The sequence below is a fragment of the Rhinoderma darwinii genome, chromosome 2, assembly GCF_050947455.1.
Source record: "Rhinoderma darwinii isolate aRhiDar2 chromosome 2, aRhiDar2.hap1, whole genome shotgun sequence".
In the NCBI taxonomy this organism is placed as follows: Eukaryota; Metazoa; Chordata; class Amphibia; order Anura; family Rhinodermatidae; genus Rhinoderma; species Rhinoderma darwinii.
Window position 1 is genome coordinate 288,654,810 of NC_134688.1, and position 121,896 is coordinate 288,776,705.

Sequence of the window (121,896 nt, forward strand, 5' to 3'; positions counted from 1 at the left end):
CACTGCCCAAGTCTAAAAAAATTCTGTGAAACCCCTGTGGGGTCAAAATGCTCACTACACCCATAGATGGATTCTTCAAGGGGTGTCGTTTCCTAAATGGGGTCACTTTTTTGGCGTTTTCACTGTTTTGGTCCCTCAGGGGCTTTGCAAATGCGACATGGCCTCCGCAAACCATTCCTGCTAAATTTGAGCTCCAAAAGCCAAATGGCGCTCTTTCCGTTCTAAGCCCTACTGTGTGTCCAAACAGCCGTTTATGACCACATGTGGGGTATTGTTTTACTCGGGAGAAATTGCTTTACAAATGTTGTGCTGCTTTTTCTCTTTTAGTCCTTGTGGAAATTAGAAAAAATTAGCTAAACCTACATTTTCTTTGAAAGAATGTCGATTTTCATTTTAACGGCCTACTTCCAATAATTCCTGCAAAAAACCTGCGGGGTCAAAATGCTCCCTATACCCCTAGATAATTTCCTTAAGGGGTGTAGTTTCCAAAATGGGGTCACTTTTGGGTGATTTCCACTGGTTTGGCACCGCAAGATCCTCTCAAACCTGACATGGTGCCTAAAATATTTTCTAATAAAAAGGAGGCCACAAAATCCAACAGGTGCTCCTTTGTGTCTGAGGCTGGTGCTTCAGTCCAGAAGTGCACTAGGACCACATGTGGGGTATTTCTAAAAACTGTGGAATCTGGGCAATAGCTATTGAGTTGCGTTTCTCTGGTAAAACCTTCTGTGTTTCAAAAAAAATAGATGAAAAATGAATTTCTGCAAAAAAATAAATAAATTTGAAAATTCCACCTCTACTTTGCCTTAATTCCTGTGAAACGTATAAAGGGTTAAGAAACTTTCTAAATGCTGTTTTGAATACTTTGAGGGGTGAAGTTTTTAAAATGGGGATGAGTTATCAGGGGTGTCTAATATTTAAGGCCCTAAAAGCCGCTTCACAACTGAACTGGCCCCTGTAAAAATAGGCTTTTGAAATTTTCTTGAAAATGTGAGAAATTGCTGCTAAAGTTCTAAGCCTTGTAACGTCCTAGAAAAATAAAAGGATGTTCAAAAAACTATGTCAATCTAAACTAGACATATGGGTGATGTTAATTAGCAACATAGTATTACTATCTGTCTTACAAGCAGATACATTTAAATTTAGAAAAATGTAGATTTCTGAAATTTTTTGCAAAATGTTGGTGTTTTTCACTATTAAATACTGAATGTATCGAGCAAATTTTGCCAGTAACAAAGTCCAATGTGTCACGAGAAAACAATCTCAGAATCGCTTGGATAGGTAAAAGCATTCCGAAGTTATTACGACATAAAGTTTTTTCCGTCTATATAGTACTATGAGCGCTTGATTTTTGCGGGACGAGTTGTAGTTTTTCGTAACACCATTTATTTTGCCATATAATGTACTAGGAAACGGGAAAATTTGTGGGGTAGAAAATGAAAAAAACAACGACTCCTCCATGGTTTTTTGCGCGCTGTTTTTACGTAATTCACTGTAAAATTAAAACAACATGTTAACTTTATTCTGTGGGTCAATACAATTACGGCGATACCAAATATATATAGTTTTTTCTATATTTTACTACTTTTACAAGTAAAAGCCTAAGTGTAAAAAAGAACATTTATTTTGTGTCGCCAAATTCAGAGAGCCATAACTTTTTTATTTTTCCGTCAAGTGGTATGTGCGCTTATTTTTTGCGAGATAAGCTGTAGTTTTTAATAATGCCATTTTGGGGTACATGCGACGGTTTGATCACTTTTTTTATTTCATTTTTTTGTGGGAGATTAGGTGACCAAAAAATAGAGATTTTGGCGTTTACAATTTTTTTTTTTTACGCCGTTCACTGTGCGGATTAAATAATGATATATTGTAATAGTTCAGACTTTTATGGACGTGGCGATACCAATTATGTTTATTTATTTTTTTACTATGCTCTAGGGGGAAAATCTGAAAAGGTTTTTTTTTGAACTTTTCATTTTCTATTTTTTTTTTACACAAAAAAAAAACTTTAACTCATTTTTACTAATGTATTGCAGTATATCGTGATTCTGACAGGCATCTATTAAGCCCTGCTGGAGGCAAGGGTTAATAGGTGTACAAAGATGGCGGACCCGGGGGCCTTCATTAAGCCCCCAGGCAGCCATAGCAACCATTGCCCCCCACCCCCATGCCATTGCATTGCGGGGGGCGCGATGAACTGTTAGAGGGGGATGCCCCCCTCTTTCTAAAGATTTATATGCTGCTGTCGCTATTGACTGCAGCATTTAACGAGTTAAACGAGCGAGATCTCGCTCGAGCGCGATGCCGCTCGTTACCCTGAAGTGTCGGCTGTAACAAACAGCCGACACCGGTATCGTATGGAGCGGGTTCACTCCGTGAGCCCGCTCCATACTTCCCCTACCCGACTTTGGCGTATGAATACGTCAAATGTCAGGAAGGGCATAAACACTATAGATTGGATGTAATGTCCAACAAAGACCTTAGATTTTTTTTCTAGGGGGGACGACAATGGCCTGTAAAACTTTACGGCCAAAGCTATGTTAATCCTCCTGGTTTTGCTGTCGTGGAGGTGTAGAGGGAAAGATGATTATTACTTACCGGTAATTGGATTTTCCTTTAAAGAGGCTCTGTCACCAGATTTTCAAACCCCTATCTCCTATTGCAGCAGATCGGCGCTGCAATGTAGATAACAGTAACGTTTTTTTTTTTTCAAAAACGAGCATTTTTGGCCAAGTTATGACCATTTTTATATTTATGCAAATGAGCCTTTCTTAAGTACAACTGGGCGTGTTTAACGTTAAGTCTAAGTGGGCGTGTATTGTGTATGTACATCTGGGTGTGTTTACTTGTTTTACTAGCTGGGCGTTGTGAATAGAAGTGTATGATGCTGACGAATCAGCATCATCCACTTCTCTTCGTTACCACCCAGCTTCTGGCAGTTCACAGACACACAGCGTGTCGCCCTACATGTGGCTCTAATCTTTTGCCTGGACATTCGACCAGGCTCAGAAGTCAAAGAGTACCATGCAAAGTTGAGGCCTAATTTGGCGATTTACAAAGTATTGGTTCACAATTGCAAAGGCTCTGATGTGAAATAAAAAAAATAAACCCCTCAGAAGTAACCCCATTTTGGAAACTGCACCCCTCAAGGCATTTATTAAGGGGTGTAGTGAGCATTTTCACCCCACAGGTGTTTTCCATAAATGATTGCGCTGCAGTTGGTGCATGGTAAACAATTAAATTTTTCCCTAGATATGCCATTTCAGTGGCAAGTATGCTTATGACACTGGAGACACACCCCAAAAATTGTTAAAAGGGTTCTCCCGGTAAGTGATGCCATATATGTGGAAGTAAACTGCTGTTTGGGCACGCTGTAGGGTTCAGAAGGGAGGGAGCGCCATTTGGCTTTTGGAGCGTGGATTTTGCTTGGTAGCAGTTTTGTTTGGAGTTTTACTGGTATTTCAGTTTATAATGTGGGGGTATATGTAAGCAGTGCGGAGTACATCAGGGGCATAGTCAGGTGGTATAATAATGGAGTAAAAAAACAAAACAATAAAATAATCCATAGATGTGTGTTACTCTGTGAAGCAATCCTTTCTGCACAGGCCAGAGTCGCACTGATAAATAGTGACCTTTCTTATCCCCCTTTTGGTCCACACTCCGCACCTTTTCAGTTTGGGGAATTTTGCTGGGAAAGTGTTGTCCTGATATAATACAGGCACCCTCGCTTCCAGCAGATATGTTTGGGCCCCCCTTCCTGGTTCCCTAATTTTAGGGCCTTGATAAATCGCCTCTTGAAACATAAGAAAACTTCCCCTCGGGCTGCACAACTGCATATTTTTTATTTCCTAAACTATTGGAACCTTAACTAATTTTATTTTTTCATGGACATGGTGGCAAGAGGGCTGTTTTGTTGCGTGACGAGCTGTAGTTATTATTGGTACCATTTTGGGTGTACATTCGACTTTTTGATCACTTTTTATCCTATTTTTTGGGAGGCAAGGTGACCAAAAAACAGCAATTCTGGCATAGTTTTCAGGTTTTTTTTTATACAGCATTCACCATGTGTTATAAATAACATATTAACTTTATTGAGCAGGTCAGTACGATTCCGGCGCTACCAAATTTATAGCACTTTTTTACGTTTTACAACTTTTTGCACAATAAAATAAATTTTGTAAATAGAATGCCTTTTTTTCTGTCGCCATGTGAGAACCATAACTTTTAAATTTTATCATCGACTGAGCTATATCAGGGTTGGTTTTTTGAAAGACGAGCTATTGTTTTTATAGGTACCATTTTTGGATACATATGACTTTTTATTCCAATTTTTGTAGGGCAAAGTGACCAAAAGCAGAAATTCTGGCATGGTTTTTTTAAATTTTGTTTTCTTACGCCGATTACCATGTGGACTAAATAACATTATATTTTTATAGTTCAGGCCGTTACGGACGCGGCGATACCAAATATGTATGGTTTATTATTATTTTTTCAATAATAAAGGACTTGATAAGGGAAAAAGGGCGATTTTGTTTTATTTCTTGAAACTTTATTTTACAACTTTTTTTTTTTCACTTGTCTTTTCACTTTTCTTTAGTCCCACTAGGGGACTTGGAGGTCCAACTGTCAGATTTTCTAATATATTGCACTACCTAGTGCAATGTATTAGATCTGTCAGTCATTCACTGACAGCAAGCCGATTAGACGACGCCTCTGAGCGGGGCCTAATCGGCTTTCGTAATGTCAGAGCAGGAGGCCATTATTAGGCCTCCTGTTGCCATAGCAGCAGTCGGAAGCCCTGCTTGCATGGCAGGGCTGCCGATCTACTACCAACCTCTAAGATGCAGCTGTCGTTTCAATCGCTGCATCTAAAGGGTTAATGGCAGGAATCTGAGCTAGCTCTAGTTCCTGCCATTACAGGCGGATGTCAGCTGTAACATACAGCTGACATCCACCGCTGATGACGCCGGCTCAGCCTCTGAGCCGGCGCCATCTTGCCGGTGGCTACGGAAGAGTTTTAGGCCCGCCTCCGTGCGGGGCCTGAAAGACTTCCATACAAGGCATATTGGGAGGCTAGTTTTAAGCCTCTGGTTGCCTTTGCAGCCACCGCTACCCCGGCAATTTCATTGCTGGGGTGCCGATGAGCTGTAAACCCCTTAAATGTAGAGATCGCTTTTGACCGCTGCATTTAAGGGTTTAATGGTGGGGATCGGTGCAAACTTTGGTCCCCGCCATTACAGCAGGGTGTCAGCTGTAACATACAGCTGACATCCGGGGATGATGGCACGGACTCTGCTTCTGAGCCCGTGTCATCCATTTGTCGTATGGATACGGCAAAATGCATGAAGCACTAACTTTCGATGAATTATCTATATGACAAATGTCGGGAAGGGGTTAAGCCTTTGCTTTGTTCAAAGATCGACTGTACGGGGAGGGACGACAGTCCTAATATAAAAAAAAATGACTGATCGTCAAAATTACTGATCATCTTGGTTCTAGTACAGTGTATAGGTCTTCTGTGGAGCAGGCCCTGTACATGAAATGGAACGGGAGTACTCTAACCTTGATTTGGGTTATCGTGGTACACGTGTGGAACTGTCATATTAATACCTCTTTATAAGTATATAAAATACGAGAATGAGGGCTCTTAAAACAGTTGTTCATATGTCTTCTTTTTACATTGATGATCAGTCATTTTTTTAATATCAGGACTGTTGTCCCTCCCCATACAGTCGATCATTGAACAAAGCACAACATTATTGCTGGATCAATTACGTCGTTATTTCTAGCGATGCGCATAGAGATTTCAGCGCTTGCGCAGTAATCTATGCTTCATACAGTTGCATAGCAACGACGAACTTCCGGCTGAAACAATGTGACATGCGCAGTGGTGCTTTAGGTACGCCATATAGTTAAAGGGGTTTTCCGAGTTAAAATGACTGTGTTAATGCTTGTAATTTATTAATGTAAATACATTTGTAATATACTTACATTTTCCAAATTGGCCCCGTTGCCAGATGCTGCTGTGGGGAACTTGACGGGTGACGTCACTCTCTGGCCGCTGTGTTGATCTTCAATTCTTTTCCGGGTATATGACACGTCACTTGTGACGTGCAATGTATGGGCTGTTCTGTTGTACAGCCCGTAACGTGCATGTGCGGTCCCTGCTGTTCTTGAGATAACAGCAGGGACCGCGCATGCGCGTAACAGGTAGTACAATAGAGCAGCCCATACACGGCATGTCATAAGTGATGTCATATACCCGGAAGAGAATTGAAGATCAACACAGCGGCCAAAGAGTGACGTCACCCGTCAAGTACCCCACAGCAGCATCTGGAAACGGGGTCAATTTGGAAAATGTAAGTATATTACAAATGTATTTACATTCATAAATTACAAACATTAACACAGTCATTTTAACTCGGAAAACCCCTTTAACGATCGCATGGTCTGTTTGTAATGACGGGATAAGGAGACGGACAGGTGAGCCCTAATCTACCCGCCACTCAGTCCCTGCCTACTTGCACGGCCCGTCCTAGGCGACGGCGTACAACTGGGCGACGGTCCCTACGCTCATTAAGTGCACGACAGACAAACAAACGGGTACACAGAAGCTAAGGGAATGGGGGCAACAAGAGTAGTGAATGAGCCGAGTCAAACCAGGAGAGTACGTGGTAGCAAAAGCAGAGCAGGAGGATAGTCAGTCAAGCCAGGGTCAATATGAAGCAGAGGTCAATGGTAATAGCAGGAACAGCAGAGCCAGGAAGCAAGAGAATCACAGGCACAGGACAAGCAGCAAATGAAGGTATAAGTAGACCAAGGGCGGGAGCTAGAACCGTCTGGCCAGGCTGTGATAGGTTCTCCCACTCCTCAGCCTACCAGCCTGAGTGGTAGCAGAACGAGTCACTCGAGCAGACCTAGGAACGATGCAGGCTGATTAACCACGGGCGTCGACACAGAAGCTGTGTCAGGCAAATCCTTTATAGTACCCCCCCTTTTATGAGGGACTACTGGACCCTTCCTAGGTGGACCTGGCTTGTTGGGGAACCGAAGATGGAACTTCCTGAGCAATAACCCGGTGTGAACATCCCTGGCGGGTACCCAAGTCCTCTCCTCAGGCCCGTATCCTCTCCAATGAACCAGGTACTGGAGGGAGCCTTGGACCATCCTGCTGTCCACAATCCTGGCCACCTCGAATTCTACCCCTTCAGGGGTGAGAACAGGGACCGGAGGTTTCCTCGAGGTAGCCAAGAACGGGGAGCAGCCTTTCAGGAGGGAGGCATGGAACACATTGTGTATGTGAAAGGACGAGGGTAACTCCAGCCGGAAGGAGACAGGGTTAAGGGTCCCAATGACCGTATACGGCCCTATATACCGGGGAGCAAATTTTTTGGACGGAACTTTAAGGCGCAAATTTTTTGAAGACAACCACACCAGATCCCCGACCACAAACAAGGGGTTAGTAGAACGTAATTTATCTGCCTGAGTCTTTTGTATTCTCTGGGACGCCCCAAGGTTCTTCTGAACCTGGGCCCAGACTGTTCACAGTTCCCGATGAACGACATCTACCTCGGGATTGTTGGAACCACCAGGAGAAACGGAGGAGAACCGTGGGTTAAACCCAAAATTACAGAAAAAGGGGGAGACCTCTGACGAGTTACTGACCCGGTTATTAAGGGAAAATTCGGCGAGGGGAATGAAGGAGACCCAATCATCTTGACAGTCAGAGATAAAACATCTTAAATATTGCTCTAGAGACTGATTAGTCCTCTCAGTTTGGCCATTAGTTTCAGGATGGAAGGACAGATCAATCTCCAGCTTCTTACAGAAAGCCCATCGAGCTTGTCTCGGGTTTAGCCTCCGGGCAGATTCTAGGAAAACCAGATTCTTGTGGTCAGTAAGGACCGTTACCTGGTGCCTAGCCCCCTCCAGGAAGTGGCGCCACTCTTCAAATGCCCATTTAATGGCTAAGAGTTCGCGGTTGCCAACGTCATAGTTACTCTCAGTGGGGGAGAACTTCCTGGAGAAGAAGGCACAGGGACGGAGATGGGTGAGAGACCTAGTACCCTGGGACAAGACAGCACCCACTCCCACCTCGGAGGCGTCAACCTCCACGATGAATGGCTCCATCTGGTTAGGCTGAATCAGCACTGGGGCAGAGATAAAGCACCTCTTAAGGATCTCAAAAGCCTGGACCACCTCCGGAGGCTAGTGGAGGAGATCAGCACCCTTGCGAGTAAGGTCCGTAAGAGGCTTAGCGATGACCGAGAAGTTAGCAATAAATCTCCTGTAATAATTAGAAAACCCCAGGAAGCACTGTAAAGCCTTCAGGGAGGCAGGTTGGACCCATTCAGCCACAGCCTGAAACTTGGCAGGGTCCATGCGGAATTCGTTAGGATTGAGGATTTTACCCAAAAATGTTATCTCCTGCACCCCAAACACACATTTTTCGGTTTTAACAAAGAGTTTGTTCTCCCGAAGGGCCTGGAGCACCTTCCTGACATGCTCAATGTGGGAGGGCCAGTCCTTGGAAAACACAAGTATATCATCAAGGTACACTACAAGAAATACCCCCAGGTAGTCTCTTAAAATCTCATTTATGAAATTCTGGAAGACCGCGGGAGCATTACACAACCCAAAGGGCATGACGAGGTATTCGAAATGACCTTCGGGCGTGTTAATTGCAGTCTTCCACTCATCCCCTTCTCTGTTTCGGATAAGGTTATAAGCCCCCCGAAGATCAAACTTATAAAACCATTGGGCCCCCTGAACCTGATTGAAGAGATCAGGAATCAGAGGAAGGGGATATTGGTTCCTTACAGTGACCTTCTTCAAGTTTTGGTAATCGATGCACGGCCTATGACCACCATCCTTCTTCCCTACGAAGAAGAAGCCAGCACCTACCGGAGAAATAGAGGGACGAATGTAACCCTTGGCCAGGCTTTCCTGGATACATTCTCTCATGGCTTCACATTCGGGACAAGAGAGATTAAATAGCCTACCTTTAGGGAGCTTAGCTCCTGGTACCAAATCGATTGCGCAATAGTACTCTCTATGAGGAGGTAACTCTTCGGAGGCTTTTTTAGAAAAAACATCAGCGAAGTCCTTAATAAACTCAGGTAGAGTGTTCACCTCATCAGCGAGAGAAACCAAATTAATAGAAAAACAGGACGTCATGCATTCATTACCCCATTTAGTAAGATCCCCAGTATTCCAATTAAACGTGGGATTATGCATCTGCAACCAAGGAAGGCCTAAAACCAAATCGGACGATAATCCCTGTATCACCAACACAGAACACTGCTCCAAATGAATGGAGCCAACACAGAGTACAAAAACAGGGGTATGCTGCGTAAAATAACCATTAGCAAGTGGAGTGGAGTCGATACCCACTACCAGGACAGGTTTAGGCAAATTAATCAATGGCATAGCTAGAGACATAGCAAATTCCACAGACATAATATTAGCAGAGGACCCTGAATCCACGAAGGCACTGCCGGTGGCAGACCTACCATCAAAAGAGACCTGAAAGGGAAGCAAGATCTTATTAGGTTTCATATTTACGGGAAATACCTGTGCGCCCAAGCGACCTCCCCGATGGTCACTTATTCTTACGCCTAGGACAGTCGTTCACTTGATGCTTGTCATTCCCACAGTAGAAGCAGAGACCATTCTTCCTGCGGAACTCTCTACGTTGTTGGGGAGACACTGAGGCCCCGAGTTGCATTGGTTCCTCCGAGTTTTCAGTGGAAGAACGAAGCAACGGAACCTCGGGAGCCATCATAGGGGAGCCAGAGGAGAAGGCACAAAAACGTTCAAGTCGTCGTTCCCTGAGACGTCGGTCAAGACGTTCTGCTAAAGCCATAACCTGATCTAGAGAGTCAGAAGAGGGATAACTAACTAACAGGTCTTTAAAGGCGTTCGACAGACCCAATCTAAACTGGCACCTCAACGCAGGGTCATTCCACCGAGAAGCTACACACCACTTCCTAAAGTCAGAACAGTACTCCTCAACGGGTCTCTTACCCTGACGTAAGGTCACCAGCTGACTCTCGGCAAAGGCAGTCTTGTCAGTCTCGTCATAGATGAGCCCGAGAGCAGAAAAAAAAAGGTCAACAGAAGAAAGTTCAGGGGCGTCAGGAGCCAAGGAGAAGGCCCATTCCTGGGGGCCGTCCTGGAGCCAGGACATAATTTATACCCACTCGCTGGCTCTCAGAACCTGAGGAGTGGGGTCTTAATCGGAAATAGAGTCTACAACTATCCCAAAAGGAAAAAAAAGTATTTCGGTGCCCTGAGAACTGGTCAGGCAACTTGAGGTGGGGTTCAAGAGGTGAGGCGGAGGGCACCACCTAGGTCGCATCACGCTGGTTGCACTTCTGAGCCAGGTCTTGGACCTGTAGGGAGAGACCCTGCATTTGCTGAGCCAGGGCCTCAGGGGGGTCCATAGTTGTGTCAGGGACCAGGGTAGAAAAGGTATTGGGCCTGTGATTATGTAATGACGGGATAGGGAGACGGACAGGTGAGCCCTAATCTACCCGCCACTCAGTCCCTGCCTACTTGCACGGCCCGTCCTAGGTGACGGCGTACAACTGGGCGACGGTTCCTACGCTCAATAAGTGCACGACAGACAGGGGTACACAGATGCTAAGGAAAGTGGGGCAGTTGCCCACGGCAACACCGTGAGCAACAAGAGTAGTGAACGAGCCGAGTCAAACCAGGAGAGTACGTGGTAGCAAAAGCAGAGCAGGAGGATAGTCAGTCAAGCCAATATGAAGCAGAGGTCAATGGTAATAGCAGGAACAGCAGAGCCAGGAAGCAAGAGAATCACAGGCACAGGAAAAGCAGCAAATGAAGGTATAAGTAGACCAAGGGCGGGAGCTAGAACCGTCTGGCCAAGCTGTGATAGGTTCTCCCACTCCTCAGCCTACCAGCCTGAGTGGTAGCAGAACGAGTCACTTGAGCAGACCTAGGAACAGATGCAGACTGATTAACCACGGGCGTCGACACAGAAGCTGTGTCAGGCAAATACTTTACACTGTTGTTACTAGTTTGCCATAAAGGATTTATATACTTTGTCTCTGATTGGTGAGTGACACTGAAATCCCAACTCTGACACATGTAGTTGCATTTTTCATTAAGCATTAATCAAGTATATATATGTTGTAACATCTGATCATGTTTTTATCACTATATACTTTTCATTAACACTTATTCACTGCTGCTATATTTGATGAATTTTCCATATTATATATATTTTTGTATTTTATATTTGCACAACCCTTTATTGATTACTCCTTATGTAAATGAGTCACATGCTTTATATACCACTGATATCAATATATCACTATGCTTGAGAAAGGTCCTAAGGTTGGACAAAAACGTTGCATCCTTATGTTGATTGAATAAACCAATTTTTTTGTGTTGCAGGGTTTTTAAAAATTTATTTTACAGTCCCCGGATCGGGATTACCTGTGTGTGTGTGTGTGTGTGTGTGTGTGTGTGTGTGTGTGTATATACATGTGTATATATATATATCAGCTTGTTTGGTGGTGCAAATTTCTCATTTAGTTCATATTAAAAATTATTTTAACTTTTTGAGATACAGCTGCTTTGTATCCTGTATACAGACCAGCTGTATTGTGCTCTGAAACCTGAATCCGTCCGGTCCGCGGGACTGAAGGGTTCATTGTTAGCGGGTACTGCGTGTCTCTGACGCCTAGGATTTAGACTAGGTACCATATTACAACTCACGACTCCTGGAAATAACGATGATGCACATAAGTCATGCTGTTTTGTAATTGCTGCTGATATACCATGTCTCTGTAATAACTTGCATAATGCAGCTCTATAGTTAAAGGGGTATTCCCAAGATTATAAATCTATGGATGGGACCCCTAACGATCACTGGAACAGGGGTCCCGAACTCTGTTTTTTCTCACTGCAGTGAGGAAAACTGTGAATGGAGTGCAGGACAAATGTGTGTGCTCCTGCTACATTCAAACTGTATGGGACTGATGGAGAAAGCAGAATACAACTCTTAGCTGTTGCCATCAGCCCCATAAACATTGAATGGAGCGGAAGGGTGCATGCTCGTCCTTTGCTCCATTTAAGCTCCTCCTCGCTGTGGTGGTTCACTAAGGGGGAATGCATAATTTGAGACCCCATTTTGATGATTGGTGTGGGGGACCCAGTGATCAGACGTTTATCAACAATTCTGTGGCTAGGTGATACAGGTTAATCTTGGGAATAGCCTCTTTCTGACTTACCCTCCATGACAGCACCACAGGATAGGGCTTCTCCTCTAATAGCAACAGGAAACAACACAAGAGGTTAAACAGCCCCACCTCCCTTCTCAGTGTTTTTTCCTGTCCCTATTGGGCATGAAAGAGGTTGCTGCCAGCTGGGCTGGTGTCAGTCGGTTAGCACGCTACAAAGCAAATCACCAGTCAGTGAGTGGTCGTGCCTACCTCCATTTAAACACTGCTCTTATCTTCCTTGAATTTGGGATCCCGTTCATCTCCTGCGCCTCTGGGTAAAGCTGGGGTGCAAAATTGCTGACGCCGGTCCTCCATGAGCTCCTCATCCATGCGCTCCACCGCGAATGGGAATCCTACTGCTGCTCTATAGCGTTTATTCCAGAGTAGGAATGAGTGACGTACTTCCGGTAGCGGACGCCGGAAGTGTCATGGTGGCGCCCAGTTATTGGCGTCTGCATGCAATGGGCTTCGATGCAGAGCTTCCTGGTGGCAAGCAGAGGAGGAGCAAGCTACCTATTGGTCGACATCATCACACTAGTCCTGCTGATCAAGGTTAAAAGTCACCCGGACATGAGGCCTCATTCTCTCAGATAGGACTGTTTGTACCACTCCTACGTTGCCTGTACCATGTCTGAGAATTCTGCCGTCAACCCCGGTGTGGTGGAGCCTGGCGTGTTTCCCAACCCACTATGTCGTTCTGGGAATTGTTGTATTGGCTTACTTACTGAACTGTTCCCCTCCTTATTGTTGTTTCAGTGTTAGACATCTGGGAAGCCTAAGTGAGAACCCCCATTTCGTAAATGTGCTATATGTCACAAGAAGTTATCTTCTATTAACTAAAAACCCCTATGCCATTCCTGCACTGAAAACATTCTCAGGGATGAGCAATCATCATTTATGGAAAAGATTAAGGAGATTTTCAAGCAGGAGATTCAATCTTTGGCCTCTTTCTCTCGAGCATATTCCACCTCTCAACCTCCTCCCACACAGAAGAAAAGGAAAATTGTGGTAGAAGAGGATTCAGGGTCTGAAGGGGGTAGTTATCTTAAATCCATATCAGGCGATATCCTTGTTGAGGAAGGGGATTTACCGAGACCTTCTACTCCCCAAAAAGAAGGAAAGTATTGTTTTTCAAGTGAAAATATGCAGGGACTTCTTAGTACAATGGGAAGCACTATGGGGGTAGAAGAGATACAAGATACCTGTACAATCCAGGATGAGATGTTTGCTGGACTACGGGCAAAAAAGAATTTAGGCTTCCCTATCCATGAAAAATGTCCCGAAAAACAATTATCTTGGCCTGCACAGATAAGAGAGATTTCCGCTAGATGAAGACACATTAAAATGGATGGATGTCCCAAAAATTGATATCCAGGTTGCTAAAGTAGGTACGAAAACTATGCTACCCTTTGAGGATTCTTCCTAATTGTAGGACCCTCTAGATAGGCAGGCTGATAGCCTATTACAAAAATCACCAGGCAGGAATATCTTTTTCAACCAAAATAAACCATACCAGGACAAACAATGACGCCAAAATTGTGGGGGATCTCAAAACATCTAGAGCAGTGGAAGGTAATAACAAAAAAACTATAGATCCTCTCCTCCATAGAAGAAGGATTAAAAATAGAGTTCACATCCTATCCCCCCAAAAATATTGTTACATTCCTTCAAAATCCTACACAAAAATTGGCACTAAGAGAAGGTCTTCAAAAATTGTTCAAACAGGAAGTTCCACCGATGGAAAGAGGATTAGGTCACTACTCCCGTTTATTTCTAGTAAAAGAAAAACAAACTAAAAAACTCATCCTACAGGATTATCATAAACCTAAAACCCCTAAACAGATTTGTATCCTACCACAAGTTCAAAATTGGAATTGATAAAATCTACAATTCCACTAATAGGATAAGTGTAAAGGATCTGCCAGGCACTGCTTCGGGGTTAATTCCCAGAATTAATCAGTCAACACCTGAGTGTACATCCCTGAGACAGACACCAGCTTCCTCCACTCAGGCTGGCAGGCTTAGGAGTGGGAGAGCCTATCGCAACCTGGCCAGACTCAGCTAGCTCCCGCCCTCGGTCTATTTAAGCCTGCTCTTCCTGTCCATCTGTGCTTGTGAATTCTTTCCTTGAGGTTTCCTGGCCCAGCTACAGCTCCTGCTACTTTTTGATCCTGCTCCATACAGACCCCGGCTTACCGACTACTCTTCTGCTTTTCGCTTTGTACCTCGCACTCTCCCGGCTTGACTCGGCTCGTTCACTACTCTGTTGCTCACGGTGTTTCCGCGAGCAACTGCCCATTTCCCTTGCTTGTATTCCCTTGTTTGTTTGTCGTGTTTGTCATGCACTTACTGAGCGCAGGGACCGCCGCCCAGTTGTACCCCGTCGCCTAGGGCGGGTCGTTGCAAGTAGGCAGGGACAGAGTGGCGGGTAGATTAGGGCTCACTTGTCCGTTTCCCTACCCCCCCCACCATTACAAATTCACAAGCCCTATACCTAGTCTACCCTGGTCCCTGACACCATTATGGAACCCCGTGAAACCCTGGCTCAGCAAATGCAGGGTCTCTCCCTACAGGTCCAGGCCCTGGCTCAGAGGGTCAACCAGCCTGATGCTACCTTGGTAGTTCCCCTCACCGCACCCCTTGAACCCCACCTCAAGTTGCCCGACCGGTTCTCAGGTGACCGGAGGGCTTTTCTCTCCTTTCGGGAGAGTTGTAGGCTTTACTTTCGCTTAAAGCCTCACTCCTCAGGTTCTGAGAGCCAGCGGGTGGGTATAATTATGTCCCGGCTCCAGGAAGGGCCCCAAGAGTGGGCCTTCTCCTTGGCTCCTGGCGCCCCTGAACTTTCCTCCGTTGATTGTTTCTTTTCTGCCCTCGGACTTATTTATGACGAGACTGACAGAACTGCCTTTGCCGAGAGTCAGCTGGTGACCTTACGTCAGGGTAAGAGACCTGTTGAGGAGTATTGCTCTGACTTTAGGAAGTGGTGCGTAGCTTCTCGGTGGAATGACCCTGCCTTAAGGTGCCAGTTTAGGTTGGGTCTGTCGAATGCCCTGAAAGACCTGCTAGTTAGTTATCCCTCTTCTGACTCCTTAGACCAGGTTATGGCTTTAGTGGTACGACTTGACCGACGTCTCAGGGAACGACAACGTGAACGTTTATGTGTTTTTTCCTCCGACTCCCCCATGATGCCTCCCGAAGTCCCGTTGCTTCGTTTCTCCCCTAAAGACTCAGAAATACCTATGCAACTCGGGGCCTCCGTGTCCCCTCAACAACGTAGAGAATTCCGCAGGAAGAATGGTCTCTGCTTCTACTGTGGGGATGTCAAGCATCAAGTAAACAACTGTCCCAAGCGTAAGAATGCTGTCAGAGAGCTCCCGCGTCTAAGTGATCATCGGGGAGGTCACTTGGGCGCACAGGTATTTCCCGTAAATATGAAACGTACTAAGATATTGCTTCCCTTTCAGGTCTCTTTTGGTGGTAGGTCTGCTACTGGCAGTGCCTTCGTGGATTCAGGGTCCTCTACTAATATCATGTCTGTGGAATTTGCTATGTCTCTCGCTATGCCTCTGATTGATTTGCCTAAACCTGTTCCGGTAGTGGGTATCGACTCCACTCCTCTTGCTAATGGTTATTTTACACAGCATACCCCTGTTTTTGAACTCCTTGTTGGCTCCATGCATTTGGAGCAATGCTCTGTACTATTGATGCAGGGATTATCGTACGATTTGGTTCTAGGTCTTCCCTGGTTGCAGTTGCATAATCCTACGTTTGACTGGAATACTGGGGAGCTAACCAAATGGGGTAATGAATGTTGTACGTCATGTTTTTCTGTTAATTCTATTTCTCCCCCTAAGGAGGTGAATACGCTACCCGAGTTTGTTCAGGACTTCGCTGATGTTTTCTCTAAAGAGGCCTCCGAAGTGTTACCGCCTCATAGAGAATACGATTGCGCTATCGAATTGGTACCAGGAGCTAAGCTTCCTAAGGGTAGGATATTTAACCTTTCTTGTCCCGAACGTGAAGCCATGAGGGAGTATATCCAGGAATCCCTGGCCAAGGGTTACATTCGTCCCTCTTCTTCTCCGGTAGGTGCTGGCTTCTTCTTCGTAGGGAAGAAGGATGGGGGTCTTAGGCCATGCATTGACTACCGTGGCCTGAATAAGGTCACGGTAAGGAACCAGTATCCCCTTCCTTTGATTCCTGATCTCTTTAATCAGGTTCAGGGGGCCCAATGGTTCTCTAAATTGGATCTACGGGGGGCGTATAACCTTATTCGCATCAAAGAGGGGGATGAGTGGAAGACTGCGTTTAACACGCCCGAAGGCCATTTCGAATACCTCGTCATGCCCTTTGGGTTGTGCAATGCCCCTGCGGTCTTCCAGAACTTCATAAATGAGATTTTGAGAAATTACCTGGGGATATTTCTTGTAGTGTACCTTGATGACATATTGGTGTTTTCCAGGGACTGGTCCTCCCACATAGAGCATGTCAGGAAAGTGCTCCAGGTCCTTCGAGAAAACAAACTGTTTGCCAAAATCGAAAAATGTGTATTTGGGGTACAGGAGATACCATTTTTAGGTCAAATCCTCACTCCTCATGAATTCCGCATGGACCCTGCCAAGGTTCAGGCTGTGGCTGAATGGGTCCAACCTGCCTCCCTGAAAGCGCTACAGTGTTTTTTGGGGTTCGCTAACTATTACAGGAGATTTATTGCTAACTTCTCGGTCGTCGCTAAGCCTCTTACGGACCTCACTCGCAAGGGTGCTGATGTCCTCCATTGGCCCCCTGAGGCCGTCCAGGCTTTTGAGACCCTCAAGAAGTGCTTTATCTCGGCCCCCGTGCTGGTTCAGCCCAACCAAAGGGAGCCATTTATTGTGGAGGTTGACGCGTCCGAGGTGGGAGTGGGGGCCGTCTTGTCCCAGGGTACCAGCTCCCTCACCCATCTCCGCCCCTGTGCTTACTTTTCTAGGAAGTTTTCGCCCACGGAGTGTAACTATGATATTGGCAACCGCGAACTTTTAGCCATTAAATGGGCATTTGAAGAGTGGCGCCACTTCCTGGAGGGGGCTAGGCACCAGGTAACGGTCCTTACCGACCACAAGAATCTGGTTTTCCTAGAATCTGCCCGGAGGCTAAACCCGAGACAAGCTCGATGGGCGTTGTTTTTTACCAGATTCAATTTTTTGGTTACCTATAGGGCCGGGTCTAAAAATATTAAGGCGGATGCACTGTCGCGTAGCTTCATGGCCAGCCCTCCTTCGGAGGAAGATCCTGTTTGTATTTTGCCTCCAGGTATAGTCATTTCCTCTATCGAGTCCGATTTAGTCTCTGAAATTGCTGCTGATCAAGGTTCAGCTCCTGGGAACCTTCCTGAGAACAAGCTGTTTGTTCCCCTGCAATTCCGGCTAAGGGTACTTAGGGAAAATCACGACTCCGCACTATCTGGCCATCCAGGCATCCTGGGTACCAAACACCTCATTACCAGAAATTATTGGTGGCCTGGTTTGCCTAAAGACGTTAAGGCCTACGTCGCCGCCTGTGAGGTTTGTGCCAGGTCCAAGACTCCCAGGTCCCGACCAGCGGGCTTACTGCGTTCGTTGCCCATTCCCCAGAGACCTTGGACACATATCTCCATGGATTTTATCACCGATTTGCCTCCATCCCAAGGCAAGTCGGTGGTGTGGGTGGTGGTAGACCGCTTCAGTAAAATGTGCCACTTTGTGCCCCTCAAGAAGCTACCCAACGCCAAGACGTTGGCTACCTTGTTTATCAAACACATCCTGCGTCTCCATGGGGTCCCCGTCAATATTGTTTCTGACAGGGGGGTACAATTTGTTTCATTGTTTTGGAGAGCCTTCTGTAACAAGTTGGGGATTGATCTGTCCTTCTCCTCTGCTTTCCATCCTGAAACCAATGGCCAAACGGAGAGGACCAATCAGTCTCTAGAACAATACTTAAGATGTTTTGTCTCTGACTGTCAATTTGATTGGGTTTCTTTCATTCCCCTCGCCGAATTTTCCCTTAATAACCGGGTCAGTAACTCGTCAGGGGTCTCTCCCTTTTTCTGTAATTTTGGGTTTAATCCACGGTTCTCCTCCGTTTCACCTGGTTGTTCCAACAATCCCGAGGTGGAGGTCGTTCATCGGGATCTGTGCACAGTCTGGGCCCAGGTTCAGAAGAACCTAGAGGCGTCCCAGAGCATACAGAAGGCTCAGGCCGATAGAAGACGTTCTGCTAACCCCCTGTTTGTGGTCGGGGATCTGGTGTGGTTGTCATCCAGGAACTTGCGTCTCAAGGTTCCGTCCAAAAAGTTTGCTCCCCGGTTTATTGGGCCGTATAAGGTCATTGAGGTCCTCAGTCCTGTCTCTTTCCGGCTGGAGTTACCCCCGTCTTTTCGTATACACAACGTGTTTCATGCCTCCCTCCTGAAACGCTGCTCCCCGTCCTTGGCCCCCTCGAGGAAACCTCCTGTTCCCGTCCTCACCCCTGAGGGGGTGGAATTTGAGGTGGCCAGGATCGTGGACAGCAAGATGGTCCAAGGCTCCCTCCAGTACCTGGTCCATTGGAGAGGATACGGGCCCGAGGAGAGGACTTGGGTACCCGCCCGGGATGTTCACGCTGGGGTATTGGTCAGGAGGTTCCACCTGCGTTTCCCCAGTAAGCCAGGTCCACTTAGAAAGGGTCCGGTGGCCCCTCATAAAAGGGGGGGTACTGTAAAGGATCTGCCAGGCACTGCTTCGGGGTTAATTCCCAGAATTAATCAGTCAACACCTGAGTGTACATCCCTGAGACAGACACCAGCTTCCTCCACTCAGGCTGGCAGGCTTAGGAGTGGGAGAGCCTATCGCAACCTGGCCAGACTCAGCTAGCTCCCGCCCTCGGTCTATTTAAGCCTGCTCTTCCTGTCCATCTGTGCTTGTGAATTCTTTCCTTGAGGTTTCCTGGCCCAGCTACAGCTCCTGCTACTTTTTGATCCTGCTCCATACAGACCCCGGCTTACCGACTACTCTTCTGCTTTTCGCTTTGTACCTCGCACTCTCCCGGCTTGACTCGGCTCGTTCACTACTCTGTTGCTCACGGTGTTTCCGCGAGCAACTGCCCATTTCCCTTGCTTGTATTCCCTTGTTTGTTTGTCGTGTTTGTCATGCACTTACTGAGCGCAGGGACCGCCGCCCAGTTGTACCCCGTCGCCTAGGGCGGGTCGTTGCAAGTAGGCAGGGACAGAGTGGCGGGTAGATTAGGGCTCACTTGTCCGTTTCCCTACCCCCCCCACCATTACAATAAGATTTCATGATGGCTACAATAGACCTGCAGGATGCATACTACCACATCCCTATCCATCAGAGATATCAAAAATTCCTAAAGATTTGTCAAATTGGAAGATGAAAAAGTAGTGCATTATCAGTTCAATGCACTTCCATTTGGAATATAATCAGCACCAAGAATATTCTCAAAGGTGATGGTGGAGATAGTGGCTTTCCTCAGACTTCAGGGTATTCACATAATACCGTATTTAGACGACCTTCTCTTAGTAGCTCCAGATACTTAGTGTCCGGAAAACCAAATCATTCAGACACAACAGACTCTACAAGGCCTGCGTTGGAGTATAAATATAAAAAAATAAGATGTGTCTCCTTCAAAACATAAATTTTTCTTGGGGATTCTCCTAGATTCCCACAAACAAATGTCTTTTCTCCCACAGGACAAGATAATTATCTTAAAAGAGAAAAAAAAAAAAATTCTGATACAACAGAGGCAGGTATCCATAAGGACGGTAATGTCAATCCTAGGGTCCATGACGCCTTGTACCCAGTCAGTGGCCTGGTGTCAGGCTCCCCCCTTAGTCTTCTTAAGTCAAAAGTATTTAGATCCCACCGAATGGTGCCTAAAACAGGAGGTCTATCTTCAAATAACTCAAAAGTGGAGACTACCGGTAGTGGACTTATTTGCGAGCCAGAAAAACTCAAAAAAAGACTACTCTATTCTTTTCTCTAAACCCAAGAGAAAAGAGTCTAGGAGTGGCCCACAATAGCCCACAATTGAAACTTCCAACTCGCATATGCTTTTCCTCCAATTCCCCTAATACCAAAGACCTTACAAAAAATCAGGTTAGGAAAAACCAGGGTGATCTTATTTGCCCCGCTCTGGCCAAAAAAGAGTTTGGTTTGGACTGTTAACCCCTTAACCCCTTCCCGCTCCTTGACGTACTATTACGTCATGGCAGCTGTATCGTTCGCGCTCCATGCCGTAATAGTACGTCTCGGGAGTAACGGCCGTTTCGGCCGTCTTCCCGACACATACAGGAGCTGTGACGCTGCTGTCTTGTTCAGCAGCTGTCACAGCTCCAACAGCGGGGACCGATCGCTGTGTCCCCGCTGATTAACCCCTTGAAAGCCGCGTTCTATAGAGATCGCAGCTTTTTAGGGGTTAAGCTGCCATCGCCGGCCTGCTACGCGATAGCGGCCGGCGATGGTGACTATGGCAACCGGACACCAAACAATGGCGTCCGGCTATGCCATAGACGGAAGCCTAGTGGGTCCTGACAACCTCAGGACCCACTATGCTTGCTGTCAGTGAGTAGCTGACAGTTCTAATACACTGCACTACGCATGTAGTGCAGTGTATTAGAATAGCGATCAGAGCCTCCTGCCCTCATGTCCCCTAGTGGGACAAAGTAATAAAGTGAAAAAAAAGTTAAAAAAAGATGTGTAAAAATTAGAAAATAAAAGTTTTAAAAGTAATAAAAGTAAAAATCCCCCCTTTTCCCTTATCAGTCCTTTATTATTAATAAAAATATATAAACAAACAAATAAACTATCCATAATTGATATCGCCGCGTCCGTAACGGCCTGAACTACAAAATTATTTCATTATTTATCCCGCACGGTGAACGCCGTAAAATAAAATAATAATAAACCGAACCACAATCACAATTCTTTGGTCACTTCACCTCCCAAAAAATGGAATAAAAAGAGATCAAAAAGTCGCATGTACCTAAAAATGGTACTGATCAAAACTACAGTTCGTTACGCAAAAAATAAGTCCTCGCACGACTTTATTGATTGAAAAATAAAAACGTTATGGCTCTTAGAATAAGGCAACACAAAAAGTGAATGATTGTTTACAAAACGTATTTTATTGTGCAAACGCCATAAGACATAAAAAAAACTATAAACATCTGGTATCGCCGTAATCGTATCGCCCCGCAGAATAAAGTGAATATGTCATTTATAGCGCACGGTGAACGCTGTAAAAAAAAAACGAAAAAAAACAATAGTAGAATTGCTGTTTTTTAGTCACCGCGCCACCTAAAAATAGAATAAAAACTGATCAAAAAGCCGCATGCACCCCAAGAAAACTGCAATGGATTCCTCAAGGGGTCTAGTTTCCAAATTTCACTTTTGGGGGGTTCCCAATGTTTTGGCACCACAAGACCTCTTCAAACCGGACATGGTGCCTAATAAAAAAGAGGCCTCAAAATCCACTAAGTGCTCCTTTGCTTCGGAGGCCGGTGCTTCAGTCCATTACCGCCCGAGGGCCACATGTGGGATATTTCTCTAAACTGCAGAATCTGGGCAATAAGTATTAAGTTGCGTTTCTGTGATAAATCCTTTTGTGTTATAAAAAAAATGGTATAAAGAGGATTTTCTGACAAAAAAAAAATGTAAATTTCACCTCTACTTTGCTCTAAATTTTTGTGAAACACCTAAAGGGTTCATAAACTTTCTACATGCTGTTGTGAATACTTTGAGGGGTCTAGTTTCTAAAATGGGGTGTTTGATAGGGGTTTCTAATATATGGGCCCCTCAAAGCAACTTCAGAACTGAACTGGAACCTAAAAAAATAAATAAATGAGGCAATACTTCGCTTCTTACATTATACTGATAATGAGCCGTGCCCACCCCGAGATGACCCCAGTTTTGACCGTTTGTATAAACGGAGACCCCTATTAGACCGTTCCAGTGCCCGGTTTTCCCAAGCATACACCCCCGAGAAGTGTATTTCTATTGATGAGTCCCTGGTACATTTTAAAGGGAGGGTTCAATTCCGCGAGTACCTGCCGGGTAAGAGGGCAAGGTATGGCGTGAAGATGTCTAAGCTGTGAGAGTGCATCAGGGTATACCTACAGGTTTAGGATATATGAAGGAAAGGCCACCCCCAAACCAGACTGCATCCTGGACTACAATAGGTACATGGGAGGGATGGACTTGTAAGATCAAGCCCTGAAGCCCTACAGCGCCATGCGGTGTGGTATAAGAAGCTGGCTGGGAACATCATATAGATGGCTTTGTACAATGCGTACGTGCTACGTCGATGTGCAGGCCAGACGGGAACTTTCCTGGAATTTCAAGAGGTGATTATCAAGAACCTAATCTTTAGGGACCAAGAAGGGGGGGCACCCAGTACTTCTGGAAGCGAGCCCACACGCATCGTACCAGGGCAACACTTTCCAGGGGAAGTTCCCCAAACTGGCAAGAAGGGAAAAAGTCAAAAGAGGTGCAAAGTCTGCTATAAGAGGGGGATAATGGATGACACAATATATCAATGTGACACGTGTCCCGAATAACCAGAGCTCTGTATGAAAGTGTTTTAAAATTTATCATACATCCCTTGGTTTATAATTTACCCCAATTTTACTTACCCTGATGCACTCCGCACAGCTTATCCCCCCTCGTCTTTCCCCTCTGGGCCCTACTGTGTGTCCAGGCAGCTGATAACAGCCACATGTAGGGTATTGCCATACCCGGGAGAACCCACATTACAGTTTATGGGGTGTAGGTCTCCGGTCAAAATGGTCACTACACCTCTAGATGAATGCCTTAAGGGTGTAGTTTTTAAAACGGGGTCATTTCTTGCGGGTTTCAACTGTACTGGTACCTCAGGGGCTTCTGCATACATGACTTCGCACTAGAAAATCCCGAGTAGGCCAAATGGTGGTCCTTTCCTTCTGAGCCCTCCCATGGGCCCAAACGGCAGTTTATCACAACAAATGGGGTATTGCGGCACTCAGAACAAATTGCGCAACAGAATGGGGTATTTTGTTTCTTGTGAAAATAAGAAATTTTCAGCCAAAACTACATATTATTTGACAAAAATAATTTTGTTTTCATTCCCAGCCCAATTCAAATAAGTTCTGTGAAGAAGCTATGGGGTCTAAATGGTCACATTACCCATAAATGAATTCCTTGAGGGGTGTAGTTTCCAAAATGGGGTCACTTCTGGTGGGTTTCCATTGCTTTGATACCTCTGGGGCTCTGCAAATGTGACATGGCACCCGAAAACCAATCCAACAAAATCTGTACTCCAAAGAACACACAGCGCTCTTTCCCTTCTGAGGCCTCCCATGGGCCCAAACGGCAGTTTATCACCACAAATGGGGTATTGCCGCACTCAGGACAAATTGGGCAACAAAATTGAGTATTTTATTTCTTGTGAAAATAAGAATTTTTGAGCTAAAATGACATATTATTGGAAAAAATATATTTTTTTTAAATTCCCAGCCCAATTCAAATAAGTTCTGTGAAGAAACTATGGGGTCTAAATGGTCACATTACCCATAAATGAATTCCTTGAGGGGTGTAGTTTCCAAAATGGGGTCACTTCTGGTGGGTTTCCATTGCTTTGATACCTCTGGGGCTCTGCAAATGCGACATGGCACACGCAAACCAAACCAGCAAAATCTGTACTCCAAAGAACACACAGCGCTCCTTCCCTTCTGAGGCCTCCCATGGGCCCAAACGGCAGTTTATTGCCACAAATGGGGTATTGATGCACTCAGGAGAAATTGGGCAACAAAATTTAGTATTTTGTTCCCTGTGAAAATAAGAAATTTTGGTAAAAAATTACATCTTATTGGAAAAAATGACATTTTTTTAATGTCACAGCCCAATTGAAATAGGTGCTGTGAAAAAACTGTGCGGTCAAAATGCTAACAACAACCATAAATGAATTCCTTGAGGGACTTTTGGTGGGTTTCCATTGCTTTGATACCTCTGAGGCTCTGCAAATGCGACATGGCACCCGAAAACCAATCCAACAAAATCTGGACTCCAACAAACATATAGCGCTCCTTTCCTTCTGAGCCCTCCCATGGGCCCAAACGGCAGTTTATCACCACAAATGGGGTACTGCCACACTAAGGACAAATTGGGCAACAAAATGGGGTATTTTGTTCCCTGTGAAAATAAGAAATTTTGATCACAAATGACATTTTATTGGAAAAAATGACATTTTTTTCATTTCAGAGCCCAATTCAAATACGTGCTGTGAAAAAAATGTGCGGTCAAAATGGTAACAACAACCCTAAATGAATTCCTTGAGGGGTGTAGTTTACAAAATGGGGTCACTATTGGGGGATTCCTACTGTTTTGACACCTCAACACCTCTTCAAACCTGGCATGCTGCCTAAAATATATTCTAATAAAAAAGAGGACTCAAAATGCACTAGGTGCTTCTTTGCTTCTAGGGCTTGTCTTTTAGTCCACGAGCGCAGTAGGGCCACATGTGGGACATTTCTAAAAACTGCAGAATCTGGACAATACATATTTAGTAGTATTTCTCTGGTAAAACCTTCTCTGTTACAGAAAAAAAATGAATAAAATTGAAATTCAGCAAGAAAAATGAAATTTGCAAATTTCACCTCCACTTTGCTTTAATTCCTGTGAAATGCCTGAAGGGTTAAAAAACTTTATAACTGCTGTTTTGAATACTTTGAGGGGTCTAGTTTTTAAAATGGGGTGTTTTATCAGGGTTTCTAATACATAAGCCCCACAAAGCCACTTCAGAACTCAAGAGGTACCTTAAAAAAAAGGCTTTTGAAATTTTCTTAAAAATATGAGAAATTGCTGTTTATGTTCTAAGCCTTGTAACGTCCAAGAAAAATAAAAGAATGTTCAAAAAACGATGCCAATCTAAAGTAGACATATGGGAAATGTGAAATAGTAACTATTTTGGGTGGTATAACCGTCTGTTTTACAAGCAGATGCATTTAAATTCTGAAAAATGCAATTTTTTCAACATTTTCTCTAAATTTTGCAATTTTTCACCAATAAACACTGAATATATCGACCAAATTTTACCACGAACATGAAGCCCAATGTGTCACGAGAAAACAATCTCAGAATCGCTTGGGTAGGTTTAAGCATTCCGACGTTATTACCACATAAAGTGAAATATGTCAGATTTGAAAAATGGGCTCTGAGCCTTAAGGCCAAAACTAGGCTGCGTCCTTAAGGGGTTAAGGACGCAGCCACTTTTGGACCAAATGACACAGCCTCATTTTTTAAATCTGACATGTGTTACTATATGTGGTAATAACTTCGGAATGCTTTTACCTATCCAAGCGATTATGAGATTGTTTTCTTGTGACATATTGTACTTTATGTTAGTGAAAAAATTTGGTTGATAACTTCAATATTTTTTGTGAAAAACACAAAAATATAGAGAAAATTAGAATTTTTCTAAATTCAAATGTATCTGCTTGTAAGACAGATAGTAATACCACACAAAATAGTTACTAGTTTACATTTTTCATATGTCTACTTTATGTTTGCATCATTTTTTGAACATCCTTTTATTTTTCTAGGGTTAGAAATTTAGCAGCAATTTCTCACATTTTCAAGAAAATTTGAAAAGCCTATTTTTTTTTTTAGGAAACTGTTCAAATCTGAAGTGGCTTTGAGGACCTTATATATTAGGAACCCCCACAAATCACCCCATTTTAAAAACCACCCCTTAAAGTATTCAAAACAGCATTTAGAAAGTTTATTAACCCTTTATGCGTTTCACAGGAATTAAAGCAAAGTGGAAGGGAAATTTGCAAATTTCATTTTTTTTGCAGAAATTCCATTTTAATCCATTTTTCCTGTAATACTGAAGGTTTTTACCAGAGAAACACAACTGAATATTTATTGCCCTGATTCTGCAGTTTTTAGAACTGTCCCACATGTGGCCCTAGTGTGGTAATGGACTGAAACAAAAGCCCCAGAAGCAAAGGAGCACCTAGTGGATTTTTGGGCCTTCCTTTTCTTAAATTATATTTCAGGCACCATGCCAGGTTAGAAGAGGTCTTGTGGTGCAAAAACAAAGGAAACCCCACAAATGTTACTCCATTTGGGAAACTACACATCTAGAGGAATTCATCTAGGGGTGAGGTGAGCATTTTGACCCCACAGGTATTTCATAGATTTCATTAGAATTGAAAATGAAAAATGACATTATTTTCCAATTAGATGTAGCTTTATCTCAGAATTTTTAGGAAAAGCACCCCAACATTTGTAAAGCAACTTCTCCAGAGTACGGAAATACCCAACATGTGGTCATAAACTGCTGTTTGGGCAAGCGGCAGGACTTAGAAGGGAAGGCACTCCATTTGGCTTTTGGCGTACAGATTTTGCTGGATTGATTTCTCTGCACTATGTTGCATTTATAAAGCTCCTAAGGTACCAGACAGTGGAAACCCCACAAAAGTGACTCCATTTCGGAAACTACACCCCTAGAGGAATTCAACTAGGGGTGTAGTGAGCATTTTGACCCCCAAGGTGTTTTATAGATTTCATTAGAATTGGGCAGTGAAAAGGACGTAACTTTAGGTCAAAATGTTTCATTTTCTCATCAAATAAATGAGAAAAAGCACCCCAATAGTTGTAAAGCAACTTCTCCAGAGTAGGGAAATACCCCATATGTGGTAATAAACTACTGTATTAATATCCATCAGGGCTCAGAAGGGAAGGAGCGCCATTTGGCTTTTGGAGAGCAGATTTTGCTGGATTGGTTTTTCTGCACCATGCCGCATTTGCAAAGCCCCTTCGGTACCAGTACAGTGGAAACTCCCCAAAAGTGACTCCATTTGGCAAACTGCACACATTGAGGAATTTAACTAGGGGTGTAGTGAGCATTTTGACCCCACAGGTGTCTCATAAATGTTATTAGAAATGGGCAGTGAAAATGAAAAATTACATTATTTTCCTTCGTTCAAAATTTTTCATTTTCTCAACAAATAAAGGAGAAAAAGCACTGTAACATTTGTAAAACAACTTCTCCCGAGTAGGGAAATAGCCCATATGTGGTCATAAACTGCTGTTTGGATACACGGCAGGATACAAGTGAAAGAGCGCTATTTGGGAGTTGGAACGCAGATTTTGCAGGATTGATTCCTGGGCGCCATGTTGCATTTACAAAGCCCCTGAGGTACCAGTACAGTAAGAACCCCTGAAATGTGACTCCATTTGGTAAACGACAGCCCTAAAGGAATTTAGGGGTGTAGTGAGCATTTTGACCACACAGGTTTTTGCTGAATTTATTAGAATTGGGATGTGAAAATAAAAAAAGTTAGCATTTTTTTTGCGAAAAGATGTAGTTGTAGCCCAGAATTTTGCATTTTCACAAAGACTATAGGAGAAAAGCACCTCAACGTTCGTAAAGCATTCTCTCCAAAGTAAGGCAATACCCCACACGTGGTAATAAACTGCTATTTGGACACACAGCAAGGCTCTAAAGGGAAGGCGCGCCATTTAGTATTTGGAGTGGAGATTTTACAATATTCGGTTTTTGACACCAAGTTGCATTGAGCTAAGTTACCAGTACAGTGGTACCCCCGAAAACGTACCCCATTTTGGAAACTAGATCCCTCAAAGAATTCATCTAGAGGTAATGTGAGCATTTTGACCCGACAAGTGTTTTGCAAAAATTAGTACACAATAGATGTTGCAGATTGAAAATGGCCGTTTTCCACAGATATGCCATTTCAGTGCCCAATGTGTTGTGCCCAGCTTATACCAACGTAGACACACACCCCATAAATTGTTAAGCGGGTCCTCCAGAATACAGTAATACCCCATATGTGGTCACAAATTGCCGTTTGGGCACACTGCCTGGCTCAGTTGGACCACCATTTGGCTTTTGAAGCGCAGATTTTGCTTGGTGTTTTATTGGTATGTCAGCTTATAATGTGGGGGAATATATAAACTGGGCGAAGTACATCGGGGTATATGTATACTGGGCAAAGTACATCAGGGTATATGTAAGCTGGGCGGAGTGCATCAGGACATAATAGGATGATGTAATAATGGAGTGTATGAATAATCCATGGATTGGTGTGGTACGCTTTAAACCAATCCTTTATGCACAGCCCGGGTTTATTGGATATTATACAGAATATCTGCGCTCCAGTATTGCCTAATCTTTGACTTCTTCACTAGCTCTATGAGCAGCACAAGGCCCTAAAGTTTCCTAATCTCCGCTGCATCTACAGGGTCCACCTGTGGGGTCCAGCAAATGACGATGTGGGGTATTCAGTGAAATTCTACTGGAGCTAAAAAATTAGTCTCGGCCGTCATTTAGCATCATTTTGCATCATTGCGTTTTGAGAGTTATAACGTGTTATTTTTCTGTTGAATGAGCTGTGTGAGGGTGTAATGTCGGGGTAGGGAGACAGACAGGTGAGCCCTAATCTACCAACCACTCAGTCCCTGCCTACTTGCATGGCCCGTCCTAGGCGACGGCGTACAATTGGGCGACGGTCCCTACGCTCAATATGTGCACGACAGACAAACAGACAAGGGTACACAGAAGCTAAGGGAAATGGGGCAGTTGCCCACGGCAACACCGTGAGCAACAAGAGTAGTGAACGAGCCGAGTCAAACCAGGAGTGTATGAGGTACCAAACGCAGAGCAGGAGCGTAGTCAGTAAAGCCAGGGACGATATGAAGCAAAGGTATTAGTTATAGCAGGAACAGCAGAGCCAAGAAACAAGAAAGAATCACAGGCAAAGACAAGCAGGAAATGAAAGTATAAATAGACTGAGGGCGGAAGCTAGAACCGTCTGGCCAGGCTGTGATAGGTTCTCCCACTCCTAAGCCTACCAGCCTGAGTGGTAGCAGATCGAGTCACTCTATCAGACCTAGGAGCAGGTGCAGACTGATTAACCACGGGCATCGACACAGAAGCTGTGTCTGGCAGATCCTTTACAGAGGGCTTGTTTTTTGTGGAACGAGCTGTAATTTTTATTGGCTCCATTTTGGAAATAAGAAATTTTCAGCCAAAACTACATATTATTTGACAAAAATAATTTTGTTTTCATTCCCAGCCCAATTCAAATAAGTTCTGTGAAGAAACTATGGGGTCTAAATGGTCACATTACCCATAAATGAATTCCTTGAGGGGTGTAGTTTCCAAAATGGGGTCACTTCTGGTGGGTTTCCATTGCTTTGATACCTCTGGGGCTCTGCAAATGTGACATGGCACCCGAAAACCAATCCAACAAAATCTGGACTCCAACAAACATATAGCGCTCCTTTCCTTCTGAGCCCTCCCATGGGCCCAAACGGCCGTTTATCACCACAAATGGGGTACTGCCACACTAAGGACAAATTGGGCAACAAAATGGGGTATTTTGTTCCCTGTGAAAATAAGAAATTTTGATCACAAATGACATTTTATTGGAAAAAATGACATTTTTTTCTTTTCAGAGCCCAATTCAAATACGTGCTGTGAAAAAAATGTGCGGTCAAAATGGTAACAACAACCCTAAATGAATTCCTTGAGGGGTGTAGTTTACAAAATGGGGTCACTATTGGGGGATTCCTACTGTTTTGACACCTCAACACCTCTTCAAACCTGGCATGCTGCCTAAAATATATTCTAATAAAAAAGAGGACTCAAAATGCACTAGGTGCTTCTTTGCTTCTAGGGCTTGTCTTTTAGTCCACGAGCGCAGTAGGGCCACATGTGGGACATTTCTAAAAACTGCAGAATCTGGACAATACATATTTAGTAGTATTTCTCTGGTAAAACCTTCTCTGTTACAGAAAAAAAAATGAATAAAATTGAAATTCAGCAAGAAAAATGAAATTTGCAAATTTCACCTCCACTTTGCTTTAATTCCTGTGAAATGCCTGAAGGGTTAAAAAACTTTATAACTGCTGTTTTGAATACTTTGAGGGGTCTAGTTTTTAAAATGGGGTGTTTTATCAGGGTTTCTAATACATAAGCCCCACAAAGCCACTTCAGAACTCAAGAGGTACCTTAAAAAAAAGGCTTTTGAAATTTTCTTAAAAATATGAGAAATTGCTGTTTATGTTCTAAGCCTTGTAACGTCCAAGAAAAATAAAAGAATGTTCAAAAAACGATGCCAATCTAAAGTAGACATATGGGAAATGTGAAATAGTAACTATTTTGGGTGGTATAACCGTCTGTTTTACAAGCAGATGCATTTAAATTCTGAAAAATGCAATTTTTTCAAAATTTTCTCTAAATTTTGCAATTTTTCACCAATAAACACTGAATATATCGACCAAATTTTACCACGAACATGAAGCCCAATGTGTCACGAGAAAACAATCTCAGAATCGCTTGGGTAGGTTTAAGCATTCCGACGTTATTACCACATAAAGTGAAATATGTCAGATTTGAAAAATGGGCTCTGAGCCTTAAGGCCAAAACTAGGCTGCGTCCTTAAGGGGTTAAGGACGCAGCCACTTTTGGACCAAATGACACAGCCTCATTTTTTAAATCTGACATGTGTTACTATATGTGGTAATAACTTCGGAATGCTTTTACCTATCCAAGCGATTATGAGATTGTTTTCTTGTGACATATTGTACTTTATGTTAGTGAAAAAATTTGGTTGATAACTTCAATATTTTTTGTGAAAAACACAAAAATATAGAGAAAATTAGAATTTTTCTAAATTCAAATGTATCTGCTTGTAAGACAGATAGTAATACCACACAAAATAGTTACTAGTTTACATTTTTCATATGTCTACTTTATGTTTGCATCATTTTTTGAACATCCTTTTATTTTTCTAGGGTTAGAAATTTAGCAGCAATTTCTCACATTTTCAAGAAAATTTGAAAAGCCTATTTTTTTTTTAGGAAACTGTTCAAATCTGAAGTGGCTTTGAGGACCTTATATATTAGGAACCCCCACAAATCACCCCATTTTAAAAACCACCCCTTAAAGTATTCAAAACAGCATTTAGAAAGTTTATTAACCCTTTATGCGTTTCACAGGAATTAAAGCAAAGTGGAAGGGAAATTTGCAAATTTCATTTTTTTTGCAGAAATTCCATTTTAATCCATTTTTCCTGTAATACTGAAGGTTTTTACTAGAGAAACACAACTGAATATTTATTGCCCTGATTCTGCAGTTTTTAGAACTGTCCCACATGTGGCCCTAGTGTGGTAATGGACTGAAACAAAAGCCCCAGAAGCAAAGGAGCACCTAGTGGATTTTTGGGCCTTCCTTTTCTTAAATTATATTTCAGGCACCATGCCAGGTTAGAAGAGGTCTTGTGGTGCAAAAACAAAGGAAACCCCACAAATGTTACTCCATTTGGGAAACTACACATCTAGAGGAATTCATCTAGGGGTGAGGTGAGCATTTTGACCCCACAGGTATTTCATAGATTTCATTAGAATTGAAAATGAAAAATGACATTATTTTCCAATTAGATGTAGCTTTATCTCAGAATTTTTAGGAAAAGCACCCCAACATTTGTAAAGCAACTTCTCCAGAGTACGGAAATACCCAACATGTGGTCATAAACTGCTGTTTGGGCAAGCGGCAGGACTTAGAAGGGAAGGCACTCCATTTGGCTTTTGGCGTACAGATTTTGCTGGATTGATTTCTCTGCACTATGTTGCATTTATAAAGCTCCTAAGGTACCAGACAGTGGAAACCCCACAAAAGTGACTCCATTTCGGAAACTACACCCCTAGAGGAATTCAACTAGGGGTGTAGTGAGCATTTTGACCCCCAAGGTGTTTTATAGATTTCATTAGAATTGGGCAGTGAAAAGGACGTAACTTTAGGTCAAAATGTTTCATTTTCTCATCAAATAAATGAGAAAAAGCACCCCAATATTTGTAAAGCAACTTCTCCAGAGTAGGGAAATACCCCATATGTGGTAATAAACTACTGTATTAATATCCATCAGGGCTCAGAAGGGAAGGAGCGCCATTTGGCTTTTGGAGAGCAGATTTTGCTGGATTGGTTTTTCTGCACCATGCCGCATTTGCAAAGCCCCTTCGGTACCAGTACAGTGGAAACTCCCCAAAAGTGACTCCATTTGGCAAACTGCACACATTGAGGAATTTAACTAGGGGTGTAGTGAGCATTTTGACCCCACAGGTGTCTCATAAATGTTATTAGAAATGGGCAGTGAAAATGAAAAATTACATTATTTTCCTTCGTTCAAAATTTTTCATTTTCTCAACAAATAAAGGAGAAAAAGCACTGTAACATTTGTAAAACAACTTCTCCCGAGTAGGGAAATAGCCCATATGTGGTCATAAACTGCTGTTTGGATACACGGCAGGATACAAGTGAAAGAGCGCTATTTGGGAGTTGGAACGCAGATTTTGCAGGATTGATTCCTGGGCGCCATGTTGCATTTACAAAGCCCCTGAGGTACCAGTACAGTAAGAACCCCTGAAATGTGACTCCATTTGGTAAACGACAGCCCTAAAGGAATTTAGGGGTGTAGTGAGCATTTTGACCACACAGGTTTTTGCTGAATTTATTAGAATTGGGATGTGAAAATAAAAAAAGTTAGCATTTTTTTTGCGAAAAGATGTAGTTGTAGCCCAGAATTTTGCATTTTCACAAAGACTATAGGAGAAAAGCACCTCAACGTTCGTAAAGCATTCTCTCCAAAGTAAGGCAATACCCCACACGTGGTAATAAACTGCTATTTGGACACACAGCAAGGCTCTAAAGGGAAGGCGCGCCATTTAGTATTTGGAGTGGAGATTTTACAATATTCGGTTTTTGACACCAAGTTGCATTGAGCTAAGTTACCAGTACAGTGGTACCCCCGAAAATGTACCCCATTTTGGAAACTAGATCCCTCAAAGAATTCATCTAGAGGTAATGTGAGCATTTTGACCCGACAAGTGTTTTGCAAAAATTAGTACACAATAGATGTTGCAGATTGAAAATGGCCGTTTTCCACAGATATGCCATTTCAGTGCCCAATGTGTTGTGCCCAGCTTATACCAACGTAGACACACACCCCATAAATTGTTAAGCGGGTCCTCCAGAATACAGTAATACCCCATATGTGGTCACAAATTGCCGTTTGGGCACACTGCCTGGCTCAGTTGGACCACCATTTGGCTTTTGAAGCGCAGATTTTGCTTGGTGTTTTATTGGTATGTCAGCTTATAATGTGGGGGAATATATAAACTGGGCGAAGTACATCGGGGTATATGTATACTGGGCAAAGTACATCAGGGTATATGTAAGCTGGGCGGAGTGCATCAGGACATAATAGGATGATGTAATAATGGAGTGTATGAATAATCCATGGATTGGTGTGGTACGCTTTAAACCAGGGGTCGGGAACCTATGGCTCGCGAGCCAGATATGGCTCTTTTGATGGCCGTATCTGGCTCGCAGACAGGGCTCCTACCCAGTGGCGTAACTACCGCGGTAGCAGCAGTAGCGGCTGCTACGGGGCCCGGGGCTTGAGGGGGCCCGTGCCGCCAGCCGACACGCCCTCCCAAATGCCCGGTGGCGCCGCTAGCAGCCGTTATGGCTGCTACAGGGGTAGCACCGCTACTGTGGGGCCCGCGCCGCCGAGCCTTACACAGGCACTCTCATGCCTGTAGGTGTCGCTAGCACCGGAGGGGGCCCCGGTGCTAGCGGCAGCCAAATACATGTATTAGCGCTGAATGGCCGGGCATGTTCCGTGCCTGACCATCCAGTGCCTTACAATGACACTGATTGGCTAGCGGCGCGATGACATCATCGCGCCGCTTCCATGCTTGGAAGGTGCTGATTGGCGGGGCAAGTCATTCTGCCCCACCAATCAGCGTCATTGAAGGACGCTCATTCAGCTCCTGCAGACATGCTCAGAAGAGAGCATGTCTGCATCGCCAGTGAACAGCGTGGGAACCGGAGAATGTGAGTATGTCAACTTTATATATTTTTTTCCTCAGAAAAATGTGAATGGCATTATCTATAGTGGGGGGGGGTCTATCTACAGGGGGGGGGGTCGTCTTTATGTGGGCTATTATATATAGGGGGGTCTATATGTGGGGCAGTAGCTACAGGGGGGTCTATATGTGGGGCAGTAGCTACAGGGGGGTCTATATGTGGGGGTGTGGGCCACTATCTACAGGGGGGTCTATATGTGGGGCAGTATATGTGAGACACTATACAGGGGTGGGCTATATGTAGAGCACTATCTATAGGGGAGCTATTTTTTAGGGTACTTTTTATAGGGGTGGGCTATGTGTGGGACACTATATACAGGGGTGGGTTACCTGTGGGGCACTAGCAACAGGGTGGCTATATGTAGTGCACAGTCTACAGGGGTGGGCTATATGTGGGACAATATCTACAGAGGTGGGCTATACGTGGAGCACTAACTATAGGGGAAGCTATATGTAGGGCAGCACGGTGGCTCAGTGGTTAGCACTATTGCCTTGCAGCTCTGGAGTCCATATGTGGGCACTATCTACAGGGGCTTCAATGTAGGTCACTATCTACAGGGGGCACTATCTATCTACAGGGGGCACGGTGTGTGTGTGTGTGTGTGTGTGTGTGTGTGTGTGTGTGTGTGTGTGTGTGTGTGTGTGAGACAGTTATATTTAGATGTGTTGAGAATTGTAACTTTGTTTACAGGTGCAGAAATGTTTTAAAAGTGAGAAGCTGAAGACATCTAAACGGAAAACTGCAGAAGTGGGTCATGGCCGGGAGAAATCCATCATAGATGTCTGAACCGGAGGGAGAAGAAAAGAACTAGAATCTGAGACGTCACCGGTGAGTCACTTAATGTAAATGTTTATTCTGCCTCTAATCAGTAATGTAGTCACTGTATGATCTGCAGCGAGATGATGGTGGTATGTTTTTTTTTGTGAAACCGCATCTCCCAGCATATCCTTATCATTGTTTCGGCCATGCTGGGAGCTGTAGTTTTACGCCGTACAAACCTATGCGCAGTGGCGTAAATACCGCTATAGCAGCCGTAGCGTCCCCTAGTGAAGCGGCATCTGCCTCCTCCCTTGTGTCTCCCTTGGACGTTCCAGAAACCCCTGGCTGTGCTGCTGCTTTGAATGTGAACATTATAACATGGAAATTGTTACACAGCCTCATGGTCAGCAGCAGTGAGCTGCATCAATAAAGGGGCTGTGTAATACAGTGTGTCCCACCAACCCCCCCTTCCCACTTCACCCCTGAAAATAATCCCACATAATCCATTATATAGCCCCCCCCCAAAAAAAAAAAAAAATATATGGCCTTAAAAAACATCTGCCACCCATATTACACTCTTGGGGGCTTTAAATTAATCTCTTGTGGGCATAAGAAACTGATTTAAAGGACCACTATCAGGGCAAAGATCTGTCAATGGCCCTTTAAACATATTGTACGGCTCTCGCGGAATTATATTTCAAAATATGTGGCGTTTACGGCTCTCTTAGCCAAAAAGGTTCCTGACCCCTGCTTTAAACCAATCCTTTATGCACAGCCCGGGTTTATTGGATATTATACAGAATATCTGCGCTCCAGTATTGCCTAATCTTTGACTTCTTCACTAGCTCTATGAGCAGCACAAGGCCCTAAAGTTTCCTAATCTCCGCTGCATCTACAGGGTCCACCTGTGGGGTCCAGCAAATGACGATGTGGGGTATTCAGTGAAATTCTACTGGAGCTAAAAAATTAGTCTCGGCCGTCATTTAGCATCATTTTGCATCATTGCGTTTTGAGAGTTATAACGTGTTATTTTTCTGTTGAATGAGCTGTGTGAGGGTGTAATGTCGGGGTAGGGAGACAGACAGGTGAGCCCTAATCTACCCACCACTCAGTCCATGCCTACTTGCATGGCCCGTCCTAGGCGACGGCGTACAATTGGGCGACGGTCCCTACGCTCAATATGTGCACGACAGACAAACAGACAAGGGTACACAGAAGCTAAGGGAAATGGGGCAGTTGCCCACGGCAACACCGAGAGCAACAAGAGTAGTGAACGAGCCGAGTCAAACCAGGAGTGTATGAGGTACCAAACGCAGAGCAGGAGCGTAGTCAGTAAAGCCAGGGACGATATGAAGCAAAGGTATTAGTTATAGCAGGAACAGCAGAGCCAAGAAACAAGAAAGAATCACAGGCAAAGACAAGCAGGAAATGAAAGTATAAATAGACTGAGGGCGGAAGCTAGAACCGTCTGGCCAGGCTGTGATAGGTTCTCCCACTCCTAAGCCTACCAGCCTGAGTGGTAGCAGATCGAGTCACTCTATCAGACCTAGGAGCAGGTGCAGACTGATTAACCACGGGCATCGACACAGAAGCTGTGTCTGGCAGATCCTTTACAGAGGGCTTGTTTTTTGTGGAACGAGCTGTAATTTTTATTGGCTCCATTTTGGGGTACATGCGATTTTTATTTTTTTATCACTGTTTATTACATTTTTTGGGAGATGAGGAAACCAAAAAACAGCAATGCTAGCACGTGTTTTTTAAACATTTTTTACAGTGTTCACCGTGCAGTATAAAAAAATATGTTAACTTTATTCTGCGGGTCGATACGATTACAGCGACACCAGATTTATATAGTTTTTTTTTTACGTTTCACTACGTTCCCACAGCAAAAATACTCTTTTATTTAAAAAATCATGTTTTAGTGTCGCAATTTTCTGACAGCCATAACTTTTTTATTTTTTAGCTGATATCGCTGCGGGAGGGCTTGTTTTATGCGTGACGGACTGTAGTTTCCAATGGTACCATTTTGCATTACTTGCAACTTTTTGATCACTTTTTATTAAAAAAAATTTGAGAGAAGATGTCAAAAAAATAAAATACTGTCATTGTTCTTTATTTAAAAATGTTACGGTGTTCACCGTGCGGTAAATATAATGGGATATTTTTATAGATCAGGCCGTTCCAAACGCGGCGATACCTATTATGTATAGTTTTTTTTCATGTTTTCAAATTATAAATGAGTTGATCAGGGAAGCAGGGCGATTTGTTGTTTTTATTAGTTAAAACTTTTATTTATTTCTTTTTCTTTCACATTTTTTTTACTTTTTTCACTTTTTTTTTACACTTACCTGGGGACTTGAAGATCTGGTCTTCTGATCCCCGGTACAATACACTGCACTACTTATGTAGTGCAGTGTATTGTAACTGTCATTCTTCATCTGACAGTCAGCGTATTAGGTCCTGCCTCGGGCAGGATCTAATAGGCTTCCGTACCTGGTTAATCAGGAAGCCTAGCAACTGCTTCCTGTTTGCCATAGCAGTCATCGCCACCCGCGATCCATCGCGGGGGGGCACAGAAGGAGCCCCCGCCCACTGTCAACCACTTCATTGCAGCGGATGCCATTAACAGCCGCATTGAAGGGGTTAAATGGCTGCGATCGGCGGTAACTGCCACCGCCGCAGCGGGATGTCAGCTGTGTATTACAGCTGACAGCCGCTGAAGATGAAGCGCGCATAGCTCCTGTGCCCACTTTATCTACAAGGCGTGACTGTACGCCCTATTGCGGGAATGCACTTTGAATCTGGACGTACAGTCACGCCCAATAGCGGGAAGGGGTTAAACAGTCTAAAATTAACAGAACAATGGATAATGCCAATATCTCAGGCTATCTCCAATATCAAGAACCAATCCTATATACAGACCCTCAAAGGTTCCAACTAGCAGCCTGGTTTCTGAAGGCTTCCTCCTAAAATCAAAAGGACTATCTGAATCTGTAATCAATACGCTTCAAAAAAGTAGGAAAGAAGTGACCAATGCAATTTGTAACATGGTTTGGAAAAAGTTCCTCATCTGGTGTGGGGATGAAAAAACTAATATTCTTCATCCCAACTGTAAAGGATCTGCCAGGCACAGCTTCGGGGTTAACTCCCTTAATTAATCAGTCAGCACCTGAATCTACATCCCTGAGACTGACTCCAGCTTCCACCACTCAGGCTGGCAGGCTTAGGAGTGGGAGAGCCTATCGCAGCCTGGCCAGACTCAGCTAGCTCCCGCCCTCTGTCTATTTATACCTGCATTTCCTGTTCCTCCTTGCTTGTTATTCTTTTTCGTGTGGTTTCCTGGCCCAGCTACAGCTCCTTCTATTTTGTTCCTGCTCCATACAGACCCTGGCTTACTGACTACTCTTCTGCTCTTCGTTTGGTACCTCGCACACTCCTGGCTTGACTCGGCTCGTTCACCACTCTGGTTGCTCACGGTGTTGCCGTGGGCAACTGCCCCTTTCCCTTGCTTGTATTCCCTTGTATGTTTGTCGTGTTTGTCGTGCACTTACTGAGTGCAGGGACCGCCGCCCAGTTGTACCCCGTCGCCTAGGGCGGGTCGTTGCAAGTAGGCAGGGACAGAGTGGCGGGTAGATTAGGGCTCACTTGTCCGTTTCCCTACCCCCTGGTCATTACATAATAACAAGCCCATACCTAGTCTACCCTGGTCCCTGACACCACTATGGACCCCCGTGAGACCCTGGCTCAGCAAATGCAGGGTCTCTCCCTACAGGTCCAGGCCCTGGCTCAGAGGGTCAACCAGCCTGATGCTACCTTGGTAGTTCCCCTCACCGCACCTCTTGAACCCCACCTCAAGTTGCCCGACCGGTTCTCAGGGGACCGGAGGGCTTTTCTCTCCTTTCGGGAGAGTTGTAGGCTTTACTTTCGTTTAAAGCCTCATTCCTCTGAGAGCCAGCGGGTGGGTATAATTATGTCCCGGCTCCAGGAAGGGCCCCAAGAGTGGGCCTTCTCCTTGGCTCCTGACGCCCCTGAACTTTCCTCCGTTGATTGTTTCTTTTCTGCTCTCGGACTTATTTATGACGAGACTGACAGGACTGCCTTTGCCGAGAGTCAGCTGGTGACCTTACGTCAGGGTAAGAGACCTGTTGAGGAGTATTGCTCTGACTTTAGGAAGTGGTGCGTAGCTTCTCGGTGGAATGACCCTGCCTTAAGGTGCCAGTTTAGGTTGGGTCTGTCGAATGCCCTGAAAGACCTGCTAGTTAGCTATCCCTCTTCTGACTCCTTAGACCAGGCTATGGCTTTAGCGGTACGACTTGACCGACGTCTCAGGGAACGACAACATGAACGTTTATGTGTTTTCTCCTCCGACTCCCCCATGATGCCTCCCGAAGTTCCGTTGCTTCGTTCCTCCAGGAAAGACTCAGAGATACCTATGCAACTCGGGGCCTCCGTGTCCCCCCAACAACGTAGAGAATTCCGCAGGAAGAATGGTCTCTGCTTCTACTGTGGGGATGTCAAGCATCAAGTAAACAACTGTCCTAAGCGTAAGAATGCAGCCAGAGAACTTCCGCGCCTAAGTGATCATCGGGGAGGTCACTTGGGCGCACAGGTATTTCCAGTAAATAGGAAACGTACTAAGATCTTGCTTCCCTTTCAGGTCTCTTTTGGTGGTAGGTCTGCTACCGGCAGTGCCTTCGTGGATCCAGGGTCCTCTACTAATATTATGTCTGTGGAATTTGCTATGTCTCTTGCTATGCCTCTGATTGATTTGCCTAAACTTGTCCCGGTAGTGGGTATCGACTCCACTCCTCTTGCTAATGGTTATTTTACACAGCATACCCCTGTTTTTGAACTCCTTGTTGGCTCCATGCATTTGGAGCAATGCTCTGTACTGTTGATGCAGGGATTATCGTACGATTTGGTTCTAGGCCTTCCCTGGTTGCAGTTGCATAATCCCACGTTTGACTGGAATACTGGGGAGCTAACCAAATGGGGTAATGAATGTTGTACGTCATGTTTTTCTGTTAATTCTATTTCTCCCCCTGAGGAGGCGAATACGCTACCCGAGTTTGTTCAGGACTTCGCTGATGTTTTCTCTAGGGAGGCCTCCGAAGTGTTACCTCCTCATAGAGAATACGATTGCGCTATCGAATTGGTACCAGGAGCTAAGCTCCCTAAGGGTAGGATATTTAATCTTTCTTGTCCCGAACGTGAAGCCATGAGAGAGTATATCCAGGAATCCCTGGCCAAGGGTTACATTCGTCCCTCTTCTTCTCCGGTAGGTGCTGGCTTCTTCTTCGTGGGGAAGAAGGATGGTGGTCTTAGGCCATGCATTGACTACCGTAGCCTGAATAAGGTCACGGTAAGGAACCAGTATCCCCTTCCTTTGATTCCTGATCTCTTTAATCAGGTTCAGGGGGCCCAATGGTTCTCTAAATTGGATCTACGGGGGGCGTATAACCTTATTCGCATCAAAGAGGGGGATGAGTGGAAGACTGCGTTTAACACGCCCGAAGGCCATTTCGAATACCTCGTCATGCCCTTTGGGTTGTGTAATGCCCCTGCGGTCTTCCAGAATTTCATAAATGAGATTTTGAGAAATTACCTGGGGATATTTCTTGTAGTGTACCTTGATGACATACTGGTGTTTTCCAAGGACTGGTCCTCCCACATTGAGCATGTCAGGAAGGTGCTCCAGGTCCTTCGGGAAAACAAACTGTTTGCCAAAACCGAAAAATGTGTGTTTGGGGTACAGGAGATACCATTTTTGGGTCAAATCCTCACTCCTCATGAATTCCGCATGGGCCCCGCCAAGGTTCAGGCTGTGGCGGAATGGGTCCAACCTGCCTCCCTGAAGGCGTTACAGTGTTTTTTGGGGTTCGCTAATTATTACAGGAGATTTATTGCTAACTTCTCGGTCATCGCTAAGCCTCTTACGGACCTCACTCGCAAAGGTGCTGATCTCCTCCACTGGCCTCCTGAGGCTGTCCAGGCTTTTGAGGTCCTTAAGAAGTGCTTTATCTCGGCCCCGGTGCTGGTTCAGCCCAACCAAATGGAGCCATTTATCGTGGAAGTTGACGCATCTGAGGTGGGAGTGGGGGCTGTCTTGTCCCAGGGTACCAGGTCCCTCACCCATCTCCGCCCCTGTGCCTACTTCTCCAGGAAGTTTTCGCCAACTGAGAGTAACTATGATATTGGCAACCGCGAACTCTTAGCCATTAAATGGGCATTTGAAGAGTGGCGCCACTTCCTGGAGTGGGCTAGACACCAGGTAACGGTCCTTACCGACCACAAGAATCTGGTTTTCCTAGAATCTGCCCGGAGGCTAAACCCGAGACAAGCTCGATGGGCGTTATTTTTTACCAGATTCAATTTTTTGGTTACCTATAGGGCTGGGTCTAAAAATATTAAGGCTGATGCACTGTCGAGTAGCTTCATGGCCAGCCCTCCTTCGGAGGAAGATCCTGCTTGTATTTTGCCTCCAGGTATAATCATTTCCTCGATCGATTCTGATTTAGTCTCTGAAATTGCTGCTGATCAAGGTTCAGCTCCCGGGAACCTTCCTGAGAACAAGCTGTTTGTTCCCCTGCAATTCCGGCTAAGGGTACTTAGGGAAAATCATGACTCCGCACTATCTGGTCATCCAGGCATCCTGGGTACCAAACACCTCATTACCAGAAATTATTGGTGGCCTGGGTTGCCTAAAGACGTTAAGGCCTACGTCGCCGCTTGTGAGGTTTGTGCTAGGTCCAAGACTCCCAGGTCCCGACCGGCGGGCTTACTGCGTTCGTTGCCCATTCCCCAGAGACCTTGGACACATATCTCCATGGATTTTATCACCGATTTGCCTCCATCCCAAGGCAAGTCGGTGGTGTGGGTGGTGGTAGACCGCTTCAGTAAGATGTGCCACTTTGTGCCCCTCAAGAAACTACCCAACGCCAAGACGTTGGCTACCTTGTTTGTCAAACACATCCTGCGTCTCCATGGGGTCCCTGTCAATATTGTTTCGGACAGAGAGGTACAATTTGTTTCATTGTTTTGGAGAGCCTTCTGTATGAAGTTGGGGATTGATCTGTCCTTCTCCTCTGCCTTCCATCCTGAAACCAATGGTCAAACGGAGAGGACTAATCAATCTCTAGAACAATACTTAAGGTGTTTTGTCTCTGACTGTCAATATGATTGGGTCTCATTCATTCCCCTCGCCGAATTTTCCCTTAATAACCGGGTCAGTAACTCGTCAGGGGTCTCTCCCTTTTTCTGTAATTTTGGGTTTAATCCACGGTTCTCCTCCGTTTCACCTGGTAGTTCCAACAATCCCGAGGTAGAGGTCGTTCATCGGGAACTGTGCACAGTCTGGGCCCAGGTTCAGAAGAACCTAGAGGCGTCCCAGAGCGTACAAAAAACTCAGGCTGATAGAAAACGTTCTGCTAACCCCCTGTTTATGGTCGGGGATCTGGTGTGGTTGTCGTCTAGGAACTTGCGTCTCAAGGTTCCGTCCAAGAAATTTGCTCCACGGTTTATTGGGCCGTATAAGGTCATTGAGGTCCTCAATCCTGTCTCCTTCCGGCTGGAGTTACCCCCGTCTTTTCGTATACACGACGTGTTTCATGCCTCCCTCCTTAAACGCTGCTCCCCGTCCTTGGCTCCCTCGAGGAGACCTCCTGTTCCCGTCCTCACCCCTGAGGGGGTGGAATTCGAGGTGGCCAGGATTGTGGACAGCAAGATGGTCCAAGGCTCCCTCCAGTACCTGGTCCATTGGAGAGGTTACGGGCCCGAGGAGAGGACTTGGGTACCCGCCCGGGATGTTCACGCTGGGGTATTGGTCAGGAGGTTCCACCTGCGTTTCCCCAGTAAGCCAGGTCCACTTAGAAAGGGTCCGGTGGCCCCTCATAAAAGGGGGGGTACTGTAAAGGATCTGCCAGGCACAGCTTCGGGGTTAACTCCCTTAATTAATCAGTCAGCACCTGAATCTACATCCCTGAGACTGACTCCAGCTTCCACCACTCAGGCTGGCAGGCTTAGGAGTGGGAGAGCCTATCGCAGCCTGGCCAGACTCAGCTAGCTCCCGCCCTCTGTCTATTTATACCTGCATTTCCTGTTCCTCCTTGCTTGTTATTCTTTTTCGTGTGGTTTCCTGGCCCAGCTACAGCTCCTTCTATTTTGTTCCTGCTCCATACAGACCCTGGCTTACTGACTACTCTTCTGCTCTTCGTTTGGTACCTCGCACACTCCTGGCTTGACTCGGCTCGTTCACCACTCTGGTTGCTCACGGTGTTGCCGTGGGCAACTGCCCCTTTCCCTTGCTTGTATTCCCTTGTATGTTTGTCGTGTTTGTCGTGCACTTACTGAGTGCAGGGACCGCCGCCCAGTTGTACCCCGTCGCCTAGGGCGGGTCGTTGCAAGTAGGCAGGGACAGAGTGGCGGGTAGATTAGGGCTCACTTGTCCGTTTCCCTACCCCCGGTCATTACACCAACATAGCAAAAATTCTGGACTTCATACATATCTAAGGATTATGGAAGAAAGAATTATTTTTCGTCAAGACTCCACTTTCTCCCCTAAAGTGGTAGCAGAATTCCACATGTCTCAGGGCATTGTACTTCCATCTTTCTGCCAAAATCCTAAAAACAAAAAAGAAGAAGAGTTCAACTCACTGGATGTACGCAAAATCATACTAAAATACTTAGAATTGACAAATTCTTGGAGGACAGATCAGAATCTCTTTGTCTAGTTCTGAGGATTAAATAAAGGCAAAAAAGCTTCCAAAACTACCATAGCAAACTGGATTAAGAAAGCTATCATCGAAATTTACCAGATTCAAAACCTTAACCCCCTATAAAATCTAAAAGCTCACTCCACCAGAGCAATGTCTCTATCTTGGGCTTAAAGAAGAGATGCTATTTTAGATCAGATCTGCAAAGCAGCTATCTGGTCTTCTGTCCATACATTCATTAACCATTACAGACTCCATCTGGCTTCTGTTTGGAATCTTTCCTTTGGCAGGAAGGATCTTGATGTCATAATCCCCCCTAGAAAGTTTTCATTTGTTAACTGTCCTGTGGTGCTGTCATGGAGGGTAAGTGAAAAAATAGAATTAGAAGCCCTCCACCACCCTGAGTCGTCGTCCCCCCTCGTATTATTATAAATGATATAGAGTGATCAATATGATTATGAAGGAATAGATATGCCATATGATAATTTGAAATACACTGAGGGAGGCAGGAAGGGGCTATTTAACCTCTTGTGGTGTTTCCTGTCCCTATTAGAGGCGGAACCCTATCCTGTGGTGCTGTCATGGAGGGTTTATTGGAAACCAAAATACCGGTAAGTAATTTATTTTAACACCATGTAGCCCCAGCTTAAAGGGTGTGTTCAACTTTGCAACCATATTTTATTATTGTTGCACTGTTGCCTTGCGGCGCTTGGTGTGCACCTAACCAAGGACAACATCTGCATGGAGTTGGTACGTTCTCCATGTTTATTTGCGCTTCCCCTGGTTTCCTCCCACATCCCACAAACCTACTGATTTGTTAAAGAAGCACTCCCACAAAATTATTTATTCTCTGGCCCGTTGGAAAGGCACATTATGTAAATTGTGGTGAAGGTAATCCTCTTACCGGTGAATGTATTTGTGAGTTATCCACTCCGTTCTGGTCCTCAGCTGTGTCTGGTGACCAGCAATAGGACTCCCCAAATGCCACAGCAGCATGTATCTGCTTGTAAGACAGGCAGTTATACCACACAAAATTGTTGCTAATTAACATCCCCTTATGTCGACTTTAGATCTTTTGAACATCCTTTTCTAGGACGTTACAAGGCTTAGAGCTTTAGCAGCAATTTCTCACATTTTCCAGAAAATTTCAAAAGGCTATTTTTACAGGGGCCAGTTCAGTTGTGATGTGGCTTTGAGGGCCTTATATATTACAAACCCCCAATAAGTCACCCTATTTTAAAAACGTCACCCCTTAAAGTTTTCAAAACAGCATCTAGAAAGTTTCTTAAAGGGAATGTGTCGCTAGAAAAATATATATAATTTTTTAGTTAAACTGTTAGTATATAAATGATTACACATTGTTCTAATTTTTTTAATTTTTTCACAAGTCAGGAAATATTATAAATTAGATTCTAATTTATAACATTTCCATGTGCTGGTCACTAGAGGGAGCAATTCCCAAAATTGCAACATTGGCATGTGGTAAAGCAACCTCATTGCTTTATGCAGCAAAATTGGAGAAGACACACTCTCTCTAGTGTCCTCAAACAATCCCCCCTCCTTTCTACTGGCTAGTGCCAGGAGAAAGGAGGGGGTTGAATGTTCAAACCTCCTACACTGTGTGCCGCCATTTTTTGGGCGAATGCACAGTGTAGGAGGATTAGATACAGTGGTAATCACACAGTATAACACGAACATACACACACATCACATACACAAACATAACTTACCTGCTCCTGCCGCTGTCGCTGCCTCCGCTCCTAGTCCTTGCTTCTGAACATATGGACGGAAGCCGCGACCAGAAGTAGTCATCTTACTGTCCGGCCGCGGCTTCCGGTCCACATGAAAATGGCGCCGGATGTCGCTCTGCCGAAGACCTTCCTTTTGGACTGTGTGGGAGCGGCGCATGCGCCTTTCCCACACAGACGGCATACGCTATAGTGAATGGAACAGCTCCCGTTCGCATTCTCTATGGGGATGTATGTGCCGTATTCCATCTCTGTATGTGTCGTTAATCGACACATACAGAGATGAAAAAAAAATGGCAGCCCCCATAGAGAAGTAAAAGAAAGAAAAAAGAAAAAAGTACAACACAAAAACACAAATAAATAAAATTTATTTTAATGACCTACTAAAAGCAATAACATATATAAAAAAATTAATTTCCTGACACCTTCCCTTTAACCCTTTAGATGTTTCACAGGAATTAAAGCAAAGTAGAGGTGAAATTTACAATTTTAATTTCTTTTTGTAGAAATTCATTTTTAATCCATTTTTTTTGTAACACAAAAAGTTTTACCAGAGAAATGCAACTCAATATATATTGCCCAGGTTCTGCAGATTTAGGAAATATCCCACATGTGGCCCTAGTGTGGTAATAGACTGAAGCACCGGCCTCCGAAGCAAAGGAGCACCTAGAGGATTTTGGGGCCTTCTTTTTATTAGAATATTTTTTAGGCACCATGTCAGGTTTGAAGGGCTCTTGCGGTGCCAAAACAGTGGAAATCCCCCAAAAGTGACCCCATTTGGGAAACTACATACCTCAAGGCTTCTGAGCCGGTGTCCACCATTTGTCGTATGGATACGGCAAAATGCGGGATGCACTAGCTTTCCATGACGTATCCATATGACAAATGTCGGGAAGGGGTTAAAAAATAAAAAAAATAATCAAAAATTATACTATGGGAACATAAGCTTAGGCTGCTTTGTTCGTGTTTTGGAGGCAGCTTGCTGACCCCCTTGCTCTATGAAGTTAAACCAAACATGGAGTGTACCAGTAAGTGAAGGATCCCTTCAGTCCACTTTCACACGGCAGTATTTTGCTTCTAGATTTGGAAGGCCTGGTTCACATCACATTTTAGTATTTTATGTATATTGGCAGAGCTCCTGATGTACTCGCCAAACGTGTCCATAGAGCTCCATTAGCCCGACAGGTCAAAAGTGTTTCCTTCTGGTCTCTGTCGTGCTGGAATATGTCAGTATAACTTTTTTTGGTGGATGGAATAACAGACGACGCTATTCCATCCTGAGGGATCCCGCATAAAAAACTTAGACCGCGCGGTAAACAGATTTTTTTTCTAACATGGGACCCTAAGTTTGACGGATGCTGCTGTACGGCATCTGTCGTAGGTATATGTTAAAAGTATACCTCGGGGAAGCGACTGACATCACTGTCCATAGATGAAAGCCCCTGACCTCTCCGTCCAACTACAGAGTACCTGGCCAGGGCATCTGAGGTGCTCTGGCCGGGGACTCCAGGACTGGAGAAGCCCCTGACGTCACTGTCCATACATGGACAATGGCGTCATGGGCTGCCCTGGGCAGAGCGCTCAAAGTAGTGCTCTGCCAGGGGAGTTCAGGCGACCGTATCCCGACGTATATCTGGGACGGAAGTACTATAACACAATGTAAACCAGGCTTAAGCTAAAAACAAAACCAGGAATTGATGTTCTACTGCTGGTTTTGTCTTTCAAATGCTGATGCAAAATACTGCTGTGTAAAAGTGACCTTGGTTTATATTCACATTCACAAGATTTGTTGCAGAAATTTTAGTGACTGAGAATCCCTTCCATAAATCTGGATGGGGTTGGCCTTTTTCATATAAATGACTAGTCCCAGGGATTTCTGCAACAAAGCTGCCACATGTGACTACTGTGGTAGACCTATACGCTGACAATATGGTCCTTTTCCTGCACAACCCTCATGAGTCTTTTGGTCATGCTGTCCACTTGCTGGATACCTTTTTGCAATTTTTTGGATTACCTTTTTGAAATCTGCTATAATGTATACGGCCCTTAACCCATTAGACCCATTGGTTTCACAATGTGGCTTGGCCGTTGTCACCAAATTTACATATTTCGGAGGAGTTATGGTACTTAATCATACTGACATGAAAGCCACTTCTATTGATCCACTTTTGACCCATGAAGAAACTAGATTAAAATTGTGGTCTAAACTGCCTCTGTCAGTGGCAGGATGCATTAACCTTATTAAGATGGTCATTCAGCCTAAATGTTTGTACATATTACAGAATATGCCGGTTTCGGTTCCCCAATCTTCTTTTCGCTCCCTGAATTCTTTATTTATTAAGTTTGTATGGTGCTTTTCCAGATCTAAACTTAAATTGGCTGCCTTACAGCATCCCAAAGTAGATGGTGCAATGGCTTTATCAGACCTATACGTGTATTACCTAGCAGGCCAGTTGTAGGGATTGCGGGACTGGTTTCTAGATGTGCCTTCCTTGGACTCGACTCACATGATGGCGACTGTTAATAGTCTAATTAGTTACCTAGAATACCCTCAATTTACTCGATCGACTGAGGTACTTCCTCTGCATAAGGTAGCATTAATGGTGTGCCAAGCATCTAAGACTATATTGCATTTTAGAGATACTCTTACAGATTTACCTATGGCATAACCCTACTTTACCATCCTTATTAACCATGACTGATCCTCAGTTTTGGCAGAGACAGGGAGTGACGACAGTGGGGGATGTGTTTAGGGAAGGGTCACTTTGCTTCAGTTGCAGGAACTACACGGTCTCCCTCATTTATAATGGTACCGCTACTTTCAGCTCCGCCACGCTTTCCAATCTCAATTCCCACCTAATACTATAGCTATATCTATATACCCCCTTATAGGCATATTAAAATCACAGGGTCCAAGAGGGCTCATATCTGCATTATACACTCATTTATTATCAGCAAAAGAACCTCCTGACGAAGCCGGTCTGTTTGGCGAAACGCGTGTCGAGGTGTTCCTGTTTTTTCCGGTCCCTAGGTTGCCAGTTTCACTCCCCACCATGTCTCAGGGTATGTCCTAATTGTTAATTTGTGTACTGTTTGTTCATGGCCCAATATGTCTTTTACTTACTTGGGTATATGACCCATAGAATTGCATTTAATATTTGGGACATTTTCTATTATGCATTATCTGTTCTCTATTAACTGCCACCTCTACCTTAGTGTATACATATGTGCATATCATTTATTGAGCAATATTTATGTTTTACTGTGTGTAATGGAGTGTATTCTGACTGCTTTAGGTGACTGTCTCTGCAGGTCACTGGTCTATTTCATCTGACCCTACTGTCTCTTTTTTTTTGTGTATAGTCCATCTTTTTATTCCGCATTGTATTATTGTTTATTCGATCTAATAAAAGATTTTCTACTTTGGCATATATTTGTGCATGTTACATTTTGTTGGGGGCTTTGATTCCCTTATGGTTCGCATCTAGGTTGTCTACTTGTAAATTGGAGACCCCTCTTTACTCCATTAGTTTGGTTGGAGGTTTTTGTAGGTTGTGCATAACCCTACTTTACCATCCTTATTAACCATGCCTGATCCTCAGTTTTAGCAGAGATAGGGAGTGATGACCGTGGGGGATGTGTTTAGGGAAGGGTCATTTCTCACTTTGCTTCAGTTGCAGGAACTACACGGTCTCCGTCATTTGCAATGGTACCGCTACTTTCAGCTCCGTCATGCTTTCCAATCTCAATTCCCACTTAATACTATAGCTATATCTATATACCCCCTGATAGGCATATTAAAGAGGCTCTGTCCCCACATTATAAGTGCCCTATCTCCTACATAATCTGATTGGCGCTGTAATGTAGATAACAGCAGTGGTTTTTATTTTGAAAAACGATCATTTTTGAGCAAGTTATGAGCAATTTTAGATTTATGCTAATTAGTTTCTTAAAGACCAACTGGGCATGTTTTTACTTTTCACCAAGTGGGTGTTGTAAAGAAGTGTATGAGCACGGAGACTCCCAAAAATCACTAGAACGAGTGCTCAGCTGCTTCGTGTCTGTTCCGCTTTTTCCGGAAATAAATGTATCGGTGTACGGACTCAATACAAAGTCTATGAGCCCGTACTCCAAAACATCGGCTTTCTGAAAAAAGCCAAACAGACACGAAGCAGCTGAGAGCTCACATGAGCACTTCAGCTGCTTCGTTCTAGCAATCAGTGGGGTCTCCGTGCTCGGACCCCCACGAATCCAAACTTCTGACATGTCACTATGACATGTCAGAAGTTTGTCGAACGTTTAGCTACACTTTAAGCTCTCATTTAACAGTCTCTCCGGAGATTAATAATAAACTGATTCAATTATATATTATCCACCAGGCATATTTAACCCCTTCCCGCCGCAGCCCTTTTTCAGATTTTCATTTTCATTTTTTCCTCCCCACCTTCCAAAAGCCATAACGTCTTTCGTTTTCCGTCGATATAGTACTAGGAGGGCTTGATTTTTGCGGGACGAGTTGTAGTTTTTCGTAGCACCATTTATTTTGCCATATAATGTACTAGGAAACTGTAAAAATTATTTGTGTGTAGAAAATGGAAAAAAAACAGTGATTCCTCCATGGTTTTTTGCGCGTCATTTTTACGGAATTCACTGTGCAATTAAAACATGTTAACTTTATTCTGTGGGTCAATACGATTACGGCAATACCAAATATATATAGTTGTTTAAAATATATTTTACTACTTTTATTTTTTGCGGGATAAGCTGTAGTTTTAATACCATTTTGGTGTACATGCGACGGTTTGATCACTTTTTATTTCATTTTTTTGTGGGAGATTAGGTGACCAAAAAATAGAGATTGTGGCGTTTACTTTTTTTTTTTTTACGGCGTTCACTGTGCAGGTTAAATAATGATATATTGTAATAGTTCAGACTTTTACGGACGCGGCGATACCAATTATCTTTTTTTTGTTACTATGCTCTAGGGGGAAAATGGGAAAAGGTGGGTTTTTTAACTTTTAATATATTTTTTTTACATAAGAAAAAAAAAACTAACTCATGTTTGCTTTTTTTATTAGTCCTCCTAGGGGACTTCAACCAGCAATCGTTAGATCGCTTGCACGATATACTGCAAAACTAATGTATTGCAGTATATGGTGATTCTGACAGGCAACTATTAAGCCCTTAAATGCTGCGGTCACTATTGACCGCAGCATTTAAAGCGTTAAACGAGCGGGATCGCGCTCGAGCGCTGTAGCAAACTGCCGACACCGGCATCGTATGGAGCGGGTTCACTCCGTGAGCCTGTTCCATACTTCCCCTACCCGACTTTGGCATATCGATGCGTCAAATGTCAGGAAGGGGTTAACGCCTGCCAAACTACAGAGAATGGGCAGAATGCCCACCTCGGCGTGTCACAGATGTTATGGTTTAGAGGCGGATTTTTGCCACCTTCTGTGGGATTGCCCTTACATTTCTACCTGTTGGTCACATGTCTAACTTTCTCACGTCCCTCTTACCAATCCCTTTACCTCCTTCTCCCAAAATCGCATTGCTGGGTATATTAGATGAAGATCAATGGACACATTATACACGCATGTTTGTGAGAATCTTTATTTCTGGCTAGGAAAACTATAGCTATACATTGGACGGCGGACAAGCCGCCATCGCTTTCACAATGGAAGACATTGATGAATACAGTCATACCCTATGAAAAACTAGTGTATCAACATTGGGGCTGTGCTGATAAGTTACGGAAAATGTGGGGCTTCTGGTTGGACACCACTGACTATTGATATGGGAGACTAATGACGAGTTCCTTGAGATTTCTTATAATGTTGTTTTATTATCTGTTCTGATGGTTATATACGGGTCTATATTTGAGCATGTACTATAAGGTGGCACGGGCAACACGTTTTGTTCTTTATGTTAATACTGGTTTATAACTGTAAACATCTTTGGAAATGTTGCAATTGCACTTAGAATATTTCTAATGTTCTGTTATATCCTCTGGTTTGTGCTTTGAAAACCTATGTAGATATGTATATTTATCCTGTTTGCAACAATTTAACCCCTTAAGGACGCAGCCTAGTTTGGGCCTTAAGGCTCAGAGCCCATTTTTCAAATCTGACATATTTCACTTTATGTGGTAATAACGTCGGAATGCTTAAACCTATCCAAGCGATTCCGAGATTGTTTTCTCGTGACACTTTGGGCTTCATGTTCGTGGTAAAATTTGGTCGATATATTCAGTGTTTATTTGAGAAAAATTGCAAAATTTAGAGAAAATTTAGAAAAAATAGAATTTTTCAGAATTTAAATGCATCTGCTTGAAAAACAGACGGTTATACCACCCAAAATAGTTACTAGTTCACATTTCCCATATGTCTACTTTAGATTGGCATCGTTTTTTGAACATTATTTTATTTTTCTTGGACGTTACAAGGCTTAGAACATAAACAGCAATTTCTCATATTTTTAAGAAAATTTCAAAAGCCTTTTTTTTAAGGTACCTGTTCAGTTCTGAAGAGGCTTTGAGGGGCCTATGTATTAGAAACCCCCATAAAGCACCCCATTTTAAAAACTAGACCCCTCAAAGTATTCAAAACAGCATTTAGAAAGTTTTTTTTTAACCCTTCAGGCATTTCACAGGAATTAAAGCAAAGTGGAGGTGAAATTTGCAAATTTAGTTTTTCTTTCTGAATTTCAATTTTATTCTATTTTTTTTCTGTAACAGAGAAGGTTTTACCAGAGAAACACAACTAAATATGTATTGTCCAGATTCTTCAGTTTTTAGAAATGTCCCACATGTGGCTCTAGTGCGCTCGTGGACTAAAACACAAGCCCCAGAAGCAAAGAAGCACCTAGTGCATTTTGGTGGTGCTTTTTTATTAGCATATATTTTAGGCAGCATGCCAGGTTTGGAGAGGTGTTGAGGTGCCAAAACAGTAGGAATCCCCCAAAACTGACCCCATTTTGGAAACTGCACCCCTCAAGGAATTAATTTATGGTTATTGTTACCATTTTGACCCCGTAGTTTTTTCACAGCGCGTATTTGAATTGGGCTGTGAAATTAAAAGAATGACAATTTTTCCAATAAGATGTCATTTTTGATCAGAATTTCTTATTTTCACAGGGAATAAAATGCCCCATTTTGTTGCCCAATTTGTCCTGAGTGCTGCAATACCCCATTTGTGGAGATAAACTGCTGTTTGGGCCCATGGGAGGCCTCAGAAGGAAAGGAGCGCTATGTGTTCTTAGGAGTCCAGATTTTGCTGGATTGGTTTTTGGGTGCCATGTCGCATTTGCAGAGCCTCAGAGGTATCAAAGCAATGGAAACCCACCAAAAGTGACCCCATTTTGGAAACAAAACCCCTCAAGGAATTTATTTATGGGTGTTGTGACCATTTAGACCCCACAGTTTTTTCACAGAACTTATTTGAATTGGGCTGTGAATTTAAAAAAAAAAAACTTTTTCCCAATAAGATGTAGTTTTGGCTCAAAATGTCTTATTTTCACAACAAATAAAATACCCCATTTTGTTGCCAAATTTGTCCTGAGTGCGGCAATACCCTATTTGTGGCCATAAACTGCCGTTTGGGCCCATGGGAGGTATTAGAAGGAAAGGAGCGCTATGTGTTCTTTGGAGCCCAGATTTTGCTGGATTGGTTTTCGGGTGCCATGTCGCATTTGCAGAGCCCCAAAGGTATCAAAGCAATGGAAACCCACCAGAAGTGACCCCATTTTGGAAACTACACCCCTCAAGGAATTCATTTATGGGTGTTGTGACCATTTAGACCCCACAGTTTTTTCACAGAATTTATTTTAATTGGGCTGTGAATTAAAAAAAAAAATATTTTTTCCAATAAGAGGTAGTTTTGGCTCAAAATTTCTTATTTTCACAAGGAATAAAATACCGCATTTTGTTGCCCAATTTGTCCTGAGTGTGGCAATACCCTATTTGTGGTGATAAACTGCCGTTTGGGCCCATGGGAGGGCTCAGAAGGAAAGGACCACCATGTGGCCTACTGGGAATTTTCTGGTGCTAAGTCGTGTGTGCAGAAGCCCCTGAGGTATCAGTACAGTTGAAACCCCCGAGAAGTGACCCCGTTTTAAAAACGACACCCCTTAAGGAATTCATCTAGAGGTGTAGTGAGCATTTTGACGCCACAGGTATTGTGTAAAAGATAATGCGCAGCAGATGGTGCAGAGTGAGATTTGCTATTTTCTATATATATGCCATGTCAGTGTCCGATATATTGTGCCCAGCATGTGCCACCGGAGATATACACCCCATAAACTGTAATGTGGGCTCTCCCGGGTACGGCAATACCCTACATGTGGCTGTTATTAGCTGCCTGGGCACACGGCAGGGCTCAGAAGGAAAGGACCACCATTTGGCCTACTGGAGCTTTTCTGGTGCTAAGTCTTGTACGCAGAAGCCCCTAAGGTACCAGTACAGTTGAAACCCCCAAGAAGTGACCCTGTTTTAAAATCTACACCCCTTAAGGCATTCATCTAGAGGTGTAGTGAGCATTTTGACCCCACAGGTATTGTGTAAAAGATAATGTGCAGCAGTTGGTGCAGAGTGAAATTTGCAATTTTCTATACATATATGCCAATTCAGTGTCCGATATATTGTGCCCAGCATGCGCCACCGGAGATATACACCTCATAAACTGTAATGTTGGCTCTCCCGGGTACAGCAATACCCTACATGTGGCTGTTATCAGCTGCCTGGGCACACAGCAGGGCTCAGAGGGTAAAGATGAGGAGGGGTAAGCTGTGCGAAGTGGATCAGAGCGAGTAAAACTGGGGTAAATTAAAAATAAAGGGATGGATGATAAATTTTAAAACACTCTTTCATACAGAGCTCTGGTTTTTCGGGACACGTATCACATTGATATATTGTGTCCTTCCTTATCCCCCTCTTATAGCAGACTCTGCACCTCTTTTGACTTTTTCCCTTCTTGCCAGTTTGGGGAACTTCTCCTAAAAAGTGTTGCCCTGGTACGATGCGTGTGGCCTCGCCTCCAGAAGTACTGTAGGGCTTCAGGACTTGATCTGACAAGTCCACCCCTCCCATGTACCTATTGTAGTCCAGGATGCAGTCTAGTTTGGGGGTCCCTGTACTGGTACCTCGTACAGGTACATGGGTACTGGTGTGGCATCTCCCTGGTCTTGTACTTGACACACAATAAGTTGCTGCTAGATTGTGCCCTGCTCTCACCCCTTCTGAGTGTTTGCCCAAGCAGAGTCTTAGGGAGGCCTCTCAGGTTTCTTCTAGCAGTGCCGCATGCCGCAGGACTTCTGGAAGCGAGGCAGTTGAAGAGTGGGACGCTGGTATAAAAATTATCCAGGTAGAGGTGGTAACCCTGGTCCAGCAGTGGGTGCACCAAATCCCACACAATTTTTGTATTAACTCCCAGTAAGGGGGGGCATTCTGGGGGCTGAGTACTGGTGTCCTTCCCTTTATATATCCTAAATTTGTAGGTATACCCTGATGCACTCTCGCACAGCTTATACATCTTCACGCCATACCTTGCCCTCTTACCCGGCAGGTACTCGCGGAATTGAAGCCTCCCTTTCAAATGTACCAGGGATTCATCTATAGAAATACACTTCTCGGGGGTGAATGCTGGGAAAACCGGGCACTGAAATGGTCTAATAGGGGTCTCCGTTTATACAAACGGTCAAAACTGGGGTCATCTCGGGGTGGGCACGGCTCATTATGAGTATAATGTAAGAAGCGAAGTATTGCCTCATTTTTATTTTATTTTATTTTTTAGTTTCCAGCTCAGTTCTGAAGTTGCTTTGAGGGGCCCCATTTCAGAAACTAGACCCCTCAAAGTATTCACAACAGCATTTAAAAAGTTTATTAACCCTTTAGGTGTTTCACAGGAATTTAGAGCAAAGTAGAGGTGACATTTAATTAATTTAATTTATTAGGCACCATGTCCGGTTTGAAGATGTCTTGTGGTGCTAAAACAGTGGAAACCCCCCAAAAGTGACCCCTTTTTGGAAACTAGAGAGGAATCCATTGTAGTTTTCTTGGGGTGCATGCGACTTTTTGATCAGTTTTTATTCTAATTTTAGGTGACGTCTTGACTAAAAAAACAGCAATTTTACTATTGTTTTTTATTCAATTTTTTTTACAGCGTTCACCGTGCGCTATAAATGACATTCACTTTATTCTGCGGGGCGATACGATTACGGCGATACCAGATGTTTATAGTTTTATTTTATGTCTTATGGCGTTTGCACAATAAAATACATTTTGTAAAATATAATTTATTTTTTGTGTTACCTTATTCTAAGAGCCATAACCGTTTTCTTTTTCCATCAGGAAAGTCGTGCGAGGACTTATTTTTTGCGTAACGAACTGTAGTTTCGATCAGTACCATTTTTAGGTACATGCAACTTTTTGATCTCTTTTTATTCCATTTTTTGGGAGGTGAAGTGACCAAACAATTGTGATTGTGGTACGGTTTATTATTATTTTCTCTTACGGCGTTCACCGCGCGGGATAAATAACGACATCGTTTTGTAGTTCAGGCCGTTACGGACGCGGCGATACCAATTATGTATAGTTTATTTATATATTTTTATTAATAATAAAGGACTGATAAGGGAAAAAGGGGGACTTTTACTTTTATTACTTTTAAATCTTTTATTTTCTTATTTTTACACAACTTTTTTTTACTTTTTCACACTTTTTTTTACTTTGTCCCACTAGGGGACATGAGGGCAGGAGGCTCTGATCGCTACATACGTAGTGCAGTGTATTAGAGCTGTCAGCTGTTCGCTGACAGCAAGCATAGTGGGTCCTAATTTTGTCGGGACCCACTAGGCTTCCGTCGATGGCGTAGCCAGAGTCCATTATTAGGATTCTGGTTGCCATAGTAGCCATCACGGCCCGCTATCGTGTAGCAGGCCGGCGATGGCAGCTTAAACCCTAAGAAGCCGCGATCGCTATTGAACGCGGCTTCTAAGGGGTTAATCGGCGGGGACCACCGCGATCGGTCCCTGCACACTAAGCGGTGATAGCCTGCTGTCGGAAACAGCAGGTATCACAGCTCAAACACGCGCCGGGATTAAATGGCGCCGTGTTTACTCAGGTCAGTACTATTACTGACCTGAGCGCGAACGATGTACTTAGCGCGACGTAATAGTACTGACCTGAGCGCGAAGGGGTTAAAGAAAACGAATTTTAAAAAAAGCAGCCACATGTAATTGTTTTTAGGTTGTGGTTTGTGAAAATTGCAGCAAAAACTAAGATTTCACTGCAACATGTGAATACACCTTTAGGACACATGCACACATTGCTTAATTTGAATCCGAAAATCCACAGATTAAAGCCTGAGGCACACAGTGCGTATGATATGCATATTTTCCTGCGGCAAATCCGCAGCGTAATACAGTATCAGCAAGGTAAATGATATTTTAATTAATCTCATCTTCACGTTGCAGAATTTTTCCACACATAGCTGTGCGCTGCATATCTTAAATCGACAGGTTAATTTAACGTTTACGCTGCAGGTTTTTTTCCGCAGCGTGGGAATGAGATTTTCTAAATCTCGTCCACTTTGCTGTTACCGTAAATGCTGCAGAGTTTCCGCAGCGTTTACGCTACATGGGAACCCGGCCTTAGTGTTCACACATTGCAGTAATTTGTGAAAACCTGTCATCTGTATGGCGTATCTAAAAATCACACACACGTGCTGTAGAAACAGCCCCATCTTATTTTTCAGTATTAGGGTATGTTCACACGCAGGGACCAAAAACATCTGAAAATACGGGGCAGTTTTCAGGCAAACACAGCTCCTGATTTTCAGACATTTTTGTAACTACTCGCGTTTTTCGCGGTGTATCTTACGGATGTTATTGGAGCCGTTTTTCAATGGAGTCAATGAAAAACAGCTCCAAAAACGTCCCAAGAAGTGAGATGCACTTTTTTCGGGCATATTTTTACGCGCTGTATTTTGACAGAGATGCGTAAAATTACACCTCGTGAGAACAGAACATCGTAAAACCCATTGCAAGCAATGGGCAGATGTTTGTAGGCGTATTAGGGGCGTTTTTTCAGGCGTAATTCGAGGTGTATAACGCCCAAATTACGTCTGAAAACACTGCATGTGAACATGCCCTTACTGCAACAAGCGTATAAACATACCCTTAGGCCCATTGCACAGAGTAGAATTATTGCAGATTTTCCATCCGGATTTGTAGGCGGAAAATCCACAGTGGAAGACTGTTGCAGGCAGATCAGATTAATCACCCTTTTCAATGTCGATGAGGTGAAATCCGCCGCAAAATATGCACAATACACTTGCGAAAAATCAGCAACTAATCCGCTACATGTGCTGTGGGACTTGATCTGCCAGATTTCCGCAAGGCTTTCTATACACACACACACCCCGAGTGGCTTTTTTTTTTTGGTGTGGAGGGGGGGGCGACGACATTAAGTTTATTTAATTTTTTGAAATGGTACGTGCAGTTTTTTGGGTGTCCCCCCCCCCCAAATAGTGTGTTTTACTAGCTGTTCACATTGCAAATTTGTGATTCAAATAGACCTCTTTGCAATACAATTTATAAAAAAAATAATTATGCTATAAAAGAAAAAAAAAAAAAATACAAATCTACACGTGTTTTTTGAAAAGTGAAAAAAACTAAAACAAAAAAAAAGCTATGGTGGTCCATGGGAGAAAAACACCATTAACTGCTTGAAAAACAAAAAAAGCCACTGAGCCAAAAACACAAGTTAAAAAAACTTTGTAGTGCGTTCAATATTTCTGAATTGACTTCCAGCTAACATCGGGTCAGCATTTATGAAAAACAACTTTTTTTGCAGCAGTGTGTGAAGCCACCCCAATACTTTTTTTTTTCTTTCTAGAAACGCCTTGCAGACACAAGTGTTTTCTATTTTTGTTTTTCATGTTTAATTAAATCAATGGCCTTTCTATGCATTTTTGATACTACAACACCTCAATAGCTTTGGGATTATTCAGAGTAAAGTGACACTTCGTTACAAAATATAGCAATACATTTGTTTTAATAAAAAAATTAATTTTCAACATTTCACATTTTTACACACTATGTACAGGAAAAGCACAGACTGCAGTTCTATTTATGTCTCTGTGAAAGGTCCATCCTCCAACAGACAAATGCTCTGTCTCAAGTATTAGCTAATGTGGCTTATGCCATTAAGAGAGTTCTCTGGGACTCTCAAATTGGTGGTCTAACCTTCAGATAGGTCATCAATATCAGATCATGGGGGGAGTGACTTCTGGCACCACCACCAACCAGCTGACCGCGGCTTCTTCATAGTTTACCAGGCACAACGCCGTACACATCCATAGTGGCTATGCCTGGGATTGCAGCAGCATTCCATTCACATGAACTGTAATCCGCTACGGCACGGTGTGTGGTAATCTATGAAGAGGCCGCGGGCATTAGTTTCCATGGCCCCTCCAGCAATCTGATTGGTGCGAATGGCAGGAGTCAGCCCCCGCCCCCCCCCCCAATCAACCTGATTTTGATGATCCATCATAAGAATAGGCCATCAATATAAATGTCCCAGAAAACTCCTTTAGATCAACTTAAAAAAAATAAGGGGAATTCTAATATAATAAATACATTTTCCTTCCAATTAACTCTATGAAGTAGGACTATTACCTCTACTACAGTTGTTACTCGTCTTCTAACACCACAATTTCCACATTATGCATGCCATCATGGTGCCTAACGCCTAGAACCTTCCCATCACCCAGCTCCATCACCTTAGATCCACCTTCAGGGTCTGGTGCTGGGTCTATCTGAATAATAGTCTGTCCCTCTTCCCCAACTCCATCATGCCCAAGTCCCGAATCCATTGCCACAAGCTCTACTGGGCTCATAACTCCACATAATGACCCTGAATCCTGCATTTCTGTAGCCAATACAGTAAGGGCATCGCCTCCCCCCGTTTTGCCCAATACGGTGGTGTATCGTAAACCACCTAAAGAAAAGTGCTGTCCAACTGGAGCTAATGTAAGGGGAGAGAGCACTGTATACTGTGGCTGGGACGACTGAGTACTCAAAGTACCAGTAGATGCTGGACGTTGTAGTCGAGGTCTCTTCGAGAGTTTGGGAGTGTTGACAGGCATCAGGACCACATTCTGAAGAACTGGAGAGTGACTGCCTTCCTGCTTTTTTTGCTCTTCGAGTTGCCTTTCAAGATCTAGAAAGTGAAAAGAAATTGTATTTTTTTTCTACAGTCGTTTTTATGTACCTTTACCTTGTTTATTTTTATGATGAACACCCTAGCTTACTGTGTTGACATTGGTTTTAACAATAAAAAAAAAAAAAAAAAACCTGTGCTAGGAATGATTTTTTGATTAAAGATTCAGAAGGGAACATGAATGCTTGTGTAAACGAGCGAATGCCGCAGCCCTTGTCAAATCAGCAGCAACAGGAAAACTCCCTGCAATGCAGATTTGGTAAAAAGCCACAGGAAAGCAGTGCATCCCCCACCCCGTACCACCCAGATAGTATGAATAAGCTATGTGTGGTGCCTCCTAAACATGTGTGGTTGCCTATAGAGTAAGACCTCATGCACACAACCATAGTTTTTCTCCGTAATCGCAGACCCACTTATTTCTATAGGACACCTTGCCATACATTTACGGTTGTGTGTCCGGGCCGTAGACACGATCCGCCAAATATAGAACATGTGCTATTCTTGTCTGCAATAGAAGTCTATGGGCGGTTACGCAATTGCGGACGGCTACAGATGTGCATCTGTATTTGCAGACAGTAAAAACCCTTATGGTGGTGTGCATGAGGCCTTAAGCGTTCCAAGCATTTGCCACGAAGCATACTGCAATAAAAGAAATATATAAATTATTTCTGGGCACCAGATACTAGTGTTCAAGTATGTGCAACAAATACAGAATCCCCTTTAACTATGAACTAGAGATTGCCAAAAAGATTTACCAGCCAATGTATAGTGATATTGTTCATCACTTTGGTCTGTCCGATTTCTTTTTCGATCGAGAACTTTTTTCACAACATCCAGCAGCCCAAATGTATGAGCAATGTTACTGAGAACAGTGGCATCTAGCAGGAAAAGAACAACTCATCATTTCTCAGCCTTATTTTTATGTAAATATTAACACAAATCATCCCTCAAACAACCGTGTCCGTGTATTTCACAACAAGAACATAATAGATAACGGAATCCCGTCATGGACTGAAATACTATTTGATTGCCATTAAAGTACAGCTTCTATGTTATATGCTACCCACTTTTTCCCTAGATTCCGTCGTTCCCCTCCCCCTATTGGCTACATTTGTGTGTTCAGCCCTTTGCCTTATTTCTATTTTTGACTAGAATTATTCCTTTACCATATTTTATATACAAGCTTTATATTTTATTGACGTGCGGTGCTAGGCTGGCTGCGTGTTCACTTTACCCATTACCTCCATTCCCAACCGAATTCTATAAATTATACTTCTCAAATGACAATTCATAGGCGTGCCATGTTTATTTTTTTTATTCAATAAGGGTAATGAATGTTTAGATTGCAGGATACTAAAGCAGAAACCGTGGTCCTTGCCCCTCGGTGGATCGAACGCACCTGTAATTTGAAATGGTTGCTGGTCTATTCTATGTTGGACTCCACTTAAAATCTCCTCAATTTCATTCTGGACTTTGCTTATAACCTCATCCATCAGTCCCACATCAGAGATCCCTTTCCAGAACAGCAGAGTCTCTTCTGTAAGGAGAAGATTTTAGAGACTGTATTTGTAACAAGTTCAGATCATATCAGCAAGATTGTTAAAAGCCTGGTTTTAGGTCTTGTGCATGCACATGCCAGTGTGATGGGGGCACTCTGGCCTTCAGACATTATGGTATCTGCACCATATCACTTGAATATTACGAATAGGATATGAACAGTATAAAACTTACGGTCAGCTGCATCCTATAATCTAAGAGATACAGTATCGTTTTATTAAAAACTCTGCTGCTGTCCCCCATTGTGTCATGTAGATTGATCGGCCAAAAGCTGACAGGACAGTGGCAGAATTTTGTAATGCAGCTATTTTTTTTTCTAATTTTTGGTTTTCCAACTGGTTCATATCATTAATTTGTTGTACCCCAAATTCCACACAAACCGTAGTTACCTTCCATACTAATCTCTAGTTGTCAGCTATAAAAAAATATATAATAATTATTATGTGTAACCTTCATAGTTTGGTTCTTTTCCTCCCCTATGCATTAGACCCAGAGCCTTAGCAATGGCTTCGTAACCCTTTCCAGACTGGTAGATTTCTATGACTTTGTTTGGCATCTGTATTTGAATCTCCTTATACCATGGCATGATGTGCTGCTTTTTGAGACCCCCTGGCCTGATTCACATTACTAGACAGGTTTTCTTTAGGTGATGTTTAGATTCAACAGGTCTGGCAGTAATCCTGCATGGGTGGGACTAGTGAAACTGAACCCAATTGTCAATTGAATTTTATTAAACTGGTTGATTTAGCAGTTAAGGGGGCAATTACTTTTTCACATAGGGCCAGGTACTTTGTGTTTACTCGGTTTATCTTCATCGATTAAAAGTAGTTTGATGCTCTGAAACATTCAAGTGTGACAAATATGCAAAACTAGAAGAAACTTGGAAGGGAGCACTGTACATGGGCTGAGGCATGAGAAAAACATCCAAGGAACATCAGCCCAATAGTGTAGAAATAGGACGCATGTGCTTGTACTATCTTAAACTCTATATCTACTTTTTAAAAACCATCTGCAGATTTTGAACTTTCGTTTTGTATTTTATTAAGTTTTATTACAGCGGCTTTCTGCTAGTCTGTCAGTACAGTAGTTCAGTGTATGTCCTTGCACAGATCTGTATACTAGGCACGTGCAGTTTTGAGGCGGTATTGATCAGCTCCCTTAATGGGGTTGTCCACCTTATCAAAACTGATGACCTATCCACCGGATAGGTCATCAGTATATGATCCGTGCGGGTCCGACATCCAGACCCTGCACCGGTCCGCAACTCTGGCTGCCTCCGTGCACCGGATGTATAGAACGGGATGCAGTAGTTGGAGCCGGAAGCAGATGGCAGAACTGCAGCTCTGCTGCGATTCACGTGAATAGGAACAGAGCTGCAATACTGCAGCTCGGCTGCTATTCTTCGACCGGAGCCACCTGCTTCTGGCAACATTGTCCGGCGCCTGGAGGCAGCCGGAGTGGCGGATCTGTGCGGGGTCCAGGTGTTGGACACGCACCAATCATATACTGATGACCAATCCAGTGGATAGGTCATCAGTTGTCAGAAAGTGGAAAACCCCTTTAAATAAAAAGGGCTGTAAACTATTGGACAGGAGATATTGAACCACCCAAAACACTTCTCCATTCCAATAAAGAAGAGCAGTTGACCTCATATTCTTACCCGATATCTCTTCTCCATCCTTTTTGCATTGGTCATCTCTACTCATCTGCACTGTAGCAGTAAGTCCTGAGCCCCATTCGATGGCACCATCCTCCACGGTCTCCTCTGACACAGTGACCGAAGAAAGAGAACCTAAGATTAAAACAGCATGCTTTACCAAAGTGTGCATTATATGTTTCCTTTGTCAGGGTCCATGCCACCTTCAGTGGCAAAAAGCTCGAAGTGCCCTCATAATAAACATTGCATGTGAGATAGATTACATATGTAAATCCATACCTTCCCCTGTGGGCGGAGTCTGCACAACATTGCTCTGTCCAGGAACAGGGGCGCGGGCGCTGCTAATCAGAAGGTCGAACTTAGTGCTGCGGCACGTGTTTGTGCAGAGCTGGTCATGTTGATAGAAATCAATCTGGCCAGAATCCATCATTTTTCTGCAATGGAATTGGAACATTATAGCCATAGAACAACAATCTTTATAGATAAATATTCATATGAAATTTTCTGCAAACTATTTACCGTAGCATGACTCCATCAAGGCGAATGGCTCTCTTCCAATCCTTTAAAGTTGATTTTCCAGCCAAATGTACAAAGTGTTTAGGGCTTATCATCTGGTCATTAAACTAGTATGAAAAAAAGCGGCTATAAATAAGTACGTAGTGCACATCTTTCTTCATGCATAGATAGTTATACAAAGTAAAGGGAAGTACTTATTTCCATGGCTGCCCTACCATTTCTCCTTTAATCACCAATATGTAAAAAACTAGGGTCCTAGTAATGGGGTCTGTTACATGATCCCTTAGGCCTCATGCACATGGCCGCCCGCATTTTCGGCCCATGCTCCCATACAAAGTATGGGAGCACAGACCATAAAAAGCAAAAGATAGAACGTATCCTATCTTTAGCGGTACACTTCTACGTCCCGGACACCTTCCTGTAAATAAACGGGAAGGTATCTGTGAACAATGGAAGTGAATGTGTCCGTAATTGCGGTCCGTGAATGGGGCCCTACGGATTATTTTCTCCCCATCACTGTTTGGCATACCCCAATGGAGATGTGTACATTATAAACCTGTAAAATGGGGCTTCATTTCAGCACTGCCTAACTGGAAAAAACAGATCATTTCGGATTAGTATTTTCACACCTCTTCAGACAAACTATTTACAGCAATTTACCTTGACACACTTGACATTGATCCCAGGACACACAAATTTCTTCCAGAGTAAAATAGCCTTGCTGTCTCCACAAGTGATCTGATATGCAATGTCAATGTCATCACTCAGCTCCACCGTGTCACCATCTACATGGAAATGGAAGAGTTCTAATGGCAAATGTTCCGCCTGTGACAAAGTATAGCAGTCTTGTTTTACTTACCTAGTGTATCTCCCATCTTCAGGGTGTGAGTCTCCAATGATACAACAGCAGCATTGGTGTCAGACATCTCCTCATACATTCTGAATAAATAAAGTAGCAGTTACGAAGTTAGGGTTGAAATGGTACCCCATGAGATATACAAGAATAAATAGTTTTTTCTATACTGGCTATTACTGTGTGGTGTCTCATTGTTTATCCTGCTGAGCAGCTCACTCTGCTTGAGAATCTTCATGTGCATGTGCCCCAACGGTGAAAATATGTCAACTTTGACAAGGAGAAGAAATATCTCCTGTCCCTTCCACTCATGCACAATCCATCATCTTTCGAAATATTGAAAGTCTACCTCTATGTACTTGCAGCCATATTCGCCTAATTCTATAAAGGATGGCAAGGTGTGGGTGGTGCTTTTATATATTGGGACCTGTGCACAACTTTCTTCAGCGTTGTATGGTTGCCTTCGCTATTCATTAAGATCTTTTTACCAGTATCCCTGTAAGTCCACCAAGGACATAAAACAGGGAGACATCACCAGTTAAATGTAAGCAAAGATGAAGTGTAGAGTCATATTTAACCCCTTCCCGACATTTACTGTATGGATACGTCATAGAAAGCTAGTGCTTCCCACATTTTGCCGTATCCATACGCCAAATGCTTGGCACCGTCTCAGAAGCGGAGCCGGTGCCATCATCGCCGGTATCTTACAGCTGACATCCGGCTGTAATGGCAGGGACCGAAATTAGCTTTGCTCCCCGCCATTAACCCCTTAAATGCAGCGCTCAAACGCGATCGCTGAATTTAAGGTGTTTGCAGCTCATCGGAACCCTAGCAATGAAATTGCCGGGGTTCCGGTGGCTGCAATGGCAACCGGAGGCCTAATACTGGCCTCCCGGTCTGCCTAATACTGGCCTCCCGGTCTGCCTAATACTGGCCTCCCGGTCTGCCTAGCATGGAAGCCGCTCAGGACCAGCCGGGCGGCAGAACCTGAACGGCTTCCGTAGTCGCCGGCAAGATGGCGCCGGCTCAGGAGCTGAGCCGGCGTCATCAGCAGTGCATGTCAGCTGTATGTTACAGCTGATATCCACCTATAACGGCAGGAACTGGAGCTAGCTCCGATCCCTGCCATTAATCCCTTCGATGCAGCGATCAAAAAGCGATCGCTGCATCTTAGTGGTTGCTAGAAGATCGCCAGCCCTGATATGCAATCAGAGCTGCCGACTGCTGCTATGGCAACAGGACACCCGCTCTGCCACTCCAGAAGCCGACTAGGCCCCGCCGGGAGGCGAAGCCTAATCGGCTTGCTGTCAGTGAATAACTGACAGATCTAATACATTGCACTACGTAGGCAGTGCAATGTATTTGTAAACAAAAAAAAACAAAAAACAGACAGCTGGACCTTCAAGTCCCCTAGTGGGACTTGAAAGTGTCAAAAAAAGTGTCAAAAAAAAAAAGAAGAAGTGAGAAATATAAAAAAGTTTGAAAACATAGTAAAAGTTTCAAGTAATAAAATAAAACACAAAGGCCCTGTTCCCTTATCAAGTCCTTTATTATTGAAAAAAAAATAAACCATACGTATTTGGTATCGCCACGAACGTAACGGCCTGAGCTATAAAATTATTTTATTGCACGCGGTGAACAGCGTAAAAAAAAAAACGTAAAAAACTCGCCGGAATCATACTGACCCGCAGAATAAAGTTATAAATTACATGTTAACGCATGGTGAACGCTGTATACATATTTTTTTTTAAAAAAAACGATGTCAGAATTGCGTTTTTTTGGTTACCTGGCCTCCCAAAGAATAGGATAAAAAGTGATCAAAAAGTCGCATGTACCCCAATATGGTACCCATAATAACTACAACTCGTCCCGCAAAAAAAAACAGCCCTCATACCACTACGTCTATGAAAAAATACAATTAGTTCAGGCTCCAATAAGTCAGGAAATAAAAAATATGCAGTTGTGCCGGCCCGAGGGGAACATTTCTTCTGTTTCAAGAGGCGAATTATCAAGGCCCTAAAATGAGGGAATCAGGAAGGGGAGGACCCAAACATATCTGCTGGAAGCGAGGGCGCCCGTATTATACCAGGACAACACTTTCCCAGCAAAATTCCCCAAACTGAAAAGGTGCGGAGTGTGGACCAAAAGGGGCATATGAAAGGACATTTATCAGTGCGACACTGGCCTGTGCATAAATGATTGCTTCACAGCGTAACACACATCTATGGATTATTTTACCCCATTATTATACCACCTGACTATGCCCTGATGTACTCTGCCCAGCTCACATGTACCCCCACATTATAAACGGAAACACCAGCAATACTCAAACAAAAACTACTACCAAGCAAAATCCACGCTCCAAAAGCCAAATGGCGCTCCCTCCCCTCTGAACCCTACAGTGTGCCCAAACAGCAGTTTACTTCCACATATATGGCATCGCCATACCCAGGAGCACCCTTTTAACAATGTTTGGGGTGTGTCTCCAGTGGCACAAGCTGGGCACAACATTTGCCACTGAAATGGCATATCTAGGGAAAAATATACATTTTTAATTTGCACCATCCACAGCGCATTCATTTATGGAAAAAACCTGTGGAGTGAAAATGCTTCCTACACCCCTTAAAGGGAAGGTGTCATGATTTATTTTTTTATTATATTGCTTTTAATAGAATATTAACAAAAATTTTAGTTATTTGTGTTCTCATTTTTTACTTTACTGTATTCAAACTTACTTCTCTATGGGGCTGCCATTTTTTTTGGCACATACACCCCCATAGAGAATGCGAACGGGAGCCGTTCCATTCTCAGAAGCGTACGCCGTCTGTGTGGAAACGGCGCATGCGCCCACACAGACCAAATCGAAGCTCGTTCGTAGAGCGAAATCCGGCGCCATTTTCATGTGGACCAGAAGCCGCTGCCGGACAGTAAGATGACGACTTCCGGCCGCGGCTTCCGGCCACATGTTCAACAAAGCGAAGGCAGCACGAACTTTGTTAGATCAGCGGAGGCAGGAGCAGGTAATTTATGTTCATGTATGATGTGCGTATTATGTTCGTGTATGTGATGTGCGTATTATGTTCATGTTTGATACGGTCTGCTGAGCCCTGTATCTAATCCTCCTACACTGTGCCTTTGGTCAGAAAATGGCGGCACACAGTGTAGGAGGTTTGAAGACATTCAAACCCCTCCTCCTCCTGGCACTAGCCAGAAGAAGGGAGGCAGGATTGTGTGAGGACACTAGAGCAAGTGTGTCCACCCCAAATTTGCAGCATAAATCAATGAGGTTGCTTTACCACAGTGACCATGCTGCAATTTTTGGAACTGCTCCCTCTAGTGGCCAGCACATGGAAATGTTATAAACTAGAATCTAATTTATCATATTTCCTGACTTGTGAAAAAAATTATAATTAAATCAATGTGTAATCACTTACATACTAAATTGTTTAACTGAAAAAAAAAATATATATTCTAGCGACACATTCCCTTTAATAAATGCCTTGAGAGGTGTCGTTTCCAAAGTGGGGTCACTTCTCAGGGGTTTCTTTTTAGTATTTCACATCAGAGCTCTGCAATTGTGAACCAATACTTTGTAAATCGCCAAATTAGGCCTCAATTTTACATGGTACTCTTTCACTCCTGAGCCCTGTTGATAGTCCAGGCAAAAGATTAGGGCCACATGTAGGGTGTTTCTAAAACCGGAACACAGCATAATAATTAGAGGAGAGCGGCCTTATTATGGTGGCACAAGCTGGGCACCACATATTGCCATATCTATGAAAAAAATCCCATTTTCAGTCTGCAACATCGAATGCACACTAATTTCTACACAACACCTGCACGGTTAACATGCTCACTACACCCCTAGGTGAATGCATTGAGGGGTGTAGTTTCCAAAATGGGGTCACTTCTGGGGGATTTCCACTGTTTTGGTCCCACAGGCGCCCAGAAACCAATCCAGCAAAATCTGTACTCCAAAAGCCAAATGGCGCTCCTTCCCTTCTGAGCTCTGCCGTGTGTCCAAACAGCAGTTTATGACCACATATGGGGTATTGCCGTACTCGGGAGAAATTGCTTTACGAATGTTGGGGTTCTTTTTGTCCTTTATTTGTAGAGAATATGAAAAATTTTGAGCTAAAGCTGCGTCGAATTGAAGAAAAAGGATTGTTATTATTTTCACTGCCCAATTCTAATAAAATGCTCATTACACTCCTAGATGAATTCCTCAAGGAGTGTAGTTTCCTAAATGGAGTCACTTTTTGGCCGTTTTCATTGTTTTGTCCCCTCAGGTGATTTGCAAATGCGACATGGCCTCCGCAAACCATTCCTGCTAAATGTGATCTCCAAAAGCCAAATAGCGCTCTTTCCCTTCTAAGCCCTGCCGTGTTTCCGAACAACCGTTTATTACCACATGTGGGGTATTGTTTTACTCGGGAGAAATTGCTTTACAAATTTTGCGGTGCTTTTTCTCCTTTAGTCCTTGTGGAAATGAGAAAAAAAAATAAAAAAATCACTAAACGTACATTTTCTTTGGAAAAAATGTGGATTTTAATTTTCACGGCCTACTTACAATAATTTCTGTAAAAAAACCTGTGTGGTCAATGGTACATAAGTATGATGCTAGGAGCCCGGCTCCCTGCAGTGTGTTTGGTCCGGGACTTCCGGCCGAAATACGTCCGTCCATTATGGACGTAATGTGCTCGTGTGAATCCAACCTAAGCCTTGTAACGTGCTAGAAAAATAAAAGGATGTTCAAAAAACGATGTCCATCTAAAGTAGACATGTGGGAAATGTTAATTAGAAACAATTTTGTGTGGTATAACTGCCTGTCTTACAAGCAGATACATTTACATTTAGAAAAATGCTAATATTTGCAATTTTTCACTAAATTCTGGTGTTTTTCACAATTAAATACTGAATGTATTGAGCAAATTTTGCCAGTAACACAAAGTCCAATTTGTCACAAGAAAACAATCTCAGAATCGCTTGGATAGGTGAAAGCATTCCGGCGTTATTACCACATAAAGTGACATGTCAGATTTGAAAAATGAGGCTCTGTCAGGAAGGTCAAAAGTGGCCAAAGAGGGAAGGGGTTAAAGTTTTTCAGGGCCTAGATATTGATGTCCTATCTTTAGGATAGGTCATCAATATTAGATTGATGGGGGTCCCACTCTTAACACCCATCTGATCAGCTGATTGAAGGGGCAGCGGTACTCTGGTGAGCCTATATCCCCTTCATTGTTTACCAGTCACAGCTCCATACATTTGGTAGTGGCTGTGAATGGTACTACAGCTCAATCCCATTCAATTGAGGCACAGACACTACAGAATGTACAGAGCTGTGATTGGTCAACAATGAAGAGGGTGCGGCGATGACCGATGTGCCGCAGTCCCTTCAATCTGCTGATCAGTAGGGGTGCCAGGAGCCGGATCCCCATCAATCTAATATTGATGACCTATCCTAAGGATAGGTCATCAATTTTAAAGTCCTGGAAAACCCCTTTAAGAAATTATATACATAAACTTACCCATGTGGAATAGGCTGCAGCTGCAGGATAACCTGCGTCTTGGTGTCTTCTGGATCTTCCCCTTCTGTGCAGTCACTGGGAATCACCACGACGTCCCCCATGGGGACAGTAACCTCAGCATTCGCCATATGTCACATCAGGTTAGACGTAGTTGATGACCTGAAAATAAATGCAATGATATGTCAGCTATAAGCCGCTTCTCCCAACCACAAACGCATTTTCTCTTTCCACAGAGGCCCCATTACATGTGCAGGTCTAATGCATGCTACCACTTTCCTCAATAAACCCAAAATAGAACCTGGTGCCATAGAATACTGTACACCAGCACATTCATCTGACACAAAGACATCGTCCGCAGACTGCAGGGCCAAGTCTAGTAAATTATCTATCAACGTGACAACCATCCCTAAAAGATCACCTGAAACCTCCTCCAGGAACGCTCACAGCTCCACTCCCCAAGACTCCCCGACACTCGGTAGCCCGCGCATGCGCTATTCACACCTACCGATATTGCGCGCCGCCGATACTTCCGGTCATGTGGTAAAACACAGGAACTAAGGAAAAGGCGTCAACGTGTGCGCGTTCACTGGCGGGTAACCGGTCTTGTAGGAAGCTATGAATAACGGTTACCGTAACAACATGGACACAATGAAAATAGTTAATGATGGGACTGTGAGTTCTCAAGTTTTATGCACTGGATGAATTACCTTCCGAAGCCATGTATTTTCCCCATGTAATTGAAGGGTTTCCTCTTGAAGACAACCCCTGTTTATACACCCTATTAGGGCATATGGGCGTAATAGAGGGTGTTCTCCGGTCCCTTCATGAGCCAGAACGAAAAAAGGGTTTTTTGTAAGAGCAGCCTCATTCTGGTAAACATGCAAAAGATAAAATCTGACGTCTGAACTCAGGCTATATATATATCACGTTTTGGCCCTACGTTTAGCACGCACGTTGGGATCGCTCCCTACGTACACGATAGATGTGTCCATAGGGCTACATTAGCTCGAAGGAGTCCAAAAGAGTGTCCTTCTGGCCTCCGTCTGGCTGGTATATGTCGGCATACCTTTTTTTTTTTTTAGGTGGAATAACTTAGTGTACTATGCTATTCCATCCTGAGAGATCGTGCAAACATTTTTTTTATATTGTAATGTAAGTTTTTTTTTTTTTTACATGGGAATCTATCTCTGATGGTTGCTACTGTATGGCATCTGTCACAGGTATGTGTTAACATGGAGATCCTGGCCCTGGGAATGCCCCTGACATCACTGTCTATGTATGGAAAGTGATGTCAGCGGCTGTCAACTACGGAGTCCCTGGCCAGAGCATCGGTAGCACTCTGGCCGAGGACTTTGGGACTGGAGAAGCCCATGGCGTTACTGTCCATGTATGGACAGTGACATCCGTTTCCTCTAGGAGCGGAATCCTCGGCCAGAGTGTCGCTGACACTGGCCGGGGATTCTCGAATTATAAAGCCCCTAATGTCACTCTCCATATATAGACAGTGATGTCAAGAGTTTCCCAAGACAGGAGCTTGCGGTGCCCTGGCCGGGGAATTCATAGTTGAAAGCCCCTGACATCACTGTCCATATATGGCCAGTGATGTCAGACGCTGTGTGCTTAGCGATGTGCCCAGGGTGTTCGGGCGACATCACAATGTATGCCCATAAAGTGGGATATGTAAGGTTATGTTCACGCGCAGTGTTTTCAGGCGTATTTCAGGGTATTTACGTCTCGAAAAACGCCTGAAAAAACGGAAGTTGAACGCCTACAAACATCTGCCCATTGAAATCAATGGGAAAAACAGCATTTAGTTCATACGGGCGTCTTTTACGCCTCTGTTTAAAAAAACGGAGCGTAAAAATACACTCCGTAAAAAGAAGTAGCATGTCACTTCTTTTTTGGGGCTGAACACTATGAAAAACGCCTCAAAAGAAGCTCCAAATTTCATTTTCAGCTTCAAAAACGCATGAAAATCAGAGGCTGTTTTCTCTGAAATCAGCTCCGTATTTTCAGACGCACAAAATACGTCTGAAATTATGCATATTTTCAGGCGAAAACAGCTCCTGAATCTCAGACGTAATTGCTCGTACTCGCGTTTTTCGCGGCGTCCAGTACGGACGTAATTGGAGCTGTTTTTCAATGGAGTCAATGAAAAACGGCTCCAATTACGTCCCAAGACGCGTAAAATGACAGGTCGTCGGCACAGTACATCGTAAAACCCATTGAAAGTAATGGGCAGATGTTTGTCGGCGTAATGGAGCCGTTTTTTCAGACGTAATTTGGGGCGTAAAACGCCCGAATTACGTCTGAAACTTGGTCGTGTGAACATACCCTAAGGGTATGTTCACACTGAGTTTTTTGACGCAAAGCTCGTCAAAAAACCGTCTGTAAATTTCAATGAAAGGCGGAGGTGTCTTTTTCCCGCGAGCGGTAAAACTCTCGCGGGAGAAAGAAGGGACATGCCCTATCTTCGGGCGTTTACGCCTCTGACCTCTCATTGACATCAATGGGAGGCAGAGAAAACGTATTTCGTGGAGTTTTACGCCCACGGCGCTCAATGGCCGCGGGCGAAAAAGAACGTGAAAAACACTGTGAAAATCGGCGTGCAGGGAGAGGAAAATCTGCCTCAAACTTCCAAACGGAATTTTGAGGCAGAATTTCCACCTGCAAAAAAACTCAGTGTGCACCCAGCCTAAGTGCCTTCTGTCACAGGTATACGTCGGGAGTTCTCCTGATGTATAACTCAGACGGAAGGAAAAAATTTGATGTGAACAGGACCTCACGTGGATGCTCCACAACGGCCCCACATCAATATTGGCATTTTTCTATTAACAGGAAATGCAGCCGTGTTGTTAGTGATCTCAGATACTAATGGTAAGGCTATATTCACACGACAAAAAAATCTGCTCAAAATTCCTTTCGGAGTTTTGTGCAAGCGTTTTCTGTCGCTGATTTTCTTTAGCCATTTTTTAAAATTTAGCAAATGGAAAAATCGCATCAAAAACAACTAAGATAGCGCACGAGCAGACAAAAAACGCCCAGGAAAAGAACCCGCTTCTACCTCCCATTGAATTGAGGGAGAATTGGGGCATTTTTTGTGCTGATTCCACTGTGGTTTCCGCGTCAAAAACCGTTGTGGGAATAGGGCCTAACACCTGCACCCAGCAGCTTATCTCCCAGCAGAGCCAAAGCAATAGACACTGAAATCCAGGGGGTAGGTGGGAAATTGGGTCGGTGACCTCGATCGGGTTGGTATACGTTGGTACACTTTTTTTTTAAAGAATGGAATACCGTAGTAGTCTATGCTATTCCATCCTGAGGGATCCTGCAAAAAAAAGTATACCGCGCGGTATATGTTATTTTAAACTCTGGAGCCTATGTGTGACGGATGTCACTGTTAGGGTATGTTCACACGATAACGTCAATTACGGCTGAAATTACGGAGCTGTTTGCGTGGTTTCCAGGAATACTGAGTGCATATTGAGCGGACAACATGTTTTCTTTTTGTACCATTCATATATAAACAGTGACATCAGGATTTTCCACAGTGCTAGAGTCCCCGGGCGACGTATCCCACTGTAACTGTATACCATACAGTGGGATATGTTGCATAAGGCTGAATAGCGCAGTCGACTTCGGTATTGATACCGTCAAAACGACGGAACCCTTGCACAACGGAGACTAACGGAAACCATTTGCACCGGATCCGTCACCATTGAAATCAATGGTGATGTAAGCGGCAATCTATGGTTTCCGTTTGTTTCAGTCAGGGTTCCGTTCATGGGTTAACCCGATGGAAGGCTCCAATGGAACCCCTGAACGGAGCCCTGACGCAGATGTGAACGAAGCCTAAGTATGCCATGTTATAAATAGATAGACTCCGGACGCGAATTTGTTACAGGCTAGGTGAAGTTTAGAGTACCAACCTCCCCCCATATTTTACCATATAGACTACTCCATGTTAATTTAGACCATACCGAAGAAAAATAGAGCTTATAGTCAAAATATATAAGAATATAACACCTTTATTGTACAAAATAACATACATTTAAAAGCACATAATAGTAGGACTCTAGTACTAATACTATGGTGATATAGACTTCAGCACGATTGTATTTAAGTAAGAAGATGTAAAGATATGAAGTATAAACTGCATATACTACCCACAGAGATTATATATAATATTACATCCACAATGGTTTACACACTGATAATCCACAAAGTACTCTGAGTTTTATAGGTGCATGGACAAATACCATCAACAAGAGAGTCACATATGGAATAATCAGTATTTATGGTAAGTAGTTAAATAATGCAGTCTTACCCATAATGATAAACAGAAAGTGTTGTACAGGTTCGTGCTGGATCCACCACAGATTATTCTATATGTGACTCTCTTGTTGATGGTATTTGTCCATGCACCTATAAAACTCAGAGTACTTTGTGGATTATCAGTGTGTAAACCATTGTGGATGTAATATTATATATAATCTCTGTGGGTAGTATATGCAGTTTATACTTCATATCTTTACATCTTCTTACTTAAATACAATCGTGCTGAAGTCTATATCATCCTTAATCATGGGCTCTGGCACAGATGTGGTGGGTTGCGCCAGACGTGGCGGATGGTATCCGGGATGACAGGCGACAGCAGGCGTGGAATATTCCAGCAGGGGGGGCAAGGCACGGCTCAGCTACTATACAGGCTCGGGAACAAGGCACAGCACGGGATACAGGAGGCAGGACAAGGGAACACTGGGAGCGGGAAAAAACACTAAGGGACCATTTGCAATACAGACATGGGAAAACAACAACGCTCAGGCAGGGAGTGGAAGGGTAGAGCACTTCTTAGGGTATGTACACACGGACTATTTTCGGCCATTTTTCGGGCCGTAAATGCACGAAAAATGGATGAAAAATCGGAAGCAGAACGCCTCCAAACATCTGCCCATTGATTTTAAGAGTGGCTTAAAAAAAATTCTGAAATTCAGGAGCTGTTTTCCCTTGAAAACAGCTCCGTATTTTCAGACGTTTTTGAGTTTACGTGTGAACATACCCTTATAAAATGGTACCGATAAAAACTACAGCTTACACCGCTCAGTCGGTAAAAAATAAATTAAAAAGTTATGGCTCTCAGAATGTGGCGACAAAACTTTTTTTTTTTAACAAAAAGTTTACTATCAATAAAATTAGTAAAATATAAAAAAAAACTATATAAATTTGGTATCACCGTAATCGTGCTGAGCCATAGTCTAAAGATAAATTGTCGTTCTTACCGCACAGTGAAAGCCATAAAAAGTAAACCCTCAAAAAGTTGAAGAATCCCAGTTTCTTCCTACTTCAGCCCGCAAATACAAAAATTGCCGTTTCCCAGTGCATTATATGAAAGTATAAGGGGGAGTTGAAACAGAGTTTTTTGACACGTAAACCGGACGAAAATGCCTCCCATTAATTTCAATGGGAGTCGGAGGATTTTTTTTTCCTGCAAGCGGAAAAACCGGCATGCAGGAAAAAGAAGGAACATGCCCTATCTTCGGGCGTTTATGCCTCTGACGTGAATAAGAGGCAGAGAAATCGTATTTCGCAGCGATCTGCCTGCAAAAATCTCCGTGTGAACCCAGCCTAAGTGGTTCCAAAAGAAACAAAAACTCCCCCCTCTAAAAATAAAGTATTGCTCTCGAAGAGCAAGAAATAAGTTTAAAACATCAAAACAAGGCACAGTCCCGAAGGAGATTTTCTGTTTTTTTACTGTAAAAGGAGGACGCCCGGAATAACGATCACAAGCAGTCCTGTTTATAAAAATTATGCTTCCGAAATCTCTTGATATCGATTCCGCACCACCGTCCCCTGTACAGGGAACAGCGATGTGCTATGCACAGCACAAGCCCTTTTTAACGGAGTACTTCGCCACCTACAGGCCAGAATCTACGATATTACAGTATAGCTTAGGGCGAGTAAAGTTGTACATAGTGGAATGATCTATGTGATTGATATTTAGAACGAGTATCTAGTGTCTGTGTATTGTGTTCTTACAAAAGTTTAATTCCGTCTAAAACATTTTATCGCTGCAGATTTCCGTTATTTAAATATGTGCAAATAACAAAGCATCATGGGACCTGCCAAGTCCCGTACGGCCTATTCGCGGTGATCAGCGAGTTTTGCTCTGGCGTTTGTTATTGGATGGTAGTAATAACATGCAAATTATATGCATATTACGTTTGTCAGGCTTTCCAGCATACTAGGAAATCACAGTGTATATAAAGTTATTGAAGGTGGAAAAAAAAAAAAACACACAACAGGGCTCCATTTAGTAATCATCACGCATGTGCGGAGAGCCGAGCGGGTGACGTACTTCCGGTCGGTGAGAAAGCGGAGTAGGTGAGAACGCGTTGTTCGGTGTTTATTTGTGTCACGTAGCTGTCCGTAGATTTCTCTCTCGTTTACAGTAGTAACGTAAGTGGTGGATGCGGTAGTTGCTGTGTATTTAGTACTGCTGGACAGTGCGCGGTTAGTAGTTGCAGCGACGTTAGTGAAAGGAATAAAGTTGTTTTTATCGAAGAAAATAACGCGTGTGTTCCTGTAGTTACGTGTGAATGCTGAGAGAGATTGTAAAGTTAGTAAGCGCTCCATGTGTGGCTGATGTGGTGGAGGGTTATCGGGGACTCCCTATCCACAGGCAGAAACTGACAAACAATTCGCAATGTTTCCTGTTACTTTCAGCATTCCGAAATGGAATACTCTGAGACGTTTTCTTAAGGGGACGTTAAGCTAGAATACAATCTATTGTTTACTGTTATCTGCCATTTCAGGCGGGAGAGCATTTTATACAGCTCACAATTTATCAAATCAGCAACAAATGATCGGTGGCTTGAAAAATTGCTCCAAGTAACGGCTAGATGGACATGGACATTATTACAATGATCGCAGATCTACCAGCCACCCATCACACATAGGATGGTGAACATTTAGTCAATCGTGACTACCCTCCCCCTTACAGCCCCATGCACACTGTACAGCAGAGAGCCGTGCAGCTTTTAGTGCTGCTGTATTTTTCTAATCCTAAACATGGTCTGTCCTTCATAGTTTTGTGCCATCTCCCCCCCCCCTCCATTGATATAAACTGGGGAAAATCGAAAGTATTTGTAGACGTTTCTCACAATTTAAAAAACCTTGCCGTGCCCATTGCCCTGCGAGAAGCCCATTCACAAAACATCAGCGTTCTGTTTATTTTCCCCTCGGGCTTATCCGAATCTCTTCCATTTGTACATAGAACTTCTCCTATAATAACAATACCTTACAGGGGAGATTTCTCTAGTGCAAACGACAAGTGGCGTAGGTTGGGCGGCTGCTCTACTTTTCCTTTGCACATGTTTTGATAAATCCCCCCCCCCAATATGATAATAATGCAGCTCCCCCATATAATGCTTAGCCAGCGCTTCCCTTTAACTCCTAGCTTTGAAGACGTAGCCGTTTCCTCCGTTGCTGATGTTTCCTGGTGTACTCTGTTTATCTCCTGCTCACACATCTGTACACAACTTATGATGTTATTGTCCACAGAAAGCCGGTGACCATGACGTGTGTGCTCAGCGGTCCCACCGCCGTGTGCGATGTCATTACAGAGCTAGATGCTCAGCTGGCTGTAAGTAAGACGTGTGTGAGCATGAGCCACTGTATAGTGATACCTGGTATCTCTATGCTGTACAGCCTTATTAACCCCTATTGTGTGTCTACTAAAATATGCAGGCTACACTGAGTACTTACTATCATGCTACACTGTAGATTTTGATTGATCTCGTCCAGTTTAAAGCAGACCCGTCAGCTCAAAATCACACCCAAGATGGGGCGTCCGCTAATGGTACAACAGGCATGTGGTGTTACAAGATGTCATTTTTACAACACTGAAGAGTGTTCTCTATGTAAATCTTAGAGTCCTGATTCGCTGCCTATAAACCTCAACATTTTATTTTGTACACACACAAGATTTTACTTTCAATGATATTTCGCGTAAAACTGGATCATCTTAGAGTTGGCGGAGCTCTATGAAGTTTGGCTTTGTTGATGAGCATTTAAAGGGGTATTCCCACCTTAGACATTTATGGCATATCCCTTGGATTCTCTGCCTCTAAACCTCAAAAAATGTATATTGTGCACACACACACACACAACCCTTTAAAGGGGATGTCCAGCCTGGGGGCTGGTTTTTATACTGATGACCCATCCACAGGATAGGTCATCAGTATATGATAGGGGGAGGGGGGGGGTCTGAGACCTGGACCCCGCACCAATCAGCTGTTCCGGCTTCCACCGGGCTCTGGAAGTTATTCGGTGCTGGAAGCAGATGGCTCCAAACACTATAGCGGCCGTGGTGCAATACTGCAGCTCTTCTCCTATTTAAGTGAATAGGGGCAATTCTGCAGTTTCTCAGCACAGCTGCTATATAGTGGATAGGTCATAAGGATATAAAAGCAGCCCCCAGCCGGGACAATCCCATTGAAGGTTGATTTGAGTGGGCATTATGCAATTCCTAATGTCCCCTGTGGAGGCGCTGCAACGAAATTGAACAATTACTGCCAGGTTTTCCCACAGATTACAGCATATTGCCAGTGGACACTTTTTGATCAGCTCCATTCCATGAGGTTCCTGGTGCCATTTACTGGGAGAATAAGGCCTCATGCACACTAACGTGTTTTTGCAGCCGCAATTCACCCGCAAATCTGCGGGTGAATTGCGATCCCATTCATTTCTATGGGCCCTCGCACATGATCGTGGCTTCCATGGTCCGTTCAGGCTTTTTAAAATGAATGCACACGGCCCGCGAGCTGCAAATCACGGCCATGCACACAACTACGGTCGTGTGCGTGAGGCGTAACAGTCTAAATCGTAATTATGCCACCAAGCAAAAAAAAAAAAGGCACTGGTATCCGTTGCATAATTGATACATTATCGATTTCTTTCTAAACAAAAGCATTGACACCAGTGTATACAGAGACTAAGGCGGGATTCACACGACCGGGTCCCGCCCGAGCCCGAGTATCGGCCGGTAAAATCGGCCATTTTTCCCGGCCGGTTTGCATTATTTTTGCATCCGTTCCGGGCCGGGCAGATCTAGACAGTGACATCAGCGGCAACTCCTGAAGGGGAATCCCCATGTGGTCGGGGATTCCGCTTCAGGAGTTTCCCCTGTTGTCACTGTCCAGATATGGACAGAGACATCAAGCGCTCTGTCCAGGAGCGGAATCCCCGAAAACACAGGGATTCCGCTCCTTCAGGGAGCTAAAATGGAGCTAGCACATAGCAGAGCGGGGAGATACCTCCCTGCTCTGCTATAGTGGCGTCGCTACAGTAGTAGTAGCAGCCGCCGCAGCAGCAGCTGCTAGCGGCGCCATGGAAGGTGTCGCCGGGCCAGGGCACTTTTAAAACAAGCAGGGGAAGGGAGCCAGCGCAGCGCTCCCTTCCACCTGCTGTACAACCCGGCCCTGCCACACAGGGTACAGCGATGCCATTCGTCCGAATGCGCTGTGAGGAGGAGGAGACAGAGCGCAAGCGACGGAAAACCCGGCCATCACTCGGGACACATTCCGGTGATGGCCGTGTATTACCCGGCCCCATAGACTTCTATGGGAGCCGGGTACCCGGCCGAAAATAGAGCATGTCCTATTTTTTGACGGCCGGTTTTCCCGGCCGTCAAAAAATCAGTCGTGTGAATAGCCACATTAGGGGTCTATTATTCCTAATGCAGCCGGGTGCCGGCCGATTTGTGAACGGCCAGCACCCGGCCGGGAAACCCTGTCGTGTGAATGAGAACTTAACTGGACTCGCAGCACTAGAGAAAAAATAAACAAATTTAACAAAATATTTCGTTAAATAGCTTAGTAATCTGCCATGTAACGCTGGTCTTCAGGCCCCCATTTTGCATTTCTTTGTAGTCTGGATGAGAAGTGCTATTAGCACATATAAACCTGTCACTAGCATGTGAATGTGGGTGAGGGTGGCAAATCTTCACAAGAACATGGGGATCTGGTGTTGTCACCCAGTTTCTAAGTAACGCTCCGCAGCTCAGAATTTATTCATTAGGGAGTGTGAAGAAAAAACCAAAGGTTCATATTTCAGCCGTTTGTTAGGCCCTGTTCACATCTGCATTGTCATATTCCGTTGTTCTCCCTCAGAGGAGCAGAACAAGGGAATGCCGGATGCAACAGTTCAGTTGCAACACGGACTCCGACGACGGAGCTCATTGACTTTAATGACTTCTGTGTCTGTTGATTTAATGCTGCAAATCCCTTCAAAACAGCTGATCCGCGGGAGTCCCGAGAGTCGGACCCCGACCATCAGCTATTGATGGCTTATCCTGAGAATAGGTCATCAATTTGTAGGTACTAGAAACCCCTTTATAGAAACATTGTGATAACATATCATGAATTAGCATCAGCAGTAATAAAATAATATCATTAGATTTTTTTCCAGTATAGAACTTAACTTTTTAGGCCTCATGCACGTGATCATATTTTGCGGCCGCAATTTATCCACATTTTTGCGGATAAACTGCGCACCCGTTCTTTTCTATGGCCCCATGCACACGACCATGATTTACACGGAACTGTGCGGGGCCACAATTGTGGACCGCAGGAACTCAGGAGAAGTCATTTTACGGTCCGCAATTGCGGATTCACCAATACGGAGTACCTTTTTTTTTTTTTTTGTTTAAACTGGATATAGATTTAGATGCTGCGTAATGGACAAAGCTGTTATGGCTGCTGAAGAGATCCGAGCCAAATTCCTATTTGGTAAATACAGTAATTCATCCTATTGTACTCTCATTCTGAGAGAGTGGGAACTACAAACAGACCTAAGTCACTGCTGGCACTTGGCTCTGTGCACATTTGCACTGTGAGTTTTGCCAGGTCTGTGATTGTTTGGAAACACGTGGGCATATCCCTACACCGTGACAATAAATGAGTTCTATACACCATGTGACAATCTGTGACATGTAAACATTGCATTCTACTAGTTGGGGAGTAGAGCCGTAGCGTGAACCACCTGCTTTATACAAGATGTATCTATTTTACACTGTTATTCTTCCCTATTTTAATCACATCATAGCTTCTTGGGCCTGGGCCCCATACCCCAAAGCAGCGTGCAGACGTATCTCGGCTGTGTGAGCTAAGAGGGAAGGCGCTCCAGATTATGAACCAATTCGGAGCATCCACGCTCATCAACCTGTCCAGCTTTTCCTCTCCCACCACCATGGCTGCACCAGCCACTGTGAAGCAGGAGCCAACCATAGCCAACAGTACTCCAGGTAACAAAGTACCCGGGACAGCGGCGGGAGGAGGACGTGCAAGTCCAGATGCTAACCAGGTGAGTCTAAGCCCCTTACATCCCCAAAAGTTGGCTTTCCGTTACATCTTTTCTATGCTGTAAATTGAATGTGCTGCTGCTTCAGAAATAACTTCCATTTTATTAACCTTCATAGTCCCACTACTAAATGTTGAATGTTCTAGTACCAGGATTGTGCTGAAAGGCGTTTACAGAATGGTTCTTAATGGTGTGCTGCGTAAAAACTGCTGTAAATATCACCATTTAAAAATAAAAAAAATAAATAAATGTTATTATCAGAATGCAATACTAAACAACCGTAAAATAGAGGAGTGCAATACATTCCTAACAGAGCAATAAAGTCTGTATAGAGAGAGACCGTACAGTAAGATGCGTACACTTGGTGAAGGATCACTGATCAGTGCGTTACATCTAGTATATAGGTAACAGATTACATGTACACCTATCGATGGCTATAAGTCATCGTAACCGCAAAGGAGCCAACTGATCGTTTCTTCAGTTATGAGAAAATGCAACGTTTTTAAAATAAACACATCTTTATTCCACACAGTGTTGGTTTTTTAATATTTCTATTATACGTAGTTTACAGGTCAAGAATGTCACATCTGGGTAAAGGAAGGGGGTCAAGGGGTATTATGCTTGGCGATACTTAAGGGTGAGGGTAAATTGGGAGTCGAGCCATCTGCTCCAAATCCTAATACATTTTTCTGTGCAGCCTTTTCATGCATATATGGCTGCTTTTTTAAAAAAAAAAATGTGATCTGATAGAAATGTGTTGACTGTTACTCTCCAATCATGAAGGGTAGGTACATGTTTAGCCATTCGAAAGTTAGCGCCACACTTCCTAGCTACAATGAGCGATTCCTACAGGAAGGTTCTGGCAGAGGGGTAGATTTCAGGGCCTAAGAAAAGGAGACTGAGTTAGGGTCCTCTATGACTGGCATACCCATTGTATTCTCGATGTAGAATATAGAGCTGGGTGGCACGCTCCCCATAATTAGGGGACACCAACTTGGGTATTTCCAAAGCTAAGGACCATTGTTCTTCCGTGTTATACCCAACACCAGCCTCCCATTTTATCTTGGTTCCCTGATACGTTAAGTTATTATTGAGTGTTTTATAACTGATAATGATGAGACACACACCAGAAGGGAAGGGTTACTAAGACACGTTTGATACTTTGTGTGTACTATTATTTTTTATGAATATGCTAACACTTAAAATTGTTACATTATGCAAAACCGATCCGGTTACAATGTAATATTGTTATTGTGGATTTCTTTTTCAATATACAATAAAAACATTTGAAACCTAAGGCTACATTCACACGAGCGTATCAGACGCATGCACGTGAATTTGGTCCGTTATGCAACAGTGTGCTTTGCGAGTGGCATGCGTTATTCACGTACTCACAAAGCACATCTTTTTATTTTATTTTCAATTGAATTGATGCGCAAATCACACGGATGTGCATCCGTGTGCGGTGCGTAGCTTTCACGCACCCATTTACTTCAATGGGCACATTGGTGCGTGATAACGCACCAATATAGGACATGCAGTGAGTTTCACGCAACGGACTCTCGCTGCGTGAAAACTCCTGCATGTGTGAACGGCCCCATTGAAATCAATGGGTCCGTGTGCTGCGCGTGATTTCCATGCGCGGCACACGGATGTTATTCGCGTTCGTCTGAATGAGCCCTAAGACAGACTGCAAATATATTTTAGGTTTCAAAGTTGATGTGTTGGTACGTATTAGCCATCGCTTTTTTCTACTTTATCTCAATCACATTGTCCGTACTGTAAATGCAGGCCAGCTAAACATTGTAATATCAGCTGCTGATCTCGCCTGCTGTCAGGTCTTGATGGGAGTTGTGATACTTTTATATAGAGAAACAATATCACCTGGAGCCATTGTCCCCAAGAACAGTGTTTTTGAAGAAAAAACTTTTATGGAATGAGTGATCTGGAATCCGACGACCCTTGTCATCTAAAAGTAGTATCTAGATCTTCATGAATGTCTAATGCTAGTTTTCTTCCCTGTTAGGTTCTAACCAAAAAGAAGCTTCATGATTTGGTGAGAGAAGTGGATCCAAATGAACAGTTAGATGAGGATGTGGAAGAGGTGAGGCAAGCAAAACTGAATACGGAAAACCTGGTTAATCTTTGATAGTCTTCTAAAAATAATTTCTTTTGCCACAGATGCTCCTTCAAATTGCAGATGATTTCATTGAGAGTGTGGTTTCTGCCGCCTGTCAGCTGGCCCGACACCGTAAATCCAACACGCTTGAAGTTAAAGACGTTCAGCTGCATCTAGGTACATCTGACTTGTTCTAACTTTCCAGCTTCTCCTTCTTTTTATTTTTTATTTTATTTGACTACCAAATTTTAACTGTCATTTGAAATTCCAACTCCCAAGAAGAACGGAGACATTGTCATGCTTTATGTCCGCAGATTTGTAAGAAAATCTGCATTGGAAAGAAGGTGACATTAAAATAGTCACCTTCATATTTTTCATGGTAAATCATTCTGTAGTGTATTTAGTCAGGAGTTGTTACATAGAAGGTGTACCTAAAGTGTGACGCCTTATCAAAGTGCTGTAAACGGTTAATCTTTTGCATACAGGGTACTAAAACATCAAAGTATTTTTATTTTGTTGTATGTGACACTGACGCAACCGAAGACCAAAAAGAAAAATAATTAATTTGACACCTTTTCTTTAAACCGCAACGTAGTCAGATAGGCAATAAAAGTTTTAACCCACTGTTTTAGAAAGAACATTTATTTTTATTTTTTTAATGGTTACCTAGAATTTTACTTTCGTTACCTCGGGTAAATTCCAGATTTCACCACATTTCACCAATCCCCCTCTTCCCTTTGCCAGTAAACATGCCGGTCCAAGCAGAGCTGTTTATGGGGGAACATAGCTGTTAGCTAAGGGCTATGTTCTGTGTATGGCTGGCTTTTTAACCTTAGTTGGCTGTCCATGAATAAATACACCTATGGTATTGTTGTGGATAGTTCAACATGAAACAATTGCTCCAAATTCATGTAGGTTTATTTACTTAAGCAGGGGGATACAGGGAAGTGACATTTGTATCAAGTTGCATGTAGGTAAAATGGCAATGCTCCTCTCCACAGAATAGGAGGGGGTTTTGTAGCATTAGCCTGAATAATGACATCACACAATATTTTCTTGGTCTTGCAATTTCAAATCACACTCATTCCACGTAGTCCTCTCTTTATCTTCTCGTCTTATTACAAAAGCAAATGGAGGGCATAGTCTTTAACTTTTGTTTACGAGTCATTTTTGTGTATTCTACAGAATTTTCTTAAACACCGCAAAATATATTTCTCTAAACATCAATTTCATATTGAAATGAAACATAGAACAGTCAAGGAAAATGGTGGAGTTAGTTAATTTATTGTACAGTACCATGTCATGCGTTGTGTGAAGGTCAGGTCTAGTCAGGAACATGTTGATATTTTGAGCTATTTTGCTCGTAATTTGGTGCAGTAAAAAAGGAAGGTGTTTTCTAATACAATGTTATTACCGAGAAGCATTTGAAACCAAAGAATTTTCAAAACCTGACACTAACCATGTCCCTTCCATCTCAGAGAGACAATGGAATATGTGGATTCCTGGATTTGGATCAGAAGAGATCAGGCCCTATAAAAAAGCATGTACAACTGAGGCTCACAAACAGGTAAAGCAACCGGTGGTATGCCATCAGTATCACCATAGAAGATGTACTTCCTTTCTTATGGTAATGTCATCATCAGTGGGGGTCTGTGCCCTGTGATATGCAGGATTACTAAATGGAAGGAGCCGCAGCTCTCCTCAGGGGTCCCCTTATCTTCTAACTCGAAGATCATGCACATTACAGTCCCATTGCATTGAATGGGATCTCTCGACGAAATTCTCCCCCCTCATACCTCATTCGTGCATTGACAGTTATGCCGTGATATGGTAAACGTGGTGTTAAATGTAAACAGCTTTACATTTCATGGGCCTCCATTTTAATGTCTTCTAAAGCCATGTTTAAAGGGGTTGCAGGAGATTACATTTTGTATTCGTAAACGTCCCAAAACGATGCAAAGTCTTGTCTACAGGCTGTTTGGTACTTCACCTCGGCCTAATTTGCTTAAATGGAGCTAAACTGCAATACCAGACACAGCCCGAGGACAAGTGGTTATGTTTCTGGAAGAAAAAACAAAACATGATCTCATAAATCCCCCTCCCCCTTAAGATATTTATATCCAAAATTATCTTAACCCCTTAATGACCGCCGATAAGCCTTTTCACTGCAGTCATTAATGGGCTTTATTCTACAGTGCCGCTATTCCACGGCGCTGCTGTAGAATAAAGTAAACAGAGCAGGGAGCTGTCAAATCTCCCTGCTCTCGGCTGCCAGACGTAGCTGAGGGCTAGGAGCGTCCCTGCTCTGCCGGGTGAGATCGATATTAGTATCGATCTCACCCGTTTAACCCCTCAGATGCAGTGCTCAATAGCGAGCACCGCATCTGAGTGGTTTTGGAGAGAGGGAGGGAGCTCCCTCTCATCCCGGCGATACGATCGCCGAGTGTCTGTCTCCGATGGCAGTTGGGCGCCTAATAAAGGCCCCCAGGTCTGCCTGTAATGAATGCCTGCTAGGATATGCCGGAGGCATGACCTAGCAGATGCCTGTTCGTTTTAAACGGACAGGCAGTAATACACTGCAATACAGAAGTATTGCAGTGTATTATAATGAGGATCGCATAGTGAAGTCCCCTAGAGGGACTAGTATAAAAGTAAAAAAAAGTTGAATAAAGTTAATAAAAAAAAAAATGAAAAACCCACTTTTTCCCCTTACAAAATGCTTTACTATTTAAAAAAAAAAACACAAGAAAGCAAAAAAGTTGCACATATTTGGTATCGCCACGTCCGTAACGACCCCGACTATAAATCGATTACATTATTTAACCCGCACGGTGAACGCCGTAAAAAATAAAATAAAAAACTATGGAAGAATTGCTGTTTTCTGTTAATCCTGACTTTAAAAAAATTTGATTATAAAAGTGATCAAAAAGTCGCATCTTCTCCAAAATTGTACCAATAAAAACTACAAGTCGTGTCGCAAAAAACAAGACCTTAAACAGCTATGTCGACGCAAAAATAAAAAAAGTGTTAGCTCTTCGAATGTGACAATGGAAAAATTTAGAAAATGGCTTGGTCATTAGGGCCCAGAATGCAAGCAGGGGGAAGGGGTTAAATTTGGAGCTATCCCATCTTGATGCATGTAAATATATTGTTTCATGAGCTTTTGTTTTTATCTGACCATTCAAACCACTTTATGAATACAATAATCCATGTTTTCCTCGTCTCCCACAGAGAATGGCTTTAATAAAGAAGACTCAGAAGAAGTAGACTACCTGGCTGCAGTACCCACACTCCTAGTATGACTCCTTCGTCCTGCAGGAACTAGTGCAGGCACCACCTCTTCAGAGAAGAGCCTAATTTTGGAGAACTATCCACACATCTAATAATGTGGACTTGGCTTTATATTAGTCCTGCATTACAAAACCCTCTGGCAGGGAATATGTGAAACTGTCATTACCTTTTGTGTGTATATATATATATATATATATATATATATATATATATATAAAAGACAGGCTTGTTTGATTAAAGATTATTAATGTTATTCTGACAGGTCTTTGTCTTGCTTTATTATTGAAGTAGATATTGCGGTGGTTTGTGTTTCTCAGCAGCCACAGACTGTACTTGTGCTTTCAACACGTACATAAAATTTTCTTCTGAGGTGTCTCCTCCGCTACTGTGCATCCCCCACAGCCGTGCTCCGCCGGTGCCGGTTTCTCCTGTCTTGCAGCTCTCAGAAGTTCTCTGCACAGAAGGGAGAGTGCCGCAGCAACATTGCTGCCAGTTCGTGCCGACGTCTCTAGGTATGGAGCTCTTATGGAGTCTGCCAAACTCTGTGCCTCCTCCCGGGGTACACGTCTCTGCCCATGCATATCACTCTTGGTTCCAAGTAGTAAGAAAAGAAGAGGGTGAGGCTGCGCTCGCTCTTGTACCTCCTGGTACCAGTTTTGGATGCTCTCAAACGTTTTATGCGCAGTTAGGTCAAACAGAAGAATCACACAAGCAGCATTCCTGTAATAGGAGCGAGTCACTGCCCTAGGAACAAGAAAGGAAAGGGTTACTGGCGTGCACAGTGTTTACATTCTGCTCTTATCTCTGGGTGTAGTGCGCTGCTAGTACTGAATTTACAGCTGCTTTTCCTGTTCACATCAAGAAATATAAAGACATTGGGGGAGATTTATCAAAAGAGGTGCAAAGGAAAAGCAGATTGTTGCCAAGGGAAACCTATCAGATTACACCTTTTATTTCTCAGTGGCCCTTTGAAAAATGAAAGCTGCAACCTGACTCGTTGCCAGGAGTAACTACTCCACTCTTCCTTTGTACCAGTTTTGATAGATCTCACCCATTGCTCTTTCCCTTTTGGTTTTCTTCTTTACAATTAAAGGGGTTGTCTGGTTAAGTCAAATTAATGTGGTTGTGTTTTTGTTTTTTTGTTTAATTAAAAGATATAATTTTTTGCAATATACTTTTTGTATTAATTCCTCACAGTTTTCAAGATCTCTGCCTCCAGTGGATAAAATTCTGTCCATGGTCATGTGATGGACACACAGGTGCACGCTCGTTACAAGACCGCTCTGATACACATACTGTAACGAGCCGTGCACCTGTGTGTCCATCACATGACCAGGAGGGAATTCTATCCACTGGAAGTAAACAAGGGTATGTTCACACGCAGTGTTTTCAGGCGTATTTTGGGGCGTTGACGCCTGAAAAAACGGAATTGGTTCATACGGGGCGTCTTTTTACGCCGCTGGTTTAAAAAAACAGTGTAAAAAGACGCTCTGTAAAAAGAAGTACCATGTCAATTCTTGAGACGTTTTTTGGAGCTGATTTTCCATTGAACACTATTAAAAACGCATCAAAAGAAGCTTCACTTTCAGCTTAAACGCCTGAAAATCAGAGGTGGTTATCTCTGAAAACCTCTCTGGAATTTTCAGCTGTTTTTCACTCCGCGTGTTCAGACTGAAAAGGAACAAGCAGAGATCTTGAAAACCAAGAGGAATCTGAACTCTGTATAAGGCCTTATTCACATGAACGTATAATACGTCCGTGCTACGCGAAATCACCCGCGTCGCACGGACCTATTTTACTGAATGGGGCCGTTCACGTTGTCAGTGAATTTCACCCAGTTTATGTGCGCTGCGTGAAACGCACGACATGTCCTATATTTGGCCGTGTTTCGCGCTGCACGCACCCATTCAAGTCAATGGGTGGGTGCGTGCAAATCGCGCTCGGCACACGGAAGCACTTCCGGGTGCCGCACGTCATTCGCGCAACAGTAAAAACAATGAATGAAAACGGAAAAGCACCACATGCTTTTCTGTTTGTAAACATAAAACCAGTGTCATCATGATGCCGGCTGCGCGAAAAAAACGCAGCGTTTTTTGCGTGCGCGAAACGGACACGTCCGTGTGAATAAGGCCTTACTTTTAATTATACAATAAAATAACACTTTGCTGTTCAGTGCAGAGATGCTGTACATTAGCAATAGCCTTAAACAAATGTTCTATTTGGTTACGGTCTTTTTGCATGTATCAATGTATTAAGGTACTTAAAGAGAACCTTTCACCTCCCCAAACATGTGCGCACGCCCGCTTGCACATCGACGCCACCACTCCCGCCGCCACGGAACAAGGAGAAGAAGCAGAGACGAGGAGGAGATCTACTTACATCCGTCTGTGCGCGCGAACAGCCGTGCATGTGCGCGCCCACTATAGCTGCAGCACAACCACCAAGTCTGTGTGTTCTCGCGGGAGAGAACACAGCGCTAGCCGCCCTGACACAGTCCGCAGCTGAATGGACAGTGTCAGAGCGAAGACATCACGCCCCCTTGTCAGTTAGTTAGTTAGAAACGCCCCATTGACTGTTCAGGGAGTTATTTACATATCGGGGCCAAATATAATGACACAGATATGTAAATAACGGAGGGAGTTAGAAAAATAATTTTATGTGAGACGGTTTGTGAAGCCTTTCCTATAACCTGCTGCACATGTTTGGGGAGGTGAAAGGTCTCTAGTGGTAAATCCTGTGATCCATATGGGCTTGGTAAATACCGTACCTTTGCATTGTTTCACATGTGTTTTTCTGTCATATGAACAATTTTACATGTATATAACCAGATCATGGGTGACTGCTGTAAAGGAGCTAAATTGTTCCAACTTGGACAACTTGAGTTACACTGAACAACAATGAAAATCTTCGGGAAAAGGTTATACTCGCTTATTCCAAACCGTGAGGATTGGGGGAAGCATATAACACAATAGGTCCTAACAATGATTAGATTCTCAGGCGCAATGTGTGGGAACACCTTTTCCGGGCTATGCAGAACAGTCCATTTCAAAAAATAATAATTCCTGGATGAACTGATTTTTCATGAACAAATAAACAGCAATTCCCCAGTGTTATTGGGGTTTCATTTTGTGGCGTTTGCTAATTGGGAAAAATTGCATGTTAACTGTATTCTGCAGGCCAATACAATTCGATACCAAATTTTCATTTTTTATTTCTTTTTTGTTAAAAAAAAAGTTTTGTGTCGCTATATTCTGAGACCCATGATTTTTTATTTTTTTCATGGAGCGGTGTGAGGACTTGTTTTTTTTGCAGGGCGAGCGGAAGTTTTTATTGGTACCATTTGGGGGTATATAGAGCTTTTTGATCACTTTTTATTTCATTTTTTTGAGATAAGGGGACGTTATATTACAACAGTTCAGACATTACTTTAGTGGAAAAATAGGAAAGGTGTTTTTCCTATATTCCTGAAAACTGTTTTTTTAGTCACCTTAGATAACTGGTACAATATACCACAATAATGGTGTCGCAGTGTATTGTGCTTTTAGCATCATTCTATTAAGCCCAGAGGCAGGGCTTAAAAGGAGTACCATAATGGCAGACCTTGGGGCCTTCATTGGGACACCAGGCTGCCATGACAACCATCGGCACCCCGCGATCACATTGCGGGGGGCATGATGAGGTGACAGAGCGCCCCCCTCTGTTTAACCACTTAGATTCTACTGATTGGCGTTATCTCAGTTCCCGGCCGTTAGTGTGACTTGTCAAGCTGTAATATAGTGCTGACACCTGCGGTGTGTGGAGTGTGCTTTGCCTGTGAGCCCACCCCATACACCTCCCCCTCTCAATGTCAATAAATGTAGTGAGAGGGGGGGAAGGACGCAACTATTTTGGGTCTTGAGGACACCATTTTTGAGTCATTGTGTTCCGAGAGCCTTAACTTTAGAATTTTTACTCCGACATGGATGGAGGCTTATTTTTTTCAGGACAAGTTTTATTTTTTAATGCTCTATTTTGGGGTACATATAATGTATTTGATAGTATTCATTTTTTATTTTTAAGGGAATAGGAAAAAAGAAGCAAGACTACCATTGGGTTCATTTAAGTTTTGTTTTGACGACTATCACTGTGCGGTATAAATAACATGATATCTTTATTCTGCGGGTCGTAACGATTATAGCGATTAGTTAATTATTACATTTTACTACTTTTTTTTACTTTTTTTAAAAAAAATAAAACACTTTTCAAAAAATAAATTGTGCTGTCATAGTCTGAGAGCCATAACTTTTTTATTTTTCCATCGACGTAACCATGAGGTTTGTTTGTTGCTGGACGAGTTGTAATTTTTATTTATACCATTTTAGGGTACATAGGACTTATTAACTTCTATTCTTTTTTTTGGAAGAAGGGTGAACATCTAATCCATACTGACTTCTTTTTTTTTTCCCTTTTACGCTGTTCACAGTGCGGGATAAATAATGCGTTCGTACAGGTGGTTTTTGCAAAAACAAAAAACTCTTAGGCTGGGTTCACACGACCTATTTTCAGACGTAAACGAGGCGTATTATGCCTCGTTTTACGTCTGAAAATAGGGCTACAATACGTCGGCAAACATCTGCCCATTCATTTGAATGGGTTTGCCGACGTACTGTGCAGACAACCTGTCATTTACGCGTCGTCGTTTGACAGCTGTCAAACGACGACGCGTAAAAATACAGCCTCGTCAAAAGAAGTGCAGGGCACTTCTTTCAGACGTAATTTGAGCCGTTCTTCATTGAACTCAATGAAGAGCAGCTCAAAATTTACGGCTGTCAGAGAAGCCTCGCAAAATGCGAGGAGGAGCATTTACGTGTGAAACGAGGCAGCTGTTTTCTCCTGAAAACAGTCTGTCTTTTCAGACGTAAATGCCTGCTATCGTGTGCACATACCCTTAAAACTAGCAGCTTTTTTTCTGCCTTGCATTGAATTCAATAAAACCACTCCTAGAAAGGGCATGCTGCTTTTTTGTTTCCGTGAGCAATGAAAAACCGCCTGTGGGGGAAAAACGCCTTTGTCGACCATTTTTTTGCCGATTATTTCAACGCATTTTCCTCATCAAAATCGGCAGTAAAAAACTCTGCTGGATGTGAACTTACCCTAAGGTCTAGTTCACACAGGTTTGTTGCAGAAATTTCTGCAACTGAAAACCCCGTTCCATTCATCTGAATGGGGCTTGCAGTAAACCCATTCAGATAAATGGAACTGATTTTCAGTCGCAGAAATTTTTGAAACAAATCTGCCATGTATGAACTTACACTTATAACATATATGTTATAGCTGACACCCCTGCTGATGGAGGACTCTCTGTGCCTGAGCCCACGGAGTAGATTTATGGCGCTGTATGGGGACTTCCTCCAGCGCCATAAATGTGCGATGCAGGAAGGGGTAAATAATGGTGTATTTTGCGCTAATAAAATAAGGTAGGTAAGAATTACACCTACCTCTTCATAAATCTGGTGCATCTGGATGTTAGAATTTGTGTGCGTTTTTTTTTTATCCTTTCCTTTTGATAAATGAGTCTTAGTCCTCCTTTACACAGGTTTGGCCTTATACTGCATGTAAAGACACCATAGGGAATGCCGTCCGAAAATCCGCACCACATTGAATTTACGCTGCGAAAAAAAACAAAAACGTTCACACGTACCCCCACCTTCTCTTCTGTGTGTGGTCCCCCCTTTTGGGATGACGTCGCAGGCCGTGTGACCGCTACAGCGGTCACATGGGATGACAAGTCATCTCAGGAGGCCAGACTGGAGAAGAAGCCGGGAACTCTGGGTAAGTATAACTTATTTTTATTTTTTTTCTCACTTGCGATTTTTGCAGCGGAACTGCGATTCTGCCACAAATGTTGCAACACATTCTACTTTGTTGCGGGTTTAAGCATCCCATTGAATTCAATGGGGAAGACCCGCAACAGAAAAGCAGCGATTCTGCAGCATTAATTAACATACTGCAGCTGAAGAAACCTCACCACAGGTCAATTTATGTGCAGTTTTTTTTTCGGCTGCTTTTTTATGCTGTGTGGAGATGAGATTTGTTCAAATCTCACCCACACTGCTGCTACTGTAATACTGCACTGTAATACGCAGCAGATTTTCCACAATGAATCAGTTGCGGAACATCCGCTGTGTTTACTCAGTGTGTGTTCCTACCCTAAATGTAACATGCGTTTTTGGTGGCGGTTTTTAAGTCCTATAGAGAGCCCTATAAAAAATAAGAACTACAAAGACACCACGAACCAAAGTGCTGTGTATACAGTGAAGGAAATAAGTATTTGATCCCTTGCTGATTTTGTAAGTTTGCCCACTGTCAAAGACATGAACAGTCTAGAATTTTTAGGCTAGGTTAATTTTACCAGTGAGAGATAGATTATATTTTTTTTTAAAAAACAGAAAATCACATTGTCAAAATTATATATATTTATTTGCATTGTGCACAGAGAAATAAGTATTTGATCCCTTTGGCAAACAAGACTTAATACTTGGTGGCAAAACCCTTGTTGGCAAGCACAGCAGTCAGACATTTTTTGTAGTTGATGATGAGGTTTGCACACATGTTAGATGGAATTTTGGCCCACTCCTCTTTGCAGATCATCTGTAAATCATTAAGATTTCGAGGCTGTCGCTTGGCAACTCGGATCTTCAGCTCCCTCCATAAGTTTTCGATGGGATTAAGGTCTGGAGACTGGCTAGGCCACTCCATGACCTTAATGTGCTTCTTTTTGAGCCACTTCTTTGTTGCCTTGGCTGTATGTTTCGGGTCATTGTCGTGCTGGAAGACCCAGCCACGAGCCATTTTTAATGTCCTGGTGGAGGGAAGGAGGTTGTCACTCGGGATTTGACGGTACATGGCTCCATCCATTCTCCCATTGATGCGGTGAAGTAGTCCTGTGCCCTTAGCAGAGAAACACCCCCAAAACATAATGTTTCCACCTCCATGCTTGACAGTGGGGACGGTGTTCTTTGGGTCATAGGCAGCATTTCTCTTCCTCCAAACACGGCGAGTTGAGTTAATGCCAAAGCGCTCAATTTTAGTCTCATCTGACCACAGCACCTTCTCCCAATCACTCTCAGAATCATCCACATGTTCATTTGCAAACTTCAGATGGGCCTGTACATGTGCCTTCTTGAGCAGGGGGACCTTGCGGGCACTGCAGGATTTTAATCCATTACGGCGTAATGTGTTACCAATGGTTTTCTTGGTGACTGTGGTCCCAGCTGCCTTGAGATCATTAACAAGTTCCCCCCGTGTAGTTTTCGGCTGAGCTCTCACCTTCCTCAGGATCAAGGATACCCCACGAGGTGAGATTTTCCCAGATCGATGTCGATTGACAGTCATTTTGTATGTCTTCCATTTTCTTACTATTGCGCCAACAGTTGTCTCCTTCTCACCCAGCGTCTTACTTATGGTTTTGTAGCCCATTCCAGCCTTGTGCAGGTCTATGATCTTGTCCCTGACATCCTTAGAAAGCTCTTTGGTCTTGCCCATGTTGTAGAGGTTAGAGTCAGACTGATTAATTGAGTCTGTGGACAGGAGTCTTTTATACAGGTGACCATGTAAGACAGCTGTCTTTAATGCAGGCACCAAGTTGATTTGGAGCGTGTAACTGGTCTGGAGGAGGCTGAACTCTTAATGGTTGGTAGGGGATCAAATACTTATTTCTCTGTGCACAATGCAAATATATATATATAATTTTGACTATGTGATTTTCAGTTTTTTTTTAAATATAATCTATCTCTCACTGGTAAAATTAACCTAGCCTAAAAATTCTAGACTGTTCATGTCTTTGACAGTGGGCAAACTTACAAAATCAGCAAGGGATCAAATACTTATTTCCTTCACTGTATGTAGGCTCTCATATTTTACTATAGATTTTAAAGTAACATCTGGCTGCAGTATTTTTGGGAATACAAAAAAAACAGTGAAAACCGCCATCGAAAAGGCAAATGAATACAGCCTAAAATTGCATTTATAGCTTGATCATGCCCACTTTTTGGACCTGTTCTCTTTTTTGGGAATGAGAAAACAAATGTTACAAGTTTGTGTAATTTCTGCCATAATCAGGTGTAAACAGAATAATAAATCGAATCTCTATGTGTTTTTCATGGAAACACAGATATTTATAAATGCCCTAAACGAAAACCCAAAATACATAACCTATCTATGTTCGCATCACATTTTAGTATCCTGTTAAAATACTTTTTTTTTTTATCATGTAAAAAAAAAATGTAAAAAAATAAAAATACATTTTTTTAGCAAACACTTTGCAACAGGATGCCTCTAGCTCATATCCGTCTCGGAGTCTGCATTAGGTTCCTCTATCGCAGATTCCATTATTTTATTTTTCTAGACAAAATCGCTCAGAATGCAGCGCAATTTTTTTTCTGCCAAAATTACAGAAACCATAACAAAAACGTGACGGAACCCATGAAAGTCAATGGAGGGGGGGGGGGGGGATTTATTTAGGCTATGTTCACACGACAGTGAAAAAAAATGTCCATTAAAAACTGATCAACTGTCAGTTTTTCATGGCCGTTTTGCATCAGTGTGTCTCTAAATTTTCACCCATTTCCTGTCCGTCTGTCCGTTTTTAATGGACGTTTGACATCCGTTTTGCATCAGTTTTTCATGGGCGTAAAAAATTTTTTGTGAATTTCATTGGTCAGGCTTTTTTCGTCCCAACCCCCTGAAAACACCCAAAGGAAGGTCACATGTTTACCTAGACACTAATTACAGCCTCCCTGTATATGATGCCACACACCTCCTGTAGATGATGCCACACAGCCTCCCTGTATATGATGCCGCACAACCTTCCTGTATAGGATGCCACACACCACCCTGTATAGGATGCCACACACCTCCTTGTATATGCCACACAACCTCCGTGTATATGATGCCACACACCTCTATGTATATGATGCCACACAGCTTCCCTTATATGCCACACACCTCCCTGTATATGCCACACAGCCTCCCTGTATATGCCACACAGACCCCCTGTATATGATGCCACACACCTCCCTGTATATGATGCCACACACCTCCCTGTATATGCCAAACAGACCCCCTGTATATGATGCCACACAGCCTCACTGTAGATGCCACACAGCCCTCCTGTATATGATGCCACACAGCCCCCCCTGTAGATGCCACACAGCCCTCCTGTATATGATGCCACACAGCCCCCCTGTAGATGCCACACAGCCCCCCTGTAGATGCCCCACAGCCCTCCTGTATATGATGCCACACAGCCGACATGAATGCCCTACATACTCACTGATGCAGCGCTGTCTTCTTCAGGTAAGGCCTCTCGTCTTCACGGGATCTGCGGCGACACATATTCACCGATGCAGCACCGACTTCTCCTGGTCTGGTCGCTAGTCTCACAGGATCTGCAAAGACGTCATCGCGCCGCCTTCGCAGAACCTGCGAGACTAGCGACCAGACTAGAAGTCGGCGCTGCATCAGTGAATCGGTGAGTGTGTGTCATCGAGCCGCCGATAGCCAGCAAGGGAACTAGTAGTTCCCTTGCAAAATTCCATGTCACAGATCCATTTTTAACGGTTGTTTCATGTATTGACAGTCGTTAAAACCGGATCCCTTGACTTCTATTGGGGCCGTCAGGCCGTTAAAACAGCCAAAAATAGGACATGTCCTATTTTTTGACGGCCCATTATTCATGGGCCATTAAAAAACGTCTGTCAATACACCCATAGAACATCATTGTTCTGAAAATGGCCGTGTGACGGCCGTTAAAAGAACGGCCGTTTATCACTGTTGTGTGAATAAGGCCTTAGACTGACGTTCCATTTGCCAGTCTTAATCCACTGGAGTAAAATGCACTGAATTTATGAAGAGGCGCACACATCTTAATAAATTAGGTGCATCTCTGGCTATCTGTGCACCAGAAAGGGAAACCTACGCCAGCTATGAGCTGGAGTGTTTCTGATATAATTTACACCAGTTACTGACGTAAATTATAACGACATTGTTGGGCTACGGGTGTCCACGGCCCCTCCCATTAAGCCGCGCCAACTTATTTTTTTGAAAAATAGGCAGCTTAAAAATGCAAAAAGGAAATTGGCATCAGCAAACTGGCGCTGAATGCATAATAAATGCCCCCCGAATGGGTTCTGTCGGGCACCATTGGTTTTTGTAATGCAACGGATCCTGCACGATTCGGTTCTTCTCCTTGTTCTGCTCCAATGACGGAGCAGAACAATGGAAAATAGAACGCAGATGTGAACATGGCCCTGTAGCATCCTGTTGCCATAGACTTCCATTGTACAGAAAAACAGATATGTCGTGATCCTGTTGTTCAACAGGACAGAAAAATTATCCTGGCTCCTAAGGAAACTTGCAAAACAGAGGCGTACAGACATTGTAAACAAAGACAGGAGCCCCATTGAAAATCTTTGGATCCATTAATGGATCTGTTTTAAAAAAACAAAAGAAAAAAAACGAACGTTTAACATGGTAAAACGTGACGTGAACCTAGCCTAAGGCTAGTTTACACCTGTATTGGTATTTCGGCTACTCTGTTCCAACAGGAGCAAAATAACTTGAGCTCTGTTTACATCTGTGTACTGGGTCCCGTTGTTCTGCCCAGTTATAGGATGCGTAATTTTGTCCAGCAAAAATGCCAGAATCTGCAACTCAGGCTACTAACAGAGCACTGGATGCAGATGTGAACAGGGCCTAACGAAAATAATGGAAGTGCTGGATCCATCAAATGACGGATACCAACGGCACCCATTGACTTTAATGGTTCCGTTGGGTTTCCGCCATGGTGTCCGTCTCTCTACTGGACAAAATAGCACAGCCTGCTGCGCTATTTTGTGTAGCATCTGCAACAGAGGCCCCTAACGGAGATGTGAATTGCATGCTATTTTGTGTAGCATCTGCTACAGAGGCCCTTAACGGAGATGTGAATTTAGCCTAAAGGTTTGAAAAACACCCGCGTTAAAAAACAGCCGTGAAAAACGTGAGTTGCTAAAAAAACGTCTGAAAATCAGGAGCTGTTTTCCCTTTAAAACAGCTCCGTATTTTCAGACGTTTTTGAGTTTGTGTGTGCACATACCTTTAGGCTTTCTTCACACACTTTTGTGTGGCGTTTTTAAGGCCAAAATAAAGCATCTATAAAATCATGCGATTAAAAAAATCATGTGAACAGGGGGCATGGCTTGGACGCTGTACGAGCCGGACGTGTGAGAGAGGAGCTCCGTGGGAGTCAGGAGAAATCCGAGACCATCCGCTGCATTACTGACACTAAGATCACCCTGCACTGAGATTGTCCCTGCTGTGACACAGAGAGGACATCCCAGTCCGAGCTAGAGGTCGTAGACGCCGTTTTGCTGCCGACGAGACTTGAGGCCTAGCCTATTATCATCGGTGCTGGGCGAGAGATACAACTACCGGCCGTGTGGAGGAACCTGCTCTCGACCCTGGAGTGGCCTGTCTGAAGTAATGGAGGTACTTGGGGTAAGAGCGGATTAGAAGAACTTACCCACCGGCGGCCTAGGTGCTCCACGTGGTGCGGCGGCCATCTTGCATAAACGGAACCATCCAGTGATCCGGCGCTTCCCTGTAAGTGCCACACACTAGCCTTCCCATTACTCCCCAGCATTATTGGACGCTACTTTGCAGTACTTTTCTCATACTATATAGTGCTTCACTGCTGTATGTCCTAGAAGTACACAGACACACACAGCACAATACTGCCTTCTCCTCTTCCCACCACAGAGACCCAATACTCTACAGAGCACTGCTCTCATTTTTATTTTGGACACTGTACCAGAGATTCTGTCGCAACTGACGCTATTGCTGTTGGCTAGCACATACGTGTACTTTGCCACTTTGCTATGTGAACTTCTGATATAATATGGCTTGATATGTTGAACTCACCCTGACTGGTTTGCACTTTCTAGCACCCTGTACGGCATTTTTCTATTAACAATGGTCAAGCCAGTGAAGGAAAAAAATAAGGAACTTTTGAGCACGCCGAAGAAGAATAAAAGTCAGCAAGATCTGGACAAATTCCTCCAGCAACAATATGACCCCTCACTTGTTAGCAAGGGGAAATTTCTTTAAGATGACGTGGTAGAACACGGTCAAGAAGCTTACTCCAATCAAGAAGTACAACCTCGGATGCAGCCACTTCTTCTGATACCTGCTAACTTTCAAAAGTTTTCCTTAAAAAATGCCTGGCTCGAGCTCTCTCCCCAGTTCTTAAGGAACTATCTGATATTAAAACTGAAATTAAGCATGTGGGGAGTAGGGTGGAATCGCTGGAAACCATACAATCTGCTATTGTGTTACACAGCGATGCCGTACAGGCAAATTTTCTAGCACAGCAGGAACACCTAAGTGACGCTCTTCTCATGATAGAGGATCAAGAAAACCGCAGTCGCAGAAAGAATATAAGACTATGGGGAAGTGTTGCTCATGAAGCTCTGCCAGCTACAGCCATGTCCTTCTGGGAGACAGAAAATTGTGGTGGAAAGGATACATTGAGTGTTGCACCCCAAATTGGCGACATCAGACCCGCCGAGTGATGTTATCTGCGGACTACTAAGTTACGTTGATACTGCTGCAGGACTTCAGAGGGCCAGAGAACGCTCTTCGATCACCTTTGAAGGATCTCAGATTTTGTTATTTCAGGACATTGCAGCCAGCACGCTTGCAAAACACCAGCTGTTAAAACCGCTCATAGATGAGCTTAAGGTGAAGATCTCCTTTTGCTGGTTATTCCCGTTCGGCTTGTCAGCTATCTATAATGGCAAACATCGCCATAAAACATCCAGATGACCTAGAACAGATCTGGCACAGATTGAACATTCCTGCCAAGGATATCACCTCTTTGCTCCCAATACGACCCCACACACCATTCCCTGACCTACCTAACCAGGACTGGCGTGTGTACACTAAAGGGAAATCCCCTAAATGTACATCTGTGGATCCTAACCCGCCGGTGACTTGAAGGGGCTTTCCTCGGTATATCATTTTGCACCCCTCTGGACTTGAGGTCACGGAGATGACCGCAGGTCTCTATCTGTTGATTTAAGAGTGGAGTCATTCAAATTGTGTGAGTCCAGTACCTGTAGGATTGTTATTTCGCTATGTTCTTTTTCAGGAGTAGACTACCTACTCACTGTGGCATCTTAATATGCGAATAATATTATCACATTGCCATATGCTCTTTTTACAATTGTTATCATTTAGTCTGTATTTCTCCTACTGTGTTCTCACTTACGTTACAAGTTTAGACTAGACGGATCTCTCACTATGGCATTTTAATATGCAGATAATATTAACAGAAAGCCTTATGTTATATTTACAAATGTTACTTTTTAGTCTTTGTCTCGCCTGTTGTGGTCTTACTTCTTCTTTTACAGGCCTCGACTGACCTGACTGCTCATCATAGCGCTTTAATATTCTAATATTATTGGTGGATTACCATGTTTTATTTCCAAATGTTATTCTGAGGTCTTTGTCTCTTCTTTTATGTTCTTTTTTCTTTACTGGCTTGAACCTCACTATGGCGCCTTATTATGCAAATTATATTGCCAGATTGTCGTATGTTACATTTGCAATGTTATCACTTGATCCTTGTTTTTCCTGCTGATATACTGCTGTTCATACTATGTATAATTTCTTCCCTGAAAGTGCTGGCCAAATACTCAGGGTGTTTGCGTTTCACATATTTGTTCACATATTCATTCGTTTACATAAGTTTCCGGGAATGGCTCACTACCTCTGTTGTTACGCTTCTCTTAGAGGTCTTACTTATTTCCTCCCTTCTGCCATCCTGATGTTGCCCCTTGCTGACGTGCTAGATGTTAGCAATTCTGCTTAAGGATTGCAGGGGCCACTTGTACTTGTCCTTACCTTGAACTTGATTTGGAATTTGATTCTGACTATGTTATGTGTATGTTTTAATCGTATATCTTCATCTACACTGAGTGTGTCATATATGAGTGTGACTTACAGACCTATGCCCTTGTTACTAGTTATGTATTTCTTTGACATACATGGCGATGGTTAAAATTGTATCCCTCAATGTTAGAGGCCTAAATGCCCCACAAAAAAGAAGCCAGGTCTTTTCCGTATTTTGCAAGCACCGAGCTGATATCTTGTTTTTACAAGAGACGCATTTCCACCATTCGCACATGCCTACCCTTTCCCACACCATTTACCCCCATTGGTTCCACAGCACGCATTCCTCGACGTCCAGGGGCACTAGTATAGGTATTAGCAGACATTTACACTTCACTGCATTAGCCAACCAGTCAGATCCAAATGCAAGGTTTAGGGTATGTTCACACGCAGTGTTTTCAGATGTAATTCGGGCGTTTTACGCCTCGAATTACGCCTGAAAAAACGTCCCTAATACGCCTACAAACATCTGCCCATTGCTTGCAATGGGTTTTACGATGTTCTGTTCCGATGAGCCTTTATTTTACGCGTCGCTGTCAAAATACGGCGCGTAAAATGACGGCTCATCAAAAGAAGTGCAGGTCACTTCTTGTGACGTTTTTGGAGGCGTTTTTCATTGACTCCATTGAAAAACAGCTTCAAAAACAGCCATGAAAAATGCGAGTTGTTATAAAAACGTCTAAAAATCAGGAGCTGTTTTTGCCTGAAAACTGCTCCGTATTTTCAGACGTTTTTGCTCACTGTGTGAACATACCCTCACATTTGTGAAGGGATTGATAGGGACGACTTTGGTCACTCTAGCCAATTTTTATTTACCCAACATTGATCAGACCAAGATGTTGGCAGCTACTTTAGAAGCGCTACACCTCTTTGCTGAAGGCGTTGTCATCATTGGGGGAGATATTAATTGCGTCCTTGACCCCATTTTGGATACGACATCCAGATATCCCTCTTTGTCGCAGAGAGCCATGAGGAGTATTAAGAAGATGTTAACAGCTTATAATTTTATTGACCCCTGGCGGACTCTACACCCCAATGTTAGGGATTATACTTTCTATTCTCCTGTACTAGCACTTATCACAGAATGGACCGCTTCTATATTACAGACAGACATTTACTTGGAGTTCAGGCAGCGGATATTGGAATTACGACAGTCTCGGACCATGCCCTGATTTCTATTACTCTTTCCATTACATCTCTACCTCTTAGGACCTGGACTTGGTCATCAGTGAACAAGACGCTATTGGGGGAACAGGGGAACGTCGACCTCTCACAGGAGCGCCTGATGGAATATTTAACATTTAATTGCAATGACGAGACCTCGGAACCAATTGTGTGGGAGGCACATAAATCCTTCATAAGGGGTGAACTAATTTCACTGGGAGCAAGATTCAAAAAAGCTAAATCGCTAAAATAAATTTACTATTGAGTCAAATTTAATCACTGGAATGTTTAAGTAAGAGATCCAGGTTAGAGGACACACAAGCTGACCTTCTTAAACTAAGGAACAAATTAAAAGATCTGTTAAATATAAAAGCAGCAAAAGCCTTGCAGAGGTGCAAATATAAACATTATGCGCATGGGGATAAAGGGTCTAAAGTGATGTCGGCACTTATTAAGAAGCAAAAAGCAAAATCACATATATCTAGCGTAACATTAGAAGATGGCAGGGTAGTCTCAGACACCTCTGACATCGCCTCTCAGAGTTCCACAGGTTTCATACTTCCTTATATAACCTACGGGAATCCCAGCGTGTGCTGAACATATCGGATAAAACCAGTTTAGTTTCGGCCTCTCTGGACTCATTACAGCTTCCCAGATTGTCCGACACAGACCGAGAAACTTTACTCGCCCCTTCACGCGTGAAGAGATTTCTAAAGTATTATTATCTATTCCGATTGGTAAGAGCCCTGGCCCTGACGGTTTATCAATTATATATTCTAAAATGTTTTCTGCAATACTAGTCCCACATTTTCTCTCCCTATGCAACTCCCTCCTACAGGGACAGAAACTCCCCAGACAAATGCTTGAAGCATTCATTACTCTAATACCTAAAGATGGTAAAGACCCGACAAAATGTGCGAATTATAGACCAATCTCCCTTTTAAACGCGGACACTAAGTGGTGGGCAAAGCTTATTGCTCAACGATTACAGGTTCTTCTCCCCAAACTTATTTCACCGGAGCAAACAGGTTTTGTTCCTGGCCGAGTGGGTAGGTTCAATACCACTAGATTAATTAATGCAATTGCCTTCGCCAATGGCGGATCATCATTGGGCGTTTTGGGCGCGACAAAAACCGCAACAAAACTGCATTGTGTATGTCCTGTAAAGGATCTGCAGGCATAAAGGTCACATGACCTTATGTCTGCAGTTCTTGTTACTGATTAGAGACCTGCTGGTCACAAGACCGCAGGTCCTACAACAGCAGCAAGAGAGAAGACTGTGAGGTGAGCTGAGCTGCTAGGTAAGTATAAGGGGATCATGGATTTGTTTAAGTGGTCTGTGTTTAGGTGGTCTGGGGTCTGTATTAGTTTAGGGGGTCTGGTTTGGGGTCTGTATTAGTTTAAGGGGTCTGTATTTAGGGTGTCTGTATTTTGGAGGTATGGAATCTGTATTTAGGGGGTCTGTATTTAGGGGGTATGTATTTAGGGGGTCTGTATTAATTTAGTGGATCTGGGGTCTGTATTTAGGAGGTCTGGCGTCGGTATTAGTTTAAGGGGTCTGTATTTAGGGGGTCTGGGGTTCTGTATTAGTTTAATGGGTCTGGTGTCTGTATTTAGGGGTCTGGTCTGGGGTCTGTATTTAGAAGGTCTGGGGTCTATATAGTTAGGGGGTCTGGTCTGGTGTCTGTATATTTAGGGGGTCTGGTCTGGGGTCTGTATTTAGGGGTCTGGTCTGGGGTCTGTATTAATGGTGTCTGGGTTCTGTATTAGTTTAAAGAGTCAGGTATGAGGTCTGTATTAGTTTATGGGGTCTGTATTTAGGGGGGCCTGGTCTTGGGTCTGAATTAGTTCAGGGGGTCTGGTTTGTGTTATGTATTAGTTTAGGGAGTCAGGTCTGGGGTCTGTATTTAAGGGTCTGGTCTGGGGTCTGTATTACTTTATCGGATTACCAATACCCCAGGTATTTTTCATTATTATGTATATTCGCTTCTCTTGGACACAGCCGGGTCTTTGATGCTGGGAGAGCATGGTGTGTTGTTGTTTGGCATAGCAAGCAGGGTAGCCCGCTCTATGAATTATCAAGGCGTCACAAATAGGCTTCTACCTGGCTACACACGTTGTGCCTCATGACGTACACACTATCCCTCCATGTTTCACTCACTTGCACCCCATTATCCATTTATTTCTATTGAGGCACTTCATTTATTACTGCCCCCTATATTTCACTTATAGTATTACACTTGCACACACACTATTCATTTATTATTTCTTACTACACATCCCATGCACCACACACCACTCCCCTCAAGACTAGTGGGAGTGGCTATTATTATTTAAAGCACCTGCTCGCCCTTTCATCAGCATTTCTGGCCTGGCTGTGTCCATTTGCAAGTATGGCCTTTGTCTGTGTTTTTGTATATGTCCCTGTGTTTTTATCGGTTCTGTTTGTGCATCAGGAACGTTCTGTTCCGGTTTAGGAGTTAGGGACTCGCAAGTCTGGGGATCCTTGTCGTGGATTGCGAGCTTGCGTCCTTTTGGCCAAAATGATTACCAATACCCCAGGTATTTTTCATTATTATGTATATTCGCTTCTCTTGGACACAGCCGGGTCTTTGATGCTGGGAGAGCATGGTGTGTTGTTGTTTGGCATAGCAAGCAGGGTAGCCCGCTCTATGAATTATCAAGGCGTCACAAATAGGCTTCTACCTGGCTACACACGTTGTGCCTCATGACGTACACACTATCCCTCCATGTTTCACTCACTTGCACCCCATTATCCATTTATTTCTATTGAGGCACTTCATTTATTACTGCCCCCTATATTTCACTTATAGTATTACACTTGCACACACACTATTCATTTATTATTTCTTACTACACATCCCATGCACCACACACCACTCCCCTCAAGACTAGTGGGAGTGGCTATTATTATTTAAAGCACCTGCTCGCCCTTTCATCAGCATTTCTGGCCTGGCTGTGTCCATTTGCAAGTATGGCCTTTGTCTGTGTTTTTGTATATGTCCCTGTGTTTTTATCGGTTCTGTTTGTGCATCAGGAACGTTCTGTTCCGGTTTAGGAGTTAGGGACTCGCAAGTCTGGGGATCCTTGTCGTGGATTGCGAGCTTGCGTCCTTTTGGCCAAAATGATTACCAATACCCCAGGTATTTTTCATTATTATGTATATTCGCTTCTCTTGGACACAGCCGGGTCTTTGATGCTGGGAGAGCATGGTGTGTTGTTGTTTGGCATAGCAAGCAGGGTAGCCCGCTCTATGAATTATCAAGGCGTCACAAATAGGCTTCTACCTGGCTACACACGTTGTGCCTCATGACGTACACACTATCCCTCCATGTTTCACTCACTTGCACCCCATTATCCATTTATTTCTATTGAGGCACTTCATTTATTACTGCCCCCTATATTTCACTTATAGTATTACACTTGCACACACACTATTCATTTATTATTTCTTACTACACATCCCATGCACCACACACCACTCCCCTCAAGACTAGTGGGAGTGGCTATTATTATTTAAAGCACCTGCTCGCCCTTTCATCAGCATTTCTGGCCTGGCTGTGTCCATTTGCAAGTATGGCCTTTGTCTGTGTTTTTGTATATGTCCCTGTGTTTTTATCGGTTCTGTTTGTGCATCAGGAACGTTCTGTTCCGGTTTAGGAGTTAGGGACTCGCAAGTCTGGGGATCCTTGTCGTGGATTGCGAGCTTGCGTCCTTTTGGCCAAAATGATTACCAATACCCCAGGTATTTTTCATTATTATGTATATTCGCTTCTCTTGGACACAGCCGGGTCTTTGATGCTGGGAGAGCATGGTGTGTTGTTGTTTGGCATAGCAAGCAGGGTAGCCCGCTCTATGAATTATCAAGGCGTCACAAATAGGCTTCTACCTGGCTACACACGTTGTGCCTCATGACGTACACACTATCCCTCCATGTTTCACTCACTTGCACCCCATTATCCATTTATTTCTATTGAGGCACTTCATTTATTACTGCCCCCTATATTTCACTTATAGTATTACACTTGCACACACACTATTCATTTATTATTTCTTACTACACATCCCATGCACCACACACCACTCCCCTCAAGACTAGTGGGAGTGGCTATTATTATTTAAAGCACCTGCTCGCCCTTTCATCAGCATTTCTGGCCTGGCTGTGTCCATTTGCAAGTATGGCCTTTGTCTGTGTTTTTGTATATGTCCCTGTGTTTTTATCGGTTCTGTTTGTGCATCAGGAACGTTCTGTTCCGGTTTAGGAGTTAGGGACTCGCAAGTCTGGGGATCCTTGTCGTGGATTGCGAGCTTGCGTCCTTTTGGCCAAAATGATTACCAATACCCCAGGTATTTTTCATTATTATGTATATTCGCTTCTCTTGGACACAGCCGGGTCTTTGATGCTGGGAGAGCATGGTGTGTTGTTGTTTGGCATAGCAAGCAGGGTAGCCCGCTCTATGAATTATCAAGGCGTCACAAATAGGCTTCTACCTGGCTACACACGTTGTGCCTCATGACGTACACACTATCCCTCCATGTTTCACTCACTTGCACCCCATTATCCATTTATTTCTATTGAGGCACTTCATTTATTACTGCCCCCTATATTTCACTTATAGTATTACACTTGCACACACACTATTCATTTATTATTTCTTACTACACATCCCATGCACCACACACCACTCCCCTCAAGACTAGTGGGAGTGGCTATTATTATTTAAAGCACCTGCTCGCCCTTTCATCAGCATTTCTGGCCTGGCTGTGTCCATTTGCAAGTATGGCCTTTGTCTGTGTTTTTGTATATGTCCCTGTGTTTTTATCGGTTCTGTTTGTGCATCAGGAACGTTCTGTTCCGGTTTAGGAGTTAGGGACTCGCAAGTCTGGGGATCCTTGTCGTGGATTGCGAGCTTGCGTCCTTTTGGCCAAAATGATTACCAATACCCCAGGTATTTTTCATTATTATGTATATTCGCTTCTCTTGGACACAGCCGGGTCTTTGATGCTGGGAGAGCATGGTGTGTTGTTGTTTGGCATAGCAAGCAGGGTAGCCCGCTCTATGAATTATCAAGGCGTCACAAATAGGCTTCTACCTGGCTACACACGTTGTGCCTCATGACGTACACACTATCCCTCCATGTTTCACTCACTTGCACCCCATTATCCATTTATTTCTATTGAGGCACTTCATTTATTACTGCCCCCTATATTTCACTTATAGTATTACACTTGCACACACACTATTCATTTATTATTTCTTACTACACATCCCATGCACCACACACCACTCCCCTCAAGACTAGTGGGAGTGGCTATTATTATTTAAAGCACCTGCTCGCCCTTTCATCAGCATTTCTGGCCTGGCTGTGTCCATTTGCAAGTATGGCCTTTGTCTGTGTTTTTGTATATGTCCCTGTGTTTTTATCGGTTCTGTTTGTGCATCAGGAACGTTCTGTTCCGGTTTAGGAGTTAGGGACTCGCAAGTCTGGGGATCCTTGTCGTGGATTGCGAGCTTGCGTCCTTTTGGCCAAAATGATTACCAATACCCCAGGTATTTTTCATTATTATGTATATTCGCTTCTCTTGGACACAGCCGGGTCTTTGATGCTGGGAGAGCATGGTGTGTTGTTGTTTGGCATAGCAAGCAGGGTAGCCCGCTCTATGAATTATCAAGGCGTCACAAATAGGCTTCTACCTGGCTACACACGTTGTGCCTCATGACGTACACACTATCCCTCCATGTTTCACTCACTTGCACCCCATTATCCATTTATTTCTATTGAGGCACTTCATTTATTACTGCCCCCTATATTTCACTTATAGTATTACACTTGCACACACACTATTCATTTATTATTTCTTACTACACATCCCATGCACCACACACCACTCCCCTCAAGACTAGTGGGAGTGGCTATTATTATTTAAAGCACCTGCTCGCCCTTTCATCAGCATTTCTGGCCTGGCTGTGTCCATTTGCAAGTATGGCCTTTGTCTGTGTTTTTGTATATGTCCCTGTGTTTTTATCGGTTCTGTTTGTGCATCAGGAACGTTCTGTTCCGGTTTAGGAGTTAGGGACTCGCAAGTCTGGGGATCCTTGTCGTGGATTGCGAGCTTGCGTCCTTTTGGCCAAAATGATTACCAATACCCCAGGTATTTTTCATTATTATGTATATTCGCTTCTCTTGGACACAGCCGGGTCTTTGATGCTGGGAGAGCATGGTGTGTTGTTGTTTGGCATAGCAAGCAGGGTAGCCCGCTCTATGAATTATCAAGGCGTCACAAATAGGCTTCTACCTGGCTACACACGTTGTGCCTCATGACGTACACACTATCCCTCCATGTTTCACTCACTTGCACCCCATTATCCATTTATTTCTATTGAGGCACTTCATTTATTACTGCCCCCTATATTTCACTTATAGTATTACACTTGCACACACACTATTCATTTATTATTTCTTACTACACATCCCATGCACCACACACCACTCCCCTCAAGACTAGTGGGAGTGGCTATTATTATTTAAAGCACCTGCTCGCCCTTTCATCAGCATTTCTGGCCTGGCTGTGTCCATTTGCAAGTATGGCCTTTGTCTGTGTTTTTGTATATGTCCCTGTGTTTTTATCGGTTCTGTTTGTGCATCAGGAACGTTCTGTTCCGGTTTAGGAGTTAGGGACTCGCAAGTCTGGGGATCCTTGTCGTGGATTGCGAGCTTGCGTCCTTTTGGCCAAAATGATTACCAATACCCCAGGTATTTTTCATTATTATGTATATTCGCTTCTCTTGGACACAGCCGGGTCTTTGATGCTGGGAGAGCATGGTGTGTTGTTGTTTGGCATAGCAAGCAGGGTAGCCCGCTCTATGAATTATCAAGGCGTCACAAATAGGCTTCTACCTGGCTACACACGTTGTGCCTCATGACGTACACACTATCCCTCCATGTTTCACTCACTTGCACCCCATTATCCATTTATTTCTATTGAGGCACTTCATTTATTACTGCCCCCTATATTTCACTTATAGTATTACACTTGCACACACACTATTCATTTATTATTTCTTACTACACATCCCATGCACCACACACCACTCCCCTCAAGACTAGTGGGAGTGGCTATTATTATTTAAAGCACCTGCTCGCCCTTTCATCAGCATTTCTGGCCTGGCTGTGTCCATTTGCAAGTATGGCCTTTGTCTGTGTTTTTGTATATGTCCCTGTGTTTTTATCGGTTCTGTTTGTGCATCAGGAACGTTCTGTTCCGGTTTAGGAGTTAGGGACTCGCAAGTCTGGGGATCCTTGTCGTGGATTGCGAGCTTGCGTCCTTTTGGCCAAAACGATTACCAATACCCCAGGTATTTTTCATTATTATGTATATTCGCTTCTCTTGGACACAGCCGGGTCTTTGATGCTGGGAGAGCATGGTGTGTTGTTGTTTGGCATAGCAAGCAGGGTAGCCCGCTCTATGAATTATCAAGGCGTCACAAATAGGCTTCTACCTGGCTACACACGTTGTGCCTCATGACGTACACACTATCCCTCCATGTTTCACTCACTTGCACCCCATTATCCATTTATTTCTATTGAGGCACTTCATTTATTACTGCCCCCTATATTTCACTTATAGTATTACACTTGCACACACACTATTCATTTATTATTTCTTACTACACATCCCATGCACCACACACCACTCCCCTCAAGACTAGTGGGAGTGGCTATTATTATTTAAAGCACCTGCTCGCCCTTTCATCAGCATTTCTGGCCTGGCTGTGTCCATTTGCAAGTATGGCCTTTGTCTGTGTTTTTGTATATGTCCCTGTGTTTTTATCGGTTCTGTTTGTGCATCAGGAACGTTCTGTTCCGGTTTAGGAGTTAGGGACTCGCAAGTCTGGGGATCCTTGTCGTGGATTGCGAGCTTGCGTCCTTTTGGCCAAAATGATTACCAATACCCCAGGTATTTTTCATTATTATGTATATTCGCTTCTCTTGGACACAGCCGGGTCTTTGATGCTGGGAGAGCATGGTGTGTTGTTGTTTGGCATAGCAAGCAGGGTAGCCCGCTCTATGAATTATCAAGGCGTCACAAATAGGCTTCTACCTGGCTACACACGTTGTGCCTCATGACGTACACACTATCCCTCCATGTTTCACTCACTTGCACCCCATTATCCATTTATTTCTATTGAGGCACTTCATTTATTACTGCCCCCTATATTTCACTTATAGTATTACACTTGCACACACACTATTCATTTATTATTTCTTACTACACATCCCATGCACCACACACCACTCCCCTCAAGACTAGTGGGAGTGGCTATTATTATTTAAAGCACCTGCTCGCCCTTTCATCAGCATTTCTGGCCTGGCTGTGTCCATTTGCAAGTATGGCCTTTGTCTGTGTTTTTGTATATGTCCCTGTGTTTTTATCGGTTCTGTTTGTGCATCAGGAACGTTCTGTTCCGGTTTAGGAGTTAGGGACTCGCAAGTCTGGGGATCCTTGTCGTGGATTGCGAGCTTGCGTCCTTTTGGCCAAAATGATTACCAATACCCCAGGTATTTTTCATTATTATGTATATTCGCTTCTCTTGGACACAGCCGGGTCTTTGATGCTGGGAGAGCATGGTGTGTTGTTGTTTGGCATAGCAAGCAGGGTAGCCCGCTCTATGAATTATCAAGGCGTCACAAATAGGCTTCTACCTGGCTACACACGTTGTGCCTCATGACGTACACACTATCCCTCCATGTTTCACTCACTTGCACCCCATTATCCATTTATTTCTATTGAGGCACTTCATTTATTACTGCCCCCTATATTTCACTTATAGTATTACACTTGCACACACACTATTCATTTATTATTTCTTACTACACATCCCATGCACCACACACCACTCCCCTCAAGACTAGTGGGAGTGGCTATTATTATTTAAAGCACCTGCTCGCCCTTTCATCAGCATTTCTGGCCTGGCTGTGTCCATTTGCAAGTATGGCCTTTGTCTGTGTTTTTGTATATGTCCCTGTGTTTTTATCGGTTCTGTTTGTGCATCAGGAACGTTCTGTTCCGGTTTAGGAGTTAGGGACTCGCAAGTCTGGGGATCCTTGTCGTGGATTGCGAGCTTGCGTCCTTTTGGCCAAAATGATTACCAATACCCCAGGTATTTTTCATTATTATGTATATTCGCTTCTCTTGGACACAGCCGGGTCTTTGATGCTGGGAGAGCATGGTGTGTTGTTGTTTGGCATAGCAAGCAGGGTAGCCCGCTCTATGAATTATCAAGGCGTCACAAATAGGCTTCTACCTGGCTACACACGTTGTGCCTCATGACGTACACACTATCCCTCCATGTTTCACTCACTTGCACCCCATTATCCATTTATTTCTATTGAGGCACTTCATTTATTACTGCCCCCTATATTTCACTTATAGTATTACACTTGCACACACACTATTCATTTATTATTTCTTACTACACATCCCATGCACCACACACCACTCCCCTCAAGACTAGTGGGAGTGGCTATTATTATTTAAAGCACCTGCTCGCCCTTTCATCAGCATTTCTGGCCTGGCTGTGTCCATTTGCAAGTATGGCCTTTGTCTGTGTTTTTATCGGGTCTGTATTTATGGGTCTGGTCTGGGGTCCGCATTCGTTTATGGGGTCTGTATTTAGGGGGCCTGTTCGGGGTCTGTTTAGTTTAGAGGGTCAGGTCTGGCGTCTGTATTTAGGGGTCTGGTCTGAGGTCTGAATTTAGAGTGCTTGTTCTGGGGTCTGTATTTGTTTAGGGTGCTTGTTCTGGGGTCTGTATTTGCTTAGGGGGTTCTGGTCTGGGGATGGCAATAGTTTAGAAGGTCTGGGGTCTGTATGTGTTCTAATTTATTAGTCTGAGTAAAAGGGGTTGTCCCATGCCCGGACAACCCCTTTAAAGTATGGGCCTGGGCCATGGTGTTTGTGTTCCTATAGAGGGTGGAAATGGCTGCAGAAGCGAGGAACAAAGATGTCTCATGAGGAGAAGTCGCCATACCGGTCTGTGTCAGATGGAGAAGAAAAGAGAACGACTCCCATCAGAGAAGACGTCACTTGTGAGTCACTGGAGCTGTACCCTCTCCTGACATGTCTGTTGCAGGAAATCCTTGTATTCCACATAAAGTCTTGTGTACCCAGGACTAATAGACAAAAGCGTGTTACCATGCCCGTTGTCAGGAGGATGTGTCCCTAGACAATGTTATACTGTCAGCGATGGTTGGAGACTGTCAGTATGTAGGGACATAGCCATTTGACAAAAGGAATCGTAACACCCATTTGTCAATTCTCGCACAGAAAGGAGGTGTCCACTATAGACACAGCAGAGCGGCGGTGGGGAAGGGGGGCCCAAGTTTGTGGAACAGCCTTTGCCAAACAACGTAGTCTCCCGTTGGTCCTTCTCAGCACAGATGCTGAGAAAGTTTTTGATGGTTTCCTGGCATTTTATTGATGCAGTTTTGGAGAGATTGAGTTTCCCAAGCACCTTTATTAGATAATTTTTTTGCTAGACTCAAGATAAATGGTACGCTTTCTTTGTTTTTTTAAATAAGCAATGGAACCAGATAGGGATGCCCCCTCTCTCCTTCACTCTTCATTTTAGTAATTGAAACTCTAATTAGGAAAATCTCACAGTCCCCTGAAATTAAGGGTACTACAAGTTGGCTCCAAACTGCATTCTACTTTAGTTTTGATTACAAATCCATCTCGGACACCTTTGAAGAGTTTGGAAAAATATCCAACTTCAAGACAAATTGTGAAAAATCTGAAGTTCTTAATGTTAGTGCCACGCAATCAATTAGAGCTGCGCTGAAATCTTTGATCCCGTTTTCATGGCCCTCGGATACGATTAAATATTTGGGGATTCGCATTCCCTGTAACCATAATGATTTATACCTCCAGAACTATAAACCCTTACTACTGAAAATAGCTGATCAGCTATCCCACTTTCATATGCCATATGTTTCTTGGTTACGGAGAAAATATATTACTAAAACATATATCTTACCTCAGAATCCATATACCCTTTTAGTGGTTCCCATAAAATTACCCAGATGCTTATTTACCCGCCTTAATTCTATGTTCTCCAATTTTGTTTGGAATGGTAAACGCCCTAGAATAGCTTTTCAACAATTTAGACATCATATGATATTAGGTGGTTGTGTTCTGCCGAATGTTTTGACCTACTATAGAACAAATCATCTGTCTAGGTGGCTCGCATTGGTGCATCGGGTAGACGACTCCCCCCACTTACAATTGGAGAGAAATTTATTAGGTGAAGAAGGTCTTATTCATCTTTGGTCAGAGGTTAAGCCTCGCCAACCTCTTTGTAGCTTGACTACCAGGGGAACTGTTGCAGTTGTCCAGGATTTTATGGCATCATCCCAGGCTTACGGATGCCCGTTCCCACTGATGCCACTTAGTCTACTTCCGGCCTATGTTAAACAACATCCTGCACCTTTATTACTTCCCTGGTCGAAGCTCACAAACTTACTATATCTCCACACCTCAGGAACCCCTCGCAAATACCTACATTAGGCTCCTTATTATCCACGACTGAGACAAATAGGGTATACATCCTACATACTTTGTCCTTTCAGCGCATATGTAGAAGATTCACAGAAATTACCCTGTCCCCCTTAAGAAACGTCAACTGGTTAGAGACATTATTGTTAGCTCCTCAGCTCCCTAAGGGTCTGATTTCCAAAATTTAAGGTCTACTACTCTCTAATGATAATACGGTTACACCATCCTTTATAGCAGCTTGGGAGAGAGACCTGGACACCCAGTTTACACCAGCTGAGACCTCCAGAATCTTAGCCAACTCGCATGGATTTTCGAGATGCATTAGAATTCAAGTGAATTAATATAAAATCACGACTAGATGGTATAAAACTCTGTGCCAGGTTAAATTAATGGGCTACTCCCCAGAGGATACCTGTTGGAGGTGTAATTCTGAACGGGGCACAATGTCCCATATTTGGTATAGCTGCGATGTAATTAAACCATTCTGGAGAGATGTCCTACATCATATCAATCTAATTTGTATCAAGTCTATTTCCCTGTCTCCTGAGCTTATCCTGCTCTGGCTTCCTACACCCGAGTTGCTCCCCTCAAAGCGTAATCTCCCCATGATTCTGCTAACCGCGGCTAAACTTCTTATACCTCTGAAGTGGAGATCGCCAACTCCCCGATTTTTGGAACAATGGTTTGAGAAAATTCATCAAATTGCTCGGATGGAGGAACTCCCTAGTTGGGAGTAGGGTACTCATGCAAAGTTTTTGAAATTGTGGAAACCGTGGCAGGATTTCAATACTACACGACATCTCCCCATTGGTCGCACCACATCCTCATGATTTCTATGTCCCATCAGAGATGGATCCATGGTTACAAAATCTATGAATTTTTGAGTTTTGCCCCCCGCCCCATCTGCTGATTGGCCATGTTGTGGGTTCTCATGTAATAGATTTAGATATTCGCCTAAATTTCACACTTTTTTACTAACTTATTGCTTGAAGATACCATGTGTGCAATATGGTTTGTAGATGTTGCGCTATATTCACACTCTGCTTTGTTTGTTCTGTATCTCTTTGTTTTAATATGTCTATACTACTTGAGAAATTACTGGCCTGCATGCCTACTGTTCATTTATGCTTGTTTGAATGCCTATATTTCGATAAAAACTAATTAAAAAAAAAAAGATAATGTGAACAAAAATTACAATACCAAAAACATAATAAAAAGGCGCAACACACATTGACACATGCGTTTCTTTGAAGAGGCAAAAAGTATCCATGGAGGTCTAAAAAACGCGGCAGAAAAAAGCCCCCTAACAATGGCAGAATTTCTGCCTGTAAGATCGTTGCGATCGACAATATAGCAGATTCTTTTAAAGCACCATTACTTCCAGCACATAAATTTAGACAATAAAACAAGTACAATAAACATGAGCTTAATAAATGACAAACTGGTACAGAAGGGGAGCTGTGAGGGCTTATATTCTATGTCATGCGACCCCATAAACATATATTATAGGTGATATCGCACTGTTTTATATGCGTGCAATAATTTCCCACCATATGTATTGCTGAAATATATATGGAGCCCCAACCATAAAGTGTAACTTCTATTTTCAGTGTATCCCTGCTGGTCCCTATTCTTCCTTTGGAATCTGTATCTTGTGTACGGATCCTTGTGATAGACAAGCTATTCACTGTAATAGAAACTCTACCAGAAGAATCTGTAACGGATTCCATGTTTGTCGGTCATCGTTGGTCAAATAGGATTTAAAAACGAAGGCCCAATCTACTGCAACCAATACAACAAATTTCCATCGGTCAGAAAGCGATCATTTTAGTTAGATTTACAACAATATTTGCTCTGGTGGAATCATTCACACTTATCGCTGGGTTTATATTTCCCTTTACTGTGTAATATAAACTGATTTGAATGAAGATGGGAAAAACGCAGGCATAACGTATAAACCGGCAATCATATACACACCATGATATCGAAAACTATATTACACGTTTTATTATTCCATCATAAAAAACATTATATTCACCTCACCGGTAACGCTCCTGGCCAGCTGTGTCCCAGAACTGCAGCCTGACTTTTACTCCAGCCTCAGGCTCTTCTATGCGGCAGCAGAAATCTACACCTACAGTGGGCCCAGTGGTGTCAGTAAACTCTTCCTCTGTGTATCTCTTTAGAAGAGAAGTCTTGCCCACACCAGAGTCCCCCAATAACAGCACACGAAACTGAAAGTCCCATGCACATGCCATCCTGGCCAGAAATGTTCTGATCTTCAAGAAACTGTGTTGTCCAGGTCCTTCATATTGTCTATTCCTCCTTTTCTTCCTCCCCCTCCCTCTTTTTTTGTCATGCTTTCTGTAGTTGCTTTCAAGTTTCCACTCGCCTATAACATTCCTTTGTCTGTTTAAGCCACGTCCAGACAGGGGGCCAGGTATAGCACGTCTTCCTCTTTTCTTTGATTATCATATTCACTAACTTTTAAACAAAAATGTGTGCAAATAAAACCAGAAGTACAGTGAAGGAAATAAGTATTTGATCCCTTGCTGATTTTGTAAGTTTGCCCACTGTCAAAGACATGAACAGTCTAGAATTTTTAGGCTAGGTTAATTTTACCAGTGAGAGATAGATTATATATATATAAAAAAAAAAAAAAAAGAAAATCACATTGTCAAAATTATATATATTTATTTGCATTGTGCACAGAGAAATAAGTATTTGATCCCTTTGGCAAACAATACTTAATACTTGGTGGCAAAACCCTTGTTGGCAAGCACAGCAGTCAGACGTTTTTTGTAGTTGATGATGAGGTTTGCACACGTTAGATGGAATTTTGGCCCACTCCTCTTTGCAGATCATCTGTAAATCATTAAGATTTCGAGGCTGTCGCTTGGTAACTCGGATCTTCAGCTCCCTCCATAAGTTTTCGATGGGATTAAGGTCTGGAGACTGGCTAGGCCACTCCATGACCTTAATGTGCTTCTTTTTGAGCCACTCCTTTGTTGCCTTGGCTGTATGTTTCGGGTTATTGTCGTGCTGCAAGACCCAGCCACGAGCCATTTTTAATGTCCTGGTGGAGGGAAGGAGGTTGTCACTCAGGATTTGACGGTACATGGCTCCATCCATTCTCCCATTGATGCGGTGAAGTAGTCCTGTGCCCTTAGCAGAGAAACACCCCCAAAACATAATGTTTCCACCTCCATGCTTGACAATGGGGACAGTGTTCTTTGGATCATAGGCAGCATTTCTCTTCCTCCAAACACCGCGAGTTGAGTTAATGCCAAAGAGCTCAATTTTAGTCTCATCTGATCACAGCACCTTCTCCCAATCACTCTCAGAATCATCCAGATGTTCATTTGCAAACTTCAGACGGGCCTGTACATGTGCCTTCTTGAGCAGGGGGACCTTGCGGGCACTGCAGGATTTTAATCCATTACGGCGTAATGTGTTACCAATGGTTTTCTTGGTGACTGTGGTCCCAGCTGCCTTGAGATCATTAACAAGTTCCCCCTGTGTAGATTTCGGCTGAGCTCTCACCTTTCTCAGGATCAAGGATACCCCACGAGGTGAGATTTTCCCAGATCGATGTCGATTGACAGTCATTTTGTATGTCTTCCATTTTCTTACTATTGCACCAACAGTTGTCTCCTTCTCACCCAGCATCTTACTTATGGTTTTGTAGCCCATTCCAGCCTTGTACAGGTCTATGATCTTGTCCCTGACATCCTTAGAAAGCTCTTTGGTCTTGCCCATGTTGTAGAGGTTAGAGTCAGACTGATTAATTGAGTCTGTGGACAGGAGTCTTTTATACAGGTGACCATTTATGACAGCTGTCTTTAGTGCAGGCGGCAAGTTGATTTGGAGCGTGTAACTGGTCTGGAGGAGGCTGAACTCTTAATGGTTGGTAGGGGATCAAATACTTATTTCTCTGTGCACAATGCAAATAAATATATATAATTTTGACAATGTGATTTTCTTTTTTGTTTTTAATATAATCTATCTCTCACTGGTAAAATTAACCTAGCCTAAAAATTCTAGACTGTTCATGACTTTGACAGTGGGCAAACTTACAAAATCAGCAAGGGATCAAATACTTATTTCCTTCACTGTATATATAGAAATGGATTCAGCTCACCCACGTGTAGACCAGTGGACATTAGAGGACACCACGTGGACATTAGAGGGCCACAGCAGAGAGACAAGATTTAGAAGAAAAGAAAGGTCTAGACCAGAAATCCAAAAACTCAAAGTCCATATAAAATCGGATGAAATGGCTTGGTTTCAAGATTTAATAGAAAAGAACCTACTGGGTACAATAATCGTGGAATCAGTGGAGGAGATTTATTAATACGGTCTTAAAGATAGAAAGTATAAAACTAGATCAGACAGGTGGAAACTGCGCCAAATTGATCACATAGAGGCACACATCTTGCGCAATTGATCAGGTTCACCAAACTGATCTGTATGGTGTTTTAATCAAAAATGGCGAGCACCACAAATTTATTTCCCCGCAATATTTTTGTTGTGTGGTTATTTGTATTAGATGAGTGGCGGTTTAACATCTGCACTCAATCAAAAGGAAGTGGACTATCTTTATGTCAGCATCCTTCCACCGATGGAATAATTTTTTTTTTTCGGATAGGCTTCTTTATTGAGAGACTAGGAGTGTGGGTGGACCGTCTTTCACAACTATTACTGGTAAATATCCCTGGCTGTATTAAAGATACAAAACATGTATTGAGTCTCCTGAATATATGTGGGTCATCACTTTATACAGCTATACCTCACAATTAAGCTCTACAAGCATTATGACGGTAGTAACTATACAAAGATACTTAAACAATTTAATAATTTACACAACTCTTAAGCCATAAATGCAGCAATTACATATAAATAAATAAAAATAAAAAATCTCAATGTTTTCTTTCCGTAAGTCCCAAGGCAGCACACAATGGGCTCTGCTTCCTCCCAACTAGGACATAAGAAATAACAATCAGCAGTTCTTAATACTAATCAATCATCAAACATTCCCATAAAAGTCTTCCAGAGACAATAAGATAATCGTGTACTTATGCAGCAATTAAAAACGTTATTAAGGGTGAGAAACTCTGCTGCCTTCAGACTGAAGGAACGAAAATAGTTTGGTAAGTAAATTTTAACTTTCCATATCGTCATCAGGTAGCACACAATGGGAAATGCTAAGCAAGAATAAAGAAAACAAAAAAGGTTGGGTTATGAGAGGAAGCTGCTAGCAGTAATTTTCTGTCTGTAGTGCTTGACATGCGTGGGCCCTGATATTGAAGAAAGAGTACCCTAGTCTTTCTGAATGTTAGTGATCTTTGCAGATAAATTTGCACCGCCCTCTTGACATGCAAAGGATGAGGAATCACTTCATCTAAAGTGGATAATTCGGACACCAGACTTGGCAAAACAAATCTTCTGATTCCAATTCACATTTGAGGCCACTTTTGGTAAAAAAAAATCTCATCAAAGTTCTCCAAATTACACAGTTTGGACAAATCTAAAAATAAGGGTCTTACAGGATAACTCCCAAATCCTTTCAGCTTTCCATGAAAAATAACATAGACTGGAATCAAAAGGTTGGTTAAGGTGGGTTCTTTAGCTGTTCATAAGTCCCAAAATGAGATTGGACACCTAATTGAAGGCCTAATATTCCTAATGAGAGGTTGATTAAAGAAGATACCATTAGACAGAAAATTAATAGCCGAGAAATTTATTTTCAGTGTTGGGGAAACTGAGCCACTGCAGGAACCGATGGAGTCGATACTTAATTCTGAAGACACCATGCAGGGAAGATCTTTCACATCCTACTGTACACCCTGGCCTTTTTATACAGACCAATGATTGTATGAACACTGGTTCCCGATCATTTTTCGGCTGATCGGATCTTTTATGCGGCCCGAAAAATGATCGCTTGTTGGCACCACATCTACCTATGTAAACATGGGACGTGCTGCTGACAAAGGGGGAGGCAGGGGGGGTAGTTTATTACTCCAGATAATTATAGGTAGATGAGGGAGTGGAGATTACATCATAAAATATGGTGATCCATAGCAGTGCGGAAGAGGCCTAGGCGGTAGGGTCAGCAATGCTAGAGTGTAGGAGAATATCCCTGTAGGAGACTGATCCTTGAAATATGATCCATTGAGCCCATCTTTGACAGAATTTGAATGACAATTATTGAGAGAGGATGTTAAGTCTTCCATATGAATAATGTCATTGACCTTGGAAATCCAGAGGGATAGAGTAGGAGGAGAGGTTTTCTTCCATTTCAGGGGGATGCCTAGTGATGTACTGCCATCACTAGGAAGTGGAGCAGTGAACGCTTTTAAATTTTGGCAGTAATAGAGTGGTGGAGAAGAAAGAGAGCCGGATCCAAGGTTATTCTAGTATCCATAACTTCGCGGATAACCCATTTAAACCTTTCCCAGAATGATGCTAATAGGTTGCAGGACCAGAAAGTATGGAGGAGGGTAGCATCTTCCACACCGCATCTCCAGCAAACGGGGGGATGCATTAGGGAATATGGTATGTAAACGTGTTGGGACTCTTTACCAGCGAGAAATACGTTTGTAACTAGCTTCTTGATAGCGAGAACTAATGGATGTCTTGTGAGCCAAGGTGAGGATGTGTGGTTGTTGTGATGGAGAGAAAGATGTGTTCATTTATTTGAATAATTCAATTCAAAAAGTGAAACTCATATATTATATATTCATTACACACAGAGTGATCTATTTCCAGCATTTTTTTCTTTTAATGTTGATGATTATGGCTAACAGTTAATGAAAACTCAAAATTTAGTGTCTCAGAAAATTAGATTATATAAGCCCAATTTCAAAAATGGTTTTTAATACCGAAATGTTGGCCTACTGAAAAGTACGTACAGTATATGACCTCAATACTTGGTCGGGGCTCTTTACTGCATCAATGCGGCGTGGCATGGAGGCGATCAGCCTGTGGCACTGCTGAAGTGTTATGGAAGCCCAGGTTGCTTTGATAGCGGCCTTCACCTCGTCTGCATTGTTGGGTCTGGTGTCTCATCTTCCTCTTGACAATACCCCATAGATTCTCTATGGGGTTTAGGTCAGGTGAGTTTGCTGGCCAATCAAGCGCAGTGATACTCTGGTTATTAAACCAGGTATTGGTACTTTTGGCAGTGTGGGCAGGTGCCAAGTCCTGCTGGAAAATGAAATCAGCATCTCCATAAAGCTTGTCAGCAGAGGGAAGCATGAATTTCTCTAAAATTTCCTGGTAGACGGCTGCGTTGACTCTGGACTTGAATTACTGAAATAAATTAACTTTTTGATGATATTCTAATTCATTGAGAAGGACTAGTAGGTCGTAGACAGGGTATGGCGAATCTTGCCGGATTCGGTGCATAGTTCCTCTAGTGGTGTCTTATTGTCTTGATAGGCAGGAGAAGGCGAGATAGAAGTACAGAAATGTCTAAGCTGGAGGGTCCTCCATAGTCCCAGAGGTTTAGCGTCTGATAAACAGGATAGACCAGCGGGAGAGAGCCAGTCTGAGGCAGAGGTGAAATGGGAAGCCCTAAATTCACCAGCGATTGACCACGATTGGAATATTGGATCTTCTAAGCCTTGCAAGAAGAGAGGGTTACCCAAGATAGGGTACATGGGGGACCGGGACGGAAGTAGAGATGTGCACATTAGGGAGGACGAGCAACAGGAGAATGTTGGGCCAATGGTGGGATGTTGGCGTAAAGATTTCATTAGGTCTGGCTCTAGCCAGGGGGCGGCAGAAAGGGGAATATTGGTGAAACCTTGTTCCAGAGCTATCCAGGGTTTGGTAGATGAATGTCTGCACCTATCGACTATCCGTGAAAGGTGTGATGCAATGTAGTAGGCTCTAATGTCTGGGAGGGCTAAGCCACCGGTTTCTCTGAATGTGCGTTTAGGTCTGGGCGGTTTGCCTGACCAGTTGAATGAGATTTGGAGAGTCAACCATTAACCATTTTAACCCCTTCCCGTCGTAAACAACTTTCAGATTTTAATTTTAGTTTTTTCTTCCCCACATTCCAAAAGCCATAACGTCTTTATTTTTCCGTCAATATAGTACTATGAGGGCTTGATTTTTGCGGGACGAGTTGTAATTTTTCGTAGCACCATTTATTTTGCCGTATAATGTACTAGGAAACGGGAAAAAAATTATTTGTGGGGTAGAAAATGAAAAAAAACAGCGATTCCTCCATGTTTTTTTGCGCGCCGTTTTTACGGAATTCACTGTGCAATTAAAAAAACATGTTAACTTTATTCTGTGGGTCAATACGATTACGGCGATACCAAATATATATAGTTTTTTCTATATTTTACTACTTTTATTTAGATACAAGTAAAAACTACTTTTATTTATACAAGTAAAAACCTAAGTGTAAAAAAGAAAATTTATTTTGTGTCGCGAAATTCCGAGAGCCATAACTTTTTTTATTTTTCCGTCGATTAAGTGGTATGAGGGCTTATTTTTTGCGGGATAAGCTGTAGTTTTTAATAATACAATTTTGGTGTACATGCGACGGTTCGATCACTTTTTATTTTATTTTTTGTGGGAGATTAGGTGACCAAAAAATAGACATTCTGGCGTTTACAATTTTTTTTTACGACGTTCACCGGACTTTTACGGACGCGGTG

At 43.3% G+C, this 121,896-nt stretch overlaps 3 protein-coding genes and 1 non-coding gene across 8 annotated transcripts; 1 reads left to right on the plus strand and 3 right to left on the minus strand.

Moving 5' to 3' along the window:
- Positions 1-58,449: 58,449 nt before the first annotated feature.
- Positions 58,450-70,271, minus strand: GMEB1 (glucocorticoid modulatory element binding protein 1). 2 transcript variants are annotated; one of them, XM_075853414.1, is made up of 10 exons: positions 70,165-70,271; positions 69,747-69,905; positions 64,225-64,304; positions 64,026-64,150; positions 63,369-63,472; positions 63,129-63,283; positions 62,853-62,984; positions 61,035-61,172; positions 60,391-60,513; positions 58,450-59,635 (listed from the first exon to the last, which is right to left on the minus strand). In XM_075853414.1, exons 2-10 carry the CDS (start codon positions 69,872-69,874, stop codon positions 59,106-59,108), a joined length of 1,515 nt encoding a protein of 504 aa, XP_075709529.1. In that variant the 5' UTR covers positions 69,875-69,905; positions 70,165-70,271; the 3' UTR covers positions 58,450-59,105. The 2 variants fall into 2 exon arrangements, with proteins under 2 accessions (XP_075709529.1, XP_075709528.1); XM_075853413.1 differs by having other exon boundaries at positions 64,026-64,171.
- Positions 70,272-70,298: 27 nt separating this feature from the next.
- TAF12 (TATA-box binding protein associated factor 12) lies at positions 70,299-86,773 on the plus strand. Of its 4 annotated transcripts, none has more exons than XM_075853417.1 (6): positions 70,299-70,418; positions 80,850-81,107; positions 83,131-83,208; positions 83,286-83,400; positions 84,702-84,790; positions 86,455-86,773. In XM_075853417.1, exons 1-6 carry the CDS (start codon positions 70,362-70,364, stop codon positions 86,488-86,490), a joined length of 633 nt encoding a protein of 210 aa, XP_075709532.1. In that variant the 5' UTR covers positions 70,299-70,361; the 3' UTR covers positions 86,491-86,773. The 4 variants fall into 4 exon arrangements, with proteins under 4 accessions (XP_075709532.1, XP_075709533.1, XP_075709534.1 ...); XM_075853418.1 differs by lacking the exon at positions 70,299-70,418 and adding an exon at positions 76,030-76,127; XM_075853419.1 differs by lacking the exon at positions 70,299-70,418 and adding an exon at positions 76,128-76,202.
- LOC142747835 (U11 spliceosomal RNA) lies at positions 75,507-75,642 on the minus strand. The gene has a single exon (XR_012882070.1). It is a non-coding gene; the product is annotated as a U11 spliceosomal RNA (small nuclear RNA).
- On the minus strand, positions 84,453-115,544 carry RAB42 (RAB42, member RAS oncogene family). The gene is made up of 2 exons (XM_075853420.1): positions 115,268-115,544; positions 84,453-87,258 (listed from the first exon to the last, which is right to left on the minus strand). Exons 1-2 carry the CDS (start codon positions 115,480-115,482, stop codon positions 86,856-86,858), a joined length of 618 nt encoding a protein of 205 aa, XP_075709535.1. The 5' UTR covers positions 115,483-115,544; the 3' UTR covers positions 84,453-86,855.
- Positions 115,545-121,896: the final 6,352 nt, after the last annotated feature.

Bases quoted from the DNA above. Each gene is read 5' to 3' on its own strand.
- GMEB1 (XM_075853413.1), bottom strand. From the start codon at position 69,874: ATGGCGAATGCTGAGGTTACTGTCCCCATGGGGGACGTCGTGGTGATT. The intron at 64,172-64,224 runs GTAAGTAAAACA...ATTTGCCATTAG, and splicing joins GAAGATGGGAGATACACTAG to AACTCTTCCATTTCCATGTA. The intron at 59,636-60,390 runs GTAAATCTTTTT...TTCACTTTCTAG, and splicing joins ATATCACTATACATTGGCTG to ATCTTGAAAGGCAACTCGAA.
- TAF12 (XM_075853416.1), top strand. From the start codon at position 77,320: ATGACGTGTGTGCTCAGCGGTCCCACCGCCGTGTGCGATGTCATTACA. The intron at 83,209-83,285 runs GTGAGGCAAGCA...CTTTTGCCACAG, and splicing joins TAGATGAGGATGTGGAAGAG to ATGCTCCTTCAAATTGCAGA. The intron at 84,791-86,454 runs GTAAAGCAACCG...CGTCTCCCACAG, and splicing joins CAACTGAGGCTCACAAACAG to AGAATGGCTTTAATAAAGAA.
- RAB42 (XM_075853420.1), bottom strand. From the start codon at position 115,482: ATGGCATGTGCATGGGACTTTCAGTTTCGTGTGCTGTTATTGGGGGAC. The intron at 87,259-115,267 runs GTGAGGTGAATA...TCTTGTTCCTAG, and splicing joins GCTGGCCAGGAGCGTTACCG to GGCAGTGACTCGCTCCTATT.